The 144,179-nt window shown below is 44.2% G+C and overlaps 1 protein-coding gene across 23 annotated transcripts; it reads right to left on the bottom strand.

The window, feature by feature from the left end:
* Positions 1–23,774: 23,774 nt before the first annotated feature.
* On the bottom strand, positions 23,775–124,386 carry BCL11A (BCL11 transcription factor A). Of its 23 annotated transcripts, none has more exons than XM_045369253.2 (6): positions 124,174–124,386; positions 123,501–123,688; positions 116,211–116,540; positions 39,432–39,533; positions 32,016–34,038; positions 23,775–24,282 (listed from the first exon to the last, which is right to left on the bottom strand). In XM_045369253.2, the coding sequence occupies exons 2-5, from the start codon at positions 123,553–123,555 to the stop codon at positions 32,018–32,020; spliced, it is 2,508 nt and encodes an 835-aa protein (XP_045225188.1). In that variant the 5' UTR covers positions 123,556–123,688; positions 124,174–124,386; the 3' UTR covers positions 23,775–24,282; positions 32,016–32,017. The 23 variants fall into 23 exon arrangements, with proteins under 23 accessions (XP_045225188.1, XP_073867812.1, XP_065383138.1 ...); XM_074011711.1 differs by having other exon boundaries at positions 32,296–34,038; XM_065527066.1 differs by having other exon boundaries at positions 33,896–34,038.
* Between the last annotated feature and the right edge of the window lie 19,793 nt (positions 124,387–144,179).

Here is a 144,179-nt window from a genome sequence, read left to right as displayed (position 1 = left end):
TGGAATTTTTTACATCTCTTAGTGATGCTGTCACTCGCCCTGGCTTAGCACCACCTTAACACTAAATTGATGGGAACTGTCCTTCTCGGGGTGGCCGCCTGGCCTGGTTTGCCCAGTGCTTTGCTGGTTTTAAAACTGAGGGAAGCCACCCGGTCTCAGGCACACCAGCATGGGTGCCCCCCTAGATTGTCTACACAATTTTGCTGACAGCATCAACTGGGAGTTATTTTAATCAAAAAGACTGCTGGGCGCAGTGACTGACACCTGTAAGCCCAGCACTTTGGGAGGCTGAGGTGGGTGGATCACCTGAGGTCAGTAGTTCGAGACCAGCCTGGCCACCGTGGTGAAACCCCGTCTCTACTAAAAATACAAAAAATTAGCTGGGCGTGGTGGCACATGCCTGTAATCCCAGCTACTCAGGAGGCTGAGGCAGGAGGATCGCTTGAACCCGGGAGGCAGAGGTTGCAGTGAGCCGAGATCGCACCATTGCTCTCCAGCTTGGGCAACAAGAACAAAACTCTGTCAAAAAAAAAAAAAAAAAAAAAAAAAAAAGACAAAGGATTTGGTCTGAACCACTGACAGTCTCACCTAGAGGCGTCACGGTGAGGATAGGACAGGGCTGCTGTCTGTGACTGTGGCACAATGCAGCACTGTCTACTCCACGAGGAGACTGAATTTACAACTTTGGCCTCTCATCACAGACTTGGAAGGGAGCTTGGAGATTATCTAGCATAACAATCCAGATGGCAAATAAGGAAATTGAGATGGAGAAACCTTAAGGAACTCATCTAAAGCCATGAAGCAGAACTGTCCAGGACCAAGGCTTCTTTTCTAATCTAGTGCTCTTTCCAAGACATGGCATAGACCCATCACTACAGCACCCAAGCAACCAAATTAATGGGCCTCAAGAGATAAACATGGACATCCATCCAAAACCCTATGAGAAACGTTCCCACTAGTCACCACCAGTGGCAAAACAGAGGATGGCAACAACAGCCACCCCCCAGGGAGACCCAGTGTGGTGGCTAAGAAGCCGCACAATGCCACTGCGAGCCACTCTGTTCTTCTGAGACTCCACCCCACCTCCCAGCTTCCAACCTCTCCTGTCCACCTGCAGAACACTAAACCAGCCTGTAGTCTCTTTCCCCACCCCACCTTCTTGGGTTTACACAGGGCTGAAAAAGAAGGCCAAAAGAGAGGGAAGAGTGGGCATAGGATGCAGTCAGAGTCACCACAACAGCCTCCTCTGAGAATCTCTTTAAATAAAGTTTTTTGGCAAATTTTGAGAAGCTGAGTTAAATACCTTGTTCAAGTTGATTTCATAGAAATGTCATGTCTGTTCTCTGAAAACCAACCTGGCACCCAGCAATGACCTCTTCAACCAATGAAGCACCTGCTTACCAATGTATTATTTTTTAAGAGAACAGAAAAGGTTTTGATCACGCACAGAAAGAAGCGCTTTGCAGCTAGTAGCATATGGCTCTTGGGAACACAGGGCTTTTAAAATCTCTACTTTTATGACTTCTCTCATTATTATTTCATCAATTATTTCATTATTGTATCATCTGTGTCATCTGTGTAGATGTAGGTAATTTGGGTTAGTTAATGTTTTAGGAAGCATGTGGAAATTGCTATCAATGAGTAATTATTTCATATTCTCACCCCTCCCAGTTCTCCTTCTGGACTTAGAGCTAGTCACTATTAAGGCAGATGAACGTGGGAGTTAGACAATGAAACCACCCTCTTCACTATTTGAGGGCTGAAAGGCCACTCTAGGTAGTTATAATTGAACCTCAAAGCAGGTGACCTTGCAAAGTTAAAGCATCTGCTCCAATTTACCTCTGCATCTCACTGCCCCCCAGACACAAGTTCTGCCGCTCTTCTCTGTTCACGGTTCCTGCAAATCTTTTCTGTGCTCTGAGACTCAGCTTGAGATCCTCTCAAGACATTGTGCCAAGCCTCTCCAGCTGACATATTCTCCCTTCCCTGAATTCATATAGCTCCTAAAGTAGCACTTAATTACAAAATATGTTATATTGTGCTGTGTTTGGTGATTGTCTGATTCTTCTCCTTAGTGTACACAGAATGCCTCATGTGGAGGCAGCATGTTTGATGAGAAATGTTCAATTCATATTTTTAAAATTAATTAATTAATAAGAGCATGGATTTTTGAGTCAGAAAGACTTGACTTTACCAGTTACTAGCTAGATGACCTTTATCGAGCCACTTAACTAGTTTAAGCTCCAGTGACTTTATCTAGAAAATGGCAATAATGCTACATGGCTCGGAGGAACAACTGAAATCCACCTCACAGATGCTCAAGCAGAGAGCATGTTCTTTACCCTTGCCAAGTGTCCACTGCGTAGACATTACTACTCAGAATACAAAATATAAACTAGTTTGTATTCCAGAGTCTTATTTTTCTTTTTAATAGTGCTCATTCCAAGACATGTCTACCACATTTTTGTTATTTTCACCTATCAATTATGAAAAAGTTTTCAGGAACCAAGACCCAAGCCCCACAACAAAAAGACACAGGTAGGTCAGCATGTAGATGTGTGTTGATGTGCCTTCTTATCTGAAAATAAAAATTCCCCAAACTTAATACAATTTGGGAAATGTTGTTTGAGTCACCTGCTGTGGACCTACTATTGTTCAATTGTCGTTTTCCTCAAAACACTCGGTACTGTGTCTTGCAGGTAGTAAGACATAGTGGGGGCCAGGCACGGTGGCTCACACCTGTAATCCCAGCACTTCGGGAGGCAGAAGCTGGTGGATCACCTGAGGTCAGGTGTTTGAGACCAGCCTGGCCAATGTGTCTAAATCCTGTCTCTACTAAAAATACAAAAATTAGCTGGGGGTGGTGGCGCACACCAAAAATCATAGCTACTCGGGAGGCTGAGGCAGGAGAATCACTTGAACCTGGGAGGCGGAGGTTGCAGTGAGCTGAGATCACACCACTGCACTCCAGCCTGGGCAACAGAGTGAGACTCTGTCTCAAAAATAAAATAAAATAAAATAACAAAGTGGGCACTCAATTTGTGTTTGTAAACTGAATTATAGCCATGATTCCAAAGTGTTGGGAATTTAACTGCCTAGGATGGGATGAAAATGTTTTCAAAAGGCACTTAATTCTCTGCATTCTAAACTATATTTGAACAAGCAAAATTTCCAAACAGAACTCCAAAAGATGCCCAAAGCTGCAACCAAGACAGCCCCAGGCCAAGAATTGTTAAATGGTGTCCTTTAAACTCTGCCTCATAAATACTCCCAGCCTAATGAACCAGTGCTCCCAAACAGCCTCTGAACTGGTCTGCTAACCCCAATACATGTTAAATTTATGATTTCTAAACAAGATAAAAGACCTGATTGGATTTATTTTCTTTAAGAAAAAAAAAAAAAAAAAGCATTCCATTCCTGACCAAGTTGAGACCCTGCATTGGTGTGTTTGCTACTAGCGCCTACTGGCCAATCACTTAGACAAAACCTGCTTGTAAACTTTCCTGGCGTTTTTTGAAGTCACCTCCTTCCCCTGACTGGCCTGCACCTCCTTCTCTCCCACCACAGATTGCTCATGGCCGGTGACTCCTCGGTGATTCAGGGATGCCTCCTGTGCCTCTGCCTGGTGGCTTTGTACCTGACCACCCTGAGCAGCCGCCTCCCAGGCGCCCCTCCTGAGTTCTCTTCCAGGGAGAGTCCTGTAGAATCTAAGAGTGACCTTAGAATTCGTCGGCTCCTGCTACAGATGAGAAAACTAAGATCCAGAGAAAAGAACATGAAGTGAAGGAACAGGAGTTAGAGCCCAGGACTCTTGGTCCTGAATCCAGTGCCATGCCCAGCAGCCATGTGGCCCGAAGACAACCTCAGCAGCCCCCTCCCTGAGACACTCCTGTCAGCACACATGGGGAGTAGGAAGAGTTTGCCTTCAAGGCCTGGCCCCAACACGGCACCTGGATAGGGTCCCTGCAGCTGCCATCCTCGCTGCCAGCGCTCCTGCCAGCTCCAGTCTCAGCTCAGCAAGCTCCCCCACCTTCCGTCCTCTCAAAGTCAGAGTCCTTGCTTCAGGAACCATCAAGGTGAGATGTGCTAAATCCATCTGAGGAGAGGAGACTAGAGACCCCTCCCAGATAATCTGAGAATACTAAAACAATGGCCTACTGAAGGACAGCTTAGCTATCCTGACCAGAACAGCAACCTCAAAAGAGGGCACCTGAATTCGAAGGGGAAGGCAGGGGAGCTGGCCAGGCCCAGAAGTGGCCCAGAGGCTCCATTCATCAGTGCCATCAGCTATTGCAAGCTGAATGCAATTACAGAGAACCATGCCTCACTAGCCTGACCCAGCACTCACACTCCACCCTTCTGAGAAACGGTCTGGCCTGAATTGCTATCACCCACCACCCCCAGCCCCTGCATGGCAGGGTTAGGACCAGCTTTAGCCTGAGCACTGCAAGAGCTACCCTCCATTCCCACACTCACCCCAAGACATCCAACACACTTCCACCTAGCCCCCAGCATGAGTCTAAACCCAGGCGTGGGCACAACCAGAAAGGACAAGATTGAAAACCCCAAAGGAAGTCTGCAGAATGAGTCACAATACCTGCATCCTAATCCATGCTTCTTCTAACCGGTTCTGTGGCCTCCAACAAACCCCCAGACTACTCTGAGCCTGGGTTTACTTCTCTGAGAAATTAGGGCAATAGCAATACCTGGGTGGCATAGAGACAAAAGAAGAAAATAAAAACTCTTCAGCAAACCTAAAAGTATTTGTCAAAGCTATGACTATCTCCTTGCATTGCTAGTAATAATATAGTCACTTCCTTGCCCTCCACCCAGATATTTACTCAGAATGTTCAGAGAATTCCCCAAATTTACCAAGCACCTTGTAAGAATGAGCTTCTCTTGCTGCTCAAATTCCCTTGTAGTTAATCCCAGCTTGTGCCCATCGATTTTCCTTAATAAGATTAAAGGGGAAGGTTTGACCAGGTCATCTCTCAGGACTCAGGAAACAAAACCATTTGGCAAAAAATAAATTCAAATCATCTGCCTCTGTCGCCAGCAAATACATGCTCAGTGCTACCTGAGAGCAAGTCAGTGCTGAATACTTGGTTCCTCTGCACTGGTTTCAGAATGTAATTTCATTTCTGAAGTCCCTTTACTGTTGAGGCCACTTCTTGAGCTTCTAGTTCTAAAGCCTGATGACGCTTAGCACAGTGGTTCACACCTGTACTCCAACACTTTGGGAGGCCGAGGCATGAGGATCGCTTGAGCCCAAGAGTACGAGGCCAGCCTAGGCAACATACTGAGACCCCTGTCTCTATAAAAAATTAGCCAGGTTTGGTGGCTAGCCCCAGCTACTGGGGAGGATGAGGTGGGAGGATTGCTTGAGCCCAGGAGGTTGAGGCTGCAGTGAGCCATGATCATACCACTGCACTCCAGCCTGGGTGACAGAGCAAGACCTTGTCTTAAAAATAAAATAAAACGGAGCCTCATGGCAACCAAACAAAACAAGTGCCCATGCTCTGCTTTATCTCAGTGTTCACACCTTGCATTCCAGCCTTTTTCATCTACGGACTTTAACCTTCAGGACTGAACAGAGAGTTCTACAGGCAGGGGCTGGGTTGTAATTCTACCATCTTGTTGCTTAAAGGGAAAAAAGAGAGCAGTCCATTCTGAAAAAACGAGGAATGACCATACAACAAATTAATACAAAGTTTTAGTCTTCTTGTCTCTGCCAGCCTTAGTCCTTTTTTTTTTTTTTTTTTTTTTTTTTTTTTTTTTTTTTGAGACTGAGGTCTCGCTCTGTCATCCAAGCTGGAGCATAGTGACACAATCAATCATAGCTCACTGTAGCCTCAAAGTCTTCAGCTCAAGCAAGTAGCTAAGATTACAATCACCCACTACGATGCCTGGCTTCAAGTCCAAGTTTGAAAGCCAGCTCTTCCACATTTCCTAACAGGCAGTATGGACAACATGAAACTTTTAGAATGATAAAAGTAGATTTCACAAACTCACTGTAAAGAGCTGGGCCCCGGGGTAGGGAGCATTTTACCTTTGGTGGGAATGCTCTCATCATTTTAAAAGCCCCTATTTCTTGTACCTCCGAAGGGCTTAAAAATTATTCAAAAGTGAGAATATAATTAGAGGAAGCAGCAACCACAGAATTTGATAACTTTTCCCAATCTCCTCCTCAAAAGAAACCTTCCACTAAAGTAAATAGCTCTGAGGGCGCAGTTCATCAAGAAAGCACTCATATCAACCCCCGGCCTGAAAATAGACATAAATATTAGGTCAGTTTCACAATCATTTATCCCACTCTGGGGATAAAACACATAAATAAATTGGAAATGGGCACTTCTCCCGCCCTAAGGCTATGATCCTGCCCCGGAGCTCCAGGGCTGCTGCCATGTAGTAAAAGAAAGCCATCTCTTCTCTGGCTGATACTGGGACAGTTTCCCTGCAGGAGTCTCAGGCCCCAGAGAATGCCTCTCTTCCCAGCACTAAGGTATGCGACCCCTTGGGTAGAGCACCACCTGGACCTCTCCCAGAGACACCCTTTCTCTTTTTCTTCTTCCTTTTCATGATGTACTGTTGTGTCTTCCACACCAGCCCCTGTCCTTTACCCTTGGGCCCTCTCTTCTTCTTTTGCCTCCTTTTTTGTTTTTGTTTGTTCGGTTGTTTTTTCTATTTGGGTTTGTTTGCTTCCTTTTTTTTTTTTTTTCTTGAGACAGAGTCTCACTCTGTTGCCCAGGCTAGAGTGCAGTAGTGTAGTCTCGGCTCACTGCAACCTCCACCTCCCATGTTCAAGCGATTCTCGTGCCTCAGCCTCCCAAGTATCTGGGATTACAGGCATGTGCTGCCACATCCCAGTTAATTTTGGTATTTTCAGTAGAGGTAGGGTTTCACCACGTTGGCCAGGCTGGTCTTGAACTCCTGGCCTCAAGTGACCCACCTGCCTTGGCCTCCCAAAGTGCTGAGATTACAGGCATGAGCCACCGCACCTGGCCTGTTTGCTTTCTTTTAACAGTCTTTTAAAATTATGTTAATATATATAATTAATATATATATATGTTAATATATAATATATATAATGGTAATGTAACATTTACCATTTTAATCATTTGTGAGTATACACTTCAGTGGCATTAAGTACGTTTGCAATGCTGTGTCCTCATCCCACTATCCACCTCCAGAACTTTTTCATCATCCCCTGCATAAATTCCCTAGCCGTTAAACAGTAGCTCTCTTTCCCAACCCTTCATTAATCCCCTGGTAATCTCTATTCCACTTTCTGTCCCTATGAATTTGCCTAGTCTAGGTACCTCATGGAAGTGGAAACATATAATATTGGTCCTTTTATATCTGGCATATCTCATTTAGCACAATGTTTGCAAGGTCCATCCATGTTGTAGCATATGTCAAAATTTCATTTCTTTCTATGCCTGAATATTATTCCACTGTGTGTATAGCTTACATTTTGTTTATCCATTCATCTTTTCTTTTTTTTTTTTTTTTCCTGAGACACATTTTCCCTCTGTCACCCAGGCTGGAGTGCAATGGTATGATCTCAGCTCACTGCAACCTCCGCCTCCCGGGCTCAAGTGATTCTTGTGCTTCAGCCTCCTGAGTAACTGGGATTACAGGCATGCACCGCCACGCCCAGCTAATTTTTATATTTTTAGTAGAGACGGGGTTTCACCATGTTGGCCAGGCTTGTCTTGAACTCCTGACCTCAGGTGATCCACCCACCTCAGCCTCCCAAAGTGCTGGGATTACAGGTGTGAGCGACCATGCCAGGCCTCATTCATCTTTTTCATGGATGCTTGGGTTGTTTCTACTTTGTATTTATTGTGACTAATACTGCTATGAACATGGGTGTATAGAAATCCGCTTAAATCCCTGATTTCCATTGTTTTGGCTGTACACTTGGGAGTGGAATTTCAGGATCGTATGGTAAGTGTTTAACTTTTTGAGAAACTACCAAACCGTTTTCCACAGTGATTCCAGCATTTGACATTCCCACCAGTAATGCATGCAGTCTCTATCTTCTCCACATTCTAGCTAACACTTGTTATTTTCTGTTTTTGTTTGTTTGTTTTTAATAGCCATTCTAGTAGGCATGAAGTGGTGTTTGCCCGCTTTTTTGATGGAGGTGGGGGAATGGGGTGGAATTGGTCATTAACCATCAATTAAGCTGGGGGCCTTAGACCTCTGTGAATTGGCTGTGACAATAGCTAAAGGAGACTGCTACCTCACACTGAAGAGGTGTTTCCCAAGTTTGTCCCTGGAGAGGGCACAAGACCAACTTACTGTCTGGGAGGGAAGAAGCAGTAAGGCAGAAGACTTGAACTTCTCAGAGAAAAAACAGTCTACAGACTTCATTTTATGCTGCCCTCACACAGTACTGAAAGCTCTACCCTGGGGACCTGGCTTGACTTCTAACTAGCTGTGTTATCTTAGGAGAGCTCCCAACTGCTCTGAGTCTCAGTCTCCCAGTCAGTGAAACGGAGGCATTAGCACCTGCCTGGCTGCATGGCCCCACAGTGCCGCAGTGAGCAGCCAATGAGAGAAAGCTTGCCACATGTGTTGCAAACTAATAGTTACACAAATGCAGGGAGTAGCAGCTAGAAGAAAATGGTTGGGAATCTAAAAAGAATTAAAGCCCCCCATGAATTTCTTCTCACGCCTCCTCCAAAACCAGAGACTGCTTCACCCGCCCTCCAGGGCTGCTGCTCCAGCATTTCCGGCAGCTGCTGACAGAATGTACATTCCTTCTGATCCCACGTGGCAGAGTCAAGCCCAGATGGAGCAAGGGCCTCTCTCAGAGAGAGACACCCGGGGCTCACCCTTCCAAAGGAAGCACTTGGAGAGATGGCTTCTCAAAGGTCACACATGAAACTGAAGTTAAAGCCTGGATCTAATCTATAGAAGAAACAGGAGCATTTGAATCCACACATTCGAATGTGGTAATTAGTGATCCCACTCCCCCAACCCATCCCCAATCTTCTGCCCATCTGACAGCGTTTAGATGATCCGATGATGTAATTTGAACTTCAAAAGGCTTGAGAAAAATGTCCACTTTGCTTTTTAAAAATGGAGAGACAACAAAAGTAAGTTACTCCAGAGACCTGGATGCATGTGGCCATTCTAGTGAGAACACAATAAGGAAAATAAAATCCATCCTAGGAGAGGAAATTATCCCACCAAAGTTCTTGCCGGTCCTTCCAAAGGCCATTTACATCTGGGCATCCATACAGAGCTCACTCATCACCCAGGAGTTACGTGAGGAGGGCTATGCTTGCTACAAGGGAAGTCACGAAGACTAAGACAGGGTCAGATGAAAAAATAAGACATTTAAATATAATGCTCCAATTAATAAAGCCCTAAGAGCCAACCTCCTCTGTATGAAATAACCTGGGTTTAAAAACAAAAAAGCAAAAAGCTTCATTGAAGAATGCAAAGTTGAGCTGTGGTCTTTGCAGCTGCCTGACTGAAATACAACCCTTACTAAGATGCTTCCTCTCTCACTCAGTATGACGTAAACTAGGCCCAGACTCCTGGCTAAGAGGGGAGACTTCAAAATGCACGCTCTGCACCCAACCCTATGATCAGTTTTATCTGAGTCTTTCCCACACATGTTCAGTGCACCCCAGCAAAACCAGGAGAGGGCCATGTCTTCACTCCTTGTTGAGACTTGGTGATTGATTGGCTGGTTATTCTTTAACCCATTCACACTTAAGTGTTACCTCAACCCAGCCCTTGTGGTATAAGCATTTTCTCTCCTAATTGTGTTACAAGAAGATTTTCATCTTATTAAGGAAATCCAGACATTGGCAGTTTAGCGGGGCAGGGTTAGTCTAAGCCCCTGCAATCACTGTAGGCTCACCCAGTCTGCCTCAAGGTTAACTGAGTTTCACCATTTGGTGGCCTGGGGACCCCTGTCCTCTGCCCCCTACCCCCTCCTCTCTGCTCTCCCTAACTTTCACTCTTCAGGAGGTGGCCGGTGGCCTATTTCTGGAATGGGCTAGGCAGGGGCAGACCACGCTGATGTCCATAGCGTCCTCTTGGGCTTGAGCCAACACCATCAGAGCAAATGTCTCTCTCAGCAGACATCTCATGCCCTCAAGGGCTGGACATCCCTTTCCTCCCCAGCCAACCTCGAGGTGACCCCTGATGTTATCTAACATAGTGTTAGTGGCATTTCATGCTTGCGCTCTGTTGACCTCTGATGCATCCCAATGCTTCTTGCAATAATTTTCCCTCTAATCATAAAGGTTTAACCCCCTAAAAATGAGGCATTTAGAAGACCGTCTCTTAATTCTTCAAACCCTGCAAGCCCTAAATGGTGAATGAGGGGCTCATGCAGTGGTCAGAGGGTAGGTGTAGCACACTTCTCACAAGTTCACGTGTCTTCCTAAAACGCAAATCGTGAATCATAGGTCTGAGGAGGGAGGGGCTGCAGGTTGCGCATTTCGCCCGGCTCCCAGGTGACACTCTGTGGCTCTATGGTCCACACACAATCCCACATGAGTCTCCGGTGGGGAGCTCCCTTCACCCAGAACCTCCAGGTGAGGAAGGCTTCTGAGAGGGGGCGGAGCTGAGGGCCGGTGTCCTCATCTGTGGAGCCCACAGGGATGACCACCTGGAGACACACAGAGTGCATCCTCTCAGTGACACCCTGAGAGGGAATTCACTGACTCAAGGGTGGTAGGAAGGCCAAGGACACCCAGCAGGCTGTTTGTGCCACCCAGGGAAAGAGGAACTGACCTTTTTCTCATGGGGAAGTGCGTCTTCTCCTCTCCAAACCACAGGCTCACAAGCAGACCAGCTCAAGTGAAGTTCCTGCAATGACCACTGGGTGTGGGTCTGCTCTTCCAGTCCCTGCTGAGAGGAATCCCTGAGAGAGGTCCACGAGCCACGCAGGGCCACCATTCCCCTGCCCTGGTTTGGGACCCCAGCCTCCCTAACACAGAGCCCACTCGCCTTCAGCACACGGGCGCTGTGCTTCCCAGCCTAAGCTAGGAAAGAAAGCTGTGTATGCTGACACTTAAATTAGAGCCTCGCAATTATCTCTCAATCCCGGCTTGCCCTGTGCTGCTTTATCACTGTTTTTTATAGCTAAAGTTACTTGCCCTCGTTTTAAGTACATTGTGCATAAGGCATAGGCCAACTTCTGATATATTCCCACAAGCAAAATTAAATACCAGTAACATGTGTTTTAGTGAATTGGGTCCCTCAATTTGCATCTTATAATAAGGATGTTATCATACTGGTTTATGGCTGAGCTCTTTAGTTTTTATCTCTCTGGGGCTAGATTCCCCCTCATGAGTTCAATATAAGTCTATGAACTAACGCAATTTTTAAAACACTTTTCTTCTGTGTTAACATTAACACCCTTATGAGTGAAAGAGTTTTACTCCCCAAAGTGTACAGAATGTTTGCATTCACTGGAGGATGTGGCAGGATATTAGCCCTCAGTGATAGCTGTGGTTGCTTGTAAGTGAAAGGAGTTGAGTCTGTAATCCTGTCTGCCACTGCAAAGACGCCTTTTTCACCTCTTTGCACTGAGACATAATCTCTGGTGTGTTCATTCCCTTACATTTAGATTAATTATAAAACATTGTCACCAGAATATTAAAGTAATGTTTAATACACAGAAGGGAATAAGGTATTCTGGAAAATGCATAATTTCCCTATGATGATTTTGCCAGTTGCATGCAATATGATCTTTTGATTGCCAGCTATAGAAATATTGTGACTAAGCTTTCACTAGCTTTTTATTTTTGCAACCATCCTGTCATAGCACTTTGAAAACTGTAAGCTTGGCCCATCAAAAAAAAAAAAAAAGAAAAAGAAAAAGAAAAAAAAAACGAAGAGTGCCCATGCTAAAGAGTTCTGTCAGCTTGGTTCCAAAGAAGGGAGATGATAGGAGAGGGTGAGTAGTTATGGGCAGCACCTTCCACTTCAGCAAGCCTAACACAGCTGGGTAGTGGAGAAAGGATGGACTCTCACCCTCTGCACAGGCCCAACACACATGCGCACCCATGCATCCACACACACACACACACACACACACACACACATCCTTTGAACATGGGAAGGTGTCAACATTCCTAAATGGAAATCTCAAGTCCTCTTGCTTGCTTCAGATTTTCCGAGCTCTACTGCAGCCATGCATCCCAGAGGAATCATCTGAATCAACACCGAGTCACAGCTAGCAGAATTCTCCTTGTTGGAAGTGGCTGAAATGGGACCGACATTCCTCTGGGGGCTGCTCCTGGGGATTGGTTACCTCCCTATAGATACTGGGCTCCATCCTTGGTTGTGTTGGTTAACAACCAAGTGTCGTTACCAGCGGAGGGCTCCTGTCCTTCGAGGTCTCACTCCAGGTCTCTGCAGGTGAAATTTTCCACGATGATAATCATTTAAAAAATAATCACGATAATAGCAGAAGGAGCACTTCAACCCATTCGTCTTCCCAGCACACTCACTGGGCAAGTTGGTAACCCCATGCTTCTGTCACACCATCAAGAATGCTGGTAGAATTCTCAGTGTGTTTTAAAAGTAAAATTAATTTTTAAATGTGTTTTCTGTTTATCCATGCCCCCTAATGGCAATGCACCCAACACCTGTTATCTTGTTTCTATTCTCTTCAAGGCCTCTTATGTCTCTCTTACCTCTACCCTCTGCCCTTCAAAAATATACTGGATGTGAAAAGCCCTCTTAGCCCCAAAAGGCTCAAAGTCTTGTGGCTTAATTACCTTTCCATTTGCAACACAGAGGCCCCTTGGGTCAGAATTCAATGTGATTTCCAGTAGAAGAGGGGATAGGTTTACTCAGCTCCAGCCCACCCTACATCTGTTCTATGGACATAAGGACTCCCTAGGCCAGAAGAGGATATGCTAACCTTTGCTGGCCTGGCTTTCTAGCCTTTACCTTTAACTCCAGAAGAGTGGGAGCCCAGAGTGAATACAGCTTCTGAGGATAAGACTACAGAAACTAGAGGATAATGACTATTAAAGATCAAGGCCAGTAATGTCATTGAGATCATCATAGTCATTACAGATGAGGCATTTTTTTTTCTGTCTAGATGTGTGTATACGGGAGGCACATGAATATGCATGTGCTATAAATAGGTATATACACAAGGAACTATATGTGTGACTGTGCATATGTGCATACTTCCCATACATATACCATGATTCTGACTCATGGGCAAATGGAAAAGAATGAATCTATGCAAACAGGCCCTTGGAACACATGCTTGCATTTCCTAACCCAAGTATTGTATGTATGACTTTTAGTGATTATGTTTTGCTGAGGCACGGATTGAGCCTTGTGCTGACATGAAGGAAGGTGCTTAGCTAGTGAAGGAAGTTTGTCTGCTCACAGACTTCTTCTCACACAGGCCTTGCTTTCCTCCCTGTCCCCCGTTAATGTCTATACCTCACTTTTTCATTACGCTGTACTATATTTCAATGGGAGGGGAAATATGGGGCATCCCGGTAATAGCAGAGTGTTTTCACACCTCAGGGGAACACTTCCATGTGTGTTGAACCCCTCAGACGCCTCCCGGCCATTCCCTTGTGACTGATCCTTAGCTTGTATTTACACGCTTGCTCCTAGGCCACCGTCCTGAGGTGGGAGTGTTGCAGGGGGGCATTGCTGAGACTTGTGACCATGGCAGGTGACAGGAGTGGAGACTCCGGAGCTCTGGAAGAAACTCTAGGATGAAATAGAGAGTTTGCAACCCAGCACCAAAAAGGAGTTCTTTATATGCCCTAAATATTCTGACTTATGACACTGGACAGTCATAGACTAGTACTGCTTCCAGGAGAAACAGGATAGTAGGCATGAGGGAGAGAGATAGGGAAGGACACCAGATGATATGACTTATGACTGCAGTACAAAAATACCAAGTCTCTATTTTTGAAATGCAAGCTCCAAGAGAGTGAAGCCCCAGCCTGCACTGCCTTACTTTGTGCAGAGAATGCTTCTTTGGTTATGTATATACATGCTTGCTTATTCTAATCCATGCCTTTATTATGAAATTCATCTAATGTTATGGCCAAATAGCAATAAAATAATATTATTACAGGACACAGGCCTGTACCAACAAGCATATTGCAAAGAAAAAACAATATAATATAACTTTTACAAATAGGAGAATCAAAAAAGTCTTAAATCACAGCTGGGTGGTAGCTCATGCCTGTAATTCCAGCACTTTGGGAGGCCAAGGCAGGAGGATTATTTGAAGCCAGGAGTTTGAGACCAACCTGGCAACAAAACAAGACCCTGTGTCTACAAAAAGAAAAAAATTCTTAAATCTCCCCCTAAAAAAGAAGTCGTTGTACCTCTCCGATCTGCAAAACTCTTGTAGCGTTCTAGTCTTTCTTCAGTTAGGTTTATCATTTTGCTTTGAGACATGATGCTAAAGCGTTAAGTGCTTAATGAGACACGAAGTCGTCCTTTGCGTTGTGAAAACAGTCAATCCCTAGGAACTAACTGACCTGTTTGGGCCTCAAGGTCTTTATCTTTAGGCTGTTTGTGGTGTGCTGTGGTGTGGTGTCCATCCATAAGGAAGAACTTTTTCAAGCTTCTACAGTCTGGGATGGGTCTAGACCAGCCCAAATGGGGAATTTAGATACAGCTTCAAACAATAGGGTTAATGTCTACTTGAATGTGTCAAGGATGACTACATAGTTTAACCCAAGTACTGCATGCACAGCAGAATCCTTCAATGAAACAGCCAACACCTTCCAGGATCAACCTCCGACTGGTCTCTTGGTTTGTTTTGAATTCCCTTTCAATGTATTTCATGCCCTGCTGCACTCTTCCAAAACTTTTCTATGGACATGATTTTGAATAACCGTTAACTGACTATAAGGTTTAAGAAAGGTCAGACGCGATGGCTCACTCCTGTAATCCCAGCACTTTGGGAGACCAAGGCGGGTGGATTACCTGAGGTCAGGAGTTCAAGACCAGCCTGGCCAACATGGTGAAACCCTGTCTCTACTAAAAATACAAAAAATTAGCTGCGTGTGGTGGCGGGCACCTGTAATTCCAGCTACTCGGGAGGCTGAGGCAGGAGAATTGCTGGAACCTGGGAGGCGGAGGTTGCAGTGAGCCAAGATCGTGCCATTGTACTCTAGCCTGGGCAACAAGAGTGAAACTCAGCCTCAAAAAAAAAAAAAAAAGAAAAGAAGATTGAAGAAAATGTTATTGACTATAAGATAAAATATAAGCCCCTTGGCCTATTGTCAAAGTGACTCCATAACATGGCCCTAAATTTGTTTCCCACCTTATGTTCCACTAGTTTCATAGACAAACATTTTCCTGCCACACTGGTCTGGTCAGTGCCCTCCAAATACTGCAGTACTGCCTTGAACTGGTTTGCTGTCATCGTTTCTCTCTATCATCTAAATCCTAGCCTGTCTTTGCTGACTAAAAGCCTAACGTCTCTGTGGGCCCCAGAGAAATTATCTTCCTCTACATTCCTCCAGTTGACATCTCTCACTTATGGATTAATCATATTGCCCTCTCCTATTGTTATGTGCTTTTATGCATATAATTTTAGCCCCCACATAGGACCAACTGTAATCCCTTTGAGGACAGGGGTTGGGTCTTGTACCTATTTATAATTCCCCACAGTGCCTAGAGCCTCTTGCACACCGCAGGGTGGGGGGAAATATTTGCTTATGCTGGTGATCTGAGAAAGATAATACCGCAAACGGGAAAAGTAAAGATTTCTTTGTCTTGTTCCATTTGGAATGAATTAGTGGCAGGTAATCAGTTAGAGGTCAGCTCAGAAGGTTAAAATACATGGACTTATCCTCTGTTACAGTTATTTTATCTTTAATCACAGGACAAAGACTGTGTTCCTATTACTAACCTCTTTCTAAATCATTGGTGTTGTTATTTACAAGAAGGACTGGGCCAAATACATGAGGAAACACCAATGTATACTCACCCCTACATTTGAAAAACAAGTTTTAAGTGCGTGTACCACTGATAAAGTATAAAGAATAATATTCCCATTCATTCCAGAGTACTCAGGTCCTTTGCCTGGGACTGCTGGCTACACAGGCAAAGTGAATTCTATATCAGCATTTTTTAAAGCTCACTATTCTCACCATTCCAGCTTAACTGTGACCAGTTATTTAATAGGATTCTAATTAATTTAATTCTCCACTAGTAGCAATTTCTGATTCACAATGACTGTGCCTTTTACCTCTTTGCATCCCTTCCCCAGCAGTTAACTCAGCAGGTTGCATATAGCAGGAATCTAATAAATATTTGTTGATTGAACAAATGAATAAGCCATACTGCAGATGGAGAAGACTGGGGAGTGAATTCCTCAGATATGCCTCACAAAACCATACTGGTCCTCCCATCACCAGAAACGGACAGAAATGCAAGCACCACAGCAAGAAATGACACCAGCCTTGCTCCATAGTCAGCAGAACCGGAGCCCTCAAAGCAAAACCACTTTGAATAGACTTCTTAATCAGTTTAATTAGCACTGTTAATTTTTTTAAGATGGTAAACTCAGTGTTGGCATTACAAGTGGTGACAAAATTTCAGGATGAGGTAGATACTAGGAGTCAATATGTAGAGGTTGGGAGTGAGTGTTCTGGAGTTATATGACAGTAGTAGTAGTAGTACGAGTTGCAAAACCTTGGACATGTCATTTAGTCTCTCTAAGCTTCAGTAGAATGAAAATAATAATAGTACCTATCCCACACGATGATCAGGAAGAAGAAATAAGAACATGCATGGAGGCTGGGCACGGTGGCTCATGCCTGTAATCCCAGCTCTTTGGAAGGCCAAGGTGGTGGATCACCTGAGGTCAGGAGTTCGAGACCAGCCTAACCAACATGGTGAAACCATGTCTCTACTAAAAATATAAAAATTAGCTGGGCATGGTGGCACATGCCTATAGTCCCAGCTACTCTGGAGGCTGAGGTAGGAGAATTGCTTGAACCTGGGAGTCGGAGGTTGCAGTGAGCCGAGATCGTGCCACTGGGTTCCAGCCTGGGCAACAACAGCAAAACTCCATCTCGAAAAAAAGAAAGAAAGAAAAAACATGCATAGAAAGCCCTTATCACTGTGCCTAGAACGTGGTAAATTCTCAATAAACACTAGCTGATATGATTATTTCTACTTTAACCTACATTTTCCTCTTTAGCAAGCCCTGAGCAGTCTGCCAGTCAAGGACGAGAAGGGTTAGGTTCTCAGTCAGAGATCACATTTCAGAAACATCTGGGCCTGGATCTCTAGGCACCCGAAGAAGTTTGGTGCTTTGCCAGCCTCAGTGAGATACCATGGGCCTGTGGGAGAGGGTTGTCCACTAATGCTACCCTCCAGCAGGAAAAGGGGTGAAGAGGGACCCCAACCTTAAGGTACAGCCAAAGTGATAAGATGGCCACTGAGCACTGTACAAGCAACTGTGTAAAAAATGTGTGCATGATGACAGCTTTAGTTTTCAAACAAAAATCGCTTGCTGCTTTTTTTCTGTGACATAAGCTTGTAAAGAAAAATGGGTTTACTAGTCAAAAGCAAAGGAAAGCCCACCCTTGACATGGACCACAACCCCACATCCCCAAGGCCATCAAGACTGGATGTCAACGCTCCAGTCCCAAGAGCCCGGAACACATGAATGTCTCCCACTGCTGTGACTGTTGTGTGCTGCTGGGAAGTAGGAGGTAGGATTGTGCCCTTCCTTTTTCAGAGGAGGAACGGGCCTTGAATGTGTCACATGTGTCACATGCAGAGAGAGGGGATGCCAGGTGGGTCAGCATGGCAATGATAAAGCCAAGATCATAACCCTGAGCTGTGGGCTCAGAGAACAGCACCTTTACCAGTCCAGACCAAAAGCACAGGAACCCCAACCCCATCCTGCCACGACACATAGGCCTGTGTCAGAGGGAAAATAAAATGTGCTCTCACAGAAGCTGAAAAATAAAAAGAGTTCCACAAATAAGGCATGCTGGCTACAGGCAAATCTACACAAAGGGGACCGCTTTAAAGAAAAATCTCTTGTGTTCCTGAGTTCTGAGATTTGGGTGAGTTTCTGAAGAGGAATATTTGCATTTTGGGTTTTCCCCTTTGTGTGGTGAAGCAACAGGTAAAATCAGTCACTGAAATAGAAGCGTGAGCAATGCTGCAAATCTTAGAGCCCAAAGGAAGCTAATCTCTGCGTACCTCTCAATTGACTTTCTACGTATTCTAGAAGAGGGACAAATCAGCAGGGAGAGAGAAGCAGAAGGTTCAGAAATGGCAGCGGGAGTTGCCTGCTTGCATTACCATCTAAGGAAATTCAGGGAACTATCACTGGGGGGAAAATCAGGCAAATTATTCCTCTCAGACCATCCTCAACAGGGATGTTTGATTTGCTGTTACTCGGTGAGGCTTCCCGCTGTCTTGCTCCTATTTCAGGGAGCACTTTGCCTGAGCAGGCTCTAAACAGCTGCTGTGCACAGCAACTGCTGCCCTACCGGGCCCCAAGACATTCGGAGTCAACCCATGTCCATTAGAAATAAATGTGAATCAAAGGGTGACTGGCAAGAAAAGAAATGGCCACAGAGGCAAGGTGCAGTGGCTCATGCCTGTAATCCCAGCACTTTGGGAGGCCAAGACGGGCGAATCACCTGAGGTCAGGAGTTTGAGACCAACCTGGCTAACAAGATGAAACCCCATTTCTACTAAAAATACAAAAAAATTAGCTGGGCATCATGGCTTGTGCCTGTAGTTCCAGCTACTCAGTAAGCTGAGGCAGGAGAATCGCTCGAACCCGGGAGGCAGAGGTTGCGGTGAGCCAAGATCACACCACTGCACTCCAGCCTGGGAGACAGGGCGAGACTCCATCTCAAAAAAAAAAAAAAAGATACAGGTTATGCTATTGGTTATTTGGATTCTCTAACAGGATGTGATGTGGCCTTGAAATTCAAATTCAGTGGGTGTTTCTCTCATATCTTGTCTAGAGAATGGAACAGATTATGAGATCCACTTAAGCCACTGGAGATGAATTTGGTTTGATGAGCAGCCCTTTTAACTTTAAAAGCTGTCTCTCATCAATTCTTGGTCCCCAGGTTTATTTCTACCATTGGAGGGGTGAATTAAAGAAGAATCCATTCAGGTTATGACCTAAATCTTCTCGGTCATAGGAATACTATTGTAGAAACTCGTATTCCATATGGGGCAGGCTGACATGTTCCCTACTAGTACTGGCACTACCAAATCAAGCTTTAGGGTTCATTCTTAAATCCTTCTGAAATGCATACTTTTCTGCTATTCCTATTTCTGAATTTAGCGGGTCACTAGGGAGAGATTTGCCGCTTGAATTCCTTTGCACAAGAGCTGGGAGACTTGGATTCCAATTCTGACTCAGCCACTAACTGTGTGGTTTCAAGCCTGGCTATGACCTTTTTTTCACACTGTGATCTTAGGTACTTCACTTCATCTTTGGGCCCTTATTATTCTGATCTCTAAAATGGGTGATTACTAGCAACTTCACTCTATTCTTTTCTTATCTAATTTATAGAATCACAAGGAAAATTGATTCTATCATGCATATAAAAGTACTCTATAAACCTTAAGTACTTCCTGGGAGCATTTTTTAAAATACAAAGCAAAAAGAAAGGCAATGTGGTTAGTAATAAGATCCTCTAAACTAAGATAGGAAGACAGACAATGACTGCTTCTGGATTTTACCGGAAGTGAGAAGTTCCATGACTTAATTTAACTCCAGGGGAATGCAAACTGAAGAGTACCATCTCTCCTAGGCAGTCAGAAGAAAGAAATATAATATTGTTTCCCTGCTGGTTAGGAACTCAAGATGAACTCTTGAAGAAGGAAGGTGTGCTTGCATCACTGGTTGTTTCAGAACTTCCACCAGACTCGAAATTCCTCAAATCTGCTTCCTTCACACTATACTCAAAAAGGAGCCAAAGCTATGTGGCATACTGTAAGAAAAGAACCAACAGCCTACAGAATACTTCCATTCTAATCCTACTACTACGTCCAGGGACACTGATCTATAAAATAAGAATTTTTAAAAATAGGAATATTGACACTTAGGTTAAAAAAAACTATGTTAATATTAATAGCCATCTTCGTCAATGTTAACCTCACTATCAAAAAAAGAAAAAGAAAAAATCATGTCAATGCACACAAAACCTGAAAGATATTCCTGACCACTTGAAGGTCTTGATTTTAATATGAATGCTCTTGGAAACTCTAAGCAAAAGTGCCCAGGAAATATGCTGCCAAGGTTTGGGGCACTCAGTTAGACCTCAGCAGATTCCAAGATTGCACTCCTTGCCTAAGAGTTTTCTTTAAATGATCACTGGTTTTTGAAACAATTATTTCTCAAACAGGTTGATATTCAGCAGGCTGGATGCTGGGTGCTGCAGGGGCTCTGAGTATCTTTCTTTCCCATCATGGACCCAAAGTCTAACAGACCTTTTTTATATAGTGTAATAATCTGGCCGGGCATGGTGGCTCACACCTGTAATCCCAGCACTTTGGGAGGCCAAGGCAGGTGGCTCATGAGGTCAGGAGTTCGAGACCAGCCGGACCAACATGGTGAGACCCCGTCTCTACTAAAAATACAAAAATTAGCCAGGTGGTGCGAGCCTGTAATCCCAGCTACTCAGGAGGCTGAGGCAGGAGAATCGCTTGAACCCGGGAGGTGGAGGTTGCAGTGAGCCAAGATCGTGCCATTGTACTCCAGCCTAGGCGACAGAGTGAGACTCCGTCTCAAAAATAATAAAAATAATAATCTGAACAGACCACAAAAGGCTTGGGAAAGTAAAAACAATGCCGTGTATTTGGTCTCCTCCATCCGAGTGGCTGGGACTCTGTCCTCTAGTCTGTGCTCATGTCAGGCAACCAATTTATCTCTCTGCAATCTGAAGTTCCACTCTGCAGAGAGGACACAGTGAGGACCCCAGGCAGATTGTTGAGCCCCTTCCCTGTTTCCACCATTCATGGATAACCATGACCTTGACTCATCACACTGAGAGATGTCTTCCCAAATTATCAATCTTGTATGGGGTTTCAAAAGTCTAGCCCTAGTCCAGGTGAGGTAGCTCACGCCTCTTGTCCCAGCACTTTGGGAGGCCTAGGAGGGCAGACCACGAGGTCAGGAGATGGAGACCATCCTGGTTAACACAGTGAAACCCGGTCTCTACAAAAATACAAAAAAAATTAGCCGGGCAATAGTGTCACGTGCCTGTAGTCCCAGCTACTCAGGAGGTTGAGGCAGGGGAATCCTTGAACCGGTAGGGGGAGGTTGCAGTGAGCTGAGACCTTGCCACTACACTCCAGCCTGGATGACAGAGCGAGATTCTGTCTGAAAGAACGAAAGAAAGAAAGAGAGAAAGAAAGAAAGAGAGAGAGAGAGAGGGAGAAAGAAAGAAAGAAAGAAAGAAAGAAAGAAAGAAAGAAAGAAAGAAAGAAAGAAAGAAAGAAAGAAAGAAAGAAAGAAAGAGAGAGAGAGAGAGAGAGAGAGGGAGGGAGGGAGGGAGGGAGGGAGGGAGGGAGGGAGGGAGGGAAGGAAGGAAGGAAGGAAGGAAGGAAGGAAGGAAGGGAAGGAAGGAAGGAAGGAAGGAAGGAAGGAAGGAAGGAAGGAAGGAAGGAAGGAAGGAAAGAAAGAAAGAAAGAGAAAGAAAGAAAGAAAGAAAAGAAAGAAGGAAGGAAGGAAAGAAGGAAGGAAGGAAGGGAGAGAGAGAAAGGAAGAAAGGAAGAAAGAAAGAAAACAGAAAAGAAAGCAAAAGGCTAGACCTAATGCAATACCATTTCCTAATAAATTCTGTAAATAAATTTTTGTTGTCTTTCAACTTGAAAAGCCATGGGAAAAGGCAGTCTTTTTGTTTTGTTTGTTTTTTCTGGGGGGGGTTCTTCTCCAAAGTGGGGAGGAAAAAAAGATATCTTTTATCCACTTCCATTATCCTCTTGCCCCTTAAAAATCCCACTTTTAGAGATATCTACTTATTTACAAACTGACTCTGAGAAGAAATAAAAAGTGGAGGTAGATACACAGACCAGAAATGAAAGTGTAGTGACCACCAAATGCAGTTACAAAGGCTGAACTTGTCTCAAGACCCAGGATTGTTGTTTCAATTCTGGCCTCCCTTTGGAAGTGGTGCCACTCTTTTGAGGCATCAGCAAGGAGTTCAGCACATTTAGGGAGGATGCCATCACAGAAACCCTAATGGTTATATTTCAGCAACACATAGGTAGAGAACGGGGCAGGGAGAGGGTTTCTTTATGAAATAACTTCTTGTCTAGAAGTCTCACACTCAACTAGGAGAGAGGAAGTCACAAACCGGCCACTTGTGTAATCAGGGTTATTTGTCGCGGAAAAGCCACGGGGGAAAGGTGATGGCAAGGAGGCTGCAACCTCCCTTTCTCGGTGCACACATCTGCTGGTAGGAAGAGGCAACTCTGCATGCCTTTACCAAAGGCCATCCTGGGTCTGTATGTGTAAGCCACACGTGTGTGTCTGTGAACATTTATGACTTATGTGCTAACACAGGAAAAGACACTCCCTTTGATCAGTTAAACAGAGTTTGGTGAAATTAGCTCTGAACGAGAAACCAGAAAACCTGGCTTCCCTGCCTTCTCTCTTACTGATGTGGCCTCTGGCAAGCCCTTCACCTTGGCGAGCCTCGGTCTCCACCTCCAAAAAGTGGAATTCGTGAGCTCTGTCCCAGAGAGCAGGTGAAATAATGCACGAGACAGCACTGTATTAAAGTATAAGGTAGCTCACTACTGTAGGGAGTCATCATTTATTATGAATAAGCAGGAAAGAATTCAGATGCCAATTATTTAGCTATCTTTTCACTAAGCTAGGTAATCTAGCCAGAAGGTGGATGGGTAAGATTTTCCCCACTTAGGTGCATGCTCTGTATGTGAATCTACAGCACACAGGTGTCTGAGCTCTATTATTGACAAATCTATTTTAATTTGCTATATTGTTTCTAATTCTCTTCTGGATCTCCAAGCAGTAAAAAATACCAAACTGAGAAAAGTTCTGTGCAAATTAACTGGGCCAGAAAGAATTTTTACCACCTGTTTGTAGATGTAACTTATTTGTGGCACTAATTTCTAAGGAATAGAGCATTACTATGATCACAATGGTCTGTTCTGATGTGAACCTCTTTCCTCCTATAATTTCACCCCTCTAAAATCTGCCCCAAATTTCCTGATGTAAGTACTAAAGAAGCTTTATGTTTGTTTTCTGCATTAAGATATATTTCCTGAAGGTTTGGGAACCTAAAATTAGAATATTTAATGAGCAACTACTGACATTTATCACCTTCTTTAGGATTTACCGCTCACCCAGTGACGTTATCTTTCCTAAGCTAAATTAAAAGACAAATTCAAATCCTGCATGGTAGCCACCAAAAGCATATATTTGAAAAACAGGATTCGGCGTGCCATTTTATGCATTATTTAATGGCATGCAAATTATAAGTCAGACAGTTAGGAAAACCACACTTCAGCATTAATAAACAGCAACACTACTACTACATTAATTATGATATTGCTATGATTTATTCCTAAGTTTTGCATTTTGATTCTCCTTGAAAATTTATGCCATCTGATAAGTGGTAACCTAGTTCCCCTCCTACATCTCCTGCCCATTTCTCAAATCTGTTCCTCCTACCCACCCGATGGGTGTCTGTAGGAAACGGGTACAGAAATACAAAGTCATAAGCAGCTGCATTGTCTTATAAGCATTAAAAATTAAAGAACAAGCAAACACCACCTAAAGCTCCAACATTTATTGTGTCAATGTTAAGCACACTTTTTAAAAGACAACATAGAATGTATAGAAACAAGGGGTGGGGACTCATGCGCATTTCCACAATACGGGTAATTAGGTTGGCTGGTTTCAGAAGGGCCAGGGCATCACTCATGACAGCGATGGTCCACGGGCCCTCTCTATGGGACTGATTCACTGTTCCAATGTGGGTCTGTTTTTTTGTTTTTACTTTTTATTAAAAAATATAAATAAAATGGCACTGCAGGTCCAGGCTGGAAGGACTCTGCAGGACTCTGTCTTCGCACAACGGCTTCTTGGAGGCTACTGTCAGAAAACATCACAAACTAGCAGGATGACAGACCACGCTGACGTCGACTGGGCGGCACGCGTCCACCCCGCCCCTGGGGGCTTCAAATTTTCTCAGAACTTAAGGGCTCTCGAGCTTCCATCCGAAAACTGCCACACATCTTGAGCTCTCTGGGTACTACGCCGAATGGGGGTGTGTGAAGAACCTAGAAAGAGGTTGGAGACAGAGGAGGGGGAAAAAAAAAATACAGGTGTGACTTGGCCCAATGATTTTCTGTTCTCTAACTAGCTTTTAAAAATTAGAACTTAAACCAACCACAGGTCGAGCCACTGGCATCTTAAGCATGATTTCAAACTCAGTCTCCCCTCCCCAAGTATCTCTGACCACTGAGTGGTCTTCCCACGCCTCCCTCCCTTCCGTCCCCCCAAGGAGGACCCAGGTCCCCCCACCCCTGCCCAATTGTATGATAGTCCTAATAAACTCGGGACACACCTGGAAGGAAACACTTGCCCTTATGACTGAGAAAACTTAGTAAGAAACAGTCCTTTGGTTGAGGAGAGCGGGAGAGGGAGGAGGGAAAGGGGACACCTTCTCAAAATAATAATAAAATTATAAAGAAACAAAAAATTAAAACTGATGTAAAAGCAGCACAACGAAAACATGAAATGTCATCAAGTTCAACGTCAAAGCAGCCAATGATTTACAAGAGGCGAACAAATCTCTGAAGAGAAAACCAGAACCCAAAAGAGTTGCTCTCAAATTGCACCAAAAACTGCCTGTAGTTTCTTTCAAACATGCAGTTTTCTTTTCTTTTTTGGAAGGGGGAAGGCAATGGTGAAGGGAAGAAGGGAGTGGTTATTTTCCTCCGGGGTTCCTCCCTTGCTGTGGACATTGACTTGAAGCAGCAGAACTGGGAGTCCGGATGTGCCGAGGAAGAGGGCTACCACTGTGGCATTCCAGGCCTCGTTGCCATGGCGACCCGAAGCAGGGGCCTGGGGCCTCCTCTCCCCTGACTTGGCGCCGCAGGAGGCCCGGGGTCTGGAGCTCAGCTGCTCTCACGCATCCCACCCCTGAGCAGAGCAGCGGAGACCTGGGCTGAGGGGCATGCTGTGTCCAGGTGGGTTCTGGGGAATCCCATTCCCAGTCCAGCGCTAAGTCACTGTCGTCGAGGCCCCTTTAGCTGAAACCCAATCAAACCCCTTCGTCCAACCTGCTACCAATATTCAAAGCCCTAATAGACAAAGTGTATCATGGGCATGTACCACGTTCACAGCTATTTAAAAAAGCACAGCCCCCTAAGGGTTTAGGGGCTCCCGCTTTAGAGGACACTTGGGGAAATGGCTTAATTTGCCTCTTCTACCATCCCTATGAAAGATCTGATACACGTGCTCCCTTGAAATAGTTTTTGCCACTTTACAGAAAGGAAAAACAGTATTTGGATCAACCATCGAGCTGTATTCAGCCAAGTTTAGGTTCTTAAGTACAATGACCCGTGTGAACTGGATTGGTCTCTTTCCCATTTGGAAGGGAGGAATTAATGGTATCCCATGACTGTAGATGACACTGGGAAATAGAGAGAGAGAAAGAGAGAGAGAGAGAAACAGTCCCATCCCTCTAAAGGCTGAGTCACTGCCCATGTGCTGTATGTAGTAAATGAAACAGCGGGCTAATGGGATAACGAGATGCCAGCAAGCAGAAGTGCAGACCCGACAACCCATGTCCACAGTTCATAGCTATAGCAGCCCTAGAGTAAATACACATCATCTCAATTCCCTCTATGTGTTCTGATGTCCATTTCTCTAACAATGGGTTGTTTATTCTCAACTGGGAAAGATGCAGGGCTTTAGGAGACACCTAGGAAAATCTGCTAGATGGCTCATGCCTTTTAAAAGTTAGCAATCTTTTAAGAAACATTTTTCCAAGCAGGTTGAGAGAACTCTGCCAATCCCATCCTCATATCGGCAAAGTTCCCACAATTTTTTTCACAGGAAGTTGTCTGAAAAAAAGAGAATGGGATGGGTACATTCCTGAACACACCAGGCCCAGGGACAATGGAGTAACAGAATCGTAATGAGGAACATACAGTTACAACACAATCATAAGAAGTCATGTTCGTGTGTGTACGGAGGGGGAAGGAGACTTAAAACAAGAAAACACTGTATTTCCTCCCTCAGTCCCTGTGAGCAAAGGGCTACAAGCAGGAGAGGATGGGGCCTGAGGCTTCTCAACTCCTTTTCAGGAAGGCCCAAAATAATCCCAGTACTTTTCAGCAAACTGTGTCTGTGAATAAACCACCTCATTTCCTTATTTCTCCAATTGGAATTATACCTAAGCCACCTCCCGCCACTTCCTTTCAAATTCTCACTTCTAGCATTATGAATATATACAAAATGTACTTATTGCATATACAAAAACGGTATTTAAATAAACAGTTCTATATCTACAGAATGCCCTGGGAAAAACTCAACTACTTCACACTTCCTGCCATGGCCAGTGCAAATGAAGAACTGTGTTCACCTCACTTCTTAGTAACCTTTGTAACGTGTTGGTTCCAGCCCTTTTGTAGGTCCTAAACAAAGAAAGGATAGCAAATGGGTTCAGGAAGGAGGTAACAGAGGCACTGGAAGAGTTTCTGATTTAAAATCTGTGAGAAATAGAATTTGCTGTATTCCTGTTTATTAAGTTGTTCTCAAATGAAGATTTAAAAGAACATTTTAAGCATCAGGACTTCAGGTATGTAGGAAACATTCCATCAGCACGTCAAGCCTGTTACGAAAACTTACTTGAGGATTTTAAGAGACATTAATGTTCTTAGTAGTTCCTCATTTAAAAAAAAATAGATCATGAATTCATCTTATTGTTGGAAATTTGTATGTTATTTTATATTAAGGTTTTAAATTTTAGAGTTCTGGATACAAAGTGTCATTTATAAGTGATATTCATGTTGGCTAGGTTCTCATGCTTCTATTGTTCATCAGCTTCAGAAATAATATTTTATCAGAAGATTTCAATAAGTTAGGAGACTGAGTAACCTGAAGAACCCGTCTCCCAATAAATTTGTTTAACTTTGGGACCATGTAAATCAAACATAATCTGTGATTTATCACCAGATGTTTGCACTCCTCCCCATTCCCCATTTGATTTAAGAAATTTGAACAGACAAGTATACAATATCCACCATTAATTCTGTCTGTCAGGATGCAAAACCTAATTATGCTAAGAGCATCATATACTGAGAAATTAAAATGAATACTGTATATAAAACCTGCACAGTTGCACTCATAGCTCCTAATAAAAGAGTAATAGGGACACACGGAGGTTTTATGGACATTTAATATGGTGGAGTTGAAGTCACCACATCTAAAGCTGGCATGGCACTGGGGAATTATTTCTATCTGTCTTGAGCAGCATTTTGGGTTCAGTTTTGGAGAAACCTAATCCAAAACACATACAGTATATCTTTTCTAAGTTCAGTGACAAACATCAAGTTCTCAAGGTACCGCACGCCAGCCCCACCCCAACTCCTGTGTAATGTTCTCCAACATCCTTTCGCAGTGGATTCCTCTAGCCCCACTCTCTCCTTCCCACCCAAACTGGCTTTTCAGAAAACATTGACTTTCTCTACACTTTGGAAAGATAAAACTATTCTTGCCTCAGATAAAAGGCATGACATGAAAAGGCCACCTCACAGGCACTAGGGCATAAGAACTGAGCAACAAAAAATGCTACCACAAGAAGACAACAGAATGGCTTTTGTTTTGGTTTTTTACAAAAATAAGAACAATGTCGTATTCGTTCATCTACACTGGGAACAGGGAGACGATATCACAGAGGTATGTGTTTAGTAAAGCAAATAGATGCTGCAACATGCAGTATTTGTAAAATCGACAACACAGATTTCTAAGGAAGGATTTTTAAAATAGACCTAACTGGCTGGTCAGAAGATAACTGAAGGGTATTCCCACCCTTATTTGCTGTCATCCAGGAAGACCCTATCAAAACACCTAAAGTAATCTGTAGCATCTAGGGTTCCTGGGATCTCAGAACCACAAGGCAAACCACTACTCATCTCAGGAAATCAGTGGCTGATTCCAAAGATTTCACTATGTCTGACTAAACCCCTAGTGGCTGCTTTCTTTTCTTTTCTCTCTCTCTCTCTTTTTTTCTCCCCTTTTAAAAGAAACAAAAACCAAAAAACAAAACCTGATGCCTTTGTTTCCAGATTTTTAGATTTGAAAAGTGGGGTTATTTTGTTACAAGAAAAGACTCTTACATGGAAACCAAAGAGCTGATTTAAAAAATATATATATATTTTACATTATGTTCTAAGATAAAGCAAGGATGGGAGAATAGAAAAGAACTTTTAGACAACAAGAACAGCAAAAAATTTAAAGGAAATAAAAGTTTAAGATGCTATTACCAGCAAGTTTTTTCACTTATATTTGAATGGATTTCTGCTAAGAGATGGAGTAAGTTTTTAACATCAGACTGAAAACACCTTCCATTTCTTAAAACTATTCTAGAACTGTAAAGCCTTAAAACTATGTCCAGGGTTTGAGATATGTCTATTTTAATATAGTAAGTACTTTATGTTCCTTTAGGGTATAATACACGCATCAGAATGCCCATAGAAATAATCCTGAAAAAGACTGACTGGCCTTCTCTTAAAACCTGTTATTTTCTTGAAAGTAATTTACAGAGTGTGTCAAATGAGGACACAAGAAGCTTACAATGTGTACTTTAATTTTTTTTATTTTTTTCAATAAAGGGACAAAATGGGTGTATGAACAGGTTAATGCAGACAACTGCCAAAAAAACACAGACAGTGGTTTTTCCAATAGAACTTAACAAAGACCAGAAACAAATACAATAAAAAGCCAGGTTGTAATGACCTTTGGTCATCTAAATAAAAAAAAAAATAAAAACAAAGAAAAATAAAAGATCAAATTAAGTGCCTCTGTTTTGAACAGGGCACATAAGCAATAATAAATAGTGACTCCCATAGTAAAAGATAAAATTTCAAGTTACGACAAACAGCTTTCATTACAGGAATAGAAAAGGCCAATAACAAAATATTCTGCATTGCCATTTACAAAAAAGTATTGACTAAAGCGGGCTTTCTCTTTAATATGCTTTGCATATGAAATTCTTTCCAATCTAAATATAAAGCACCATTTAGTTTTTGGCAATGAAAAAAACTGCAAAACATTGGTTTTTTTTTTTTTTCCTTTTTTTTTTCTTTCTTTCTTTTACTGCATATGAAGGTAAGATGCTGGAATGTAGGGTGATAGAAGGAAAGGGACAAAAAGCACACTACATAACAAACCAACGTTATTAGCTTGCAGTACTGCATACAGTATGGCAGCAGGAAAAAGGAACAAAAAAGGATATGTACAACCCCTATGACAGCCATCCATGTGACATTCTAGCAGGCTCCCCCAAACCGCCATTATATGGCTTCTCATCTGTAATGTCACACGTTTTTGTTTCTCTCTTTTTTTTGAAGCATACAAATAATTTGCAGTATATTATCCTGCCAAATTAAAAAAATATACTGTGGCAGCCTGTCTTTTTTTTTTTTCCACTACCGAAAAAGGTACATTGATACCTTTTAAGAGAACAAGCAACAGTTAAAAATACAAGCTTCAATATAAATACTATAGTGCCTAACACTAGATGAACATTTAATTCAAATACCATTCTAGAAATACAGAAAAAAGACCATAAATGTATTTTAGCATAGGAATCAACATGAGTGTGCATTTTCCTATATTTAAGTACTATATAATCTTAAACCTTTCCCCAATGTATGTTTTTTTTTTTTACAACCTGAAGAGCGGTGTGTATCCAAGGCATAGAATTTCCACTACCATTTTTAAATGGATAACAAGTCTTGTAACACCACCAAGACAATGGAACCCTAAAATGCAGTTCCCCCCTAAACATAATGAAGTGTTTTTTTAAAAAATTTTTTCTTAACATTTATATTTAAAAAAGTTTTGTACAAAAAAATCCTTGCACTGTAGAAGCGAAAGCAATCATTCATTTCTATGTTAAGTGTATTCTGTTTCCATTCACAGCGCTTGCAATGTTGCGTCCAAGTAAGTAAGCTCAATAGTCAAGTAAATGGCTGGCAAAGTTTTTTTTTTTTTTAGTTTTTTAAAAATGCTCCTCAATGAGATTGTGTTCAATTTTTTTTTCAGCATTCTTGCAACTTTTCCCTTAAGTATAGACCTGTAAACTGGGAAAATTGTACAGTGCACTTAATTGTCCTATCTGAGCAGGTTTATTTTATACTCAACCTCTGTATCTCTGATTAGAGAAAAGATACAGATATCACAGGCAGAGTCAAGTGCTATTTGAACACCAACTGGGGCAGATGCTAGCTTAATAAAAAAGAAAAAATTAAAAAAATAAAAACAAAAACAATGAATCCTCTTCCATGTTAACACAAATAGCACACAGTGTATGGAAAAGAAATGAAGTACAACTTTTAGGGAGCACAGACATATATACTGCTACTCTTAAAATTCTTTCTCTTCTTTTTTTAAGAATGTCACATTTAAACGCAAGTCTTAAGAATTCATAGTTAATCATCATTGTATCAATATTAGCTTATATACCTGTTCTAGTTTTAAATGGCAAATAGTACCACGTTGTGCTAATAAATCATATTATTTTCTTCTGTTCCCCTCTGTCAAACCTTATTGTCAGCCTCTTCCTTTCAATATGGTATCCAAGGTCTTAAAGTTTATCATTTGATTGTCCACTTGACAACCAAGTAGATCTGGATCTATTTCTTTTGGTGCCAGAATTTTTAAAGAGACATTATTAAAGCAAATATCTTCATAAAATGAACTCCTTACTAGTGTATTTAATTGCGTTCCAGGGCTTTTGCACATTACACATTCAATTTAATCACTGTTTAAAAAAAATAAAACTTTGGGCAAAACAGCCCATTTCTTTTAAGCTCTCACCAGGAGCAAAGTAGCTTTTATACTGGTATAATCAGTTTTGTTTATAAAATTAAACTAAAGGAAAAATGATGATTAACTAGGACATAATGGGTCATATTTTTAGGTAGCCATTGTTGTGAGAAATACAATATAGAATTATATGCTAGTTCCTAAGGTTTATTACCTCACCCAATGCTGAATTAAGCTACAAGTTTATAACAAGTAGAAAGAACCATCAATGTGGTTTTAATAGATCCAAGGCACTCATATTTTAAAACCAAATGATAGAATAAACTTGTTCTGTTTTTCTGTTAGTTTGTCAATTCAAGGCCTTTTCTTCTTCCTCTCCAATTGATACATTTAACCCTTTAGAGACAGACATTTAGCTCATAGAGATTTTTTTTCCGTGCTATCTGTTCTGTCTATAGAGGGTTAATCCAAAGACTGTTTTTCCTCCTCACGTTATAAAATAAAACTGTACATGATATGTATTACAGAATGTATGCAGCATGGTCTTTTTCTCTCTCTCTCTTTTTCTCTCAGAACGGAACTGGAAACAGCAACATGTTTGCTCAGCAACGAATTAGGGACAATTTAAAATAGCCATAACATACCATACATGCTGTCTAAGTTTAAAAAAAAACATACACAACATGTAAATTATTGCACAAGAGAAAGGCTCAAAGTTTGCGTAAAATGCAATAGTATTGCCCCATACAGATCATGCATTCAAACGGTGAGAACATAAAGGAAAAAAAAAAGGAAAAAGAAAAAAGAAAAAGAAAAAGAAAAAAAAAACAGGTGTGCTGGTGACAAGCACTCTCATATTCTTAGCTTCATTACTTCTGTTTGTTTGTTTGTTTGTTTAAATCACATGGGACTAGAAAAAAATCCTACAGGGAGTGGGGCTGGAGGGCGATGGGGAAGGGGAGTGGTGAAAAAGGGGGTGTCAGGTGGGAGTGAGGGAGGGGTATTAATATACCTCTATTCAGTTTTTATATCATTATTCAACACTCGATCACTGTGCCATTTTTTCATGTGTTTCTCCAGGGTACTGTACACGCTAAAAGGCATCTTACAAATTTCACATTTGTAAACGTCCTTCCCCACCTGGCCATGCGTTTTCATGTGCCTGGTGAGCTTGCTACTCTGGGCACAGGCATAGTTGCACAGCTCGCATTTATAAGGCCTTTCGCCCGTGTGGCTTCTCCTGTGGACAGTGAGATTGCTACAGTTCTTGAAGACTTTCCCACAGTACTCACAAGTGTCGCTGCGTCTGCCCTCTTTTGAGCTGGGCCTGCCCGGGCCCGGACCACTAATATGGGGCGTGCTCCCTCCACTTCCCGTGCCGCTGCGCCCCGAGATCCCTCCGTCCAGCTCCCCGGGCGGTGTGGAGAAGCGCAAGCTCCCGTTCTCCGAGGAGTGCTCCGACGAGGAGGCAAAAGGCGATTGTCTGGAGTCTCCGAAGCTAAGGAAGGGATCTTTGAGCTGCCTGGAGGCCGCGTAGCCGGCGAGCCACTGCGAGTACACGTTCTCCGTGTTGGGCATCGCTGCCGGGGGCAGGTCGAACTCCTTCTCGAGCTTGATGCGCTTAGAGAAGGGGCTCAGCGAGCTGGGGCTGCCCAGCAGCAGCTTTTTGGACAGGCCCCCCGAGGCCGACTCGCCCGGGGAGCAGCCACGGCCGTTAACAGTGCCATCGTCTATGCGGTCCGACTCGCCGGCCACCGAGTCTTCGTCGCAAGTGTCCCTGTGGCCCTCGGCCTCGGCCAGGTGGCCGCGCTTATGCTTCTCGCCCAGGACCTGGTGGAAGGCCTCGCTGAAGTGCTGCATGGAGCTGAGCACCATGCCCTGCATGACGTCGGGCAGGGCGCGGCTCTCGTCGCCCACGCCCACCACCGCGCCCCGCGAGCTGTTCTCGTGGTGGCGCGCCGCCTCCAGGCTCAGCCCGAAGCCGTAGTCCACCCTCTCGCTCTCCGTCAGCTCCTCCTCCTCCTCTTCCTCCTCTTCTTCCTCTTCCTCGTCGTCCTCCTCTTCCTCCTCATCCCCGTTCTCCGGGATCAGGTTGGGGTCGTTCTCGCTCTTGAACTTGGCCACCACGGACTTGAGCGCGCTGCTGGCGCTGCCCACCAGGTCGCTGGTGCCGGGTTCCGGGGAGCTGGCGGTAGAGAGACCGTCGTCGGACTTGACCGTCATGGGGGATGATTTGTGCATGTGCGTCTTCATGTGACGCTTCAGCTTGCTGGCCTGGGTGCACGCGTGGTCGCACAGGTTGCACTTGTAGGGCTTCTCGCCCGTGTGGCTGCGCCGGTGCACCACCAGGTTGCTCTGAAATTTGAACGTCTTGCCGCAGAACTCGCATGACTTGGACTTGACCGGGGGCTGGGAGGGAGGAGGGGCGGATTGCAGAGGAGGGAGGGGGGGCGTCGCCAGGAAGGGCGGCTTGCTACCTGGCTGGAATGGTTGCAGTAACCTTTGCATAGGGCTGGGCCGGCCTGGGGACAGCGGTGGGCTAGACGTGTTCCCTGCCAGCTCTCTAAGTCTCCTAGAGAAATCCATGGCGGGAGGCTCCATAGCCATTGGATTCAACCGCAGCACCCTGTCAAAGGCACTCGGGTGATGGGTGGCCAGGGCCATCTCTTCCGCCCCCAGGCGCTCTATGCGGTGGGGGTCCAAGTGATGTCTCGGTGGTGGACTAAACAGGGGGGGAGTGGGTGGAAAGCGCCCTTCTGCCAGGCCGGAAGCCTCTCTCGATACTGATCCTGGTATTCTTAGCAGGTTAAAGGGGTTATTGTCTGCAATATGAATCCCATGGAGAGGTGGCTGGGAAGGACATTCTGCACCTAGTCCTGAAGGGATACCAACCCGCGGGGTCAGGGGACTTCCGTGTTCGCTTTCTAAGTAGATTCTTAATCCATGAGTGTTCTGTGCGTGTTGCAAGAGAAACCATGCACTGGTGAATGGCTGTTTGCAAGTTGTACATGTGTAGCTGCTGGGCTCATCTTTACCTGCAAAATAATACAACACCAACATCAATGTTTAATCACTGAGGCGGGCATCAGCAATTGCTTATTTATGTTCCACCTCCAGCCTTCCCTGGCCCCACCCCTCAACCCCAAGGCCTAAACCCTCACTGACCTACTCCTGTGCCTGGCACGTCTGAGCATGGGTACCCAGTAAATATTGGTCCAATCAGTCTTCCTGCCATTAAACTCAGTTCTAGGAATTTGATATCCAGTCCCCAAAGCAGAAAAATCCTGGCCAGTTCTGGCTTGAGAATGAAGGTCCCTACATTCTAGGCACCTAAACAAATGTCTTCTAAACTTTCCAGTCCCATCAGCTGTAGTTTGGGGCAAGCCATCTCATCTCCATGTGCCTCTGTTTCCTCTTTGTTAAGTGAGAAACTTGGACAAGGTGACCCAAGGAAACTTTTTGGCTTCCTAAATCCCAGCTTTCTATTCCCCCCTGGGTGGCAGGTGAGCTTTCTAAATAGGCAAACATTTCATAGAGATTCAAAAAAAGGGGAGAAGGTCAACTCACTACAATGTTATATGGCCCTAGAGATGCTTTCAGTCTTAGTCTGAAACACACTAATTGTTGATATTGTTAAAATGAGAGGGTACTCATAAAATACTTCCATGGAAAAAAGACTAGCAACATTCTCACATCCCAGATTGTGGGAGGATCAGTGAGTCCCAATTTTGGTTCCACAACACCCCATGGGAACGCCCATTTTTATCTCAAAGAATGTTTAAAAATCTGAAAGAAAAACTTCATTCAGATCTAATGGATAGGCTGTATCCAATCTTTAGGAGTTGTCCCCCAGTCAGACAAATGCAAGTCTGGAAAAGTTAGGAGGAGTGGCTGGTGCCGACTTAAGCAGACACAGCATCCTAGTTTAAGGAACAGTTAAAGCAGCCAGCACCATGACAGGCAGCAGGCTGAGAAATGCTACACTATCCTCCTCCTCATTATTTTGAGAGGCTAACAACGTGAACCAAATTATACAACATCCTGCGCCCTCGGCTGAGACTCAGCTCCAGTTGAGAAAGAAACAGAAAGATACAGTTCAGCTAGTCAACTCTGGCCAGTAGCCAAGCCGTCTGGAGAGGGGCCCTGCTTAAGTCACATTATTTCCCTTGCTGAAAAGAACCCAAGAGTGGTAAATGCCACTTTGGCAAAGAAGGGCCAGCTTGACTTCACAAAATCTTTCATTTGGGGAGATGGCTAAATTAAATATATATGGGGAGATAGCTAAATTAAATATATATATATATATATATATATATATATATATATATGGAATAACTAACCAACAGTTTACTAGTCAAGTACAACATTAAAAAGGGCAGAAGTAATGGTAGCCAAAGGACAAGGATGAGAAAAACAGAAAACTTCCCATGGATTCTGAAAAAAACCTTAAAATACAACTGAGAAATAACAAACTTTTCTCCTTCTTTTAAAAGAAAGGCTACAAGAGTTCCTTAAGGCCACAGCTAGTATTTGTCAGTTAACTTTCTAAGAAGGGAAAAAAAAAATAAAAATCTACCAGGGAGGTTAATAGTGAGAATGAGGAATTAATCAATTATATGATGCCTCCATTTAGCAAGTCAGAAAGAAAAGCTGGCAGGGTCTTCTCAGGAGCCCCCAAACACTGGTATTCCAAAACAAGCCAGCCTTGCTCAAGCACTTGTCTCAATAATGGACTCCTGCCTTGACCTTGTAATTTACTTTACAATGCATTTATAATCCCACTCAATATATCCCACTCCTGGGTAAATCTCTTAAACAAGATTAGATGGTAAGATACCAAAATTAGATTTCAAACATTTGTCTAATGTGGAAGGGGGAAAAAAGGCAGAAAGATTTTGAAAGAAAACGCTGACATTAGTATCACATTATCTGCCTATTTTTGTTTGCCTCCTCTCTTCAAAGGGAAATAAAAAGCTTCATTGACAGCATTTTCATAAATTTTTTGTTGTTGTTGAACAATGACTTGGGTCCCAAATAGGCTGGAAAAAAAATTATCTGGTTCCAACTACATGATCCTCTGTGGCTTCCTCCTTGTCCTCCCTAGGTCTCTGCATGACTATCATACCCATGTAGCCCGACAATCTGAGTTGGGCAAGTAAAAAGATTTGTCTGATAATGCAAGTCCTTAACACGTTCATCACTCCAAATGCCTTAAAATTATATTTTACCTTATAAAAAAAATCGATAGAAATCCAGGACTGGACTCATAATTAGTGGTGCTGGTTTCACATGTGCCATGAATGTAGTCATTGATAAATGCCAAAATCTGTGGCATACAGCACTACATCAAGGATCTCATTTGTATCCTTTCAAAAAGGCTTAAATGAGAAAAGTCCATTTTATTTTGCTGCCCTGAGCGTCCTAAACTTTTTTTCAGAGCTAGTTATGTGATCATGCTACAGTATGTTAACACTGTGATGTTATCCTCCCTCTCTCTCATACATCAGGTCAGAGAAAATGGCATTTTATCTTATAATGAGCATACAACATACAGTTTTCACTATCGCATTTTAGTATTCCCATCAACTAGATATTCTAGATCATGAGGGCAGCTAGTGTAATCATAATGTCAATGAGAAGGGCTGTTACGATTGAGACTAAAGATTACATGGAGAGAGCTGCTTTGAAACTGGTAATTATTACCAGTCCACTAATAGCAAATGATGCATTACAATTTCACCATATAATCTGTATTTCACTCAGCTCGTGCCGGTGTACCATATTATATTACAGTGCTCACAGATTCTAAATTCCTAAACTGCAGTCATCAATAAATGTGTTACTTGCCATAATTTGTGAAATTACTTTGTTCATAACATCTTTGATGATTTAGAAAGACCAGAATTGATTTCCTGTGTGGCAAAATTAGGGCTACATTGATTTATTGATGTGTAAAATATAATAATATTCTTCATTTACTCTGATGAAAATCAACTTCTCAATTTGAGAGCCTCATTGGGCATTTACAGGGATTGTTTTGATTTAAAGCAATAAACTGACACCTGGCCCCTAAGCATAGGAACTTGAGGCACCAAAAGGGTTAAAATCAGCTATTAGCCCACCTACTGACTTTTATCTTATTTCATTTTACTTTATAGGAAGGAATGACCCCCATTTCTAGTATGTCACCAATGTGAAAAAGTCATGTGATCTAAGGCTCAAGATTCAGAAGAACAAGGAGGCCTGAGACTGGAGCCCTAGCTCTATTATTCACCAGCTTGTAACTCTGGGATAGTCATTTGATTTCTCTGAGTCTTAGAATTCCTATCTGTAAAATGAGCATAAAAACAGTACCTGTAAAGAATTGTTGGGAGGTTCAAATGACAGAAGTATATAAAAGCCCTCTGTAAACTATCAGGTCCAACATGAATGTGAATTTTCATTACTACCAGGGGTGATTAATTACTGAGGGTAATGACTAACCACATTACACACCCCGCACGGCTTCCAGAGGAAGGTCCCAGTCCAGGCCTTAACCCAGGCCAAAAGGAGGCTGTAGTGAAAGAGCAGGGGTGACTGGCACACAGCAGGGCGGCCAAAGGGAAGTGCTATGAGCTCTAGAAGCCGGGGGCAGCAGGTTAATGCCGCCAAGTGGAATGGGCATCAGATTTGTTCTAGAGCTTTCTGGACCCCCACAACCCATTTCCACATACCTTGTTCTGGTCACTCCTAAACTGGTCCTGCCGGCAGGGGCACCAGTAAACTATGTACCCTCCCTTTGTGGGAAGGTGGGAGAGGACAGGAGTTCCCTATCAAGCTCAGACTTTCCTACCAGTCAAATCAAACTCCCAGCCCTCAGGAAGACCAGGCTGAAGACAGAGAACTATGTTTCCCTGGCCAGCAGCCCTTGGCCTCTCAACTCCACCCTCCTCTCAACTGCTCAACTGCCTTCTTTCCCTTCCCTCCAAAAGTGGCTCCGTTCCCACAGCCCCATGCAGGCCCCAGATGCCCCCAGCAACAGGAGAGCTCTCCCCACCCAGCCAGCATGCAGGGACTAGAAACCGTTGAGTCCAACCCCCTAAACCCTCTGCAATCTGTGACCTAACCCAGGCTTAGGCCCAGCTTGGGGAAGGGGGGCAGATGAGGTGCTTTTAACCCCTGAACCACCCAGCCCTCAGGACCTGAGGGCTTATGAAATTCACACAATAACTCTTTGTTACCTAGGATTACCTAGGAGTTAACAAAAATAAACAACTGGCTTTGACTCTGGTCTCAGGGTGCATGCCCTGCTCTTCAGATACCATTTACAAGGTGGATAAGTGTCATTTCCCTCCCGTCTAAAAACAGTCCCCCTTAGAGCCTTAACTCTGGCATCTTGCTCTTTGTTATTCTCTTTCCATGACCCTTTTCCTTTTCTTTTCTTTTCTTTCCACAGCAGGTTATTTTTCATTTACTTTCAAATAAAAATTAGAGGTCACACTTCTTTTCTTCTTGAACCTGCTTTTTTGTGTTTAGGGCGGAATCACTGCCCACCCCCCAACCCTTTAGCCATGCATGATTCATACCATGTCTTCCTACACAGAGAAGCAAACTGTATTACTTTCTAAAACAGTATCTTTCAGAAAACATTTGTATAAATGGACAAATTTAAGTTTCATAAAATGGTCCTTACTATAAAAGCTCGCTTGAACAAGTAAATGGTGGTGGTGGTGATGGTGGTGGTAGTGGTGGTGGTGGCGGTGGTGGTGGTGGTGATGGTGGTGATGGTACTGGTGGTGATGGTGATGGTGGTGGTGGTGGTGGTGGTGGTGGTGGTGATGGTGGTGATGGTGGTGGTAGTGGTGGTGGTGGTGATAGTAGAACCTTCACATTTTAACTAAAATGATGTGCATTTTCCTCTAAAACTAGGAGAAAAATAAGTCAAAATTATGTGTGATCATGTATATATAAAATATACTATGTACAAATATACATGTAAATACATAAGGAATATGTATTAGAATAACTCTGGAATAACCCTAAACTGACTGCTTTTGATTCTGGCCTTGGCTAAAGATGTGTGCATTGGACTATACCCGAAGTCCTAAATGAGGCCACAGGAGTGAATGTCCAGTAATAAAATGGGCTCCAAAGGCACAGGCATATTCAATCACTAGCCATGGAGCCAGACAAGACCCTGGGGAGAAGACCCACAGGGATGAGCTACTTTCAGCTCCCAGCCTCCAGTGAGGAAAGAAAAAGGGGAGGCAAGAAGTCCCTCTGGGGCTGAGTGGAGTGGGGAGCGTCTGCCAAGTGAGTAATGGAATAATACATATGACAATCTATTTTGGAAGTAACTCCGTTCAGTACTTAAAAAGTAAGGGCAATTTCCAGAAACTGTCATCTCTATACACATGGACATTTGTAGAAGAAATAAGGCTCAACTTACAAATACCCTGCGGGGCATATTCTGCACTCATCCCGGGCGTGGGGATTAGAGCTCCATGTGCAGAACGAGGGGAGGAGAGGCCCCTCCAGTGCAGAAGTTTATCTGTGAAAGAAACCCAAAATCAAGCACTACAGCTACAAACAACGTGCATCATAAACCACAGGATATCACATTTCAATTCCATTAAAACAGATTAACATCATTACAACAGCCTTGCAGATAGTTAACAGGCCCAAGGCCTGAAACAAAAGAAGAGTGGAGAGTTATTTCCCACAGTTTCTGTTTTGTTTTCAATTTCGGTCTTTTTGACAAAAGGGAAAGGGTTTGTTTTAGGAATGGGGAGAGGTGGTCTTTGGTTCATTTGCTTGTTTATTTGTTGTTTGATTATTGTTTTGTAGAAAGAGATGGGTAAACAGCAAGGGGAAAACTGGTAATATTGTGGGTAGCCTGGAAACATGGGGGTGGGCGTTATCTGCAAGGCTGGTTTACATGCATACATTAACTTTACTTTATAGACAAACCCAAGCAAAAAACAAAATGCTGATAGGAAATGAGTAGATTTGTGAACCGTTTTTTATGGGACAGAGTCCCATTCTGCTTTCTCTGTCCCTCTGCCCCCCTCTTCCCATGCTATATTTATGATAGAGCCTTCAGTGACAGGGGAACCTTGGGCATTTCTGGACTGACCTGGGCCATATGCTAGAGTCCTGTCAACGGGAAACCCTGTACAGATGTGGCTTCTCACAATACAAAGCAATGGAAGATAAAGATTAGACTTCTGGGGTCCAAATAACTTTGGCCATTACATGACAAGGAAAGAACCAGCATTCCAATAATACCAGCACCCAGAAACCCTGGCCCACCTTCACCATTTTATTGCATTTTGTTGCACTCTGGTGAAGACAAGTGACTTTTCACACTAATAAAATGAATCTGATAGTCAACAAAACATTTCTAGCACTGAGATTTTTTTGAGAAGAGGAAAATTTGGTTTGTGCAGTCTGGGGATTTTATGGTTTATGTGGTAAGTGCCTAGCTTTTCCAAGTCCTCCTCTAGCTAACTAACCATGTAGTTGTCCATCTTGAGACAGACTGGAGGATAGATGGTGCAGGAAACGCTCTGTGTGTTCTAGAGGTTTGGAGTTCGTGATGATTGGGGAGGGCAGGAGAGAAGAAAAACAGACTTTGATGGTGAATAAACAGTATGTTTTCCATTAGCTTAATATTAAGAGCACTTAGAAGTGTTGTTGTTGTACTCTAGGATAGCAGGTCTCAAGTGTAAAATACATCCTGTTCTCCTTATATAGAGCACACTGCCAAGCACAGCCAAGGCAGTTGGGACAAGATTTCCTTTCGTGAGGAGCCTGGTGGGTAACGATGGTGTGCTGCTGAGAAGGCTCTTACACAGACAGCATAGGTCTGCTGTTACCAGGCCTGCAGAGGGAGGCCCTGGTGGAAGCACCACCTAGCCTGAGACTGTCTACAGAGACATTTCATCCTCTCTGACCTAAAACAAAATAAACAATCGCAAAGTGAACCAACACAAGCAGGAAGACCGGACTTAACAAACAAGTATGTCTACATTTGACTGTTTATGTCAACTGAATTGAGAGTGTGGTGTAAAATTACTACAGATTTTGTCATGGCATTTTTCAATGAGAAATCTGAGAATCCATTTTTGCACTTGTTTTTGCCTCAGCCGTTCACTAAGTTTGCTGCCAAAACAGACATCCTTTTCTTAGGAAACACACGCAACCCGGGTATCTCTGTGATCCCAGCATAAAAGCAACAGGTACTTGGATCCTTGTATGGGGAGCATCTAATTTCAAATTCTCTGCCACTTACTCTGGGAAGAGACCCTGAAGTGCTTCAGCAGGCCTCCAGCAAGAAATGGGAGAACTGCTGACCTAATCCATGCTTAACCCCTCGCATGAATCTCTGGTTGGCAAACTCGTCTACAAACCCATTAGCCCTAAACAAGCTGACTGCAGGACCAGATCTCTATAGTGTCAGGCCATGTGGCACAGTGAGGTCTCATCTGAGTATCTGGCAGCATCATTTGTTTTTGTTTTTGTTTTCTAAGTTGTAGAAAACCTTAGCTATCATCAAGTCGGTCCCTTCATTTTACAGATGGGGAAACTGAGGCCATGAGAAATTAAGCGACTTGCCCATGGCTACACTGATGGTTAACCACAATGTGAAGATTAGAATTCATCTCCTGACTCCTGATCCAGTGATCTTTCCTGGGAATCTGTCTCTTCCCCTCTGCTCTTACTGCCGTGGTCTTCACTGCCCAATAAGAAGGTCCTGTTTCTGCTGATCCATTAGGCAGTACTTAACAGTCCTGGGGAGGGTCCAGCCCAGCAGTGTTACATGGGGCTTTCAAAAGGTGCCAATGAACTGACTTGGTCTCACAGTTGGAAAACAAGGCCTGCTCTGCTGCCTGGGCCTCCTGGCCTCACCTTTGCTGTGTTCACCCTCTACCTCTGCTTCCCCTGCAGAATTAGACAGCTGAAACCATTTCTATCAGCCTAAGAAGCTATTTACTTTAGAAAAAAGCACACTGTCTTTGTGAGACTAACCCTTGCATTTATCTTCCTCCAGGAAGAGGGTCAAAGCAAAGCCAATTGAGGACCCCAGCTGATTCTGCTGCTTCTTCCACTAAACACATCCATAATATTCTCTTTGGTAAGTAGAATCGACATTCCCACATGAACTGGAAATGCTAAATTGTTAATAGCCTCCCTAGGGCTTAACTTCTTGCTATGATGCCTTCAATTATTTCATCACGGCTTAGACAAAGTAAAGTATCACAATTAATGCTTCTGAGCGTCAAACTCAAGGAGCAGCTCTGCCTTCCCAGGCCAGGGGGCAGGATGGGGGAAGAGCTGCCCCTGGTTGAGGGCCTCTTCTTTTCCCACCTTCACTTTCATTCTGCCCAGCCAGAGATGGGCTCTGGTTGCTGGCCAGGAAGTGGGTGATCTAGTTATGTCCTCTTTATTTCTTTGTTGGTGCTCTTAGGCAAGTGATTCTCACAATGCAGACCCAAGCCCACCCCCGATCAGCATCACCTGGGAGTTTGTTGGAAATGCAAATTCTTGGGCACCACCTCAGACTTACTGAATCAGAAACTGAGGGCGGGGAAGCAGCAGTCTATGTTGAATAAATTCTCCAGGTGATTCTGATACACACTCAAGTTGAATCAGCACTGCTGTCATAGGGGAAGGGAAGTATGAACGCTGGAAGCTTTGAGATTCCCTGCGCAGAGACCCATGGGCCATGAGGCTGTTCTCCCTCCTGTCCAGGACCCCACCTCCTTTAGGACTGGAACAGTCAAAATCAAATTAAGCTTAGGGAATCCCTAAGGGTCCCTCCATTAGGAAATTCAGGTTCCACCCTCCGTCTGTCATTGATAAGGACAGAGAACAGGTCCAGGCTCTCCATCAGTTCCAGGGCCTTCTTAGCATGAGACAACACCCAAACCAGCTTGTGTCAGATTGTGTCCTCACTGCTTCCATAAAAGTCGACATGTCAGAGAACGCAGCTGTGGCAACCGCACGGACAGAGCAGGAACTGGACTCTTGTTTCCCTTTCTGGTCTTTCAGATGGGACACATTTCCCTTTTCTGACTCAATGTTTTTTCAAATGTCTTACACTTTTCTGGTGGAAGGTGTTTCAACCTGTTCTATTTCATAAAGATCTCTCTAGACCCAGCATTTCCACTTGGGGCCTCAGAAATGCCTTACACATTATTAGGTTGCAAAGTTTCCTTATGGCTGAATTAAAAAATAATGACTCTTATTTTTCAGGTCTCATTAAAAAATATGCAACAAACTGGGAATGGCTTTGATTTAATGTTATACATTTGGTCACTTTACATTTCTACATATATTGGATACCAACTTTTGACCCAGAGCTCTAAGCCCAGTGGGATGCTCCTGGAATTTAAGGTCATTAAATCAAGTTTTTTGGTTTCCTCAAGGACGTCTCAAAGATTCCTTGACTATTAACATGCTATTTGTTTCTGAAACTAATCACTGGGTGTGTAATACAGACACATTACTGTCTACTAATCAATAGGTAATACTGCAGATTTCCAAATGTGCCAAAACAGCTAAGCAAAAAAGCATCATTCCAACACATTTAATGACTGCTTTGGGAGCCCAATTTCAACAGGTACTAAAACCACAGGACTCTCCACAGGAGTATATAGATGTGTGCCATTCACTAAAAAGTATGTGTGTGTGCGTGTGCAAGCGTGTGTGTGTGTGAGCATGTGCATGCATAAGTCTGTATGTGTGTGTGCATGCACGTGCAAGTATGTTTGTGAGCATATGTGTGCATGTGTGAGTGTGTGCATGTATGCATATGTGTGTATATGAGTGCATGTGTGCGTATGTGTGTGAGCGTGTGCATGTGTGTATATACGTGTGAGCGTGTGCATGTGCGGGTGTGAGCGTGTGCATGTGCGTGCATGCACATGTGTGTGAGCGTGTCCATGCATGTGTGTATATGTGTGTGCCTGCATGTCTGTGTACGTGTGTGAATGTCTATATATTTCCTAAACATATGTTTTTAGATAATTTCCCTGTTTGTTTGTTTTTTTCCAGTAAGACAGGCACAAAAGCAGTAGAGCTGTCCCACATGGCATGGGCTATCTCATGATGCCGTGACCTCCCTTTCTTTCACCCTGGGACTTCAAAAAGAGAATGGATGACACTGTGTTGAGAAGGGATCTCTATATTGGTGACAGGCCAAAATACAGGACTCCCTACAGTCCTCTCCCGGTCCATAAACCTCAAGTCCCTCAGCCCTTCCATGTAGCGACCTTCTAGACTACACTTAAAATGCATCCTGAACATTTGTAAAGTACCCTGAAGGAACTATTCCAGTTCTGAATCCGATTACTAGGTTCAAGTCACACAAATAACAACAGTGCGGCTAGTCTAAGCTAGAGGCTTCTTTATCTAACTGCAAAGTAAATGTCCTTTCTATTCAGCCGCATCTAGCTCTTGACCCTATGTTTACCATAGATACCAGTTCTTCTTGCTTAGATTCTCTGACTTATCAGAGTATTATAGAGCAAACATTAGCTATGCCTGTGTCTTGAGTTGTGTCAATCTGTAATGAAAATGTGCCAGCTTTATCATCACTCACAGACTTCTTAATTAACCTTCTGATATTGTCAAAATCGCATTCTCTTTTGTTCTAGAAATGAGCATTTACATGAGCATTTTTTTCCTTCATTGCTTTTTTACTGGCTAAGGTTTTACCAAATCCTGATGTTCTTTAAAAAGTGTATTCTGCAAAAACAAAAGAAAGCAATAATTATAGACACTACAATATAGAATTTCTTCCTAGAAACTCGCTCATGGTCCTTAGATTCCTTGATACTTCACCAGTGACTTTAAATAACATCAATCACTCATTTTAAAACTCTTTTTTGATCAATGCTATCCTCTCAGAGCCTTGATTATTCAAACAACGGGTTACTAACTTCACCTTTTAAGAGTTCTCATCCTAGGCTTTTTCTCGATAAAGGGAGGAAGTAGAGATGACATTTTGCGTGACCCTTTATCTATAAAAATGCCAGCCACCAATCTGTCAGGCCTAAACAAAATTTTTCTGCAAGCTGTGTCTTTAACATAAGCAAAGCATATAATTCCAAAAAAAAAAAATCTTGCTTTTCTGAAGAGTAACTAAGCCAAAGACATTGTGTTCCATCTTTGTGTTGAAATGCAGATTTCCCACTAAAAGGCAAATCCTTCATTTCAAAAGGTTGAATAGGATGGTACTTAAAAAAAGAATTCCAGCTGGTTAAATTTAGGGTGTTAAAAAAAAAGTTCACTCCAATAATATTCTTTGGCTCTGGGCCCAAAGTATTTTCACTTGATCATGAATTAGATAAATTTTTATTATACTTTAAGCTTTTGCCTTAGAATGGTGGAACTTATCTAGGAGACTGAGAGGGCAGCTGCATATAAAAGACAAATTGTCTTAGGACAATTTTTTTTGTTTGTTTAATCACATACCTCACTATGCAAAATGTGTGTCCCCCAGGATAAATTCCATTCATTCATTCTCTCATGCATTCATTCAACCTCTCATGCATTCATTCAACAAATATTTACTGAGTGCCTACAATGCCCAAAGCAATGGGCTAGCCACTGTGGGCAGTACAAAGAAAACACAGACACAGATTTCTCCCACAGCAGGCTTCATTTAGTAGAAAAGGTAAAGCCTGCACAGAAATTGCTCTACCCCAATGCAGAAAGTGTGTCATGAGAGAGGTACAGATGAGCTGCTATGGAAATTCAAAGGAAGATAAATTACTTCCATTTGGAAGGGAGGGAGAGAGGCTTTGGGAAAGAGGAAAACTTATGAGTTAAACCCGGAGAGCCAAGAGAAAGGATTTCCTAGATAAAAAGAAAAAGCAGGTAAAGATGCTCAGAGAGAACCAAAGCCCAAGGTGGGCACAGAGTAAATGGGGCCCAATAGGTGGTTACATTCACATCAAAATATTGCACATTGATTCATCCAGTTGACAGCAGAGGATACGACCATCTAAATAAATCCTCTGAAGATTTCTGTGACATCTTCCGTTTTCACAAGTGCGTATTTTCCAATTTCACATTTTCTGAAAATAAGGGACACAGCCATGTGGACTCTTGTGAAACTCCATGAAGGTTCATCTGTTCTGTTTTTCCCCCACCTCAATTGTTTCTTCCCCCAATGAGTGTGGGTGGCCCGCTAAGGCAAAATTTACTATGTTTTATTCCTCTGAGTCAGACAAACAAGTGTTGATAGCCATGTTCTTCCTTGCAATACTGCCTCCCTGGCTTAAATAATCTATTTCAGATGTCTCATTGCCAGTTTAAGATGGGCTTGTACTTGCTGACACATTTTCAACAAATGACTGTGCAAGAAACATTGAGATTTTCCTACACTATTTTGTCTCTTCAATCATCAACTTGACCATCCCTCCAAATTTGCCCTCTTTCTTCTTTTCAAAGCCATGGTGAGGATAGAGGTGCCCTTACTCCTGCTCTGAATCCTCAGTTGAGGATGTCTGTGTGTAGTGGGGGCAGGGAGAGGGGTGTAGCCTTGCCTCCGTCCAAGGTATTTATCAGGTTACTTGGGAGCTACTTTCAGAGATGCCCTTGCTCCATGTATTCCCACTGCCACCACTCCCCAGTTTCTTTTCTTCCTTGAGGAAGCAGGGACTTGTTCCTCTGGAGAGACTGCTAGAGGGAAGTCAGGAACCTAAGTTCTGCAGCCCCAACTCTGCAACTCACCAGCTGTTTCGTGACCTTGAATAAATCCTTTCTTCTTTCTGGCCCTAAGTGTTTCCATCTTTAAAAGGAGAAGACTGGATTAGATGGGTGGCTTCTCTCTCCTGCCTCCCATGCCAGTCCAGGCCTCCTTCGGACCAGCCAAGAGACCTACGATAGGCCGTGCTAGAAGCTGGCCAGGATACACCTGTTCCCCTCACGACCTTGACCTGGATGAGGAGGGCCTTATGCGAGAGTTCGGGGCTGGGCTCGGTCCCCAGGCTAATCCTTAGGCTTAGAGAGTGAGCCTGATGGTGGATTTCAACCTCCTGGGACACAGTCTTGCAAAGTTCACCTGTCTGAGCTTCAAGGAGGAAACCTAGGTGTGTCCTGAGCCAATGAGACTGAAGGTCAGAGAACCAGGAAGAAACTTCCCCAAACCCAGGCTAAATGTCAAGGGAAAAGGTCTCAGTGGCTCATGCCAGAAGGCCAGTAGCAAAGCTCGGCCTCATGCCAGAGCCTGGCACCCACTGCTCACGAAGGCACACACAGGACTCTAAGAAAAGGGAGTCCTCTCCCTGGCGACCACAAACCAGGACAGCAAAGCCCAGCACCCTGTGGTCCTTGCCCTCCCCCCACACCCCATCAGCATGGAGTTCTTGGAAAGCCATGTGTAAAATGAATTTCTGTAAAATAAATCACATTTGCTAACCAACATAATTTCAGAGATGTTTCGTCACCCTTCCAGGCTCACTGAAAATTGGCAGGGCTTCTAACATTTTACCTTTTAAGTGTGTCTTCCTTCCCCCCAACCCCCAATATCCTTTCTGTCAAGTAGTTAATGATCTGTAAACAAACACTTTAAATTCAGTGGGGGAGCTCACTATTTAAAGAAACCCTGTGGTGAAACCTTTTGAAAAGTTAACAATCTTTCTGTAATGTGAAAAATCACTCTCTAATTTATCAGTTTCCATTAATGAGATTTTTGTGTGTATTCGGCCTTCTGAAAGTGGGGCTCAACTGCAATCGATGCCTTTGTAGTTAGAAGGGACGATAAAAGACGCTGCCCTGAACATATTTCTGTCACCCGAATTGTCCAGCTTCACACAAATGTATCACAAACACCCCAGTGCCTCCCTACCCCACTCGAGAAGTGAAGAAAAGGACGGAAAATCATCATTCGGACACCTGGAAAGCCTTGCAAACCACACTTGCGTTTCTCCCAGATTAAGTATTAGATACCTGAGGAAGGTGAAATACGCATTTTCAACTGAGCATTCAGGAAGAGGCATGGGGCTGTGAAGATGGATGCGATGAGAATGACCATTTGCAAACGTTTGATTCTGATAACACCTGCCAGGGCAGAGAAGGGCTTGTCTATCAAAGCCAGCAGAACACACGACTCCCAAATTACTCTGAAGAGGCCACCCCGAGCCTTTTTATCTGCGTCAACTCACAACAAATGTGCTTTATGCCTCTATATTATCATTTCACTCGGTCTTGAGAAAATACTAGAATAAGCTAAAGAAAACCAAACATGTTGCGGGGGGTGGGGGGGCGGCAAGGAAAGGGACAGCATTAGGAGAAATACCTAATGTAGATGATGGGTTGATGGGTGCAGCAAACCACCATGGCACATGTATACCTATGTAACAAACCTGCAGGTTCTGCACATGTATCCCAGAACTTAAAGTAAAATAAATAATAAATAAAGAAATAACCAAAAATGGTGTTTCCAAGAGACTCCTGATGTTTTGTTTGTGGGCACTGTGGAAACAGGGGCAGTGGTGCTGTGAGTGACAAGGGAGTGGGGAGCCATGGTCAGCTGGTGTGGGCAGCCCCAGCGACACTGCAGCCTGGCCAGCTGGAGGGCTTTCCTGACTTATCATCCAAGACTGGTCTGTGCACAGAGAAGGGGCCAGAAGGACGAGCAGCCCCAGGAAGGCTCCCTCAGGCCTCCCTCAAGGCCAATAAGCCCAGAGGACGGCAAGGCCTCCAAGTCCAGCCCTTCTTAAGGAAGCACATCTGTCCTAGCCTTTATGGAAAGCTTTTTTAAAAAATTGAGACTTGGTCTCACTCTGTTGCCCAGGCTGGAGTACAGTGGTGCAATCTTAGCTCACTGCAACCTCCGCCTCCCGGGTTTAAGCAATCCTCCTGCCTCAGCTCTCAAGTAGCTGGGACTACAGGCACGCGCCACCACCACACCTGGCTAATTTTTGTATTTTTTGTAGAGATGGGATCTCACCATGTTGCCCAGGCTGGGTGGAAAGCGTTATATTCTTTCCAAAGTACTCTCTCTTCACATCCTGCCCCCACAGTCGTCCTGTGGAATGAGGGAAGGTATTAGCCTAACCTCCCAGTGAGGAACTCGAAGATCTCAGAAGTGTCCTGCTGCGGGCAGGGAGGACAGGGCTGGGCTTCAGAACTCTGCCCACCTTCCGATGAACTCCCTCCCACCGCCACCTCAGGGCCGCGGCAGAAACGTGTCGTCTGGACACTGGTCTTACGGCCCCTTTCAGGCAATCTCCTCACTTGCCTTTCTGGCACTATTGAGTGAGTGGTGTGTGGACTTCAGGGGAAGTGTGGAAGGCACTTCACAGGCCTAATACTCTGTGACAGTCTTGGCTGAGAGATTCTGAGAACCAGAACTGGCCATTCTCCAGAATTAAAACGTATTATGTCCTATGGTTAACACAGAGCTGCTCGGAAATTATGAGAACTAATTTAAGGCTTCAAAGCTCTACCAAAAAAAAAAAAAATGGTCTAGCAGGTCAGGCTCTAACATTTCTTCAGGAACAAAACTAGGCTGCCCTCTCGCCTGAGGTGAGGCTGAATGAAGGAGAGCTCTGGTGCTGCGAGGCCAGGCCTCCTCCCATGACAGCAAGTCCTTCTTTCAGAAGCAGGCCTCTGCCCGGGGCACACGGCAGCTGCTTCTCTGCAGTGCCTCAGCACCTTCCCACCTCCCAGGCACACAGCAGCCCAGCTCCGGCCTCAGTCCTCATCTTTCTGGCAGAGTCCCACAGAACAAAACACAGGCCTTGGCTTTGTCGGGGTTTTTTTCCCCCTCCTCCCTGGCTTTTTACCCAATTTCCTAATCCTTCATTTATACCGCTGACCAATCTGGAAAGGGCTCCCTGAGCAAATCGGAGATGCCCACAGATACAACCTGCCATCACTGGAGAAGCCTCAGTCCAGCCACGGGGTGGGGCACTGCTGTCTGTTCTTGGGACTACTAATTCTGCTGATTCCATATGAGTAACATCCAATGTTCCCAGACACCTCCAAGCTCCTCCATCCAACAGCACAACATCCTCAACTCCTTTCTACCCACCTAGCAGGTCCACCTGGGGACTCAGCCCTATGGACACCTGGCCTCTGTGGGCACAGGGGCCACACACCACGGTGGGACCCGGGGATCATCTTTTGTTTTGAGTCTCTCTAAGACTGCTTGGAAAATGAGGTCTCTCAGGTCTAGCATTTCCATGCAGTCCCAACCATGAGGCTGACCAGAGGCCACCAATGTCAAGATCTCTCAGGTCTACTAGGAACACAAAAGAATAACTCTCCCTTAACAAGCCCCTCAGGCTGAAATCCTTTTGCTTCCAGGGCCTCAACCTTCGACTGCTAGGTAGAAAGCCCCCTCTGTCACCGGCCCACAGATCTCAGCCGCCATCGCACTCAAACCCTGTCAGGCGGTGGAGAGTGTGGACAGCAGGCTGACACAGTTTCAAAGAGGCCGACCAGGCAAGAACCGTCCTGTATTCCTGCCCCGGCTCTAATGCAATAAAATGTCTTTTATCAATGTAATTCAAGGCAAAGAGTCAAGGGTCTGTCACCATTTTAAAGAGGCTTATTACATGGCCACAAAAATTTGCCTCAGGCTCAAACCTGGCATGTAAGGTATCAGCGTGGGACAGGTTCTTTTGATTTGATTTTATTTTCTTACAAAATCTGAAAATGAAACGCTTCTGTCCCTCCCTTCCACCAACCGTTTTTTGATTTATGGGGAGGAGGAAAGAAATCTGAAGTTGACAGGTTGGGACAACTCCACTCAGCTTTCTCACTCAAAAGCTGCTTTTGTTAAATCATACTTTGCATTTATGGCCTGCGGCTCTTGGCTGACTCTGGCGGCTCCTCCAGTGTGGAGCAAGGCTGTGGACTTCCCCGAAGGAGGCCCCACTGAGATGACTGCCCCGCTCTGCACCAAGGACAGTGGGGGGAAGGTGGGGGCGGAGGGGCTGGAGGCCAGGGGGCTGGGGACATGAAAGCACTGGCTAGATAACACAAAGGCCTGCAAAGGCTACGTCTCTCTTCTGACCCTGGCTCTCCACTCCATTTCTCCTAGATCCAGGTCTCCCTGTAATCAGCAAGCATCTACCACTGGTTTGTCAACTAAAAGTCAAGGCTTCTAAGAACCAAGTCTCAGTGGTCTACCTCTGAGTACCATGCTGGGCAAAGAAGACCCCCTCAATAAATACTTAGGATTCAAGCACTGTGCAGTGAACTTTTCTTCCGGGAGAGCCATTCTAAATGACCTGGCTGGAAGGACCAGGCCATGGAGCCAGCAGTGACCTGGGGAAACCTTCCCTAATAAATGATTCACTAACCAAGGAGCCTCTGGGCCAGCCTTGACCCAGGAGAGGATTATAGCCCCTTCAAAGTGGCTGCTGGTCCATCGCTTCACTGTACTATTTTGGCAATCTGTAATAGTGTATTTGCTCAATGGTTGTTATGGACAATCGGGTTAATCATTCACTTTCCAAATGCTGTGTAATTACACAGTTAGAAGAGCTACAGTGGATGTCAAATTTCCTTAAGTCTTCTGATGAACTGGTCTCAATTACTAGTCTGGGTCCCTTTCTCCTTCCTCTCTCAATTTGCTGTAGCAATCCTCCACATTTTCCTCTATTCTCATCCCCTACCTGCACCCCCATCTCTGTCCCAAGAGAAAGAACAGTGTGAAGTACATCCGCTTGAATAATCCCTATTTTTGAACCCATAGTTCTAAATAGTTTTTGCTCCACTAAAAGGGCTTAAAAATAAGGCTAGGAAGACTGCCCTGGGAGGGGCATTACAGGCTGGCTGGAAGCCCCCAGCTGCCTCCCTGCCTCAGATGCAGGGAGAACACCTGCAGCCACCCACACCTTGTCACCCAAGTTGCACTAGATCCTGGTGCAGCCCAGTGGTGGCCACAGCTCAGGGAAGAAGGCAAAGCCCTGCTGTGCTCAAGGAGATTGAGGCTTCCCAGCCCAAAAACTGGGAAGGGCCCTGGAATGGGATATCCCTCCCCTCCCAGCACCCCATTCCCAAACCTAGCCACCCACCTCTGCTTGGGACACGCTGGAAGGCAAGAAGAGAGAAACAAGTAACACCTTGAAAACAAAAATGAAGCAGGGATCCTAGGAAAAGTAAAAACATTCAGAACCCAGGGCCTTCTCTGTGTCTCCCAAGAGCTACACCAGGCCCTTCACACCTCTGCTTTGCGGCTTTAACGCACTACACACCACCCACCACAAGCACATACACATGTTCTCAAGAGTCAGAGGGTCACCCAGGGCTAGAACTGAAGCCACCTAGGCCACAAGCTGGCAGGTGAAGCAGGACAGGGGTCAAGGTGACAGTGCTGTCCACGGTTGGCCCCTGGCTAAGAAAACTGCAGCAGAAACAGTGTTTCTTCTCCATTTCCATGGCTCGTGAATTTTTTTGTCTTTTTTTTTTTTTAATGCTCCACCCCCTACATCCTTCTTTTTTCCCACATGCTCCAGCACACACAACTCAGGGCTCCAGTGTTTTAAAGGCATTTTTTTTTCCACAGGTGAGATTAATTTTCTAACAGAACCCCAGTACATTTTATGTGATGGTGGGAGAGCCTTTTGACTATCACAGTGTCCTGGAATGAGCTCAGCATGCTCTCTGGGAAGTGAATTGGGAAAGTGAATGGGGAAAAGCCTCAACACAGACAGCCCCACAGAAAATTCTCCAGCTCAGGAAACCCACCTAGGTATAGAGACCTTCTCTGGAACCTCTGGTTTGTTCTAGTCCTGGTGTCAAAACAAGGCGGTTGGACTGATGCTTCCCAGTGGAGGGCTTGGTTGTCACTTTCGGACCTAACATCCAGTTCATCAAGGTCACTTCTGACTCCCAGGAAGAGAGGCAGACCTGTTAAGGGGCAGGGGTCGGGGAGGGTGGTTTGATCCACTTAGGACATTTTGGATATTTTGCATCTCTCATGATTCTATCTTGAGAGTTTAGTTTTGTTGGAGTTTAGTTTTTGGGTTGTTTGTTCGGGTTGTGGTTTCTCTTCCTCCATTAAAAAAAAATTGGAGCTGTATTTCTGTTTCCTGTTCACGGAGCGGACAGAAGGAGGGTGTGCAGTGGAGGAGGTGTGTGGGGAGGAGGCTGATACATGGAGCAGAGCCGAGAATATCCGGAACTGGAGAAAAGTGAGAAATGGAGCTTTTTTCTTGGCTTCCAAACAGTTGTAATTTCCACTGCCACTGCTTAGTTCCTGGGCACCAGGCATAGAGAGTGGGAAAGGGGCATGTGACAACTTTACCACAAATCAGGATTTGGCATTTAAATCCACAGGAAGCAAGAAGAATAGAGGGACTGCTTATTTATGGACTTGCAGATGAATGAGATAACCAAAATGCACTTCTCGTGTATGTGAAGGAGCAATTCCATTTTCAGACTTGGAAAGTTCTCCATAATTAAGTATCGCCCGACCCTGAAAGCACACTGCATCCCAAGGTTAAGATCAGCTTCCTGAAAACAGGGCAGAAGACTGCTTCGGTGGTAGCTCAAGAATTCTATTTTGAAGGACAGGTTAGTACCACACTACATTTAACTGGATTCAGTTCATGTGATTATACAGTGCCTTGCTTTCTGGAATATGTAATCATCTCTTTCTGATGACATTTTAAATATCCAGCTAGACAAATAATTGCAGCAATAATTGATAGCAGAGTCGAGCTGAAAGATCATTGATTGGCAGAGTCCCCACTGAAACAAATCTTTCTTTCAAACATTACAGAAATGATGATGCTTAAGTCTAACTTTTGCTGATAAATGCTCAAAATCTGATTTACTGATAAAGGCACTGCAAGAAAACCTGCGCTTCCGCCTGTGATTACTGTGCGAGATGTTTGAGAAGAATCAGGCAGTGTGATTTATATTATTTCCCATGAATAATTGCAAGGATAGTGTGGGTAGTTGGAGGAGAATCAACACAGGCGACAGAAGTGCTGCTCCTTAATGCTACACTTCCTGAACAATGCTAGCCAACAATCAGGGTTTACAGCCCTTTCCCCTCTAATATATAACCCATGGTAGAGAAATGGTCTTGACAAGGGGAACACCAGGAAAAGAAGACACACAAATAATCAGCTCCACTCAGGCCTTTGAAACGTGGTTTAAATCAATGCCTCAAACTGGGACTCAAACTCCCCTGCCCAGTGCAAAGAGTCCTGGCGAAGGTCAGGAGACTTGAGACCAGGCAAGTCCCAAATGATCTCAGGCAAGTCCCCAGGTATAGCTGTAGTCCCTTCAGCCCCGGTCTGTTTCTCTGTCCAAGGCAGAACCCAAATCAACTGCTATGTTATGTGTTTTGATTGTAACATTTAAGTTAGGGCACTCTGTTCAACAATTCAGACCCTGTGGAATGCTGCAATTGTCAGAAATAACTCAAGAGAGGATGCTCGTCTCCAGGAAACATCAAATGAATGAGCTGGCATATTAGCAGACGTGGATTACAGTAAGAAAAATCTAAAACAGAAGATGTATCTGGATGCTGCAGCAGGCAACAAAGAAAGAATTTGGGGACTGGGTCTAAGCGCTCGCCCAAAGCACTTGAAGGAGGATTTCTTTTTATTTTTCTTTCCTATTTTGTTCTTCTGGTTGTTCTTTCTTTCTTCCTTTCCTCTTTTTTCTTTCCTTCTTTTTCTTTCTTGGTTGTTTTTTTCTCCCTCTTTGAAATTGAACCATTATAAATATGAGTTGGTCTCATCGCTTCTGTTAAAAATCAGAAGCTTGTTAGATGTAATGATTATCTGCATTGTGACACTTACCGCGTATGAGGGGTCTTGTCGAACAGCTTTACTCTAATTTAGAGCTCCTCTGTTAATTAGAAAGCCCTCAGATTTTCTGCAAATGCAGGTCACTATCGACAGCTCATGCTTTTGATGCTTCGTCTGTGACAGTTGTCGGGTTGCCCTTCCAGGAGCTGGCAGGGTTGTCCAGACTCTGACAGTGTCAGAAAATGCAGTCACCACGGCCGCTTCACAGGAAGTTACACAGAAGGTCTGCACACATCAGTTTCCCTGCAGCCCAGAAGCCTGATGAAATCTGCACTCACATTCAGCTGAAAATAGCTCGAATTCCAACCCTCTCTCCCCCTGCCTCCTCTCTTCCCCTTTTCCTCCTTTCTACTTCCTTGCCTCTCTTTCTCCAACCTCTGTTTCCAGCATCTTCTTTCTCATCTTCCCTCTCTTTAGTCCCCAACAACTGGGGTCCTCTGCTGTCAAAAACAGCCACATTCACCAGAAAGGGAAGTAGGTTTTACAGATAAACCGGGTTGCTCCTCACTGAAACAGCAGTGATTGTGGAACAGAAACTCTCCCCTCCCTGCCTTTTAAATAATATTTCCTATTTTTTTGCACCGGTCAGCAGCCGCACCTGGTGAGGCTGAGGTCAAGGCCGTACTTCCAACATGGCTCACATGTTTTTTCTTAAGAGAAGGGGGACTTTGGAGGGGGGCGAAAAAAGAAGGAGAAAGAGAGGAAAGGTTAACCACTCAAGCAAAAATGCATATGGGCTGAGGTTTCCTGCCCTTATCACCATTCCAGTGTAAAACCTCAAATTATAGGAATTCTCACTTAGGAATACCTCATTATGGAATATATGTGCTGGGGGTCTGGGGAGACAGGAGAAGGGGTGTGTGTTCATGACTGTGTGTGTGTAAATTTGTGTGCTCCAAATTTTTCAAGTTCGAGCCAAAAAGAAATCCTCTGTGGCACTTGCTTAGGACTTTGAAAAAAAAAAAAAAAAAGAACAGTATTTAAATCAAAATAGGAAATATTGGTGAAACCCCGTCTCTACTAAAAAATACAAAAAAAAAACTAGCCGGGTGAGGTGGCGAGCACCTGTAGTCCCACCGCCACCAAGGCATAGCCCTGCAAGAAAAAGGCATCCCTTGCAGCCACAATTTCCCAAGCTGACCTTCTCACCAGGCCAATGCCCAATTCCCTAAACAGGCCCCTTCTTGCTTGAGGTTCCTGCAAACAAATGCAGCCGTCCAGAGGGTAATGGAAGTCTGGTCTTGGAGTTACTGGCTTACGAAATGCAATGGGATGAGGTGGGGTGAGAGGCCATAGCCCAGACTGAACGGCACCGTGACCAGGCAGGGTGGAGCAAAGCCACTCCAGCAAGAATGCCAAGGACAGCAGCAGTAGCAGCAGCAGCAGCAGCAGCCGCCACCACAGTAGGCTACTAGCCCCAGCAGGGCCCATGCTTCTACGGCCATGCTGCTGTCATCTTGGTTCTTGGCTAGCAGATGCCAGCCCCAGGAACGTCCTCCATGCCTTTAAGCTAACTGCAAAAACAGAATGGTGTGAGCCAGGGCAGACCCCATACTCTTTTAGATTCTACCTATAAGGGAAAAACAAGCCTAGACCTGGAAAATAATGTGTAAAGTGGCAAAAGCCAATCAACTCATTTAAAAAGAAAAACCCTCCATCCAACGTCACAAAGCTGCTGAATATTAGGTTCCTGGGAAGCTGTCCCAGCAACCTAGATATGAGAAACAACGCTTGCTATTCTGGGGTGAGAAGTGAAGTTGCCTTTCACTTGGGACTGTCAAACACAGTCTATAAATATCAGCAATGCCCCTTGTGAACTACGGGCTGAGCTCAACCCAGAGAAGGCAAGTGTTTCCCAAAGGTCACACAGCAATTCCAGGTCCCCTAGAAGTAGCCCTTCACCAGATGGATCCCATCACCAGATAGCTCTTGGAAATATACATTGCTGCATCTGATTCTCATTTTCAACAAGAAGGCTGAGGAATGAGATTGCACATTTTAGTTTCCTTCCCCAACTTTCTTTCTCCAACCTTCTGCTCTGGTTCTCCTCTCCCCCACCACACGTACGAAAAAATCTTTTTAGTATGTTTAGGGATCTATTTCCATATCTACCCAAAGTCTCCAAGCCCCTTGTTCTATCAGCAGGTCAAGAGTAGAGAACTGTGACAAGCTGTTCTCCATTCTGAAATGGATTTGACTGAACAGCTGCTGAAAGGCAAGACATCCTAGGGAGACTGGTACTGGGGATTTCAGGGTCCTTGTTCTGTGGGTGGACCATGGCTCCTTTCCAGAGAATGACTTGTGATTTGTTCTCTCTCCTACACATCAAAATGAGACACCAATCACAGCTTTACTGGCCCACCTTGCCCCACCTCCAATTTGGCAACTTTGCCTCCTTCTCACACAATGAGAAAGAACGGATAGCCAAATTCTAAGAGTTCACTTTCTGCACATATGTGTAGTTAAGTACTGAAGTGAGAAATTCAAGAAAACTATACTTAGGCACACACACACACATTCTGAGAGATAATTTCTAAAGACCTACCAATCTAAGATATTGAAAGAAAATGGCTACATCAGGCCCAGAAAAGCCTTGAAATTTTCCCTGTCCACAGATCACAGTCCTATGGTGGACATGAGATCTTCTGGCTTTGAGATAAATAATGCACAGAAATGAGCAGCATGATGGATTAGCTGGCAGATTATTATCAGACATGTGAACATGCTAACTCAACACCAGGATTGGGCCTGAAACTTCTCTCAAGAAGACCCTGATAGCATTAGATGGTTGACAGAGGTATTACAGTGTGACAGAGTCTGAGCCCACAGTCTGAGAATGACCACGTCCCTTCTCAGGGAGACGTTCCCACTCAACACCCTGGGAAGACTACTACGAATCACTCTGTCTCTCAAACCTGGCCACGGCTCAGCCCACGCCCTTTCATGTATTCACCCTTTCCCCTGCTAACAGAAATGGAATCAGAACAAATTAATATTTAATTTTAAGATTACTATTCTATCAGAATAAAAAAGAATCAGGAGATTCAAAGCGAAGGCAAATGCCCCTCCTTTAAGTCTAATGTTGCTATTCAGGCATTTAGGAGTGCTAGGCACAGTGAGTGTCCCTGCCTCCAACCTGTGATTTGCCACAAGGCAGGAGAGGGAAGGATAGTGCGACACCCCTAAGTGTGTGAAGTTCTAACCTTTTACCCACGTAATGATCTACTTAATGTAATATTTTGTCTTTAATCAATGAAAGAGTAAGATAATTTGATATCCTATAAAACTCCCTAACCTATATTTTGCAAGTCGATTAGCCAAGCTCTTCATGCTAATGTCAGCGGAGCCCATGTTACATCTCCAGTCAGGCTTTCGGGTGTCTGCACCCCACAATGCCACACACCGAGAGCGGAAGAAGAAAATTCAGCAGGGGGAGCGGTGTAGTGGGCAGTTAACGTTTTCGTCATCTGTATGGAAATTGGGAAATCGTCTTCTCAAATCGAGATTATCTTCCCTTGGGATCCTTCTGGAGGGCTATAAATAATAGAACATACTAATCAACATTAGATATTAAAAAATGAATACAGATTCAGATTAAGGGAAAACTAAATGACGCCTTTATAAAATCCAGAACAAAACAAAACAAAAAGCATGGAAAAGAAGGCTTAGCGGATCCCCCTTAAGTTAGCCCTATTCTCTGACAACCAAACCAGCCTTTAATGAGGGTGTTCAAAGTAACCATTTCCCACTCCCTTATTTATGAGCAGCAGCATGTAAAAAGCAAGAGGCTTAATTTTAATGCAGTAATTTTCCCATCAACCATTCTATCTAAGGAAGCTGCAGAAAGGTGAAAACTGGAAATTTATGAACCTTTAATGGGAAATCTGGATAAGAATTTGGTCTAAATATATGAAGAGGAACATGGACAGCTGGCACAAACACAAAATGCAAGTATTCCAACTCCAGCTCCCTGATAACATCTGCCACTAAAGGTTTACTGACTTGGTTTTCCCAACTCTAGAATGGAGCCCCCATCCAAACCTGGGGAAGCAATATATGAACAATTAGATATTAAATGCTTATAGATCCATCTCTGTGGTATTACTTTTGACCTGGGTTAAAAAAAGTAGTAACACTTATAATGTATTCTCATTTTGTAGAAACATTTAAATTATCCTGGAAGAGTTTGTCTTACGGGCGATTCAAAGAGTTTCTTCCTTTCCTTCTAGGAACATGAGGAGTGAATCTGACTATTTCATCAAAGCCTGTAAAAGATACCTGAGTCATGATTTTAACTGAACAATTTCTCCAAGAATTCAAACTATGAGAGGGGGAAGAAGACCATCTCTTTGGTGTAGTGGGAATCGCTATTGTGTCCTCCCCGGTTCCTCTCCTCTGTCCTTGGCAATCCAGTTACAATTTGACAGCATTTAAAGATGACAGTACTTGGGATAATAGGACAATGCCCTAACAGGATTACAGCAAATGTGAAAGAAAGGACACACGTAGGTACTGTCATTTAGGTAATGTCATCTATGATCAGTTTTGGTTTCATTTTTTGCTGACACAGAAGTCAGTACTATTTATACAATTCACTGGAAACCCTGTTATGGCTGTAAATAGTTTGCTTCCCCCAGTGAAAGAAAATACTTATTGTACTGCAGGGGAATTCAGTAAAACTTTCTAGTTTTGCTTAACATGAAAATAATAACAAAAAATTTCCAATCAATATCAATAGCCAAAGATCCAAAAACAGCCTAAAGCCACTGCTACCCAAAACAATTTTTTTGTTTGTTTGTTGTTTGTTTTTTGTTTTTTGTTTTTGAGACAGAGTTTTGCTCTTGTCACCTGGGCTGGAGTGCAATGGCACAATCTCGGCTCACTGCAACCTCCCCCTCCGGGGTTCAAGCGACTCTCCTGCCTCAGCCTCCTGAGTAGCTGGGATTACAAGCATGCGCCACCACACCCGGCTAATTTTTATATTTTTGGTAGAGACAAGGTTTCTCCATGTTGGTCAGGCTGGTCTCAAACTCCAGACCTTAGGCGATCCACCCACCTTGGCCTCCCAAAATGCTGGGATTACAGGCATAAACCACCACGCCCAGCCATACCCAAAACAAATTTATCTTCAAAGAAAAAAAAATGCTGTGTGTCCTAAATAATAGGTGGTCAAGAGGTTTCTAAAGGATATCTTAGACCCCAATTAAACTGTTGCTTTAGAGTTTGGGGAAAATAAAGTGGAAACACCTAACTAAATTCACACTGTGGGAGCCAGTCAACACTAGTCCACCTGCCAGTGGGGTCCTTGTCAGTCACACTATTTCTCATTCCATTTCTTTTACGTCATTTTGCCCACAACATATCCAAATTCATATAATAGAAGCATTTGGAACCCAGTGCTACTCTACTTCCTAACTAATTTCTGCCACTGGAAGTTTGTTCCTAAAGCCACCAAGTCTCCTAGAAGCCCTTATTTCTTGGCAGTGAACACACAGCTGCCCTGCCTGCCATTAAAATAGCTGCCTCATCATCCAGGATGACAAAGAGCCACACTGTGTGCCAAGTGATCAGCCACAAACAAAAGCTTGTTTGACCAGCACCTGTCTCAAAAGAAAATTCTGACTAGAAGAGGAAGCACCTGAAGGAGGCTGAAAAGAAAGTCTGATATTTGAAAATCTAACAGAGGCTCGTTCCCCTCTAGGACACTCTGGGTCACTAGTGTCTCTGCTTTCCTTGTTCCCTGGCTCATCTCCTGAGCCCCCAGGCCCTTCTCCTTTCCAACTGTCTATTTACCAACCACTTTTATCAGGCCCCCTCTCACCCCATCCAAAAATGTTTACTCAAATTCAGGCTAGCTTAATAACCCCCAAAGCAGAAGGACACTATTAAAGAGAGATCACAGGGATACGAATTTTGATGCCTGCCTTGTTTTGTCACATACCATCTAAATGATACATGCTATCATGAAACACCATCCATGCCCTGAGCATCCCAACATGGATGGACTGGAGGAGAGGGACAAGGGACCAATACAGACCCTGATGGGCCCTTGATTCTGAACTTCATTCCTGCTCACTCCCCATCTGCAACGGGGGCAAAAGCAAAAGGAAAGTTTTCCAAGATTTAAACAGTCCTCTATATTAGTAACAGACCCATGTGCTAGGCTCCTACAATATCTGGTTCCATTCTGCTTGTGAAAGGAAACCCTACAGTCAACCAACTCCATCCTCTAGAACATATAAGTCAACAGGAGAGAACAAGGCATGAAGGGTATTTCAGAGAATTTCAACAACCCATCCACCCACTTTGCAGAGTCCTCAGTTAACATCCCCTAGCATGCTGCCTTTGTCTTCTGATCAGAGTATTTCAGCAGCCCTCTCTGATCTATAGGATGTGGTCCAACTCCTTAAGCCATCATTCCAGAGCTCCACAATCCAACTCCAATTTTCTATTCCAGTCTTAGTTCCCTATACCCATCAATAAAAATATTCCGCCCAAGTAAAAATCCCTTCCGTTCTCATTTCCTTCCTGGCTTTTCTTCTTGTTCTCTTACCTCCTGGAATCCTGCTCAAACTTCAAGGCCTCACTGAAGGCCTACCTAGTCACCTTAGCAAGAAGAATCAATCTCATCCTTCTCCAACCTCATAGAGCACTCATCCCATGCACCACCCCGACTCATATCTAGGCCTTATGTTGCTGGTTAACCCTCTATGCCTTTAATTAATTCCATGTCTTCCCAACGATTTCTTAAGTACAGGGACTCTTTCTCCTACTTGCTTCTATTATATTTGAAAGTACCAGCACAGCATGTGACATGATATTCATATATCCTAGGCATTCAACAAATAGCATATAAATGACTGATTTACCTCCTAAAAGGGAAGTTATTTTTCCAAATATCATTTCTGTTCAAAATGGTAATTTTAACCTTCTTAGCACCCACAAACAGTTCCCTTCTGATATCTACTTGAACTTTCAGATAAAAAAAAAAAAAAAAAAAAGCAAGTTGCAGTAACATGTTATGCTACACAAAGATTAGCATGAATATCCACCCTCTTTAAACAGCCACCCTATGCCCTGGAGAAGAGCAAATGTGAAGTTCATGTGCCAACCAGATTGTGTGCCAGGTTGGTCAAGTCTGACTGAGTTACCAAAAAATAACAACATCTTCTATATGTGAAGCCCAGCTACATGGTTGTGCAACTCTGTAGCTGACTTTCAACCATGGTCATCTGCAAAGAAGTTAGTCTCAGCCACCTGTGCATCCTCAATGCAAAAAGTGAAGTTCTAAAAACATATTTTTAATGCTCTTTTAAATGCAGCACTACTAAAAAGCACCTCATTTTGATGCCAGAGGGCAGCAAACATGGACATTCTCGGCCCCCTTCAGCCATTAAGTATGGTAAGGGGAAGTCCTAACTATCATTTGAAATGCTCCACTCAGTTCTCCAGGCTGAGCTGACTGTCTACATCAAAACACCCTGGGCATCCTCACTCTGTGTAGAGAGCCAAGACCTGGCGTGTGGCCAGGTAGGACCCAACACTACACAGGCACAGACATTTTCCATGTTAAGAACCCAAATCTACACAGTGCTTAGCACCCAAATAGGTTCAGAAAAGGTAGTGCACACAAATCTGCCAAACAAACGAATGAAGTTCAGATATTGCATTTATGCTAAATACTTTGGAAATTGAGAGGGAATCTGGAGAGGAATATGGATGTAAGAAAAACAAAAACCCTTACTTTACAAGAATTCATCAGTTACACTGTTAGCATCTCCACTTAAGGAGAAGATACACTGATGAATAAGACTGGGTTGGTGGCAGGCATGGTCGCTCTTGCTTATAAACCCAGCACTTTGGGAGGTCAAGGCAGGAAGATCACTGGAGCCCAGGAGTTCGAGACCAGCCTGGGCAACATAGAGAACCTCTATCTCTACAAAATTAGCTGGGCATGGTGGCGTGCACCTGTAGTCCCAGCTACTCAGGAGGCTGAGATGAGAGGATGGCTTGAGCCTAGGAGATCAAGGCTGCAGTGAGCTATGAACATGCCACTATACTCTAGCCTAGGCAACACAGTAAGATCTTGTCTCAAAAACAAACAAACAAAAACCAACTAATTGGGGTAATGTTTAGAATAAATTTACTTCTAGGGAAGAAAAAACTTAGTTGGGTACTCCCTTCCCTTTTTACTTTTTGAAGCCTGCTGGAATTCCAGGAAAATAGATTTCCTCCCCTTACTCTCTCCTTCCTCACACACTCACCAGTGCTCATGCGCTTCTCAGACCCACATGTTGTGCTTATGGTGGATAATCCCATCTCAGTGGGCCTCTCTCTCTCTCATTACCAACTTCTATAAAATCTCAGAATCCAAAGGGCATTCTCATTTCCCTGAAATGTACTTTGGTGCTACCTTGAAAGACGGCTAGAGTCTTGAGGAGACCCAAACAGTTAAAGGTTACAGACAGACTTGGTTCCACTCCCGTGATGGGTATTTTGTTTTGTTTCATTTTAGCTTTATTAAGGTATAATTTACATACAACAAAAGCCATTCATTTTAAGTGTACAGTTGGATTTAATTTGCCAATTGTATACAGCTGTGTGGCCTCCACCAAAATCAAGATACAGAACACATCCACCAGTCTAGAAAGCCCCCTCTTGCCCCTTTGCTGTCAATCCCCTCCCCTAACCCTCTGACCCCTTCCTTCTAACCACTGAATCCCCACCTACCACTACAGTGTTGAGAATTCTAGAATTTGGTATAAATGGACTCTTACAGGATGTCGTCTTTTGTATTTCTTTCATGGAGCAGAATGATTCTGGGATTCATCCATGGTATGGCGTGTGTTACTCTTTCATTCTTCTACTGTTGAGTTGTATTCCACCGTAGGGCTGTTTATTCATTCACCTATTGGTTGCCATGTGGATTGTGACTACTTTTTGACCATTATGAACAGTGCTACAATAGACACTATGTAGATGTGTTTATAGGAATGTATATCTACATTTCTCTTAGGTAAATATCTAAGGCACATAGAGAACACAGAAAATGTTTTGAGTTTGAGAGTCCAGGGAGCCCTCATTTTGTCATCCTCCAGGATGCCCCCCTCCCACCCCATTCCCTGGAGAATTCAAATCCAAACCTGTATCCCAGTCATCTGTTTGGCTCAGCTACCAAATGTCATCCTATTCCAAACAGAAACCTCTCCACTACTCTAAGGAAATGATGGGAAGATACCCCAAAACATTCTTAAAATGGGCATTCATTTGAACTCAGGCCAAATGAATTGGACTCTGGGTCAGAGATAACTTAACTATGGTGTTCAGAGTCCTAAGAACCCTCACTAGCTCAGAGATGGGCTTAGTTGACCTCGCCCATTAGCAGCATAGAGAGTCCAGGGGATGATTTCTACCTTGCCAAAGGCCTTGGGAAGAAAGACAGCATCAAGGTCTCACACAACACTCCCGGGAGGCAGCTGCTGCCCAGTGCTGTGGACAGCAAAGCAGCGGTGCAGGAAATTAAGATTCCCCCTCCCTCTCCCTCCCTCACCCTCATCAGCTGAGCCAGGGCAGGGCTGGAGGATCAGAGGTGAACAGGAAGCAGAAGGACCCCTGGGGGAGACAGGCCCTCCAGTGGGACCAGAGCTGAGTGGCCCCAGGCAGTGGTGGAAGCTGATTAAAGAAAGGCACAGGAAGTGGAGGGGAAGTGGACAAAAGACAGGACAGCCATCTTAGACAACAATGCAAGGGGGAGAAACTGAACAAAACAGAACAGAGACCACTATTGGCAATAAACAGAGAGAAAGTGAAGTCCCATGGGTAAGGCACACCTACATTACTTAAGACACCTGAGCACATTCTTATGCCTGGGGCAATAAATACATCCTTCTTGAGCTACACAGGCTAAGCAAGAGTGAGAGAGGATGATGCTGACAGGCCATATGGGAGAGTGGAAAGATGTGGGCTGGGAGCTGGGAGCTGGGAGTTTGGCTTCTCAGCTGTGCATGGCCTCTAAACTGGGCAGTGACCATGGCCTGGTCACCTCCCCACTCTGGACCTGGGTTGCCCCTCTGTAGGAGGTTGTAATAAATTATCTCCAATACCCTAATGTCATATAAATCTTGTGCAATTTTTGCCGAGCTGGGAGTATGGGGAAAGAAGAGTGGAAACGGCCCAGAGCTCAGTGAGGTGAGATATCAAAGGGGAGGAAAAGTATTCATTCCATCTCCCTAATCTCCAATTGGCAAAGCCAGACTTGGGGCAACACAGACTGGTTCTGTGATGACAAATAACTCCTAGCTCATTCCTAATGATTCATCACCAAATGTTCTTTCTTCAGCTGGAATTTAAAAAACGGACTCATCTGTAAAATAGGAATAATAATAGTATCTGCTTCATAGGGTTTGTATGAAAATAAAATGAGTGTGTATTTGTAAAGTTCCTAGAGCAGAGTAAGTGCTCCGAGCTTGTGAACTAAAACGCATACCTCCTGGTATTTATTAGTTACACCTCAGCACAAACAAGATCATCAGGCCCTTTCCCGAATTCCCAGTTTGGGTCAGAAGAAAAGGGAAGAGGGAGAGGAAAAAGGAAAAGAATATGATGTCAGGGGGAGGCAAGTCAGTTGGGAACACAGATGCTAACACAGTAGCTGGTACTTCATAGGTGCCAATATGTGATGGATGGGTGGACAGACCGACAGATCATAAATGGACAGTGATGAGGAGGGGAGAGTGCAGACAGGGGAACCTTCACCTCCTTTACAATTTTGAGAGTCCACACAGCATGGCATACAAATTATTTTATTCCCATTGAGAAATAAAATCCAATTCTCCATCAGCAAGAGAGCCTTCTGGAAACGGCCCCCCTGGGCAAACGGCCACTGACGGAGAGGTCTGCCAGTCCCCTTCCACCCCACCCACGCCCCCACCCTAACCAGAGGCCAAACCCTTCCTGGCGCCTGTGATAAAAGCAACTGTTAGCCTGCACTAGAGTAGCTTCAAAGTTGTATTGACCCTGGTGTGTTATGTCTAAGAGTGGATGCCATATCTCTTTCTGGCCAATGTTATTACCTGTATGGACTTTGCAGTGGAATCAGCTATCTGCTCTTACTTATGCACACCTGGGGCACAGAACCAGCCCTGTATCTCTTTTCAGCCATCTCACTAAAGATAAATCCCAAGTCCTGTCTAGCTGCCTTCCTTATCACAGGGATAGGACCCAGGGTCCATCAGTACCTCAGAGCAGAACCCCCTATAAACTAGTCTGGTTTGCCCATGGGGGACAGTCAGGCTGTTTTCCGGGGTGGGGTGCAGACATTCTCTGTCTGTCATGATGCTTACACATAACGTCATAACAAACACATGTACGTGTTGTGATCCCTGCGGTTTGAGAGTTTGGAGCTTCCTTAAAAGTCAAAATGTTCCAAATGGGCCCTCAATTGGCACATATACACAAAAGGTACCTGGCAAACCCTAATTCTTTTCCTGCTCAGAGACAGGCAATTCGATATCCCTTCCCCCAACCCAAACCCTTGCCACCATGGGAGCCTGGGGCAGAGAAGGCACAGGGAAGTCAAACTGTAATTCCAGGCTCTAAATAATGCTGTCATTTTTCTAAGAGTCTCTAAATTACAAGGGTGTTTTCATTCTTCTTAGCATATTTTTTAAAACACCTAAGAAACATACTGCAGATCTGGAAATAAGAACAAACCAAAGAGAAGTGGTCCAGAGGTCACCCTCCTATGTGAACTGATGATGAAGGCTTTAGGATAACCAGAGGGGAGATGATTGAAAGCAATGCACATGGGAAGGAAATGGATTAGGGAAACAGGGACTTGTTCATGAAATCCCAGAAAACCAGAACCGGGGAAGTCCTGGAAGTCGGAAAAACAAATCATGACGTAAGCAATGGAAGTCCAATACACATTTACAGAATGCCTTGTCCCACAAGGCAACACAGACTGCCACAGATGGGGGACAGGGTGGGAGTGGACCATCCCAGTGGTGTTACTGAGGGGCAAAGGGATAGCCCTATGAGGCAAGTGTCCAGGGCAGAACTGGAGCTTTGTGAAACCAATTCCCAGGCAGAGACAGAGCACGAGGCTGGTGCTGCCAGTCTGACGATAAGTCTGCCACTGTCCTCTGGTCAGCTCTGGACACACAGCAAAAGTGAGTTCAGAGCAGCCAGGAGCAGGAGAGAGGGAAGAGAGGAGGATAACACCCATCCTCCACTTTGCTGCAGGTTCAAGGCAAGGATTTGAGCCAGTTACCCCTTCTGGAAGAGCCTGGTAAGTACATCTCTCCTGTCGTACAACCCTCTCTCCTCACTGACTTTCTCTCCCAGCAGCCAGCAGGGGCCTGGGCCATTTGTGGAACGCAAGCCCTGACCACACAGACTTACATGCCAGGACAGCCAACAGGTAGCCTTTCCCCCTCTGGGTTCCATTGTGAGCTCACTCTCGCTCTTTCTCTCTCTCTCTCTCTCTCTGGGTTCCATTGTGAGTTCTCTCTCTCTCTCTCTCATTATGCTCCCAAGAGGAGTCTTACATCAACCCCTTCCTCAAATCTCCCTCACTGGATGCCACAGATATAGGCCTGAAAAGCAGCATGCAAACTGAATTTCTGTAAAGCGGGACCCATTTCCCCATGGACAGTCATAAGAGATGAGTGAACACAACTTAGCACTTAATTTCTGTCTTCACGATTACTTCACGATAAATCTAGATTCCAAAGGGACTGTAAGCTCTCACACGGAAGGAAGCAAGCTCTCCACTCCCCGCCGCAGTGCTGAGTGGACAGGGAGTACACCGCAGACACCTGTTGGCCAACTAATTCTAATTCTCTTTAGCTAGCATCCCCTAAGCTAGAGCTAGAGCCACAGCTATTTCCTCACAGCCTTCCTTTTCTCTAGCAAAGTCCTTCCACGCAGTAGTTAATGACCTGTAAACACTTAATGAGCTAGAGAAACATTCCATCGAGAGGAATACCACTGTGCATCCTTTTGTAAAGTGGGGGGAAAAATCTTTTGTAAAATGAAGCATCGCCTTTAACTGCTCTGTTTGATCAAGTCAGATTTTTCAGAATATGAATAACTAGTATTCAGGCATATATGAACTGTCTTCAAGTTAATCGATCCCTAGAAACTAGCCCTCAGGTTAGCAGGCCAAGGATATATGAGAGTGCTTTGAAGTCTAGACTCAAACTCCCACTCCTGAATTGAATTAGAACATTCCAGGTAGACAGATTCACAGCCCTTAACATCAGGAATCAGCTAGAAATTCAATTGGCTCTTACCAGTCACTACCTATGTCAGTGCCATATCCTATAATGGTGATGATAATGACTATTATGATGATAATAATAATAATAGTTTTCACTGGATGGCACTTTGCATCTTCCAGAGCAATTTAACATCCTTTACTTTATTTGGAAAGCCTTCAGGACCAACCTTCTACTCTTCCCTTTCTCTGAACTATCACCTTACTATAGGTACATATTTCCCCCAAAGGACTCAGTGGCCTCTTTTGTCTCATTTTTCCCTTTGCTGATGATCCAGTAGAGAAATGATCAAAAGGATCCTGCACATTGTCCTAAATGAAACCAAGCTTCCTCTGCGGATGGAAGTGACCCAGGTGATAGAAGGGGGAGCCTGGACCCAACGCTTCCTTGGCCGAGGATGACCCCATAAAGGTCAGGGTGTTGCAGAGACTGCCCGTGGAGGTGGGGAGATGAAGGACCCACCTGGCAGTCCCTCAAGAGCAGGGGTCTTGTCTTTGGGGGAGGACATCACTCTGAGCAGGGCTGGAGTGAGTCAAAAGTCTGGGAAAAGGGAGGCATGGAGGGGATAACTGGGTCAGACTCCGAGCAGGAAGGGCCTCTATGTAGACGGGTGTGAGGCTCCTTAAGGGGACCCAGCAGCCCTGGGCACAGAGGTGGTGAGCGGAGATAATGCCAACAGTGATAACCAGCAGGCCCTGGCAGAAGAGGCCCTGGACACTGAAGGCTGGGCACAGCCTTGGGGACTGCTCACAGGACATGCAGCAGTGTGTGCTGACAACTCCTCCCCACTGCGACCCCTATCAGTGCTGACCAAGCACACAAGATGCACACCCAGGCTGGGCTGGACAGAGGGGTCCCACAAGGTCACAGGGTGTGCCCCGAGGAGGTGGGGAGCTCACAGCCTCCAAGCATTGCATCATCCTGGTACCAGGAAGGCAATGGCTGCCCCATACCCACTTCCCTTCCTAGAATTGGCCTGGGACATTCATCATTTAGCCACCTCTGGCACCTGGATTTGTTTTTCAAATTTTAATAGCAAATAGGTTTAGTGTGCTGAGCAGAGCTGAGCAGAGGTGATCTGACCCCTCTATCTACTCACATAAGATCAGTAAAGAGAAGGAAGCAGGAAGATGAGGTGACAAAGGGAGAAGCCAGCGAGGTCATCTATAGGTCCAAGTTCGTCCAACCCCCCCCCCCCCATTGACAGACTGTCTATTCTCTGAGAAGCTAGAGACTGTGTGGCTTAAGGAAGCCTCTTTGATGGATGTACTAATATGTATGTACCTTATACATACATTTGAATCACCTGTAAATCTTGATCAAACTCAGGTGACTGCCCAATTCATCCAGAAACTACGTTTGTCTGATAGAACAGGAAGCAGGTGGTGGTAGTGGGCGGTTGGGGGGCACTGATGAGAGGCAGGGCCAGTGTTTCTTCTCCATTTTCCTTTCCACTGATTCTGTCCCCACACAGGCATCCAAAGGGAAGAATGCTACAGCCACAGTCCATTTCTCGCTGGCTCTTCTGGGAGATCACCCTACAATGTGTTCCCTAGTATTCAGGTTTCTGGGCTGCCATTATCTTCTCTGGTCTCGGGGCCCAAGCCAAAGAGCTGGAGAACAGTATCTGGCCAGGTGAAGCACGACTGCCGTGTGCAAGGTGAGTGGATAGCGCCCTTTCGTCACCCCCACAGGGCCGCAGGGGTGTGACGCCCCTGCCCAGCCATATACCCTTCTGGGCCACAGTGCTGGAGGCTGAAGTCAAAGCTCATCGTGCCTTATTCCTTCAGGAGCAATACTCCTGGGAAAGATTGCACATTCTGTAACTCCTCTGAGTACATTTCTTCCCAGGGGCAAAAAAGGAAATTAGCCCCATTTTATAGATAAAGAGCCTGAGGCCCGATGGGCTTGATCGACTTGTCCAGGGCCACCCAGCCAGCAGGTGAAAAGACTCACGTGTAGCTGGCTTTAGAGTCCAAGCTCCTTCAATGTCCCACATTCTCAAGACAGTGTTTGCCACAGGCCAGGGCTAGCAAAGAGACCCCTCCAACCCCTCACACCCCCCCCACCAGACCTATGCAGATGTCAGCGAGGCCCAGGAACATGAGGCTCCCAGGACCAAAGGGGTGGACAGCACTGAAGAAACTGCTCAACCTTGAGAGCAGAGGCTGCTGTGAAACAGCTCTGCGCAGCACCTGGGCCACAGCGTGCGGAAGGAGACATGTTCCTAAGCTGCCTGGTATTCTGCCATCTCTCTCTTCTTCTCTTCCTCCTAACCCATAAGCACCAGACCTCAAGCTCCATGTGCAGCTCCAGCAGCTGCTAGACCTCGAGCAGGACTAAGATTCGGTGAGAGCAGCCGCGGACCTGGTTCCTCCCAGGCAGGCCAGCCCGGGTGAGCCCCTCCAGCCAGGCACCCACCCCACCGCCAGGCTGTTTACTCTTAGCTGGTGTTTGTCTCCTGTCTGCTCTACTGTAGCTCCCTCCCTCCTCTCCTCCTTTTGGTCCTCTGCCCAGGCCTGCCTGAGGCTGCCTGCCAGTGAGATTGCATGTCAGGGCTATTCCCTGGGCACTGAGGGCTGGGGTGCCCAGAGGCCTGCAGCTGTGCCCTGGATGGAAAACCAGCAGCCTGCAAAGGTGTGAGGGCAGCACAGGAGCAGTGTGTGAGAGGGGTGGTCTTGAGAGTGAAACTGGCCAAGTCTAGCCCAGGCGGAAAGGGGACAGGAGGCAGGTAGGGATAGGGCAGGTGAGGTTCCTAGGGCCAGCTCCCCCATTACACACTGCCTCTGCTTCCCCGCCCCCATGAACCGCGCCTCTGTGGGCTGACAGATGTGCCTTCAGAGAAGGGCAGGGAGCAGCTGGGGGCCTGGCCAGAGCAATCATCCTGGCAGGAAATTACATCAGAGCAGGCAGCCTACCAGAAAGCCAGGGAAGGAAGGAAGCCCCTGAGAAAAAATGGGGGAAGAATGGAAGAGACTACATGTATTGATGGGATAAACCAGACACCCCACACTTCCCAACCCCTCAGGACAGGGTTCAGAGCCAGGCTGGTGGCTGCTACACAGAGACAGCACCTTCCAGCAGTTAAGGTACAAGACAAGGTATAAGGCTAGTGGGCCGTAGGCACCAAACCTGGAACTCAGAGTCGGGGCACCTCACTTCAAGCCTTGGTAGGTCGGTAAGATGAACACTCAGGCTCCCAAGTTAGACAGATGAGCTGGAATCTTCATCTACCACCATTTCCTGGCTGTATGCCTCAGCGCAGCTCTTTAACCTCTCCAAGCCTCAGTTTCTTCACTGGTAAAATGTGCATGATGACATTGTATGGCCAACCTGCGGTTGCTGATGGAACTGGTTAAAAGAGTCTCCGTGAAGCAAGCCTAGCTGGGTGGGCTTGCAAGCATTTCCAGGTCGCTGCATCCTCCTCTGTAAAATGGGAGAACCCCGAACTGCTCAGCCAACCTCCTGGTTGACTCGCTCAACAACAGAGGTCTCCACAGGAGCCCTGCCCACATGAGACATCTTTGGCACATCTTCTGAAACAAGACCTGTTTCTGGAAAGTTGTTGGTAAACATCCAATTTTGCACTTATTTATATTATTGTTTCAGAAACACTATCTTTGTTCTGCTTTGATTCAATGGCAGCCAATTTCATTCATTTGGTCCAAACCTGTAGTGCTACTTGCCAGAACAAAATGGAATGAGCCTCAATCCCTGCCCTCAAGGAGCTCACAGTCCAGCAGCTCTGTCTTTAATATCTATAAGAGCACAGGCAAGTGTCACAGGAAGCCATGGTCCTTTGGGGGAAATGAAGAACACTCTTGTAATATGATTAATCACTTCCAAATACTTTACCTGGTTTATAAGTTCTGTTTCAGGTGCTTCCCTGAGTGGCAAGAGTGAAAGGCCTTTTGCAAGTACTTACACTGCTTTTTTTTTTTTTTTTTTCTTTCTTTTTTGAGACAGAGTTTCGCTCTTGTTGCCCAGGCTGGAGTGCAATGGTACGATCTCGGGCTACCACAACCTCTGCCTGCTGGGTTCAAGCAATTCTCCTGCCTCAGCATCCTGAGTAGCTAGGATTACAGGCATGCGCCACCATGCCCGGCTAAGTTTGTATTTTTAGTAGAGACGAGGTTTCTCCATGTTGGTCAGGCTGGTCTCAAACTCCCAACCTCAGTGATCCACACACCTCGGCCTCCCAAAGTGCTGGAATTACAGGCATGAGCCACTGCGCCCAGTCTTACACTGCTTTCTTAATTATAGCAATGTGCTCATCTCACATAAAAATTTAAGAGGTGAAAACAGGAAGATGCGTTCTGAAAAGTTCTATCAGCCCCTCTGCTTCTCTACATTCCAAAACTGCCTTTTATTCTAATATTTTCTAGCTAATTATGGGATAAAGTAGTATTATGTTTCTTTCTACACAACTTGTGTTGCACTACATGAAATCTCAGGTTAACAGAGCTTCAGGGAGGAAAGGCCAGACCAAAAATATCCCTCACTCCACAGAGAAGCTGTCCCACCAGAAGTCCTGGAAAACTGACAGGTTTGCATGTTGTAACAATGCAATTCAAGACTGTCAGAATGATATCAATATTTGTATAGATACTTATCAAAGCAACAATCAGAGATCAGGTCCCTCCAAATGAGCTTACAGTTTATTATCCTGCTTTGTAAAAGTTAGTGAAACAAAACGATGGACAGCAGATTCGCTGAGCTCCAAAGTCAGGGAGTAGGTAGACAGTGGGAACATGTCAGCTCCCTCCTGGCTCTCCTCTACAGTCTGTGAGCGAACGGAAAAACAAACCATCGGAAAAAGTCTCAGCCTCATAAAACTGCACAGACAGAATGACTTCTTCATCGGATTCAGAAGAGTAGCAGGGGGTTCTTGCTAGCACAGATTTGAGCTCTGCCATCACACACTTTGTACATAGAATTCCGGGATCTCAGGTATTGCTCCTAAAGGAAGAGCCCGCTTCCTTCGCTCATCTTCCTCCGACATCAAAAAGCAGTATTCACACCCAATCCCATGCTTTCTAATATTAAAATATGAATTTAAGAAATACCAGTGAAAAGAGGTTTTTTAAACCAGAAACTCTTTCTGTTGTAATGTTCTTGATATGTTAATAAAACTGTTTTCAATCATCATCAGAGAAAAACAAATTTACCTCTGATCATGGTAGCACAGTAGAGCAGAAAGAGCACTCAACTGGTGATCAAAAGAAATCAATTCTAGTCCTGTCACCCAGAAACTATGTGACCAGGGGAGGTACTTAATCTCTAAGAGAGTCAAGTCTCGAGTGGGTAAAATGAGTTGGGGAAGGAGTGAACCAGTAAGAAAGAACACTGGTCTGTCTGGGGCTCCCAGAAGACACAGCCAGACTTCTTGCTTGCTCTTGTCCGAACACCTCCTTGTCTTTTAAGGCCTGGGCTGTCTAGGGGGATGGCTACTGGCTTGGAGCAAAACCAACGTGTCTGTCATTTTAATACACATGGAATGTGTTGAAATGAAGGTGTCTGTGTGGAAGGGACAGACCCAGATCCACTCTGCATTTGTCCTGGCAATGGGAGCAGGAAGGAGTCCACCTCCTCCAAACCTGGTCACTCCTAGTCCCAAGAGGGAGAAGCCATATCACCCTTGGTCATGTTAGCGCCATTCTGCAGCCTCAGCAGGCTCTGAGCAGGTGGAAAGTCAGACTGGGGTCCAACCAGGAGACCCAAGACAGAAAAGGCAGGTGGCTGCAAATGAGCCTCACTTCTCCAGGGATTGTGACTTTTTATTAAAAACCCTTACCCATGCCACCCACCGCAGCACAGACAGGCATTCCAGGAGCCAAATATCTCCCTGGAAGACAGCAGGCTATTGCTTCCTCTGAGCACTGCAACAATTTTCTCTGGACCCTCTCTTCTACCTATTCCCAGCATGGGGCATAACCCTCCCTCTTATCCATTAGACTGCTCAAATCTGGGAAAAGAATTTGTGGCGCTCAGGTCTGAGTACGGATCGAGCTCCCAATACCAGTGGCTATTTCAGGCTTACAAAGCCTTGGTGGTTTCCACACCCAGCAGTTCCTACCCAGGACTGAAAAGCCCTCAGCAAATACCCAGATAGCCCTTGTTCACCCCCCTGGAAACCTATAGCTGCCAGGGAAATGTGACATTTTGTGAGGACTAATTTAACCCACCTAGAAGATCTAGGAGCCAAGATGCAACCCTAAAGCCCACTGCAAGGTACGATATTCTGGATCTTTTGTCAGAGCTTGATAATCTTAATAAAATTTGTATATTAAACAGTAATTCACACTCATCTAAACCTCCCCAAAATTGGTTATTGGCTGCTTCACTGATTCTAGAAAAAAAAAGAAAGCAAGAAAGGCAGGAGAGGAATGAAGGGGCAGAAAGGGAATGAAAGACAGTGAGTGTGAGGGCCCAGCCAAAACCCCACCTGCTAGAAGCCTGCTGGAAGCCCACATGGCTTCGAGTGGTACATTCTGAGAACTCTGAAGAGTACCATTCAGCCAACACTGCCCCCGTGCCACAGGGCCCTGGACTCCTCTTCGACTCACACTTGCCTGGCAGGACTCCCCAAACAAAACAGAGATGTTCAGCCGGGCACGAGAGAGCAGGCCCCAGGGCTCATGCTGCACTGTGTTTTCCACAGTAATTCCAGAACTGCTGCCTACCGGCACACATGCAGAATCAATGATGAAGATACAGTACCTTCTGGGTCTGCCTAGGTTCACCCTTCCTTTTCTTAGTCACTGTGGGGTTTCACCCAGCCCAGCCACCCACTGAAAAGGCAGAGGAGGCCACCCAGCCGAATGCTAGGATATGACACACTTGAACCTTCCACCTGGCCAGCCTGCTCACCCAAAGAAGGAATAACAGAACAAAAAAGTCAACCTCTGACTATACATGGCTTGTGAATTTATACCAATGTTTTTCTTAAAGTGGGAGCTCAGCATTGGGGAACCCAGGAAAAATAATGTCCAAGGCAAAAAGCAAATAGAAGAATGAGTCTGCTGAAACAGCCAACTCCGTCTCTATCTCCCCCAAGCCCTCCTAGTCAGAACCTTCTCTCAGCATTTCAGCAGGTACTGCTCACCTGGAAATACAGCTGATGTATTTACTGAGAAGCCTCTTCAAGCTTTCTACTGGTGATTAGGGACTATGCCAATCAAGTCTTGAAATTATACAGAGAGGTGGAATATCAGGTACATTTCTGTCCCCGAAAATGCTTAAAGATCAAATTGATTCCTATCAGTTTGATGCCTCCCCTACCAGTGAGCGCCCACCACCAGCTTCCTTGCTCCAAACTATTAAAACAGAGCTTCCCCAAAAAAACCAGCCTTCTGTAAGCTGCGACTTCCCTACCCTGTGTCCAGGCTGTGGAGCGTGGGGATGACCCAGAGGCACAAGGAGTTCTGGATCAGAATCCCTAGTCTACCCCTGCGGCTACGTGAGACCAGACATGCCATTTAACCTCTCTAAGCTTCAACTACCCCTTCTGCTGCCTCTTCACAGGGTTACTCATGAGGTGAGGCTCCATTTGACAATACTCCTCAAAGGGCTTACTCAAAAAAAAAAAAATGTGATTTTTATCTCTATCCTCATTATTAACGGCACAATGGACATTCGAAAGGGATGGGCCCAATTTTTCATAAGCCAAAAAAGCTAGAGGATTGGAGAGAAGAGACAGGACACTCAGAAATGGCTTCAAGGGTGTCCTTTGGCACCCCATTCTTCCAGATTGTTCCAAATGCCTGCTGCAGTAATAACAGCCCCAAAAGAACACACCACTTTGTCAGGACTTGTAGGTGAAATGTGTTGGAGCAGCTGTCAGCTTGGGGAAAATCACTCATCAGGTAGTCAGCCGAGTGGGGCTGCCTTCAGCTGGACAAACACTGCATCCACAGGGGAATGAGCGAGTGCTTTCCTGTCCTTCCCTCAGGGGCCAAACCAGCCCTCTCTTACCTTCTTGTCCAACCCAGTGGGCCTCTCTCCCTCAAATGCACACCTCCTTCTCTTTCCTCCAGCTCCCTAAGCTCTTGTTCAGGGCACAGACAGCTCTTCAGGCTGCCAGAGCAGAGAGTTAGGAAACAGTGACCCCTCTGCATGCATTCCCACCTCCCGGAGGCAGGGGACACAGCTGGCCACTCTGTGATGAGAGTGGGTAACCTCTCTACCTGGGTCTATCATTTTAAAATAAGCCATTCGTGGCTGACTATTAAATGGGAAGGGCCAATTACAGGTATCTCTGAGAAAAACTCTACCTGAAGGAGGGGGAAATACCTTCCAAAACAATGGTGGGCAGAAAAATCTGCATCCCGTAAAATACCCAGAAGCAATAGCAGCCCCACCTGGTTTATCTGCCAGACGCCGTGGAGGTGCCATGGTGGCATTTGGTAAATAACCCAAACAGGGCTTTGCAGGGTATGGGACACCACACTAGGCTTTGCAGCCCGGGTGAAACCAGATGGTGCAAGAAGAGAGTGAATCACTCACAAGCAAGGGATGTTGTTAACACACCTAAAAATCCCCTTTTCCCAGCCAGCCTTTGACACCCACCATAGAAATCACAGAGAGGTCGGAAAGAACACCTGGGCCCAAAATAGCTTGTCCTATTAGCCAAATGCCAGCGCTCCCACCTTGTCTGAGGGCATGGAGGGGAGGCAGTTGGCCAGTGGCTAGGGCTCTGGCCTCCTCATTTAATTCTCTCTGCATCAGAGGAAGAGTCACCTTCACAGGCCAGCTGTGGTCTGACTTGCCACATCTAATGCCACGAGGCCCTGCCAGTGGCCTCCATTCTGGTCTGTCAAACCCCTGCAAACCTTGAGACAGTGTTCCTCAGATCCAGGACAGAGCTGGCTGAGGACGCCACACGGGTCAACTCAAGCGCACCAATCCTCAGACCCTCCGAGGTAACAAAGACCTCACTAGACTGTCTCATTTTTCCAGCCTCAGTGAGCCGGCCCAAGCTGGCATGCTAAGTCCCAGGAAAGCCCTGGCTATACAAAACACAGCACCCAAGCACCTTTGTGCATGGCTGCTTAGCGGGCTAATGATAAAGGCAGCTCACTGAGGAAACGACTGTGCCCAGCAGTCTCCTAAATTGCGAAGGCAGCATTTACCAGTGATGAGAGCCCCCCGAGTGTTTCCTTCTAAACGCCTGAAATATATCCATTTTTCTGTCAGCAACCTCAAATAATGTCTATAATGCTGAGATTTATACATGGGTACTTATAAATGTGACTTCATTATAGCCTCTACAAAACTACCTTTCCGCCTAAACATTCAATTAATGTAATTAAATTGCTACCTGATGGCATTATCTAATTTAACTTGGGATCCAAACTATTGAAAAGCATGTGCCTTTTAACACCCTGACTGCTAAGGCATGTGATGAACAGAGCTATAAACATGTTGGCGTAACTGAGCTGTTTAAAAATAAATTAGCAAACTATAAAAATAAACAGTAACATACATATGTACTCAATTATGAACTAACTCTAATTTTTGTTCTGAAATACTGTCTTTGACCTTAGTCATAAACAAGCACTATTAAAAAAACATAATATCCCAACAGACAGAGGGCCAAGGATTAAATGCTCTTCCAGTTCAGCAGAATGCAAAACAAGACAAGGAAGGAAGGGAAGAAAGGAAGGGAGGGAAGGAAGGGAAGGAAGGGAAGGGAGGGAAGGGAAGGGAGGGAAGGGAGGAAGGGAAGGAAGGAAGGGAAGGGAGGGAGGGAGGGAGGGAGGGAGGGAGAGGGAGGGCCCATGCCTTTCTTGAAAAGCTAGAAAACTGTGTCCAAAACCTACAAAGACTGCTGTGCTCTTGTTGACTTGAAGCTGCTTCCATTCAAGCCAGAAAAGTTAAAACCTGGTGAAGTGCTTGTACATTTTCAGATGTTTTGGAGTCTCTCAAGAAATGAGGACAGGCAAGGGGAAGAACTATTTCCACATGCAGCTGTTTCAACAGATCACTGTCTGCATAACAGAGTCTCTTACACAGAGCTGCCTCCCCACCTGAGCTGAGCTCGCCGTCCTAAGTCGGCTACTGCTTCTAGGTCCCCAGCTTTTCTAAGACATATGGCAGAAATGTGGAAATTGTCTTCCAAATAGCACAAGACAGAAAGCGGGTGGGGTGGGAGGCAACGGGTGCGGGGAGAAGGGAAGAAGTAAAATCAAGCTGTTGAAACTGTATACAGGACACGTTTTTGCACTAATCCAATGCTCCTGTAACAAAGGACAGCATACTATGGGATAATTACTATGGATTATTATTACAGTTTCTAAAGCAAAAGAACAAAAAAAAATTCACAAAAGACATATTACACACGCAGATTTCTAAAGCTTTAAAATCATATGGTCTTCGGTGTTGGTTCCTATGGGGTTACGGATAATGCCCTAACTGAGCACGACAGATGCAAACACAAAAAAGAAATCACAATAAACCTGAAATTCTCTCATGTCACGGTGCTTACTGCCCTTTCTTTCAGAAACAAAAGTAGTTGAGAAACAGCTAAGTAGTTATTCATCTCAAAGAACCAACCTAAAATGCTGACAGGCCCAGCATTGTCAACACCCACCCCCCAACAACAACAACAACCAATTACACAAATAAAAACTAGGAGGAAAATCAAACTCATCCACACTTGGTTCAGAACGCAGGGAAGGCCGGATGTGAAAGAGGAGACAGAGAAGCTTCTTGGGTGTGCAGCATTACATCCTGGGCCACACTCCCTGCAGGGGCCACAGGAGGAGGCACTGCAGCCAGGTCCCCGAGTCTGACTTTTACCCAAACAGGGGGTTGCCAGTTGCTGCAAGACAAATATCCCTAGCACATTACCTAGTTGGCAAAGGAATGCACTGGGAGGTTCTGGAATAGCACAGTGTGGAACCACGCTGGACTTTTCCTGTTCTGAAGAGGACTCTGCTTTCCTCCGGGATGTAAAGTATTTGATTGGCAGGCAAAGGACAAAACTTACCTCAGGTACTACAGCAAACTGGCCAAAGAGAAGTGTTGCTAGGAGGATGGACACGGCGGGAAACAGCCTCAGCTTGGCCCAGGAAGAAGCTGGGGCTCAGCTACAGGGGCCGTGGGAATAGCTGGAGGCCTGTGCATTTCCCTGAGGGTCTCCTTGGCGACAGGGCTGGACCTTTGCACTGGCAGCCTGGACTCCTCTCTGAGCTCCCCCTTGGGTCACCTATGATTCCAGAAGAGTTTGTTCTACATGTGGCAAAGCCAGCACCATAGAGGGGACAGAGGGAAACCTAAGGCCTACCTTGAGGGATGTTAAATTTATGTTCTAACCACTGCTATTTAAGGTGTCTTTTGAGTCCTGAGGACCAAGGAGCTCTCCTATGACAAGGAACCTGTCACTGGTTCTTCTGTGATTGCTAAAGCCTAGAAGACCTCCTCCAAAGAAAAGTGGCTCAGACAGAAACACTGACTCTTGTTTCTCATCAGACTCCGAAATCACAGGCTTCTGGTCTAAAGATTCAAGCTGAGAAACAAGAAAGCAATTTGTTTGATTCAGGCTCTTGCAAATTACCCCCCAATAATTTACTTGGTCTCAGCTTTGGCTGGCTTGGATGTTATGAGGATTCCAAGAATTTTTTTACTTTTCCATTAGAGGGCTCTGCACTCTCCTTTCAAGGAAAAAGGCTCTATCTGCCAGCCCACTTCTTTCCAGGAATGGGGAAAGGGAGGAGGAGAACCTGTGGAAAAGAGGACAACGGATTTCCAGAAGAATTTCCAAGCCAGGGGCTAACCGTGGACCTGAGCACAGCACAGCCACACGGACATCTCAGAAAAGCATTCTGTGGAAGCACAAGACGCGTGGCAGTGAGAGTCCTGAGAAGTCCAGGAAAAGATGCAGCTTCCAACCCATTCCCAAATATCACCAATTAACAGCAGCCCGATGGTCTACCTGAGACCTGAGGAAACAAACAAAGGGAAAGAAATGCAAGAAAAAAAGCGCATCTTTCTGGATCAAAAGATTAAGTTGTCTTTGGTAGCTAAAGAACAATAGAGAAGGAAAAAGATTAGGAGGAGAAGAAAAACACCTGGCCTTCCCTAAAGAACTACAGTTAGAGTTTGACTTAAATCATCTCGGCTATAGGCAATCAACTGGGGCTCTCCTAACAGCCGCAATCGGGGGATATTCTCTTTCCCCTCATGATCTTCCTCAACAGGGCAGTAGTCCAGCATCCACCGAAGACCTGAAGTGGAGAAGGAGCCCAGACATGCCCATCCTTTGAGCACCTCCACAGCCTTTCTAGCCCATCCCAATAAACAGCAATTCTATTCCCCTAGTCGCCAAGCCACACATTTTGGGGGTCCATCTTGACTCCTCTTTTCCTTTCATACCCCCCATCCCATCAGTCAGCAAATCTTGCTGCTTCTACCTTCGAAATATGTCCAGAATCCAGCCCCTTCTCACGTCCCCACCACCCCGGTCCATGCCACCATTACTTGCCTGGAATTTGCCTTCTAACTGCTTCTGCCTCACTTTCCCATGTTCAAGTCTCAAAATGTAGCCAAAGCAACTCTCTGGAAACCCAAGTCATATGACATCACTCCTCCAGTGGCTTCCATCTCCCTTGGAGTCAGAGCCAAAAATCCCTGCTCTACGTCCTTCAAGGAGCCAGCTGGTCTCCTCTCCTCCTCCTCCTGCATCCTTTCCACTCTGACCTCAGGGGCCCTCGCTCCTCCTCCAGCAGCCAGGTATATTACACACAAGGTCTCTGCTCTCTACCACTCTTTCTGGAACCATCTTCTCGAAATTCTCATGGCCAACTTCCTCACTTCTTTGGAGCCTTTGCTTTTCAGTGGGCCTCCCCTAATCGTCCTATTTAAAAGCATGGCCACCAGGCACCCCTTACCCCTATTCCCCACCTTTTTTTATGCAGGCAGTTTGATCTTCTTTTGCCATACTGTATAATTCACATATTTATTGGTGCGTCTTCTGTCTCTCCCCAGCTAGAAAGGGGGCACCACAAAAGCAGGGAGTTCTTAAGGCTTTGACCACTGCTCTATGCCCAACACCAAGAACCGTTCCCAGCCATGTGGCAGGTGTTCAAAATATTTGTTGAAAAATGAATGAGTAAACCTTCACAATTCCAAACTGCCAGGAGGCCACTCAATGCCCTATCTATAAAACTGTCAGGCAGCCCAACCTGGGGGCACTCTGGCTTTGGATCTTGGGTTTGAGCCAAATTCCATTTTCCCCACAGGCCCTGAGGCCCAGAGGGAAGAGGTTTTGCATTATAATATAAATGGAGGGGTTGAGCTGGTTTGGGGGAACCCTTGACAGGAGCCAGTAAAAACCAAAAGGGAGTCATTTTCCTAAGGCTTAGGTGGAGCCTCTAGAAAGAGAGGGGGCTCAGAGCCTGGGGAAGAGCCAACCACCAGCAGTTCCTCAGAGCTCTTCTCACTGGGGCTGTGCAGCCAACTGCGTTTCCAGGCACACCAAGATGCCCATACTCGTATCCAATACTGTGCAGGGGCACTGGCCGGGCACAAATCCCAGATGCCTCCACGGCATTACTCTCCCTCCGTTCTTGCTTTCAGATTCTCCCTCCTCCTGGCAGGGGCATTGGGGAGGGTGGGAGAGAAGAAGGCCATGGTAGAGGGACAAATCCCTTCTACCTGAGAGCCCAGGATGCAGCCAGAAAGGCTGAAATACCCTTTCCCACCCTAGCATACATTTTGACAGGTGAATAAGTGCTCCCCAGTAGGCAATAACAAGGAGAAGTCTGAATTAAAAGAACTTGCCAATTTGGGAAGTAATGCCATTCTATGTGACTCCACTCTATTCTGTTACCAATAAAACACTTAAAGATGCTATTCATGCAGACATAAAGTGCTAATGGCCACTTGTTAACATGTTTCATAATGCTAATATTTCCCTCTGATTTCTGACAGTTCTTTTTTTTTCTTTCTTCTTTTTGGGGCTATTTTAAGTTAACAGAGCGCTAATCTGATTCAAAACTGAAGACTCAAAGAGCTACACTCTACATAACTGCACTATTAATGACAACCATTGCTTTACATGTTGCACCATTTCATGAAAACAATCATCACTCAGTCAACGTATTTTCCAAGCCATAGAAAAGCTGAAGTAAGTTGAAAATGCAGTAGGCAAAGAAGCAGCTAGTAATGTAAGACACTAAGGGGCAGGGGAGTCATTAATTCTTCTCCAAGCTTTCAGCATTCTGTTTCTATGAAGGCAAGGGTTGGGGGGAGCTTTTTTCTTTCAAATACATCAGTAAAATGATGAGGTGCTTCCTCTGCTATGCCCAGTGGCCCAGGCACACTCACTAAGGTATCCTCTCAGCAATGTAGGTGTTCAAAGGCAAAAGAAAGGGAACCAGCTCATGGCATAATACTTACTTGGCCAAAGACACAGTAACGCTTCCCAGGAAATACAAGCGTCACAGTCACTCCAAAATGAGTACGTGTGCAGCCACCTGGGCTTGCAACTTAATTCAAACAACTTGGAAGGCTAAGGAGCACCAGAGCTGGGGAGCTGCAGAGGAACCCCTGTGCTCACCACCCCGGAGAGCTGTCAGAGAGGAAGCCTGCTTTCCTCAGACGTTTTAAAGGAAGCCACCTAGAGCCCCACCTGTCACCGTGGAACTGCTCACAGTGGCTGCCTGATATGCTGATGTGGAACTCAGAATCATTCATCTGGGTTTGTGGCTGAGCTGTGCTAGGTAACTGGGTGGCCTGGGCAAGTCACTTCACCTCCCTTGGCCTGTGTCCTTGAGCTTTCCTGGCTGCACATCTTGCTCTCAAGTATAAAGGATCTGTCCCCTTCTACCCGCCCCTGTGCTACACACACTCACCTCTCAAATGAGAAAGTCAGCTTTGAGAGAGGATGCTTGCCTTCCCGACTCCCCTCCCAACCCAGAACCTGTCACAATGCTCTGCAGAGAGTACATGCTCAACAAACCCAATGCTAAATTGTAAAAAGTGAGACTAGATGGTATCTGCCTCTCCTCTCAGCTCTAAATTATTTGGTCTAAAGAAAACTGAAGCCCCCAGAAACTTCGTTTTGCATATCTAATTGGAGATGGTTTCAATAATAAAATTATCAAGGCATCCCTATGTTACTTGAAGTTGGTTCACAATCTGGCGGCATTCACAGCCTGATGAAGATGGTTTATTCTCTTTTAGTGTCTCAACTATGAGTCACCTCTGATGACGGGTAGGAGAACAAGCAGGTTTTACTACAATACACACCTAAAGTAAATGAATAAACCCAACCACTTTGCCCACCCACATGGCATCCATTTGGAAGAGACATAGAGAAAGGAGTTTCACCTCTTAGACGTCTCAGAGATTAATATTTTCTCAAAAATGAACACACAGAGCAACAGCTGACAAGTCACAGTGGACCACACCACCACCTCTGGGTACCCCCTGAGAAAGGCGGAGAAAGGACCCCCAGAACAGTCACCATTTGAGGAGAGGTTCAGGGATCATGAGGACTCACCACCCCACCGAAATCCACGGATGGCTGCCTGTGAGGGGTTGGGGGTGGTAAATTACTTTCTCTTTCTCGTCTTTGAAAGGCTCTTCCCCAGAGTCAGGATGACTCTCACTAGGTTTCAGGTACATCCCCATCATGCCCCAGACCCCAGTCTCTGCAGCTGACACTGCTCCAAGATACTAAATATGGGACAAGGAGGGGACAAGGAATTCAATCCCAGAAGTGGCACTAGAAGGAGTCCCTGATCCCTCAGGAGCCATCTGCCGGGTGCTTCGGAAGATGCTGCCTCCATGCCCCACTTGAGGCTGTCCACAGCAGAAACCAGCACCCAGATCCCCTCAAGCCAGCCACCCCATGGGAGCCCCTTTGCCAGGTGTGGGTGCTGGGTCAGCCTCTAGCCAGAACTCCTGCTGCTTCTCTCTTTTTGGAGCAGTTCTTCATGTCCTGTCTGGATCTTCCCAGTCCTGCCCTCTCTCCTCTGAGTCTTCCCACCCTTCCAAGGGCCTGCTACCTAATGCATCTCCCCACTCACACCCTAAAGTAAATGAATAAACCCAACAGCACAGATTCGTCCCTGATCAGGACTGAAAAAAGAAAAAGAAATAGCCTCCCATCACACTACTCTCTGGGAAATCAGAACTGAGTCCTAGCTCTAGCACTGGGCACAGCTGGGTCGGCACCTACAAAGGATCCTATGCAGTGAACACCTTTCAGTCTGTAGGGTAGCTGCTCTCCTCAACAAGCCAGAGATTCGCTGCCTTCCAGACAGGCACCTCCATGGAAGAGAAGCTGTTCCTGGCTTGTGGTGAGCAAAATTCCCTGGATTGAGTCAAGAGACCTGGATTCTAGTTCCACTACATTGAATTCTCTAGGTTCATGGTCCTACATCGTCAAAGAAGGAGGACAGGCTTGAGGGCAGGCAGTCACAGGCAGCCTGGCATGGGCTGAGGCAGCACACAAGGACTCTGAGCCGCCACCAGCCATCTCCTTGCGGACTTTCCTGAGAGCACATGCAGCTAGCAGCGCTCCAAGGACTCTCTGAAAGGCTTCCAGGCTGGGCTACCTCCAGCTGTGTGGTGGAAACTGGTAGCAAAGGAATCCCAGAAGGGCCACAACTGAACTAGAAGGCTAAGGACCACCCCGGCCACTGGTGGGATCGAAGTGCTGAGCCACGAGGCCTACTGGGCAACCCATTTCTGGGCAGTCCTAAGACTTGGAGAACAAGCCATCTAAAAACAGAATTAAATGGCCAGGCGCAGTGGCTCACGCCTGTAATCCCAGCATTTTGGGAGACTGAGGCGTGTGGGTCACCTGAGGTCAGGAGTTCAAGACCAGCCTAGCCAACATGGTGAAACCCCATCCATACTTAAAAACAAAACAAACAAACAAAAAAAAAATCAGCCAGGTGTGGTGGCATGCACCTGTAATCCCAGCTAGTTGGGAGGCTGAGGGAGGAGACTCACTTGAACCTGGGAGGCTGAGGTTGCAATGAGCTGAGATCGTGCCACCGCACTCCAGCCTGGGTGACAGAACGAGACTCCATCTCAAAAAAAAAAAAAAATTAAATTAAATTGGGTGGGGGAGCTTCTTAGGAAAAAAAAATCAGTTGTGCAAATAAATCTAGTTGGTCTGACTGTCTTTACAACACACTGAAAGGGTAAGGCACCATAAGAGGCTGTGAATTCCATTGATAAGAGAGGATTTCCCTACTCAAATAGCAAAGGTCTTGAATACACATACACCAAAACAGAAAAAAAAAAGAAAAGAAAGAAAGAAAGAAAGAAAAGACAAGACAGACAGAAAGAGAGAGAGAAAATCACCTTTTAAACTCGTCCACGAGCCAGTCAGAGCCACCCAAAGGAAAGCAGGCCCCAGTCCCTTCTGAACTCAGCCATTCTCCCTCTGGTGAGACAGGCTCTAGCCTGTTTCCAGAATGCCACTACCAGCTTCCCACACCTCCAACGGACCCCCTAACTCCAAAGTGTTGCCCACACCTAAGGATCCTCCCCCATGTGCTTTCCCCCAACACTGGCTTCCAGGTGAGCGAGACAGAAGCTGCCAGCAGAGTTCACTGCTTGACCATGGGGTGAAGGCCACAAAGACACCACCCGCTATCCCAACCCCAACCCTTTCACTTTTTCACTTTCTCCACAGGGAGAAAGGAGGAAATAAACTTGTCCAGCCTCACACCTTCCCTGGACAGGGAACTGGGGATCCATTCAAAGCCTGGTCTTTTTCTGTTGAATCAAGCAGCCTGAGCAAAGTACAGATTAAATACTACATGTGAACCAGCATTATGTGAGGCACCAAGAAAGCACAAAAAATAAAACACGACTCCCGCTATCCAAAAGGTTATAATTTGAGGAGGAGAAAACACACTCACGAGCCAATGTGAATACCACTGATCCCCTTTTAACTAATCCCAGAGTGACACCTCCTCCAAAGAAAGCCAAGTTGTTGACAGAGTCAGGCCTTCCTAGTTACCTAGAAAAATGGCCCGGGGAGGTCCAGTCCACTGGAAGCAGATACAGAAACAAGCACTCCATAAATATCTGTGGTACCCAGCTACCTCTCTGAAACACAGCCCAGTGCTTTCAGGTAGGGAGAAATTGGTGGTGGGTGGTGGACAGATATGTGAGCGGACTGACACAGACACAGGGGCTTCCTAATGACTCTTGATCACCCAACTTTCCAGCTTCCCCATTTCTGCCCCTGACTTGAGTTCCCAGGCCACTCAGCCCACTGTGAGGTCTTACTGTGGGGATTACCGAGTCACAACCAGGCTGGGCAGAACAGGAAGTGAGCAAGTCAATTCGAGAAAGATCCAATCAGGGGATATTCTCTGGGCACCGCCTGGCCAACACCCACGGAGGGGTCCTGGAATACAAATACCCTGGAGTCTGAAGGGCGGTGGCCCCTCTTCTCACCACTTCAATTACATCTTCATTGAACTGGGGTATGAAAAAGGGAAGCAGGGATTGAAAATCTAGCCTTGTGGCCATAAGCCTGTGATGACTCATGCCACCTTTGTGTGCTCTAAGATGCTTTCCCATGTCTGTAATGCTTTTCATATCATCCTACACACTCACTGTCACCTCTTCTCACCCCAGCACACAGAAAAGATGTGCTTATTATGTGCACTTAGGTTTTGTTGTACTATTAAACACAATGACCCACTCCTATTATTATAACACAGGTTTTGCTGGAAACTCAAAAAAGACTTGGCTCTGCTGGCTCACAGTGAATCTGGGCTCTGCTCTTCCAAAACCTTTGTTCTCCAGATGTCAGCGTAAAGTTATGAACAGCTCTCCCCCTGAGCTAACTTACCGAGCAGTAAGTGAGGCAAGAAAGGCCACTCACTATATTTCTCAGCCTCCATGAAGTTGTCACTGGGAGAGGAGCCAAGAGGGAGGGGGCACCTTCGGAGACAAGATCATAACTCACTGTCATCCGGGGAAGTAGAGAGGAAGTCAGGGAACTTGTGTCGGGAGTGGAGAGCTAAGCTCAATATGGACAAGGACAGAGAGGGGCACCTGGGATGGGAGAAATGTGGCATCAGGACAACTGGGAGTGAAAGTTTAACTGCCCTCAAAGATGGCTGACAAAGATCTAGCATTCCTAGTGGACACCAAGCATGAGTCATCAATGAAGCACTGGTTTTTTAAACAGCAAGCAGGATGTAAGAGGGCAGACATAAGACTAAAGAATGTGGAAAACACTAAGGTATCTTGCCATTGGACTCTGCAGTAATCAGACTAATGTTTGAGTAAAAGAGCTGGAAAACCAGCAGATTCTAAAGAGAGGCACAAAAACAATAAATGGGTTACAAGATAATAGATCCATGAGTTCAGGTTCAGGAAAGAGATTATTTAGGAAGAAATAGTGTCAGAGAATGGAGTGAAGAATCTAAAATATGAAGCATTTCAGCCCAAAGCTGGTGATGAGATAATTTGTCTTCTCTGGAATGAAGAGGAAATGGGCTCAAAATGGAGCATAAGGGATCGAAGGTAGACGAAAGGAAGGATTTCCTGTGATTGAAAGGTGTCTTTAAAAATAGAACTAGGGTGGTGAGGAAGTGGTTGGGCTGGCCAATTCTGGAGGCCCATCTGCCCCTGAGAGGGTACACATTCCTTCACCACCCCAACTCCGTCTACTCCATTATCTCCAATGATCTGGATTAAAAAGCCAAGCTATTCCCTGGGCACACCATGTAAACCTCAGAAGGGCCACACTTTGGGAGCCCTAGCAGGAAAGGTGGTAGGAAGACCAGCCCCGAAACAGGGCAGAGAAAACAGAGAAAGGAACAAGGCAAGATGAAAGGGCAAAGGAACATGACCATTCTCTGCAACAGCACAGGTGATTGGGTGGTGGTTTTGTTGTTTGGGTTTTATCACGGGCTCCCCAGGTTAGCACTGCCAGGCTCTTCATCAACAAAGCTTCAGTTAAGAAAATCATTCCAGCCATCACCCATGAAAGCGTGGGTGCAAGTTCCTCTGCAAAGCACATGCGAGCCACCTCTGGCTCCCGCTGGCCATGGAAAGGCCATGTGTGATTAGTACAGTCAGCCAGGAATAAAAGTGGGAAGCCCCAGGCTCTGGGCCAAGTCTACCACTGCCTAGCAAGTAGCCTCTGGCACTCACTCCCCTGTTAGCCTCAACCTTTCTCATCTGTAAAATGACATGGTTAATGATATGACTTCACAAGTCTATGTCTACAGAGAAGATGCTCAATAAGTATTCACTTTGCCTTTCCACAAAGGAAACTATCTATGCTCAAAGAGTTGTACTTTCTTCTATGATTCCTCAGATACTCTTGTCGACTAGAGGAACAAGAACCTTACTCTAAAAGCCAATTTTAGGGGAGAAGAGAAAATTTTTAAAAGACTTTAATTACTGAAGGCCAGGGGCATTTGCTCATGCCTATAATCCCAGCAATTTGGAAGGCCACAGAGGGAGGACTGCTTGAAGCTAGGAATTCAAGACCAGCCTGGGCAACATAGCAAGACCCTGTCTCTACAAAAAGCTTAATAAACAAAATAAAATAATTACTGAGATTTAGCTATCTTTTTAAAGAAAATATAATATTTGGCCCAGCTTTTTATCTATCAAACCTAGACCTAAAATCATCATCTCATTCCCTCTGTCAACGTCTGCTGAGCTCCCATAATGCATAAAACATCACAGATAAAGGAGTCACAGGATTAGACCTACAGTTCCATACCAGTGTGTTACAGCCTGTCATGAAGCAGACTCAGAGAATTTGGTTACTACTTAGTGCTAACATTTAATTTGCTTTTAAAATGTCTGCGTTAGAGCAGACTCAGGATTATGCCTGTAAGATGACATTCCAACTCACCTGTATTTAAATATGAATAAAGAGTGAGCAGAAGGGACCAGGTAAAAATGGCACATGGGAGGGCATCACACATGTGAATTTTATCTTCCCACACGCAAAGGCATGGTGGGACAAGACAGGAAGCATTGCTCTACATCTGAGAATCACCACACGCCAGAGAGGGCATGGGAGGTGACACACAAACCCAGCAGAGAATGTTGAGAAAGAGTTTTAAGAGCCTACTCATCATTACAGAGTTCACTTAAAAGTCCATCCAGAATCAGAATGTGGGATGGGATGCCACAAGGCATTCCTGGGGGCCAGGGGTAGATTTTAAGGACTCATCAATTACTATTCAAGTTCAAGTCAAGCTGGATAGACCCCATCCACATGCTGCTGCTCGATGGGCAAAGATCAAGAGGCAGTCGTTCACCACCAGCCGTATTTCCTGGGGCTGCTTGTTACTGACGTTCTGTCATTCAAGGTGGGTCCTGAAGCCACAATAAGCACCAAATCTGCTCCCTACAATCCACAGCAAAAGGAGAGTTCCTTCTTTAAAAGAGAGATGGCACACATCTCTCAACTCGAGAGAAAATGAAGAGAAGTGGGATTTTTCAATCCTGATACCAGCAGGAAACAGGGAGTCTCTGGTAAGTAATACCAAACCAAGAAGCTTCTTTTCTCCCAAGTACACCAGGAACCCCTTTCAAATACAGGTGCTACAAAAAAAGAAGTAGGTGTGGAAGCGGGGCAAGAAAGGGAACCTGAGGACTATGCAAGCTCTGTCTATGGGTATCAACACCTTTAAGGCATTTTGCGGTCTTTTTGATTCTATAACCTCCATATTGAGAGGCATAAAACATAGAACATTACACCTGTCAGGTGCTGGACCCTGAACTATCTCCAGGCAGCTGAAAGTCAGTACATCAGCCTTTTAATGACGTGAAAGTTAAAGATTAAAAACACGTTGGAACGCTTACTTTACGCAGTGCCAAAAATGTGTCTATAACCTGTAAGGAGAGATGGGTGTGGAGCATCATAGGAAAAAGGTGACTGCACTCATGCTGCAGAGAAAAAAATAAGGTCCTCGCTTGCCTGCCTGCCTGCCTGCCTTCTTTCCTTACAAGGGAAATTGCTCCTGAAATCTGACATGCTTTGCAACAGCAGTAAGTTGACCACTGGAGTGAGGCTGGAACCACTGGAATCTTGTAGATTTCTGAGGCCAATTCTGTTCTGACACACGAAGCTGGGAGCCACTGTTTTAGGAATTCACGTGGGCATGGGACTGTGCTTATTCAGAAAGGGCTCCAGGTCACATCCTGTATTCTCTTGAATTACTCCAATGACAATAAAAACTCAGTGAAGACAAAGAGATCGTTTTCGTAGGGCACTGCCGTTTGCCAATCCATAACTTAGGAACTCATGGCTATGCTTGGATAATTCTCTCTAGACTTGGAGTGTTAAAAGTTTGCACCTAGTTATTCTCCCCTCTCTGGCAGGAGAATCATGTCACTGGCAAGCAATTATTGTATCCTCTTCAAATAACTCGGCCTAAATTTTTATTTATGCCTATATATTTATGCACAAATGTGTGTATGATGTAGTACTATGGCTTCTTTTTCTGAAAATTGAAAAATTCAGAAAGCCAAAGATAACAGAATATACCTTGAGTGGCACATCCTTTGGGTAGGAATCAAAAATAATTGCAAAATTATTTATGCAGGAGTATTAAAATTTTCCTTAAAAGTTCCCAGGCAAATGGGTGCCTCTTTAATTTTTACCCTTACAATAAACTCTCCTGCAGGTTTTGTTTATTTTGAGGAAACATTTCACTTTTTTTTTCAAGACATGAGGTGTGAATGATGCAAAACAGTATTTGGATATGTAAACTGAATTATTTGCATAATGCATTACTAATCAGTGAGTATAAATTCTGGAGTCTGAGGACCTGAAATCAAGTGCCACCAAATTTTTAAAAGTCTAGATTATAAAAGTAAAGAGCATCACCCTTCGGTGGGATAATGTACACATTTGCATTCCGTTTATAAGAAGGAGAAATTATCCTCACAGAGTTTTCTGAGGAAAATTAAATAAGTGGCCTTTGATGTACACTGCTTTGCTCTGACTCAACATTATGAGGCATAAGGTCCTAAATTCATAGGCACAACCACAGAAGCACCAAGGAGTGAAGATATTTGCATCAAAAAGAGCAGAGAGTCCCCGCCCCCACCCCATGTTGGTCGCCTACGGAACCTACAGGAATCCGAAGGGGCAGCCAGACATTCTGCCTATACCACCCATCAGATCAGCCACCAACTGAACCAAAAACCACTCATACCCTTCTCCAGTGGGTTCCCACCGGTGTTTTCATGCAAGCTCAGCCCCTTCTTTGCAGAAAAAAGATATTGATGTGCTAACAGTAGACAGAAGAAAAAATTATTCCAGCTCTGTACACAACCTTTGTAAACCCAGCATGATAAAACCAAGTCTGGGAAACTATTTGTCTAAACACTTTTTGGAAATGGATGATATGAAGGGGAAAGGAAAAGGAAAAGGAAAAGTGTAGCCTAGTGGTCAGCGCACACACACACACACTCACACACATCCTTGAGGGTGCCAGGTTACATTTCTACAACAGCTGCCTTCCATTGTCTACTGCCAGTGAAGCCAAACCAGCCTAAAATTTAATTTAATCTGCTGTAAACCCAAGTATCGGGCACTTAGATGGCAGCTAAAAGCGCCACTCTCAGATAACTGAGTGACACTTGCTAATAATAGCCTTGGTGTGAAGCGAGAGGGAGCGGACATTTTGTAAAACCAGAGGGACCTGGGCCTGGGCCTGGGAACAGCATGATGTGGTTAGGCCACTCTCAGCTTCCAGGCAGCAGATACGGCAGAGACCAGGCCCACCATGGCTCCCGCGTGATGGGCTGCACGAAGCCCACCAGTGACCTAGCTTTCAAGTCATACAGCAACAGTCCTGGCTTCTGCTAACCAAAAGAACAAAATGCCCCTTTCCAGCTCTGCAACTGTCACTCTGCTCCCTTTCATCTTCCATCTTGTGTCCCAGTCCTCCCTTAAAGGGAAGGCTGCTTAACCCTTGACATGTTCTTTGTCCCCTTCTTTCTGAGAGTGTGGTCAATCTCCTCTCAGGCTAACCATCTTTCTCTAATAGTCAGGGATCAAATGGCCAAAGGAAGGTCCCAGAGCCTTGTCTTCATCAACACTACCAGCCAAGTGAGCACGTCCCAGCTGCTTCTTCCTGAGCCCACCACGATGCACAGAGGCACCTGTGCTGAAACTCAAGCAAACGCCACATCTGACTCTGCCTTATGCACTGAAAAAGCCAAGGGATCTCTGTTCTTCCAGGAGAATGGGCGACAGTGCACAGTACAGATCCTGAAATGACCCCTTCACAATGTACTTACTGGAGCTCACAGGTACTTTCTTGCCCACATGACACTTGTCCCCTTGCTTCCTCTGAGCCAAACCCTTGGTGAAGAAGCAACACCAACTAAACAAGGTCATATTGCTCTCTACCAGTCAGGCAATGTCTTTATTTTCTGGAAAAATCTCAAATACTACAAAAGTAGAGAGAATGTTATAAATCAGTCCCCAAGTCCACGTCTTCCAGCTCCAACCACCACAGCTCACAGTCGTTCTTGTCTTCTGTAACCCTATCGCCTCCCTAGCCCATTTTATTATTTAAGTTGACCCCAGACATCATATCATTTCATCAGTAAACACTTCTGTATGTATTTTTTAAACACAAGAACTTTTTTTTCTTTTAAATACAACCGCAAAACCATTATCACACCTAAAAATAATAAAGTGACAAATAAAGTCCTGCATTACCAAATAAGGGAGTTACTTTAAACTTAGAAATACTTCTTTCCATCTGGGTCATGTTTTAGAGGATCCCTTCCAGTGAGGTTCAAGACTGAAGCTGCCAAGAAAAGCTTCAGAGAATCACACTCTCTAAAAGGGGCCTTGTGGAAAGCCACCTTGCATGTCAGCCCAAGCTCCTGCCCCTTGCAGTCCTTTGCCCTATTCAGGGCTGAATGCACCCTCTGAGAGTCTCTGTGACAGTCTGCCCACATCGACTGCCCCACAGGCCCTGTGTCTCCCTCATTCCCCACCATGTGGCCCATCACCACATCAGACAAGCAGGTGCACTCCCAGTGTTCAGAAGTGGAATTCATTTGTCTTGGAAGAAAGTGTTCTCCTGGACGGTTCTGCACAGAATTCATTCACAGAGCATGTCTTGGATATACAGCTGACTAGATATGTCAGTTATGTTCCAAATGGGTTTTCACAGGTCAAGGTTCTGCAGGCAAGAGCAAATACTATTTTTAGACAGGATAAGGTCACAATGCTTTTAGAGACAGTGAGGTCTACAATAAAACCTATTGATCAGCCTCTGGAACTAGTGCTCCAGAGAGACACAGAGATTGAAACAAAAATTGCCTGGCCGTTTTCTCTGTAGACTCTGTGGGTAAAAGCTTGCTGGACTTAATATCTTTCAGGACATAAAATAAGTAAGAAGTAACTGTGTACAGATTACTGAAGTCCATTTAACCAGATGCAGAGGCAGGTCACAGAAAATACACTCATGGCAGAACTGTAAAGACGGGAGATTTCAAGGCAACACGTGTTGCAACCTAGAGAAAGAATAAACACCAGTCTCTTCAACTCAGGGGAGGCACAAAGGACAGCCTGCCATCCAGGATTCCTGCTTGGGACTGTTGCTCCTAAATTAACCACTATGATCCTCAATCCAGGGCTATGTGAAAAATAGGCTTTCAGATAAACAGTATGGAGATAATTTGCTTAAGTCAGATTTTGATGAAAAGTGGTTTCTACATGGACAGCTTTCAAAAACTTCTATATTGGTTTGATGGAATTGTGGTAAATTCTAAAGACTTTCCTACTCTCTCTCTCTCCCTTTCTACACACACACACACACACACGCACACAACCAATACATATATTCATACATGCATATACATATGTATATATGTAGTATGTATATACATATGTGTGTATATAGATGCATATGTATATATGCTTTATCTTATGATGACAGTGTTGATATGTTTGGGTATTTTTTTTCAAAAAGAGATAATAAGCCTTGTATAGGTGTACCACACAAGACTCCAGTAAGCAAAATCATTCATTGCCAGACAAAACTTGAGAAATAAATTTAGAAATCATATGAGCACACAAGAGCTCAATCAAGTAAATGAATCACCAAGGCACAGAAAGTCACTGGAAAGTTACTTAACTAGCCCAAAGTTTCAAGAATTAACCAAGGTTTTAGCAGTAAACCCTAAATAATTTATTTAAGACAAATAGGAGCTTTAAGCACAGATATTAATGTCATGGACTATCCCATCTTAAACTTCAGCCAGAAATCTAAAACTTTGAAGTCAATTATGTTCCCATAAATACCTCTCCATTATCAGGAGTGCTTTATTGTTTTAGAGACTTGGGACCACAGGAACTAGTGTGAAAACTGGAGGGTATCTTCAGTTATCATCCACTCCCATCTCACAACCTAGCTTGCAAACAAAATATGCCATGGTAAATATAATCCATAGATCACATTGTGACATAGCTGACCCCATTAGTGAGCCAAGACTGTCCTAGCAGCAGCTTCTTATCATACATTAACAATACAACGGCTGATACATTTACACAATCACAATAAGGCGGGGAGGGGGGAGAAGAGAGAACATTGGGCTATGAAATCCTAAACTTCATACCTGAATACATAATTTTGTCACCTATCTCTGGCATGAATGTTATCATGCTTTTATTTCAGGTAATAACGGAAGGGGAAAGTAGAACCTCTGGGAGGCTGCCACTCATTTGGCCTGTTATTTGCTTTTGCGTTGGGTTAGGGTTAAACTTCATGTTCCTTGCTTTTGTTTTTTTTTTTTTTTTTTTTCTTGTTTCTTGTTTTTTAAGATTTTATTTTTTTGCCAGAGATAGAAGAGCATGCGAAATCGGAAACAGCTGATTATCAGTGCCCTTATAGAGCACGCCTATTAAAAATCCCCAAAACATTATAAATTAAAGAGGCAGTAATTTAAATAAATTACTTTTTTATTGAAGCTATAGATCTCAAGAGTGCCTGTGTCCTACAAGGAACACATATTTCACAACTGATTCATTTGCCCCTTACTCTGAGCACATGGGATAATAAAAGAAAGTTTTAGATCATCATTATCCAAAGGATAACTTTGAATGCCCTTTCTCAGCATGCTTCTGAAAACATCATTTCATATCTCATTCAATGCCACATATAAATGGTATTTGCTGGACAGTGTGGAAAACAGAAACATCCGTCCTAAAAGCCAATGGTAAACACCAAGATTAAAAAATGGATTGCAAAGATCGCATGTCCCAGAACAGGCCATATGCTTTTACCTACATGATGAATAAAAAAAGAACATTTTCCCTCAATTTATGCTGTCTTCAACACTAACAGAGGGAGAATTCTTCTAAACATGTTGCATCGGATGCCTTTAACAAGCAAAAATTCCTAACTCCAGGGACTCAGCATATGTAGGCTATGTCCATACAGAGAAACCAGCTTTTGGGAGGAGGAAGGAGGAAAATATCACTGAATTAAGTCAGTTAATTGAATTTAAAATACCTGGTTGTTTGAATTCAACTATTTCTTTTTCAAAAACGTACTTCTATTTTGATGTAGTTACATTTGCCCAAAAAAGCAAACTTGGAGAAAATACACATTACATTCTTTGGAGTTTTTCAAAAAAACAGCTTGCAACAATTAAAAGATGGAGAAAGCTTGTAAGGCTGGAAACTTCTGTGAATTATCACCATTCCATTATACTGCACTTCAGTTTTGCTTCCAGCAATTTGAAAGATGCCTTTAAGCTTTCTGTTGGGGAATCATGAATCCAAGCCTTAATCTCCACCATAGCTTCCATCTTTGAGGCAAATCAAGAAAATATTCTGCCGTCTTTGCAGGTGAGCCCCATTCAGCAACTAGATTCCAAAATATAGCAGGGAGGAAACTGGTCAGTGGTGTTCATACTATGCTAGAACGTCATGGGGACTTAGAGGCCCACCCAGTTCAAATCATCTATTTTACCTACTTTACAACACACGGAAACAAATGCTAACAGGTGAAGGGAGCCCCAAATCTCACAGCACGACACAATAAGGGTCAGAACTCAGGTGTCCTGGTTTTCAGATCAGTGTCTCTCTGTTAACACTAAAAGTCAAAGTTTGGTTCTAGAAAATCTGTAATGCCCAAAAGACCTTAAATGCCCTCCCCGCAAACCAGTCTTGGTAATTTCTCCATGGTTTTCACAGAAGGGTAAATGTCTGGTTGGAAGGCCTTTACTAATTTTTATGTTATCTTCTTCCTTCATTCATGTTTGGTAATCAAAAATAGTTTATCATAATGCTCTCAATTGGAAGGTCTTCATACTACAGGCAGATACTGTTATTTTCTGGTAGAGAATGGCAGCAGAGTTGGGAAAAAAGAATGTGGTTTTTTTTCTAACCACAGTAGGTTTTTTCTATAACAATGATTTCACTTTCTAGATATAAAACAGGCATGGTTTCTCTCACCCTGAACTTCTGCAAAATCTAGATTTGATCAAATTCAGAAACTGGTGATTTGATCAAATTCAGAATCCCATATTTTGGGATGATGTGTTCTAGCAGAAAGCCATTGGTTGGCTATATTTTGCTCTTTCTTCCCCAAAAGATTTTTAAATAGTTTTCATTTTTAAAAGGATTTCAACTTCAGATTGTGCCCATGCCAAAGTCTCTATACATCTAATCAATCAATAAATAAGACAAACAAAGCAGCATATGTTTATCCTTTACCATTTGGGAAGTGTACATTAATTACGCAGATTGTCTCCTATGCATCTCCCCCCACCCCCTCCGCGTCGCAGACAGCAGTGCTCAAAAGGGTCCGCAAAATAAAAACGTATGGGGTAATTAAATGGATATTTATAATTAGAACTTAATAATTTGCATCAGGGACAAATGAGCTCTGATTTTAATCTGCAGCGCATTTAGATTAGCCCAAAGATAGTGTAATTTGATGGTTTATAGGCCTCCTCTCGGATTATGAAACAATACCAAGCCTTCAAGTGCAGTGTGTCTATGTCAGGAGTGTGTTAAAGAAGAAGATGCAATGAAAATGTTTGACAACGTGAAAGCAGCCATAAATTACATGACAACTGTGTAAAAGTCATGATGAAACAAATAAAGGGCTGACCTATAATGCGTCTGATTCATTGTGACACACACAACTCCCTGCACTAATCTCTGCCCAGCAAACGCATTCTTAAGCGGGGAACTACTTAGCACCAGGAACGTTGTAAATTATCACTAGTCAACAGCATTGATTTTTAGTCGACATTTCAATCAGGTTGAAGTAGAAATACTACCCGGCTCATCCAACAGCCTCTTAACCAGTCCACTGCCCCTCTGAGGTCTCCTTGGTTATGGCTTTGTTAAATTTCCATTGCTCTCACCATTCGATATTTATTGTAGCTTTGCCACATCCAGGCACTTGGCCTGAAGGGTCACCGGCCTGCCTCTTGGGACATTAAATTTGTGCTTACCTAACGAAGGCAGAAACAGAAAAAGAAAAAGAAACAAAAGGCCATCATCAGAGATGTGGCCTGATTTTCACTGATTTTCAAGGGAAGAGAAGGAAAACTAGGGGGTGCGAGCAAGGGAAATAAGAAGGGTTCTAAGGCCATGATATGCTTTTTATCATTTCAGCTTTATCATTTCGGTCTAGGAGACTCAGCAAATAAAACTAAGAGCTTCTCCTCCAGGGTGACAAAGGAGAACCACTACACTCTTGACCCAGGGGTATACAGAGACAACGAAGAGGGCCAAGAGAAGGGGTGAGAGGGAAGGGCTTGCATGACCTCCATTGAGGACATCCATGCCCCGGGACAGAGTGCGAAGTGAAAGTGAAGCTTTGGAGCTCTTGACCCACATGGGTTCTCAGCAGCCACCTCCATCCTACCTCAAACTCAGAAGACAACCTGGATGTGAGCGACAACTTCTTTGTGATGGATCTGAACAGCCTCTCTTGGTTCTAGCAGAAGGACTTACCAAGTGAGCAGAGCTCCCATCCAACACTCGTCAGTGCCGAGGCCAACTCTTCTACTCCTCCCATGGGGCCTCCACATGCAGTAGGCGCTTCTCAACTACCAAATGATTCTGAAATTCTATCAGTGGAGGTCTATGATGGCCCGGCCAATTCGAAAGGATGGAGAGTACAGGAAAACAGTGACATTCGGTTTTGGAATACATTGTGTAATCCATCTGCAACGAATCTCAGGTCTTGCTTCAGCAAATATTAATAGTGTCAGGGCAGCCTGTGGAGTGACTGGGAGAGGCCACCATGCAGCTGAAAACTTGCCTCTGGGGAAGCCACATGCGGATCATACGGAGCTGTTGACTGCAGTTTCCATTCAAAACTTCCCTAAAGTTTCCAGCATGCCTTCCGGACTTGCCTTACCACAGCACTTGTTCAGCCAGAAATGAAAACCTCCTCGAAGCAGATTATGATCCCCCAGTACCCATCGTCCTCAGAAGCACCCCTGCCATGCACACTCACTCACACACAGTCTCTCCCTCCCTGTATAATTCTGATTCTCCCCACCCTTTGAAGGTACAATCTGAGAAGTGAATGCCACAGAGACAACATACAGAACTGCTGCAGGCCAAGTCTCACCACTCCTTAAAAGTCCTAGCTTGGCTTCTCATTCAGCCCACTGCAGTCTCCTAACCAAGCCACACACAAACAGTAAAACCTCCTCCCTCTGTTTTTCAGGACCCTCACTCGATTTCTGGCTCATTCTGGACAGATGGGGAAATGACTACTTGCAAAGCAGAATTCCTTACATTGCAACTTTTCCCAACAGTTCCGAGCTCCTTCAATATGCCCAGAACTGGAGGGGAACATTCTTCTCTTTCCCAGAAGATTGAAAAACTTGACCACAGAACCCATGGGAGGGACAACTGTCCAGCACCAGAGCTTCCTGCCCAGTTGTTGCCTGGTGCCGCCGAAGAAAGCTGCACACGTACTGAGGCGGTAGAAGAGGATGGTGGCCGCAGGCCAAAGGATTGAACAACTGTGGACCCTCAGTGAAGTCATTTAACCCTTGATGAACCCCCATTTTCTCCTCTACCAAATGAGGCTAATGGGAGTGTTTCCTTTCCGGGGTTGTTGTGGGATGGAATATCAATGTGTCAGACACATGGTAATGACAACAGCAATTCTGGAGGTGCAGCCCCCGGAGCAAGTAATGTCTGTGCTTTCCCTCATTTACTTCTCACATGGACTCTGTAAGGTAAGGGACCTTGAGTTGTCTCCATTTCACAGAGAGGTGAAATGATTCCCCCAGACTCTCCCAACCAGTTAGTGGTGATGTAGAAATCTGAACCCAGAGTAACTGCGTCACACACCCAGGCACAAGCCTCTCACAAGGCAGCACATGCCTATGGGGAGAGGGGACTCCCACCCACTGAGGGAACTGCCACCAGAAACATAATGAGGCCCTGAGCTCTTTAGAGCCCCACCTGCCCTGCTCTTCTCTCATCCCAACCTGCTCACCCCATAGTGGGGGAACTACATTGAGACCCCAGGAGCACACAGTTCCAAGCCATGAGTCATAACCGTAATAGTAATGAGCTTTTGTGACATGTTTTACCATGTGCCCAGCACTGAGCCCAGCACCCCACGTGCTCTCATAGGATGCTCAAAGGCCCTATGAAGCGAGCCCCGTGATCCACCCAACTTTACAGATTGAGGAAACGGAGGCTTAGGGAATGAAATCTGCCCAAGGTCACACAACTAGAAATGGTATTACTTCTTTACCCTCAGCGTAAACCATTTTATTTCATGTAATCAAAGGGAAGAAGAAAAGAAAGGAGAGAAATCATATGTTAAGGGCATATTTCCCCTCTTTCAGTCCCTCTTCCCTTTCTTACCAGCTCAGGTTACAAAGACACCCAGGTGGGAAAGAAGACTGCCTCTAAGGGCTTGGCTGAGTTGGGGGGGTATCCATGGGATAAACCCAGAGGCCCCCAAATTTTCCCAGTTTTTATTTGCTACTAGAAAAGGAGAAGAAAATCCTGCCTCCCTTATGAGGCCTCAGCCAGGAGAAGTAAATGTGATTTTATCACATTTTATATAGATGTGCACAATGGTGATTTTCAAGTCTATGATGGGAAAAATATTTTATATCGTGTGAATCTCATTTCAGACAGGTCCCCAAACCACTCGAAAGCCCTGGTGTCCCCTAGGTGGGATTCTATGAACTCAGCTTTAGCCCCAGCAGCTCCTCTGGTGGGAACTAGAACATGCCTCCTGCCAGTTAGTAACAGGGAAATTCAATTACTTCGCCACTTGTGGCAGGAGGGCAAAGACTGCACATTAAAAGAGCTAAAAATGTCAGGAAGTTATTGGGATGATGACTCTTGCTTGCCAACATTCATATATGAATGCATAATGTCACAATAAACGAAAAAACACAGGAAGAGGCCAAGAAGATAAGAAAATCGAGAACAAAACAAGCCCAAACACATGGGTTTGCCATTGGTTCTGCCCAGGAAAGGCTGTGCCTCTAGCAAGAGCACCTTTTCCCCACCCCTGGCCTTTCCTGAGCCTTCCTTGCATATTATTCTCAGCCACCGACAGCTTAATTCACAGGCCCCTTCCAACAAGTTAAACTTCAGCCATTTAAAAAAAAAAAAAAAAAAGAGTTTCCACTGATTTCCTACCTGCACACGCAGGCACGCCGGCCACGCCCCACCCTACTGCACCACAAGCTCTCACACCTGGTCGCCGGAACACAACCAAACCCTTCCCATCTGGCCCTCGGGTTACTGGCGCTATCACAACTCTTTTTTTCCCAATGGCAAGCCAGGAAAGATGATAGAACCCGCGTGTGTAGCCAAAAGACTGGCCTCAACTGGTTCAGAGGAGGGAAAAAATTGAGCTGTGCGTCTCTTTATTTTTTTATTTTTTATTTTTTTATTTTTTTTGCCTTTAGCCAAAAGACCAGGGAGCATTTGATGTACAGTCAGCAGGTATTTAAAAAAGAAAGAAAGAAAAAGGGAAAAAAAAAAAACACTGAAAAGGCTTGGCTGCACTGGGGCCCTGACACGCTCTCATCTAAAGCCTGGCCCTCGGCCAAGTTCATCTGTTAATGGACAACCACAACCAAGGCCCGCACCTCCCCCACCTCCCACTACCCCTCCCGAGTCTTCTCTGTTCTCCTACCTCTTTCGAGCTCCTAAAAACTAGACATCGATTATGTCTGCGCTTTTCCCTTTCTATTCAAGATAAACAAAGTGCTTCAAGTTCAGGGCGCACCCTGGGACCCCTGACAAAACAATCTATCATTCTGTCTGCTAAACCAGTCTGGCTACACCACGGCCAGGGAGAGTAACGCTCCCAATGTACAATTTTCCCTTTGTGCTCCTTCCCTCTTGCCACTAACCTCTTTTCTTTACCACCTTCTCCGGAGCAGATGGACTTGACCACTTTGCTTAAGCCCCTCCTGGCAACCTCAGAAATTAGAGGAAGAAAAAAAAAAAAAAAAAAAGAGCTCCTGGCTATCCCTCCTCCGGCCCAGGTTTTCCTCCTCCCTGTGTGTTGCCCCCACCGTCCTGCACACACAGACACAAATCCCGTTGGACCCACACAACCTTTTCGACCCTCTCACCACTGACACTAACCCAGAAAATAAATTAAATACTGGGGCTGCCCCCTCCTTTGCTTTCTGCAAGAATATTTTAAGTGAGTTTTGTTTTAAATCATATCCATTAATTTACCCTGACTTGCAATTAAATGCAAGTACACTTTTTACAACCAGTACGGAATGTATTAATTATAACTACAAATGGTCAAATAAGAGCGCAGTCCCTCCTAAAAATATTAATAAAATACATAATAAATAATATTAATGAAACAAAAATAGATTCATAAGCCTTGGCCAGGTCTTTTATTATTTCATGCAAAGGGAAAGTCCAGCCAATGAAACTTGCTCCATACGCTTCGGCAGGACTCAGACCAACCACTACCATTAAACTCAAGAGCGTGTTTTGGCAGTACCCTGGCACTGGGGGGGCCCTGTGCAGACACCACCAGGAGACGCTGACCCCAGTGCCCAAGGCAGGATCCATAACGTCTTAGCCTTCCCATGTGATCAGGAAAAGTTACCCACAGGCTGCTTCCCTCTTCCTAGGCTCCCCAGGCAGCTGTTCTGTCAGTGTCCACCCTGCCCCTCAAAAGACAAATGAAATCCCCCAGACCCAGTGGGAAATAAGCCCACCTAAATGAAGGACTCAAGACTGGGGCACCAAGAGCATCTGGGTTAAGGCACGGAATCCTGCACCAGCCTTGGAAGCTGCCTTTGTTCCTGCCACACCGCCAGGCCCCTGTTAACCTGTCTCCGCAACACTCTGCCTCACGCCTCACCCCAGCACTCCCTGCCCCTGCCCCTCCCCCCAAATCCAACACACCCACCGCACAATCGAATCTAATTAAGATCAGGAAGAAATTTGCATTTTCTTTTCACTGTACCCCCAGTAATCACAGAAGTTCTTCAAATTTTGAGAATTTTGTTCCTCTGCTAATTATTTCCCTCATTTTGCATTTCAAGGCACAAAGACAGTCTATCTCACTGGTGGTCTATTAATAGTTTGAAGTTTTGAGCATCAGAAGGTGGTTTTTTTTTTTCTTTTAAAACGATTCTGTCATTTCCAGTTTTGTAAAAAGGTTTTGTTTTGTTTTGTTTTTTGGTTTTTCTTTTTTTGGTGGTGGTGGCATTAATGTTTCTTCAGAAGGACAGCTTCTGGGCCATTCTGGGTATTATGGTTTGGTTTCCCCCTTACAATAGTTACTCTCTGCCTGGTTTACTGATTTACAGAACCTTGGTTATGTGAATGGCGAAAAAGAAAAAAAAAAAGGAAAGAAAGAAAGAAAATTCCTTGGCATAAGTATATGTTTGCTGATCAAATTTCAGATCATGTGTTGTTCATTATTATGACTTTACTTGAAAAACAGTTTGCCACAGTGAGATGGATTCACTTATATGCTTTCTACCCCTCCACTCCCTTTAAGTACTTTGAAAAACCGTACAATTTTTTTAAAGGTATATTTAAAGCATGAACTGGTTTGGATTAAAACAATGTTTCACCGTCTAAATTCCCTGAAAATACATTTTCGAAAGACTTATGCAAAGCCACATGATTTTGAAGCAGCTAATGAGACTGTCCCACCAACAAAATTTAATGGTGACTTAAGAAATTCTAATACTTTTCATTTACTTCCTGTAGAATTATTTGTGTCCTTGACATTTATACAGTTTCTCCATTATATAACAATCTACCCTGGGTACACTAGATTATGCCAATCTATTAGAATGAAATTTGTACTCCATATAAGCAGAAGTTTCCAGTCCGCTTTTGACTTACCATTATGTTTCAATGTAAAGTGTTATTATAGCAGAGTATAAAGCACAGCTCCTCCATGCTCATGTTTTTAACTCTAATACTGTAATCTTTCTTGCTGCTTCTAGGGCTGTGTCAGTGTTTACATTCCTGGAAGTTAAATAAACCGACATGGCAAAACTCCTGGATAGACTGAATAATAAGGCTTGTGATGACTAAATTGTTTACTTTTTACCTTGTTAGGATCCCTTTCTTGTAAAGTTTGGGGGAGAGAGAGAGGAGAGAAAGAGAGAAGAAATGAAGGGAGTGATGCAAGATAGAAGGAGAGAGATTTATACACTGGCTTCCATATGTCACAAAGACCTTCCTATCCACAGCCAACGCAACTGAAGCAGCATGCATAAGTCAGTGTTGCTTGTTTTGTTTTCTTAAATACCAGGTCAGCTGAATACCCCTTTCTCTACTGCCCACTCAGTCCCACATAAAGTATGAAGATTTTTTTTTTTTTTTGCCCATTTTCAAATAGCAAATTATCCATTAGATTTCATCATATCTTAGTAAAGCAATTACATCAAGAAAATGATAGTGCGTGTGGAATCAATTATGCATGCAGTTGGCCGGAGACCAAAGGCTGTGAAGTCGGAGAGGGCAGAATCGCTCGACACACACAAATAAAAAGCCCCTGGATCTCACAGATGGACCCCATCAGTTCATCTTACTGCCTAAAAAGTTCATGCACTTAATAATTTATTTGTGTTCTGGATACTGTTTCCCAGCTGAATATTAACAACTTTAAACTGAAGCATGCTTTTAGCATGGTATAGATGGAAGTCGCAGTAGGGCAGTGCTAGGTCCCTCGGAGGTTAAAATTAGAGTTATGTTTCTTACACACTGTTCATTTTCCATCACAATTTATTTTCTTTCATTAAACATTCCTTTTAATCAGAATATCAGTTTCAGTGTTCTGATTCTGCTTGTTAACCAGTGATAAACTCACAAACCCAAGATGAACATCAATAATACAGCACAGGTTATTCAACAGCAAAGGCAAACACCAAAATCACAGGGTCTCAAAAATTGGAAACCGTTAGTTAGCACCTTGTTTTCACGACCAGGGCACTCGTGTACCTTGAGGGAGACACTGGGAGCCCAGGGAGCCTGGAGACCAGGATATACTTTGGTGATGAGGGGAGGACACATTGTAGCTCAGAGCAGCAGCTGAATGGGAAAACTTACTTGATCTAAAAGATAAAAGAGTCAGCCAAACCCAGGCCCAAGTTCTTTAGGTGCTAGCCATCTATCTAAAGAAGAAATCTAAAGCATTGTTAGAAAGGTTTGTAGTTCTGTAGCCTTCCCTCTTCCAAAGGAGGAACCTGATGTCTTAATACACTGGAATAGCCAAGGCTTCCTGCCATCAAACTGCTAACAATAAAACTGCCCTGCAACATTCGTGGGGAACAGAAACAGGCAATACATATTTCTCTATGTATCTGGAAGTGCCTCAATCATATACTTAAATTTTACAGTCTTCTCCCCAAATGAGAACGATTTCCAGCCAACACGTTCACAAACTGTACTTAACGTTAAAAGAAAACGGATAAAACATATGTAATTACTCAAGGTTAGACTTCTAATTCCTCAATTCACTAAAGGAAACTTGGCAAGAAGATGCATCATTTTGCTCCTTTCTACTGGGGCATCTGAGGAGGAGAGCCACTGAGGCAGCTAATACACAAAACATGATCAAAAGTGATTAACAACAGCTTCATATGCAAATTGCATTAATGAAGGAGTGCAAAGTCATCATGTAAATTAAATATGTCAAATCTCTTGGTGAACTTTCAATCTTGAGAAGAAAAAACACTGCTTTAATTTTTTTACATCATCAATTTTGCAAGATTGAAAATCTAAGAATCTTGGTGCTATAAACAATTTTCACCTTTTTTTTCTCCTTCAGCAGGCTGACAGGCCAGCCTGATGTGCACCGAATGTACATGTTAATAGGCCAATCAAAAATGCAAAACAATTCGCAATTACTGGAAGGACCTAATGGTCATTAGAATTTACAACTAGGTAATGAACTGAAGTCTGCCCACACCATGCATATTCATAAAGCAATTTAGCCTTTGAAGATTAAAGAAGTGCTTAAAATTCAAATGAGCTTTAGCAAATTATCAGTAAGATTCATCCAAAAAGCAAAGGGTTTTTCTTCCTATGATTTCCTCATTTTTTTAATGCAAAATTGTTATATCTTCCAGACTGAGCTTAAACTAAACATAGAGCTTCTAGTCAAGCCAAAGGGGCTAAGAGACAAACAGAGGCTGCAAACATCGTCACGGACTTTGTTCATAAAACTAAGCCCTTAAGAGCCAAACCTATCTCTAAACATGGTAATTTATCAAAAACAGCCCAGAGTCGCTCATAGGCAATACTGCACAGTCCTCCAACAGAACAGATTAACTCGAGTCCCTCCACCCTCCCAAAAAGCCTTTTCCCCCTCAAGTTGTCTCTCCTGTGTAAACATCCACTGTGGTATAAAAACAGCTTTTTCACTGGCTTGGAGTGGCATTAATTTTAGAAGTTTCTGCTTCCAAAGGGAAACCAGCAAGAAAGGAGAGGCACAGGAGGGAGAGGAGCAAGGTCTGGTTTACTTCTGAGGAGTGCATATCCTGTTGCTTGAGATCTGCCTTTCTGATTTCCCCCATTCAGCACTAGCCACACTGAATCCATGGTGAACGGGTCATGCAGACATCAGCTGACATTCAGAAAGCCGTGGTGTCCACCCACCACCACCATCCCACCCCAGTTATTAGAGTATCGTGGGAACCTGGATTTTCAGGCTTTCCAATTACTAGTCTGGAGAAGAATCCTTTGCTTGAATGCTAACCCACACCTTGCTAACCTCCTGACATTTAAAAAATTCTAGTGACAGAATTCCCAATGAATTCCTCTTCCACCCAACCCGAACCTCTCCAACCCAGGTGAAAGCAAGAAAGTATATGTTAAGTCCTATCTCAGCTGGTGTGCAAGTCAGACTGAGAATAACAGCTTCGAAAGGCCACGTGTCCGAGCTTACCGCTCCACTGCTAGACCCAAAAGCTCTCTGCTGTGGGGATTTCATTTGAACTGCTATCGAAGAATATTCCAAGAACCTCTCTCCGCACCCTTCTCCCCCTCTCTCCCCCAGCCTCAGACTTTCTCCTAGAGTTGATCTTACCAGAAATGTGGATATTATCAAGGAAATGGGAAAGAGAAGGGAGAAAATCTCAGGTACTACTCCCTGATTTCTTAACTCTCTTATCCTTGGGCGCTGTTCAGAAATGTGCCACATTTTAACATTTATTAGAAAGGATAGGATGCAGAGCTGCATGGAATCCACATCCACAACCAACTGTATGAGCCACAGGTCCACAGTCCTGACCAATTCCGTTTGACACTAATGTTACTCTACATGAGTAGAGTTCAACGAGGGTTGATATGGGATGTGACAGGGTAAATCAGAATTAGATTAAAAACAAAAGTTTAGAAACCGATGCTACACTGCAGAGCAAATGGGACTTGAAGGCCAAATTTCCCCTAACTGCCTTCAAGTGATTTTCCCTATTAGAGCGTTTGCCTGCCACCCCCCTGCTGGCAACACCGCAATCACATCAGAAAGTAAAGTGGAATGCATATAGGAAGCCTTGAGATAGTCCTCTTTAAATACAATACCTATATACTTAATATATAGCAATTAACTTCTGGTCAGGAGTGTGCAGGCAGCAGGCTGCCCCAAGCAGATAGGAGGGGAGGGGGGCCCAGAGCTGGGACAAGCACAAAAGACAGGTCCAACAACAATGCCTGCTGTCAGCAGCTGAATTATTTTTATACAGGAATTTTTATCTCTATTGTACAAACAAGTACGTGTCTGTGCTGACTTGTTAAGCAATCCACTTGTATGTAGAATAAGATTTTTTTTTTCTTTCTTGCTACCAGTCACACAGCTCCAAGATCAGAAGAAATACATAGTCTTTGAAGCTGCTCAAATGTTTTAGTTAAAAGGACAGCAGTTGTTTTCAAAGATCCAAGAGTATCTTTATCAGAATTAAATTTTTCCTTATTGATTTTTTCCCCTTAACATAACAAAAACATAACATGAGAAGGTTACGATTTATTATTAAAATTTTTTTCAGCCTTTAAATCATTCTTCAGTAGCCAATGTTCACTTTTAAATGTAAAGGAATAATTTTTTTTTTAAATCTTAGGGTGCAATGGAGTAGGAGAGAGAAACTCATGCGATTTAAGATTTAACATTGGTTAATGTATTGTTCTAACTGGGAACTGAAAAGATCTGGGGCAGGGAAGTTAAAATGGGGAGTAAATGGTTCACTGACGAGTTCCCCCCTAAAAGTAAATAAATCATAAAATCAAGGTATACCCTGAGTTGGTGAAGGAGAATACTTCAGGTTTGGTTCTCTTAGTTTTTTGAGGTTTGTTTTTGTTTGGAGAGAGGGAGGATTGGCCAAATATTAAAACTCTATATTTAAAACGTACAGGATCAGACTTGGCACACAGTGCTTTGTGCTCCAACATAAGAATCCAAGCTACACCTTATTTCTCTAAAAATTAACAGATGTGATTTCCTTGCAGCTTTTTTATGCATCATTACATGTTAAGAAAATGAACAACTGATGAATATAAATAAATTTAAATGCCCTGATGCTTAGCAAAAAGCTTCCTTGTGTTTTTTAGAATGTTCAAAAAGCAAATAGAAAGGCGAGGTAGGTACACAACAACACCGGTGTTCTTTTTGAAGGCACCCTTGCAGGTTTCACAATAATTCCATTTTTTATTTTAATGGGAGTTTTTAATCAGTAGATTCACCTCTATCTAAAACTAAAATCAAATTGTAGGTGTAATTGTTCATCGGCAATGCTAACAACAGTCAGAATACAAACAAAAACTCATTGTGAGTGACCAAAGGTCCCCAGGTATCCCCTTCATCAACATACCTGCTCCAGGTTCCCACTGGGAATTCCCTGGCGGAGACCGATTCAGTTCTGAATAACATGCTGCCAGCCCTATCTGGAAAAGAGTGTGCAAGGCGCCTTCTCGCCTCTTTTACAGGAAGTTTAAACCTGATCATCTCACCTTTAGGTACATATAATTTGTTGTTTAGCACTCTGAGAACTTGGTATTTTATCTATCTAAAGAGATCAAAAAGGGAAAAAATAGGGCAGAAGATGGAGTGAGCTGAGGCCCAGCTTAGCTCTGGTGCACATGTCAATCGTGCACTGCGCATTGCCTTAGAGGAGCAACCTGCGCAGGTAAATCTTCCAGCAGCATTGCATCAGATCCGCTCACATCAGTCTCCAGGGTGAACCAAGAGACGACACTTCAGTTCCCTGTCTGCAAACTTCTAATTCGCCAGTTCTTGGCAGCTTATTTTTCCAAGTGTTTTGTTTCAGGAAACATGTATTTTTCTTTATATGTTTTGTGGATCTACCACAACTGCTTCTGACAGCTGTTGATTCTGTTAAATGAACCTCAAGCAATGTGGACTCAAAAATATAATGGTGAAATATTTTAATGGAATTCCAGTTGAAAGTTTTTTTAAAAAAAAAAGTACAAATGAAGGTGCAGAAGTCCTTTAGATCAGTACTAGATTTAAACTGAATGTTTCTCTCTCTCTCTCTCTCTGTGTGTGTGTGTGTGTGTGTGTGTGTTTAATGGGGAAAGAGGGGTGTTGCAAATCACCACAAATATTTACACTGTACTCCCTTTGTTCAAATCACATACTTTTAACAGGAAAAGCTGGAACTGTGGCTATTTAAAATTTTAAATATTCAAACGCCTGTAATTAACCATATGAAACAAATTATGTTGCATTTCTCCATACCAGCACATGCAAAAAAATTCTGGTGGTGAATTGGGAGGTGGCAGAGTTGGGGAGACAACTCCAAGAGAAGAAAAGGATGATGTTTTCATTTTGCTATAGATCAAAGGAGAACAAGAATGGAAACTGTGGCATATCGAGCATTTTTCCATTGCTGTCTTTCACACTGGGCTATCTAAGTTTATACAATTCCCCAGACTAGCTGCATATTAAGCTTGCTGTGTACAGCTTTATTATGGTGCGGTGGTGGAAGAAGCATTAATATTCCAGCTCCACATCTGACAGGGCATTTACATGCGCCCATCTGAGCGGCACCTGAGAGCTCCTCCAAGGTGCAGTAACTGTGCGCCTATTGTAAAGGCAAATGAAGCTCACCTATTCCCTGCTGGGATCAGAAGTGACCTCACCACCCCCCATGCCTCAAATCCTTCCCTTGCCAACCTAACTCAATGCCATTGCAGAATGACGAATGAGCTCAGAAATAGACCCCAAGTTACTAACCCTGCTAAGAACAGCAAAAGCCTTTGCTGAAATGTTTTAAAAATGCATAGGGAGTGCAGCTGGCCAGTAAAAAGCAAGGAGACAAATTCCAATGAATCCAATATGGAATACGTTACATTCTAAAACTGATTAGAAATACAGTCTGATGTTTACTGGCTTCAAATTGAGTTTGGCATCAAGCATACTGGCTTTAATAATGCTGGCACTTTTAAAATTATTATTATTTTAAATCTGCCTTTGGTCTCTAGGAGCACATGGAGAGAGCTAAAGAATTCTTATTTGTCAGGTTACATTTCCTGGAAATTAAGTTTGTGACAGAAAATGACTCCAGTAGCAATAATATGGTTCGTGCTCAAATTAATTAGGTCATGTTGTAAAAACTACGTGGCAAATTACAAAGGTAAATTTACTGATATTGGCCAGTGCTCTGTACCCTGGTCGTAAAAGGAAGAAGCTGTTTAAGGATGCTCATTTACCTGGGTAGGAGAAAAGAACCAAGGAGGGAGGGAGACAATGGTCAATTTCCTATTTGTATTACAAATAAAAATAGTAGTCATTATCCATTAAATTATATAGGCTGAACGTATTTTATGAACTTTATTAATGTCATCCAAATTGACACATAACATACAAACCTACTTGATTTGAAATAATGTTAAAAGTGGGCTCTAAGTTAGAATCTTTTTTTTTAATCCTTGAAATAACAACACTGCTGACATAGCCATGACCCAAATGAAATCTGAACAAGCAGAAAGGTACTAAAGATCCTTGGTGATTAAATCTCACGCTAAAAAAGTGGCAAGGTGCCAGGCTGGGTCCAGCTTGATGCTAAGTGCTTTTTATTGCACAAAGCTAGTACTACTGTATGTAAAAACAGACTTGGACTTGGGGTAAATTTTGTCAAATGATTTCTTTGTGCAATAAAGGGTGTGAACAGACCAACCAAAGTAGATTAAATTAACATCGAGTGACGCAATCTTGGTGCATCTCCCTCGCTATGCTTTCTACTTCGGTTAAATTTAATATCTCCCCACAAAGGAAAGCCAAACTTTCTTCCTTTCTTACTGACCAGCACGCAAAGCCACCATTCACCTATTCTCTGTTACTAAACACTTTCATTGAGAAATCACAAAAATCTAAAAAATGTTTCCCTAGGATTTGCATGTTTGTTATGTACCCCAATTTAGTACTCCCACATTAGCCAAACTACATGGAGGCTGCAGTGTGACATTAATGATTTTCCAGGACTCTAAAAGGTGCCATTAATATGCATCCAACTCGCCTCCTCCCTGAGCTGAAGGTTGCCTGTCCTGACCCTGCCTGCACGTTTCTACACCCAGTTGCATTTTCCAGTCCATGTGCAGCTCCACAATTAAATGCCACATTCACTAAGAGAAAGGTGTGCAAAACATATTTCAGATCCTTTATAGTAAAGGCACAACTTGCAACACAACAAGGAATGGGGTGATTTAAGAAATTACAGCACTGGTTGTTGTTTTTTTTTAAGCTTTCACAGAATAAACACAGAGAACGGGAGGGAAACTTTGTCCCCCTCTGCTCCTGTTCTTGAAGTGAATACATATTTGTGTTTCCAATAAAAGGCCATTTTTACATTAACTGTCTGTAACAGCAGGAGACAGAAAAACTAACACAATCTCCACATCACACACAGGATGATCTTCATATCACGTGGACCTATTCTCAAAACTATTATTTATAAAAGATGACTAGGAAAATGCACAATGCATCTTTTCTGTGTCACCACAAGGGTAATGTCTAAAGAAGTTTGGGATCTTTAGGATCTGCTACATTTTAGATATATATATTTTTTCCTTTTGGCTTTCCTTAGTAAGTTTAGCAGCCATGCGGGCCACTGTGTTTAATTAAGCTTTCAAAAGTCCTGACAATGCCAACAATTGTAGGACACTTCTGCGGCTCAATCATGCAATCACTGTGACAGTTCTATTTACAATTTGTCTTAGAAAGAGTTTCTCTGACATTGTACTTTGACAAAACATCCAAGCTGCCAGTTCACAACCTTTCTCTGTCTTATTTACAAATACAGCTTGTATATAGGACTCCCAGTTTCATGAACATGAGTCTTTGGATAGTGGCCTCGCAAACATAGGCTCCCTATGAAAATCCTAGGTATTTATTAGGAAACAATGTTCTCTACTCTCTGGATTCTGAAGGTAAATAAAATGTTCACCAGTATATTGTTTTTGTGGTAGTGGTATTTTTTTGTTTTAACTGCCATGCTGAAAATTCAGAGGTCAGTCGTTTTTATTCAGAATCACATAAATAAAGAGAAAAGAAAAATAAGTAGTCATAACAGCATACTATAATTTATAGTCTCATTTACATTTATACCACAAGTTACACAAATACATCCTCCAGTTCAGTCTGAGCTAGGAGAGAATCAGAATGGATACAAAAAGAAAAGGTAAGTTAATTTTCTAAATTCTGAAAAGCATATTATATTTGATCTACTTTTAAGTAGCATGCTAATGTATTTCCATTTTGAATTAGTATATCTCCCTTCTTTAGAGTATCTGTCTGATATATAATTATTTAAATACCAGCTATACTGTCTAGGCAAATAATTTTAAATACCCTGATATAAATGTCTATGTTATGATTTTAAAGAGAAAAAAATGTTACATATGAACAGGAGCAGACTTTACTACATTTTATAGGATTTGTCATATTTTTTCTCTAGTCTCTCAAAAAGTGAACTTTATGACAGCCCAAACCTAATGTAAAGATTCCTATGTGCAATAAGCCAAAACCTCAAATCTGACATGATGGGATCATGCTTGGGTCTTTTCTATAAGGGAACAGCAGTTTCACATTCAGTCATCTTCCATGAATATTTCCCCCATCATAACATATGAGACTAAAAATAAAAGAAAACAAAACAAAACCCCTATTGAAAGCTCTGACTGCAAGTCAAAGGCTGCTGATATCTGAGGGTGGATATTTGACACACACATTGATGAACTGGGCCCACACAACATAAGCTGCTAATTCCCAGCTAAATTAATACTACTTCAATTATCTCAATGGGTCACAATCACACAATATTTTGAATATTTAAATAAAATGAAAAAATCAACCTGATTAACAACTATGTGTACAGCTCATATGTGTACATGGATGAAGTGGGGGAGCACATACCCATCTACTCACCAGGTAAAAAGAATCCTCTCTAAAAAATACTCAGCTTGGGCCAGGTGAGGTGGCTCAAACCTATAATCCCAGCACTTTGGGAGGCTGAGGCAGGTGGATCACCTGAGGTCAGGAGTTCAAGACCAGCTTGGCCAACATGGTGAAACCCCGTCTCTAGTAAAAATACAAAAATTAGCCAAGCTTGGCGGCGGGTGCCTGTAATCCCAGCTACTAGGGAGGCTGAGGCAGGAGAATCGCTTGAACCTGGGAGGCAGAGGGGCAGAGGTTGCAGTGAGCCAAGATCATGCCACCACACTCCAGCCTGGGCAACAAGACCAAAACTCTTGTCTCAAAAAAAAAAAAAAAAAAAAAAAAAAACCTCAGCTTGGAGAGGCCTGAGTACAGTGAAAATGCATACCATTTTACTCAAGATGTAAAGAACTCTGCCTTATTCTCCTATCTGAAAGCCCCGAATTCTAAGTTTTATTTATCTTAGGAAGAATCTGTCACTGTTTTATTCTTGCTTCCTGCCTATAAAATGGTACAGGCTCACAGTGAACTCAAATCCAACTTACATCACTTTAATAAAGGCTTTCCTACCCAGCACGCTTAAATGACTATCTTTTATGTGGTTGCCAAACATATTCTTCTAGAGATTCATCAATATATCTCTTTCCTTAATACAAAAGCATTGCTTCTCTTTTCTTTTTGTGACACAATTCAAATATCTACTGAATGATTACTGTTATTGTTTCCTTCCTCATCATAAAAAGAAAAGCAGACTTGGAATTGCAGAGACGTGCTTTAGAGAAATGGGCTGGGGGTACACACATAGCCGTCTTCCAGAACTTCGCTTCAGGGGCACCTGAGGGCCAGAGCATCGGAATTTATGTGCAATGGTAGAATGGTAATTTCACCATAGGAAACTCTTAATTCATTACTGTGAATTATGAGAAGTCGTGATTCTAGTTACTGACATCTCACTTTGAGATGTGACCACACTATTTATGTTCAGCCAGTTCCAGGGTGGGAACAGGTGATTAAACACAATGAAAGAAATCAAGACTTTGTAATTATTCATGCACGAAAGGTTTACCTCACCTGGGTCGCAGCACTTGTTGTGCACCCACTGAATATCTTAGACATCTTAGAGAGCTTTTCGTCTCAGTTAAACAATTGATTATTAGCTCTATAAAATATATTTTAAATTTGCTTTTGGTTTTGGCTTCTCCAGGTTCTGCTATTGTACTTGTTCTTTAAAAAAAAAAAAAAACAACAGAACCTTTAGACAACCAGGGAGTTCAAGCAAATATCTTTTATTTCCCTACATAGATTCACAACGATAGCAGTAAAAGCCTTAACTATACGTAAGGCCTTCCCCCCAGCTTTTAGATTCCTCCTCCAAATACAGAGGCACAGAATTTTTGAGCTGGTTAATCTGAGACTGAATAACCTATTTGGGACCTCAGTAAGAAGTGTGGTTTTAATTCTTGCTTGACAGACACTGTGTTTTGTCTTTTAAACGAGCAGCTCGATATGTAAATACGATGTTACATCACGCAAGTGTTACTCCATATTTGGTGATTTAGCAAGGCTTTGGATCTCCGAAGACGACAAATCCCCTTCCGCCTGCTCTTGCTTCATTAATCATGCCTTACACTTCTGTTCATTTTCCTTCCAGTCACAAGACAACACGTGGAAATGGTCATTCCCACATCCTACTGGGGGGTAGGGAAGATAAAATCTTCACCTACATGTCACATAAGGTAAATGTGGTGGATTCAAGAAATACACTCTGCAAATGCAGCTTCCCCAGTAGCAGATTTCCCATTTCACTAAAGGGAGTGTATCTGAGTGTTATTACAGAAAGCATTAAAAAAAGAAAGAAAATGCCACGTTTGGTTTTAATGATCAAATTCTAGAGGGGGAGAGGAGAAATAATATGACATTTAATCCCCTCTGGACCACTGACCTATTATGGTTCAACTCTGTGGTCAAACTAGGTCAGAGAGACAAGTTCCAGTGAATCAACTGATGATATGCACCACCTTTCCTAAAACTGAACAAACCTCTTGCCTTTCGGGAGCTGGGTGGGGGGCAGATGGAAGAAAGCGATCCACCAACAGGCATGGCATGTCGGTCATCACAGAATCTGTATCGACTTTGTCTAATGTGCTCAATCAAAAAATGTTTTGAGGGTCACTATATAGCGTTGCTGTTTATCACTTAGAGCAGGGAATTTAAGTCCCACTGCTAGCCTTTAATTCCTTTTCCCTTGAGCTGCCGAGAAACCCACACACCTAGCTACCTCCCTGCTAAAATTAACCGAAGGAGGGAGGGCTGTTGAATATGCGTGTGGATTTTTCCAAGAAAATTTTTACATCGTGTTATAGCAGAAACAGTGGAGTCTGGACTGGACATTTGTAAGGGTGACATGTGGCTGTGTAAACCACAAACAAAATCAAGATACATCTGTCAAAACCACATCAGAGACAAGAGAGAGCACAGAGAAGCATTTATCATTTAGCTGAGGAGGCAGGCTGCAGGGAGCAGCCGTTCCTGTCAAACCAACCTTTTGAAATTTCCAACATGCCCTTAAACTTTTCGAGTAAGCATGTCTGTGCGCTTCAGCAACTGCCCTCTCTACTCTGGCCTGGCCAGTCGAAAATGGCATCTTAAAGTCAAGGTCATGGTGTCATCCCACCACGGGGCTGTGTTTAATTACAGCCCCATCCGGGCTGACAGCCAATATGGATCCAAGGCTAGCCCTGAAGCTCAGTTAACTCTTTCCACCTCCTCCAACTACCCTGCCAGCCTAGTCTACTTCAGGGAAGCCTTGAGAACGAGCTGAACCCCTAAGGAGGCCTGGCCAGATGTTCTGAGTCAAACAAGTCGTTAGCTGAACTGCAAATGCCTATATGGCCACTTTGCCTCTGACATGTCACCAAGTCTGGAAATGGACAATGGAACTGGACTAGGTGTAGTAAAGTTCAATACTTCGAAATGAGAAGGTGGGGATGGGGAAGAAAAGAAATCCAAAATCGACAGATCCAGAGAGAGGGTGTCTGGTGTGTGTACCTGTCCTGCCTACATCTGATTCAGTTAGGTGGAAAATATTTATTTTTCTGTGTTCTGGACGTAAGCAACAGAAATGATTATTTTAACATTACAGGGCTGTCATGGACAGTCACATGGAGAAATAGAGAAAGCACTTTACCACTCCTTACTGCTTGGCTACAGCACCTCTGAAAATGAAAAGAAAACATGCAAACAGCTTTTCTCCTTGCTTCTCATTTACCTGCTATGTGTTCCTGTTTGGGGCAAATTCCTCTAGATGACGTTGATAAACAATCGTCATCCTCTGGCGTGACCTGGATGCCAACCTCCACGGGATTGGATGCTTTTTTCATCTCGATTGGTGAAGGGGAAGGTGGCTTATCCACAGCTTTTTCTAAGCAGAGGCTGCCATTGCATTGTTTCCGTTTGTGCTCGATAAAAATAAGAATGTCCCCCAACGGGAAGTTCATCTGGCACTGCCCACAGGTGAGGAGGTCATGATCCCCTTCTGGAGCTCCCAACGGGCCGTGGTCTGGTTCATCATCTGTAAGAATGGCTTCAAGAGGTTCGGCTGTGGTTGGAGAAACAAAAGCACAATTATTAGAGTGCCAGAGAGGAGAGAAAGGGGGAAAAGCACATCTCAACCCCATGCCATCCTACCACATCATGTAAAGTGTTTCTAGGCTTCTCTATGTAATACCCAGAAAATGTGAGTATACAAGATGTACAAGGATGTGAAGGTTATCAACCAGAGAGCAAATTTATCAATGAGGCAAATCATCATATATGTATAGAAAACAGTCTTCCTTGCATAACTCCAGAGAACACACACACACACACATATACACATGCACACACACACAGCAACAAATGTGTCTGGTTTGTAAGTTTAGAAAGAATGCTACTTAAATAGTTAACACAGGGAACATAAAGGAAGTTTAAATAATAACTACAAGAAAAACTGGTTAAAAAAAAAAGTGGAGAGAAACCAAATTTGTTTCTTTTTTCCTATACACTAAGTTGTCCATTGTGCCAAAGAATGAAAGGAGAGGTGAATAAACACACACACCCTTTGTGTGTGAATGTATATACTCCTAAGTAAACAGACATGGCTTCATAAATTAGAAAGCTACTATGTCACACGAAAAATGTGCCACATTTACACTGCCGTAATAAGAAAACGACTGCATGCACCTATGAAACGGATCTAAATAATAATCATGTCGCAGCATAATTCACGCTGCCAAAAACCTTTCTGCTTTCACTCTCAGCAGTGCCACAAAATCAAAGAAATACCAAATTCACTGGCAATACTTCTCAGACACATTAGCTAAATGGGATACTTTTGAGTACTTAAGAAAATAAGCCAATTAGTCTTTTTTTTTTTTTAATTCTGAGAAATGGAATGCCTAAAATATTCTAAATATGTTTGTACTTGGTGGCATCCATGACATAAAAATCAGAATGGTCAAGCAAACACCACATTTCAGAGCAAGGCTGAGAAGTCCTTTCTTTAGACTTGAAATACTTCACCTAATGTTGTCAAAGTTGACTAATTTTCTGAATGAGCTCCAAAATGCTTCATTATGTGACTATTTCTGCACACATAATCACCAGCGGATGGTATAACAAGGTAGCCATGTCTTTTTTTCCTGTTGGCTTTTTTTTTTTAACTTTGTATTAAAATACTCCAGCATCTACTTTACCAGCTTCTATCATTTTTTAACCTTCCAAAGGGGAAAAGAGAGTTGGTAAGTCTCTGCTTATGAAATCTTATGCTTGCACTATCAAAAGAAAAAAAAAATCACAAAATACAAAACACATCCAGGATGCTGCCAGTTAATAAAACTGAAGCAGAAAATGTACAAGTCTTAAACAGTTAATCAGTCTGACCTTCTTTAGCAAGCTGCCAATTTCACATTTAATGAACTTAAAGCCACAGAGAATCAAAAAATAGATTTTAATTTGAGTGTAGAATATTGGAACAGATTTTGATAAAGTGCAAAAATCCAGTGAACTCAGGTTAAATTTATTTCAACCCTACCCAGGCTGAATATTGAGGGGGAAGATCTGGAGTAACTCCCAGATGTGCTAGGTGAAATAATATTGAGAGAGCCCTGCCTAGCTGCACCTGTGCTCAAGTAGGACATCTCATAATTTCTAGCCTCTGGTACTCCTCCTAATTTAACATAAGGTCACCACAGGAATATGAAGGTTATATTCCTACTAATAAAGACAGTAAAGTAAGCATTTATGTTTATTTGCCCAACATACTGGCCAAAAGATAAATACAGAATACATATGCATACTTTTCAAATAAAAGAAGACAAACGGAAGTGCTTCTGCATTGTGCCTTTATGTCATTCTTCTCTTACATTTGCTTCCATTTTGACCAAGTGAGGAATAGGGAACTCATTCTCAAAATATTTCTGTTGTCTGAATTAAGGATTTTAAGTACACATTGATAAATGTGGCTTTTTTGTTTAGCATTAGCTGCAAGTTCTGAGGTTTCAGACTGAAGGAAGACTCAGGAAAATATTTTATTTTATCAAAGTTAGTAGTACACAGAACCTTTGCAAAAAAAAAATTTTTTAATTCCACCGTTAAGATTCTTTTTTTTTTTTTTTTCCCAAGGCCTGACACATTTCTAAAAGTGGGAATATTATTTAGGTGCAAAAGGAAATATTCTCCTAGGTATCAAATAGTTAAAAGTAATGTGGTTCAAAACAGACTTGGTTAAAGTCTTCTAAATGTAGTGACTGAACTGATTTACAATCAAAACCGGGAAATGAAGTGGTAATTCAGAGGTTGCTGATTACACCTCCACATTTCACCTAATTAATTTTATAGGAGGCAAAGTTCTTGAAAATAACAAGATGATCAAATGTACAGATATAAAACCTGTAACCTCAACATTTTCTATGCTCTTAACGTAAATTATTGCTAATTAACAAGAATTATATCCTGATGTATGAAATACGTTTAACATCGGTCTCCTTGCAAAACATTTGGCTAGTGATGTTCAGAGAAATACCAAACCGTGTTTTAATATTGCTGCTATATTATTAAAAATCAGACAAAGTGGGACACAAAGAAAATATGAAAACACAATTCTCATAGTGTAGTCTACTGATTTGCATTGACATCTTTTCTCAGTGGCAATCAACATTTCCTTTCTGGGCATCTGATAATTTCTCTGCATTTTAATGCAAATTCCCCTTTCCCTAAAAACCTTCCTAACCTCAGCCATTTTACCCCCTCCCTCAATTCAACTCCATCCTCCTTCGCCCCAATAATACCAACGTTTCTAAGCTCCGGCCTCAACTCCGGCTACAAAGCAGGGAGTCCTCGATTGAAGTGGAAGGGAGTGAGCAAATAATCATAATAATTAGCCGCGAATTCTTTCTACGAGGGGAGGAAGAAATAGAAAATAAAATGCTTCTACGTTCAAACAGCAAGACAGCCTGGAACGTCTCAATGTCTCTCGGTGGCAGACTGAGATCTCTTTCCTCTCTGTGTAGTTGCAAAAGAATAAATATAACGAAAAAAAAAAATAATCCTTATAAGAAATGTTGGTAAGGAGCGAGGGAAACGAGAGCTGCCGAGGAGCGGAGGGGGAGGGGGAAAGGGAGATGTGTCTTCAAGTTTGCTTTCCAAGTCCTTCCCCTTGATTGTCTTAACAGGGTAAAGAAGCAAAAGGAGGCTGAAATTCAGAGAGGAAAAGCAAAGAAACAAAAGCAAAGCCGGGGGCTACGGGCCCGGGGCAGGGGGCCCGGCAGGGGTGGACCGTGCAGAAAGTGAAGTTGGGCGCGGGGACTCTAAGGCACAAAGCGAGCAGCGTGCTGGCTGCAGGCTCCCGCCGCGCTTGCTGCGAACACGTGCAGCAGCGACCGCGGGGTCTTGGGGCCCGGCGGCCCGGGGGCCCGGCGGCAGAGGGCAGCCAGGGGCCCTGACTGCTGCCTCCATGCCCGTCCAGCTCGGCCGCGGGGTGACGGTTCCCTGGGCCCGCCAGTTGGTGAAAAAGGAAGTGAGGTTTGGAAAAACCGGCTGGTTAACCTGGTGCAGTCTCAGTATCTCCGCACACACCTCAAGTGCGGGTCCTGAAATTCATTCTGTGTCCACAAGCTTACACTTTTTACTTTGGGGGATCTCTGCAAATGCGTTTCCCCCGCAATTCTGAGCACTGGGTGTGCACGCAGAGGTGGCTGCGGTTATTCATTATTAATGACGCTGCTTGCCCGCATCATTATGATGATAACTATTACTATTGTGATTCCGAGCTCCGAGGCGAGAGCCACGGGAGGCGGGGAGGGGGGTGCCGGGCTGCAGAGCCGCCGAGCAAGCCAGCCGAGGCCACCGAGGTCTGTGCTTTCCATGGGGGTGAGGGGATGGAAGAAGTGAGCCTGGAGACCAAGTGCAAACTTGCCATATCTCCCTCTTTGGCCATGCCCCGAAGCCCTAGAGCGCGCACTCCCGGTTCCTCCCTACCAAAAATGCCGGCCGCGAAAGAAAGCAAAAACTGCACCCCGCTCCAAGCCCGGCGCGCGCTGGTCTCAGCTCGCGCACGGGGGTGTCGGCCGCGCGCCCGGTCGCTTCTCCGCGGCCCCTGCCAGAAGCATTTTTAAAGTCAAAATGAAGAACAAAGACATACGAGGTGATGGGGGAGAGAAAGGGAATTCTGCCTAACCGTTCGTTCCCCCCACCCCCACCCTCGCAAAGCTTGTTCCTCCCCGGACGAGAATCGCCGGGCAGGAGGTGGGGGAGGCTCTGGTACAGGTTCAAGTTCGCTGAGCTTTCTTGATCTTGTTCTGCCTCCTAGCGACCGAATGGCTCATTCAGCCCACAGAGCAAAGGCGGGGGGCAGGGGGGTGGTCCTGAGGACCGGGATGGCTCCTGCCCCCTCTGCGCACCCAGAAAATGAGGAGAGAAAGTAGCCCCCTCATCCCCTCCCAAACTGGCCCTTTAACCCTGGGACAGGAGGAAGGGGAACTAACCCTCCCTGCCTAGAGTGTCCCAAGATGGACCCAAGAGGGAGAGGGGTACGAGGGAGCAGCCCGGACTGCGCGCCCCAGTCTGTCCTTTGAGCCCCCACTGCATCCTTCCGAAGAAGGGCCTGACTTTCCCGAGTCCTGCGAACGCTGCCCTTCCTTCCCGCCGGTACCTGGCCGGGCTGTAACTTCACACCGCCGCGCGCCGCGTCTGATCCGCATCCGGCGCGGCCGGGGGAGTGGGGGGCGGGGGAGAGCGGCGAGGGAGGGATGCGAGGGGGTGGGGAGAGGGAGGGCCCCGCAACGTGCCGGGGCGGGGGAGCTTCCGAAGTGTGTGACAAGTTCCAGGGCCCAGTGAAAAATTCAATTCCCTGTGCGCACCCCCCACCACCACCCCTTTAAAAAAAAAAAACACAGAACCAAGTATAGGTGGTCCTTTAAAACTGCATCAAAAATTTAAAGTAAGAATCATAAATTGGGTAGGGGGGGAATGTGGGCCCTCACGCCTTTCTTTCCCTTGCTGCCAAACTTTCCTAAGTGCCCACCGCCCGCCTTTCAGGCGCAGTCAGCGGGAGACAGCCAACACCACCACCTCTTATATAGACTCACAAGAACCTCAGACCGAGCCAGGCCTGGGGAAGAGGGCAAGCCCCAAAGGGTGAAGTGCTCGGGGTCCCAGGATCCAGCACCCTCAAAATGCATACTCAAACACACTTCTGCCCTGCCCTTTCCCGGCAACCCCGCCACCTGGCCTGGCCGTGCTCGGGGAGCAGGGGGACTCGTGGCCAGACCGGGCAGGGTGGGGGGTGGGCAGGGAAAGCACGTGGTGACCTCCTCGCGGTCCCGAGCTGTGGACAAGAGACATCTGAGAGAGTACCCAGGGCAGAGGGGAGGGGAGGCGCAGAACGCGCTTTTACAGTTGCTTTGCAAAATAAAAATGCTTTGCAAAGCCGAGTTTCACCCAGCCGATTTCGCAGTCTGGGAGGTCGAGAAGAGGTCTGGGCATTGTGCTGGGGGCGGACCAGGACCGCGGGCCAGGCTAGCGCGGAGTCACTGCGTGGCCTGCCGCCGTGCCTGGCGGGTGGGCGGCGGGCACCGGGTGGGCGATCCGGGGCTGGGCTGGGGCGCGGCGAGGTGGGGCAAGGCCCGGGCGAGGCCAGGCCGCCGCCGCCGCCTGCTCCGGGGCTGCCGCGCCGCGCTCGGTCCTCTGTCTGTTTGTTGGCAGGAGGCTCCCGCACACGCGGTGCTTGTAAACATTCAGACACGAGATTTTTCCCAATCAAAATCCACTTCCACTTTTTTTGAAAATCTTCCAAAAAATAGTAAGAGGAGGGAGTTCCTCTCTCCCTCTCCGTGCCGCCGGCGCCCTAAGTTTGCAACTGAAGGGGTTTTGGGGAACAGGGTGATTGTAAATTTTTTTCTGGATTAGAGATTGTGAGATTTTTGCAGGGGGGCTGGTGGGGGAGTCAAAGAGAAGGCCGTCACAGAAAAGGGTTGGCAGAGCGTTTGGCTTCGATTTGGGGGCAAGAAATTGTACATTCTCTTGCCTTGTTTTATTTATTTTATTTTTATGTATTTGTTTGTTTATGTGCCAGTCTTCTCCTTGCTGCCTCTGAGGTTCGGTCGGGAGGGGAGGGCAGCGGCAACCTAGGCGGCAGCAGTCCCGGCTCCCTCCCTCCCTCTCCCGCGTGCCCCCGGCCGCCTCCTCCCCCGGCCCTGGCTCCTGCCCTTCGGCGGCGGCGGCGGCGGCGGCGGCGGCGGCGGCGGCGCGGGAGGGCAAGCGCGAGGAGCCGGCACAAAAGGCAGCGGGACAAACACCCACCTCGGGCCGGAACAAAAGGCGGCAGTGCCGGCCGCGTCTCCTGTCCTTCCCGGTCCCACGGCTCTCCCCGCCGCCGCGGCCCCTCTCCCGACTCGGCGGACTCAGGAGCGCCGGGGGCCCCTTTCCACAGTCCCACTTTCTCACTATTGTGGGGATGACTACTTTCCTCACGCTGCACACTTGACCGTGAGCGCGCTGGTGTCCAAAGGCCAGTCTCACCTCTTTTCTCCCCGGGAATCGTTTTTTAGACTTGTACTCACTCACTTCCCCCCCCCCCCCCCGCCAATTTCTTACGGTGAGTGGGAAGCAACCTCCCTTTCCCCACCAGCTCCCACCCCCAGGTTTGCATGTGAGTTGTTCGCATCCTTAGCATTGTTCATTATTTTGCAAAACTGGGAGGGGGGGCGGTGGAATCATTGCATTCCTTTTCGAAAAGAGAAATAAAGCAGCGGAAAGGAGGAAAGAGGAGGAGTCAAATTTTTGTAAAATTAAATAAAATTAAAAGGTGCGTACTGTCTCAAAAGTGCATACACGGCAATGGTTCGAGATGGGATGAGGGTTTTTCCCCCTTTAATCTCTTTTACCTCGACTCTCGGAGGTTTTTCTCGTGAAAAATTTAAAAATGCATGCACACACCCCTCTCTCCCCCTCGCTTTTGCTTCTAGTCCTGCGCGCTCTCGTGATTATTAATAATTATTATTACTATTATTGGGTTACTTACGCGAGAATTCCCGTTTGCTTAAGTGCTGGGGTTTGCCTTGCTTGCGGCGAGACATGGTGGGCTGCGGGGCGGGCGGGCGGCGGCGGCGGCGGCGGCGGCGGCGGCGGCGGGCGGACGACGGCTCGGTTCACATCGGGAGAGCCGGGTTAGAAAGAAGGAGACTCCAGAGAAAATATCTTCATCAGTGCCTTTTGACATCCAAAATAAATTAGAAATAATACAAAGATGGCGCAGGGAAGATGAATTGTGGGAGAGCCGTCATGGCTTTTTTTTTTAAGCAAAAAAAAAAAAAAAAAAAAAAAAGGGAGAGAGAGAGAGAGAGAAGAGAGATAGAGGAAGAGAGAGAGAGAGAGATGAAAAAAATGGCAAAAGCCCCCCTGAGCTGCAAGTTCAAGTGCGGACGTGACGTCCCTGCGAACTTGAACGTCAGGAGTCTGGATGGACAGAGACACACAAAACATGGGCAGGGCGAGCAGGAGAGAAGGGGAGGAGGGAAGGGGAAGCTCACACCAATGGACACACATCAGGGGCTGGACATGAAAAAGAGACCAGGACAAGCCAATGGCCAGTGCGGGGCGGGGGAGGTGCGGGGCGGGGGGCTCCGCGGACGCCAGACGCGGCCCCCGGGGGAGGGGCGGGCCGAGGGGAGGGGGCGCTGGGGCCGCAGGCTCACCAGTGGCCGCAGCGAGCGCCGCGGCGGTGGCGTGGCCGGGAGAGAAGAAAGGGGTGGCAGGGGTGGGAGGAAAGGGTGGGGGGGAGCAAGACGTGCGCCCTGCTCCCCCCCACACACGCGGGCCCTAAAATGAAAGATTATTCAAAAAAGGAAAAAATAGAGCGAGAGTGCACCGGGAGGCTGCAGCCCCGGGCTGGGGAAGCGCGGGCGGAGGGAAGCCAGGTAGAGTTGCTCCCGGACACCCTCCTCCGTACGCACACCCACTTCCCCTCCCCGCCGCCGCCGCGCTTGCTCCCCGCGTGCGGACGCCAGGGGCCGAAGTAAAAGCCCCGAGCCCGCGGCTGCGCTCGGGAAACTTTGCCCGAGGAGAGGACAGCAAAGAAAAATCACCCGAAGTTGAGAGCTGAGCCTCCAAGTTACAGCTCCGCAGCGGGCGAGGGGAGACGGGAGGGAGCGCACGGCAACGCGGAATCTAGCCCAAGTTTGGAGGGTTGCAGGTCCGGAAGGGCAGCGCCCGAGTCTCCAGGAGCCCGGGCGGCCTGGAAAGAGGGGACCAGGGAGAGGGAGGCGGCGCAGGCCAGGGCCCGAGGGCGCCCCCAAGGCCGAGCCAGGGATCTGGGATCTGAGCGCCCCGCCAAGCGACTGGGTCTGAATGCAACTGGAAGTGCCGAGTCCCCGGCTCCTAAGGGTCGCGGAAAGAGAGCACGAGGAATAAAGAACGAGGAGCCAGAGTCTGGCCCCCGGAGGGGAGCGCCGGGGGCCTGGGCGAGAGAGGCGCCGAGGCGTCCACCTCTCTGAGCGGCCGAGGACAAAGCGCGGGCAGTCCCGGGAGTCCCAGTCCCTGGGAATGTGCTCCCGGCGCCGCGGGAGGTCCCCGAGCCGGGTCCCTGGGAGGGACACACCCCCTCCCACTCCAGAGCAACTGCAAAAGCACAGAGGGATGGAAAGAAAATGTTTCTTACGGGCAGAGCACAACTGTTCCTGTGCTGTTACCCAGGGAAAAAGAAAATGGGGAATGGAGAGAGAGCGACAGGCTCGCAGCAGCAGCGGGGAGGCTACGGTGGTGAGATGACCGCCCCGGGTCAACGCCGCGCTCCCCAGGCGCCGCCCGCCAAGGCGCACACCCGGGAGCCAGCAGCCCCCTCTCGCCTTTCTGCAGACGTTCCCTGGAAATTAGGGAAGACCTGTTGGAAATAAAACCCTGTCTCTTTAATGCACACACGCACACACACGCGCGTGCTGCCGCTGTCAAAAAGCGGGCTTCACTCTGGCGTGGGATACTTTCAGTTTTACGTAAAATGTACAGCAACAGCACCCCCTGCGATTGGAAAGTTTATTCAGAAACGTGCCTGTAAAGTCCCCCGGCGCCTCCCGCCTCCCAGCCTCCCTGCCTGCCAGCACCACTCTGCAGCCGCCGCCGCCGCCGCCGGGGAGATCGCGGTCCGATTCCAAATCCGGAAGGGGCTGGGGGGAGAGGAGAATGAACTCAGGTCCAAGGGAGGTGCGGAGGGTGCAGGGTGGAGGCGGGTCGCCACGGCCCGCGAGACCCTGAGCTGCAGGTGGATATGTGTGAGTGTGTCTACAGAGCGAGGAGCCCTCCTTCCCTCTCCTCGGAGCGGTTCCACAACCCCCGTCTTCTCATCCCCCTCTTCAGTCTAAGGGGTGTCGTTTCCGGAAACTCACCCACCCGGTGGGGGGCTTTATTGTTTTAAGCGAGGGTCCCCGGCTTGCGCGCGCTCACCCATCCCGCAACCCTACCGGCAAGCGGCTGTTTATTCCTGTGTCGTCTTAGTAAAGTTTCAAGTCTACTGTGTTAGAAAATGACTGGCTTGCCTAGCTCGGTGGAGCTTCGGACCCCTCTAAGGAAGAAAAGGAGGTTTTGATGCTCAACATTGAGAGTGATGTGGGCTGGACTGGGATTGTCTCAGTGTGGTTTGTTGTTTGTTGTTGTTTCCCTCCAGTTTGCGGGGGGCGGTGAGACCTCAAATTCTGTTTAAGAAGCGGGAAGATTCACTAGAACTTAAGCTCTGTAGCTTGTGTGTGACACCATTTCCCCTTTTCACTGAGTTCTTCAGAGCAGGTCAGCATCTCTATTCCATCACAGTCTGTTTTTTGTCTTGTTAAACCAGCCTTGGAGTCACCAAAAGAATGTCTTCTTGGGGGGTGGCGGGGGAAGACGAAGTGGGGGACAATTGGAGGGAAGGTGAAGAGAGGGAAGAAGAAAGTGCAACTGGGAGGCCTTTGAAAAATAAATAAATAAAAGAAAAGCCCCTTCAGGTAACAATAGTGAGCCAGATTCTTTCAGAACCAGGCTTTTCAGATTTGAATATTGTTCCCACCCATCCATAAAAATCCATCTATGACGAAGATATAGAAATGAGCGAGTGAGTGTTGTGGAAATATATATATATATGTGTGTGTGTGGTTTATATATAATGGTGTGTATAAAGCTTTTCGGGGTTGGCTATAGTGTAAAAAGTAATGACTTTATTACCTCTGAAAGGTTCTGTGGTTCACATTTAACAGTCTTCTGAATTACAATTCATTACACAATTGTGTGCGCTCTAACGACGGCACCCTATCAGGGCCGCTATCTGTGGTTATTTCCAATAAATAACTGGCAACATTTTATTGATTTTCCTTTTTAAAAAAAAAATCATAGGAAATTAAGCACTTAGTTACAAGTAGGTCTGCTATGTTATTGCACTTGTTTCAGATTCCGGGGGTTCCTTCCGAAACCACATCTTAAAACATACGTTAAAAAGCCAGTTTTGCAGCTGCTTTCCCTGGGTGCCAATGGAGAGGTAAGCAGTGACTATTCCCCGATTAACATATATTTAATTTCACCATCATAATATACCCAGGGTGAAATGGGAAGTGCCCTCCGCTTCCGCCCCTCCCCCAGCCAGATTTCACCCAGTCCAGAAAACCACGGCTGTGTGTCGGCATTTGATCCCTCCTGGTCGTGACCCCCCTCCTCGGCCCCTGGTGCCCTCCTCTACGGCGACACCCCCTCCCTCAGCACTGCTGGATGCTCGCTAAAGCGCCCGAAAGTGGGGGAGGGGAGGGTTTGTATGTGTGTTTAAAGAAAGATGTGTCGTTTTAAGAGATTTTAAAATATTACATAAGTATTGATTAATGATGCAGGTGGTTTTGTAGAGGGGGTGAAAGGTCACTTTAAATGCGCACACTTGGATACACAGTAAGTATATTTACCTTTCCAGAAATGGCTTTTAGAAAGTCATAATTTATGACAACGTTAAAATTATTTTCTGGCCGTTCAGTTAACTTCGTTTGGGGCTGTGGAGCTGTTGCTGCTCCCATTGAAAGGGTAATTACGTTCCGTGGGCTCTTTCCCAAACCTTTGGTGACGACACTGCGTGTAAACTCCAGGCCAGCAGACGACCCCTCCCCTTCCCTCCTCCCCCTTTTTATCTTGCCCGCGGAGGAGACGCCCCAGGACTTCCTGCAGTATATATTCTGCATCTGATCTCCGTACTTAATAGCCAAGTCCTAGTTTATGCTTTATAATGTGTTGACAAGTTTTCTAACAGACTTTCTGAAATAATGTACATATATTCACGTCGGTTAGAAACCCACCGTATTTTTAGAGTTGAGTAGATCTATACCCTAATGCAGTGAGAGAGTGTAAATCATACAGGATTTCATAGTCCTTTCAGTAGTTTTCGGTATGAAGTATGAGCCGCGTGGCCTCCAGACGTAACCTTTTAGAAAAAAAGACAGTGCTTTTATTTTATGGTGTAAAGTGCTTTTAGCTCCAGGGCTCTGAACGTGAATGTGGTCAACAAACAGCTCGAAGAGGGAGACTTAATACAGTCCCAGCCTCGGACTGAGGATCGCCTGGCGCGAGGGACTCGGGCTGAGCTGGAAGATGAAGGGTTAAAAGGTCTGTCAGGATGGAAACTACAAGATTAAAATAAAATATTCGCTGTCTGCCTTTAGGGGGAAACACCTTCATAGACTTAAAGATAAATAAGTGAATGACTGAACGAATGATTAAAAATACAATCATTCCCTTCTTGATTTTTACGTTAGCCTTTTTTCTTCTTTTTATTTCTTTTATTTTATTTTTATTTTTTGTTTTGTTTTTCCTAATCAGCAGGTCACAAAATAGAGAACAGGCAGTCATCTTCATATAAATAAAACTTAGGTTTGGATTCTATGCTTGGCATAGGCTTTGTATTTTGGGTTCTCAAGGATGGGAGTGCTAGGCTGCTGTTGAGACAAAGGAAAAATGAATTTTAAAATGTTAGGGATGGTTGAGTGCGGTGGCTCACACCTGTAATCCCAGCACTTTGGGAAGCTGAGGCAGGAGGATCACTTGAGGTCAGGAGTTGAAGACCAGCCTGGCCAGCATTGTGAAACCCCATCTCTACTAAAAATACAAAAAATTGCTGAGCACGGTGGCGCAGGCCTGTAGTCCCAGCTACTTGGGAGGCTGAGGCACAAGAATCGCTTGAACCTGGGGAACAGAGGTTGCTGTGAGCCAAGATCATGTCACTGCACTCCAGCCTGGGTTACAGAGTGAGAACTTGTCTCAAAAAAATAATAATAAAAATGTTGGGGAGTTGCTTGTGGAAGAGGGTGAGCCTCTTTTTCCTCCTCTATTCCCAGTGTGACCCAGAGGCTGGGAGGTCCCTGGAGGACAGTATTTATACCTTCTACAAAGGCATAGACCTCCCCCAAGGAGGCTCCTGGGAGAACCATTAGTCTGGCATCTTTCTCTCCAGGTTTCCTAGGCCTTTAGCTAGCTGGCAGTCAGCGCTTCAAATACCTGAATGAACCCATCCAAAGGAAAAGGAAAGAAGGAAGGAAGGGAGGGAGGGAAGGAGGGAAGGAAGAAGGGAAGGAAAGAAGGAAGGAAGGAAGGAAGGAAGGAAGGAAGGAAGGAAGGAAGGAAGGAAGGAAGGAAGGAAGGAAGGAGGGAAGGAAGGAAGGAAGGAAGGAGGGAGGGAGGGAAGGAAGGAAGGAAGGAAGGAAGGAAGGAAGGAAGGAAGGAAGGAAGGAAGGAAGGAAGGAAGGTAGGTGCTGAATCTACTCTAAGTCTATACTTGCCTCTAGACGAGGCTGCTGTGTGCTAAGTCAACAATGTATGGGGAAGAGGGAGCAGTAGTCTTACCACATAAGTAAGGGGCCCCTTGGAAGAGACAAAGAGTTCTAGTTAGAACACTACTGAATGACAAATGCTCCGTTTAGCTTCCTAATATTGACATCAAAGACACGTAGGTGCTGGGCAATGCTGCCAGTCCAATGAATGTACTGCACTAGAGAGTTCCTAGTGCAATACTCAGCACACAGTAGATGCTCAATAAATGGTCTTTGAAAAATAATAAATTAATAAATTTATTTGATAAACAATAATTTGATAAATAAGAAATTAATAAATCCTATCACCACATACATGAAACCAACATAACCATCCAAATTCTATTCATTTTCCCCAAAAACTAATAAGGCTTTGATCAGGCAACCCTATTCCAAGAGTGTGTTTAAACATAAAAGTGATTCCCACCAAGGATGGTGAGCTCAGAAAAGATTATCTCAAATATCAGAGCAGCTGAACAAGTAACAATACAAGATATTTCCATCATCTCCAGTAGCATACGTTATCAAATATCTTCCAAATAAGCCAGTATCAATAACCTGTTATCAAATGATTTCTTTTTTTTAACATTCCTTTTTGGATACGTACAAATCTGCTTTCTCAAATGAGACTACTTTTAAAGGAAAAAAATATATAATCAAAACAATCTAAAATAAAAGGTATTCCAAACTTGATTCTCTATGCTTCCCCACCCCATGCATCTTTTACCTTTAGCAAGGGAATAATTTTTTAATACATGTTTTTCAAACCCAATCTTAAAAACAACCTTCACCTATATGCCTCTCTCTCTCCCCCTCTCTCTCGTAAATAAAAAGAAAAGCAATGCACACACACACACATCTGGTCTGACATTTTGTACAGCCAGCTTCAGCCCAATGTGATTTAAAACAATGTGAGTTAAAAACCTCTTAAAATTTGGGTTTATAATGGAAACGCTGACAGACTCTTAATTATAGCAGCCCTGCCAGACACTGCTATAATGAAATAGTTGTGCTTTCATTACTATAGAGGCACTATAGTTAAGGGTCTGTCAGTGTTTCTATTATAAACCCCAAGTTTAAGAGGTTTATAACTTAGGCTATTTAAATGGCACTGGGTGGAATTCAAGTTATCAGTCCAGATGTGAAGTTGTTTTATAAAAGGCAGAATAACTCAGCTGAGGAAGCTTTTGGATTTGGATCGATCTCTCTCTCTCTCTCTCTCTCCCCGCCCCCCCATTTCTCTCTCTCTCTCCTGTTTCTCTCTCTCTCTCTCCCTCTCTCTCCTCCAGAACATTTCAGAATGTTTTTAGTAGTTTCAGATGGTCTTATTGCCAGCTTCTAGCTATGACTTCACTGTCTAAAAGGAAATTTTATAGGCGGTTAGTCCTTTATTTGGACAAGTACTCTTTGCGATTTTATAAGTTTTTATTATTTTGTCCTGGAGTATGTATGTGTGGGTGTGTGTGTTCCTACATATATATAGGCACACACACAGAAAGAAGCAACTTAAAAATCAAGATTATATGCCAAGGAATGTTGCGACCTCATACATATACACAGAGGTATGTATTCTGTGCTACCTTCTGATGAAAAAGTATGAACTTACCAGAAAGGAAAAATAAAGCACCTCAGATCATCTTAATCCTGTCTATCAACTGTGTGGTAAAAATAAGAGTTAGTATTCACATCTTATTTCGTAAAAGGTATAGCTTTCCCAGCATCACTTGGTTTGTTTGGAAGGCAATAGCATGGTGCAGTCATCCCTGAGCTACCCAAGGACTGTACACAAACACCATGTATTTCTCTGCTTGACTTTGATTGTTGACAGATTGATGAAGAATTTACTTTGTATTATGCGGTGGACCAGAGTTTTGAAATATGTACTATTAACCTGGTGTATCACCACAATATGAAACTAATGTTTATGGGTGATGATGTGACTGATGCTGATTATGTGCATGAGGAAAACAAGGATGGTGGTGGTAACGATGATGATGGTGGCAATAGGGGTGGCGGTGGTGGCAGTGATGATACTGGTGGTGATGGTGGTGGAGAAGGTAGCGCTGACAGGGTGGGGAGTGGCAGTTTCTCTAATTAACATGTCCACCAGAGGGCAGTAGAAATAGGATGAAAGATGGGCTAAGGTTAGAATCTCTAACACATTGTTTCTCCAAATCTTGTTGCTTTAGAAAAGCCACTCTATAATAAAGATCAGGTGGCAGACAAGTTAAAGTGAAGTTTTTAAATGCATGAGCTCATGGCCCCTCCACCAAGATGTGGCCTTGGCTGGGTGTTGTTGGCAGCCCCTAAGGTCACTGACTTCACACAGAAAGGCCCACCAAGAGCTCTGCAGCAACCACATGTGTGTTCAGAAATCTTTCCACTTTCAGAAGAGCAGTTCCTTTCCTCTATTCCCTCTGACTGAGATCAGACCACCAAATTAGACCACTGAGGACCACAGGCTTTGATCATTCTCACTTCACAATAGCTTTAGTTGGTCTCCTCTGGAATTCAATGGGTGATAAAAGGGAAGCAGTCATCAAAACATGTCACCAGGCTCAAGTTCCTTCTCTACCAGTGTCTCATAAACTCCACAATTGCCTAGCCCCATAACCACTCCAGCTGCATGCCAGTCATTCCCAGAGGGCACTGCACAACCCAGACTATTCTGGTCCCTTCTCTAGAAATTAAGACTTTTTTTTTTTTTCATGATAGTCAAAAGTCTTTTTTTTTTTTTTTTTTTTTTTTTTTTCTTGTCAAATTCAGCAAAGGGAACTTTTCTGGGATAAAATACCTATCCCTCTGTCATCTTTCTTTGGTAGCTTAGTAGAGAATAAACAAATCTCTCTATTCTCCCATTCCCAGTTGCACACAACCCGCCTGTTTTCTCTTTCTCTTAAAAAAAATCATTGCACAAGTTCAGTTATCTAAACCTCCAGATTCCTATAAAATGAAGAATCTGGTCCTAAGAATTGTTATTCTTTCCTTCTTTATGGAGCACTGCACTGTGCAAACATAAGATGTGGTCCCTGCTTTTGGATGATTGGTTTTGTTTTGTTTTGTTTTGTTTTTTAAGGCACTAAGACACACATACATAGGCACAAGCATTTCACATAAAGTTCACCAGTCATACATGCCAAAGCCATACAAATGCACACTATTATCCTATTTTGTATAGCCCTAGCTTCATATTACTGATTTAAGGGGTTCTAAACCTATAGCAAGGATCTATGTGAAGCAACACAGATCTGGTCACTCTGACACCAGATTTGTACTTTCTGGAGAAAAACTTGATTTCCCTTAAATGAGAATGGTAAATAATGAGGTCTGGTCATAGATATCTGTGATCATCTATCACTATCACAGTTTTTATAATGTTTTCAAATGGCTTAACTAGTTACTTTTGAGAAATGAGCTTTCTGTGCTACCACTTATTTTGTAGGCAATATTATGGACTGTTCCTAACATGTATTTGTGAATGTGCCTTTTTTTTTTTTTTTTTTTGAGACAGAGTCTCGCTCTGTTGCTGCTGGAATGCAGTGGCACAATCTTGGCTCACTGCAACCTCTGCCTCCAGGTTCAAGCAGTTCTCCCTACCTCAGCCTCCTGAGTAGCTGGAATTACAGGTGCCCACCACCATGCCGGGCTAATTTTTGTATTTTTTTTAGTAGAGACGGGGTTTCACTATGTTGACCACATTGGCCTTGAACTCCTGACCTCAGGTGATCCAACCGCCTGGTCCCCCAAAGTGCTGGGATTATAGGTATGAGCCACTGCGCCCAGCCCATTTTTTAAGTGACATTATTTTGGTTCCCTAACACATAGTAGGCACTTAATACATTTGCTGAATCAAGGAATGAATTCCACAGATATATTTTCAGTTGCTGCTGCCAGTGAAAAAGACATGGGTATTTGCGTTTGCTCACTAATAAGTACTCAATAATAGAAAATTATTTTATTTCATTTTTTAAATAGTTAAGAAACATGGGCCATTTGCACTGCTATTTAACCTACATATTATAAACTCCACACCCACTTCCATCAGCGGGAAACAATTACGTGTCTCTCTGTGTATATTTCATATAATATCTGTGTATATATGTGTGTATAATATCTTTGTATATATGTCATAAAAGCTACCACATCACCCAAGTCCTAAGATGTTAGGGCTTACAGGGCACAGTCTCTGTCATTTTCATCTTTCTCTCCCTCAGCACAGAGTAGAACCTTAGGAAAATGTCTGGTACATGAACAAAGACTTACAAAGTAAACCACTTAGATTCCCAGGAACTTCAAAATCCTATCTACCATAGACAAAATGTCCTTTTTATTGTTCTCAATTCTCAGATTTTGAAATGCAGCAAAATATTCAAAGAGCCAAATTTCAAGAGCATCATAACAGAGTAACTCTGAGAGACTAATTCTGGAGGCTGATTCTCCAGACACTACGTTCTTTAAATATCAAGACCTGTCTAGCTGGTTTTCATTTGCAACAGGCAAAGCTCACAGAGCTTGATATGGGCAACCCCCTTCCCATACACCCCCAAACAGTGATTTTCTGTCCTGGCTCAGGGAGCAAGGGAAATATCACTATGTGCTCTTGACATATGATGATGAAAGAAGTATGACCTCCTCTTCTCAAAATATTGAATCTTGAACTCAGAGCTTAATTAGTAGGAGAAAACACAAAATTAGTAGATTTTTAAAATAAACTCAGCTTCTGACTACAAATATATTAGGGGGAAGCATATACATTATTTGAATATTAAGCACATAAGGGGATTTTGCTGAAGATTATAGATCTTCTGCTTGTATTGATATAAAGGTTCTGGAAAATTTTAAATATGCTCATTTAAAAACATGTTTTATAAGAAATCAACTCTCCTTCATAGGAACATGCAGCTCTCCATTTTTTTCTTTTATTTTAGCATAAATAAACTGAGAAGCAGCCTCAAACCAAAAAGGAACTTCTTTCTTTAAAAAAAATGATATGATTTTAGCTTTAGTAACGTCTTCAGAATTCCAAGATGGATCGTTTCTTTCCACTGATCTTCACATATAAGGGGTTAGATCTCTTTAAGTTAATGTGACAAAGAAAGAAATTCAAATGCTGAGTCCAGACTGCGTTTTCAGCTATTTTACCCTCAGTAAGATTGACATGATATCTGATTTGTAGTAACAACCAAAATCAATACATTTATGACAATGCTAAAAAGTAGTGCTTCAATACTTCCAATTTTTAAACATTCTAGAAGGAAGAAGATTGTCACTATGGATGCAAAAAGGGAAAAAAAGATCCTGATTTTAGTTGGTATCTTTTATTAATTTTTTAGGGATGAGATTAACCAGCAGCCAGGAAACAAATATTAATCCTGAGGTACATTTTTTTTTCAACATAATACCAAATGCCTAAACATTGTGTGTAAACTTGCACTGAAATAATAAGATGATGGCAGTAATTATTTCACTGAAAATTTCCCCAGCCAGAGTAACAAGCAGAGAGATCACCTAATGTTACACTGAGAGGTAGAATATAAGAACACGTAGTGCTGTGGTGACTAATGGGTGATAAGAGAATCCTTCTGCTTGCTGTTTGGGCATTTGTGTCTCCAGTATTATTGATAGCACATATTATTTTTACTACATGGTATCTTTATTACATAAAACCTAATTGCAGGAAAAATTATTTTTATCCTCTTGATTTTGATAGGCATTTGCACAGAAAGGGTAAGATACAGCGAAGGCCATATCTTATGGAATTCCACTATCACGAAGGATGTGCTGATGATTGCTGATACCAGTTCTATTAGCACCGTGTACACCGGCCTTTTAAAAGAAAAGGAAATTAAGTACAATAGACTTGTGATAAAATAAGAAAGAGGTTCTGGGAAAGATACAGGGAGGAAGCAGGATGACTCAGAATTAAAGCTTCAGTCTCATCCTCCCTGAATGTTCCTGTGGCCCAAGTATCGCCAACTAAAGAGTATATGAAATCTCTCACTGAACTGAAACCCCTGGTGAAACAGCAGATTAACTGCACCTTGGTCCTGAGGTGGAGATAAGATTAGATTTTTCTGGGTGTAATTTCAATTATGATGCTGATTTTTGGTGGAATGGTTTTCAAGAGAGCAAGCTGAGTAACAAAAATCTGGCATCTACAACCAAACAGGCCTGAGTGTCTGGACCATGGACAGCTTCCACAAAGAGGGTCAGTCAAGAAGGGCTGAAAGAAAAGGTATATCAAAAGTATCCTTGGAACTCAGAGCCAATAAAAATGAAACTATTCTCTTCTGAGACCTAATTAACTTTTATATCCAGAGGTTCACTGCACATTTGTTCTTTGCTTATGACGAGAACTAAAAAAATGTATGTGCCATGGAACTAGGGTTTTAAATGATCTATTGCATGGCTTTTCCTTAACTGTAAGGAATTTTCTGTTCTTTAGAGGTAGTCATTCAATGAATAAGTAAGTCTATGCTGATTTTTTTCTCAAAACATTAAGTATTTTCCTATACCTATTTCCAAGGAATCAGGGACTTAGTCCTGTAACTTTCAGAATATTCCTTTCAAATCCAAAAACAAAACAAAACAAAATTCAGGAAACAAATTTCATGCTACCGGCTTTGCAAGGATTAGTCTCCTATTAGAGTCACTGTTCCTATATGATCCTTTTTCATGTTTTAAAGGAGGATATATATTTTTCTGTTACCTTTCCTGACTGTAAAGCAATCACAGGAACCTGCAGGAGGCACTATAAATATGCAAATTTCTGAGAGATAACTGTTTTCAGTGGTTATGCCTCCAAGTAGTAAGGGAAACAGGAAAGCCAGAGCTTCCTACTTTCAAGTAATTCGTATGTTGGTGGTGCCCCCTGCTGCAATCATAGGTTGTCCAAGAAAGGGAGAATAAAATTCAGAAGCATTTAGATCTGGTTAATATGTGAAATAAATGCCCACTTCCCCTGCTCCAGGAACAGCCATACCTGAGTTCAGAGTTCCTCTCATCAGCCACAATTCCACTTTAAACATTCCTCAGCCTAAAATCTGGAAGATTTGCTTTTATCTCAAACCCTTTAAAGATGCATGTTACATAGAGATAGGTTTAAAAAAAAAAAAAAAAAATCTCACCAAGATCCCAAACAGCATTTTCAAAGAATGAAATGTTTTAAGAATTTCCTAGAGGTTACCTAATGATAACAAATTCTGAATTAGAAGAATTTCCTGCCACTTACTAGGACATTAAAACAGAAAGGGAAAAGTTAGTGTTAACAGCATGTACAGATATTACACAGCTTTAAATGGCTTTATCTATTAAAGGAAAATTTTGTGACCCATTAGCTTATAGTGTAGACTGGACATTTTGATATTCAAAATAAAATGAAATAAAATAAATAAATGAAACAACCAAGTTAGGCACATTGAAAAAGTGATGGCCATAGCTCTATAGTCACTCTATTACAGATTTTCATATTAAGATGGGCGGGGCGGGGGGTAGCTGACAGAACAGAATAATATGTTACAATTCAGACCTGTGACGGTCTATTGAATACATAATATGCATTTTTAAATTGCCTGAATATATATTCACATGACAGAATCTAATGGGTTGAGGAGGAGTCCTTGCTCTTGATCAAATCATAAAAACTGTTAAAACTTGTCTATCACATCAAATCACATATACTTCTATTGAAATTGGGTATTTTTTTTGTCTTATTTAAATTCTAAAGTGGAAATAGATAAAAGGAAATTAAACCTACCAAAAGAAACTCAGGTGTACATTAAAAACTCTAGATTCTGAGCCACCAAGGCAAGCCTTGATGAAAGACACTCAAGTTTTTCTGTTAGACTCACCTCAATCTTCCCCAAGGCCCCACGCTCCCTAATTTTGCTATTTTTTAACATCAGTTTTAGGAATATAAGCTCTCTCCTAGTGTAAACATCTCACCGTGGCTACATACTGAAGTTTGAATTTCAACTTAGCTCTGTACTTCTTTTCCATATTCAGATCTTTACAGCTACAACAAAGTAGAGGACTGAGGAAATTACCTATGTAATTTCAGCAATGAGCCTGCCTTTATCTGCACCATCCAGGAATCTTGTATCCTGTGTGTTGCACTCTGACCTGAGGGCCCACGAGGAGAGAAAGGAAGAGAAACTGGTGGATGCTTTTACCAGGCAGAACTAATTAGAAATAGATCCTGATATTAAAGGTACCAATCCTTTCCTTACCCAAAACTTACACAAGTACCCATCACTCTATATGATGAGGAGAATTTTTAAACCCCTACTCCAGGTTTTACTGCCACAGAAGGTGAACTGTTAGAAAAAGAAAACCAGCATGCACAAAACAGCAGCTGGGAATGGAAGCTCCTCTTTCCCAGAACCCCTGCCATATATGCTCTGTCGCTCACCTTCTAGACACTCCGTACAACCATTCAATCTATTGAATCAAGAGACTGTTTGATCTTATCTGCATCTGTGAGCTGACTGTCAACCTGCTTAGGCTGCATATTAAATCATCTATAGTAGCTGTATCAAGCTGGGATGATCTGTTAATTCTAAATTTATTAACCCTTGGAGTGCAGTCATCATGTTTAATCTAGTGTAGCCCGCATTTATTTTACAAGACTAAATCCTTCTTTAAGATATGGCTGTGCTGTAGGTTAAAAACAGCTAATGTGGGTTTCATTATGATAATTGGGGGGAGAGACTGTCTGAAAAATACTAGTGTGGCTACCCTTACAGGCTATGGATGTCTGATCCCAGGCATTCTCCGAGGCTGAGGTTTGCCTGTAAAATGAAATTTTCTCCAGAAACAGTTCAGTCTCTGAAAACAATGCAAAAGGAAAAAGAGGAGGGGGAAGAAGAAAGGAAAGGAGTCCTCTAACAGATTTCCAATGGTCCAAAGCCAGAAAGACTGATTTCCAGCCAGTGTCAACCCCTCATGTAATGCCTAAGGAATAAATTTCCAAAGGCACACACCTGGAAAAAAAACCTCAACAAATTCCCCCAGTAAGTCAAACTTCTGGATCAATAAGGATCAACTATTGCTGGAATGAATGATTTTTCACTGCCCCCCCCACCAAAGAAGAACTCTAAGCAATTAGAATTATAGGTAGTCCTGCTAAAGGGTGGGGGGGAATATTCGTTTAATATGTTAATCTGTCTTCAGATTTAAAAAAAAAAAAAAAGATATCCATCTCTTCTACTTGCCCATTACTGATGTTATCAACATATTCATAGCTTTTCTTTCAGACACAAACTGCTAGGCATGCTCCCTTTTTTGGTAACCACGTGCCTGATATCTCTCTAATGTAGCCTAATAACAATTTTAGCATTCAGATGAAGCGATTTCATTCTGTGACTGCCTTTTCTATTAGATTTGATTTTGAGAAGCCCCAGTGGGTGCCTTCGAGGCAGAGATCTATCTGTGAGGCTGCTACCGACTCAATAGCAGCCTGGGCTAACCTTGACCTTTTCCGAGACCCCGCTCCATCTGGTGCCAGCCTGCTTTCCACCCCCCCACCCCTCCTTTTTTGCTTCATAGTCAACATTGATCAAGGCAGAACGGAGCGCCTCGTCTCCTGGAAGGGCTAGGCAGACTCAGGAGAACAGCACATTTCAGTATATGGAAATGATCAAGCCTCTTATGCAATCATAAATCTACATAGGAGTCTTGTGATTTGATATTTCATTCACCTCCGAAGATTTTTTTTCTCCCTCCCAACAGGGATTTATAAGCTCTGTAAGAGCTCCCGGACAACGGCTTTCCCCAACACCTGGAAATTATCAAGCTTCCTGCTTGCTGAATGATGCTAACAGCTCTAATGCTGCAAATTCATTTTTAACAACTCACTGGCTTTTATCTAGGATTTGTGTATGTGTGTGTGTGCATGTGTGCACATGTGCCTTTCTTTAAGAAAAATCTACCAAAGAAATGGATAGTATCAAAGATACCAAAATCAAATCTGACTTGAATATCCTACATCTCCACACCCATCCTCATTATCTATTTCTAGATAGATGGGTTTCTCCATCTCTGAATTCTGACCCCTTTTTTAACCATCAAGAGGGGAGAGATAAAGAGGGAAAGAGGAAAGTCAGAGAAAAGAGACATAGAGGAGAGAGAAACAGATGGAAAGATGCCAAACAGAGAGAGGTAACGATGTAACACTTGAATGGAGCTTGAAATCCTCTTCTCCCCTCCCTAGGCCACATTCCTCCTTTCCCAAAGACCCACACGGACGTCTGCTTCTCCAGATCACCCACTAGAGTACACAGATGCCTCCTCTGCCCCACACTCTCTTTCTTTCCTCCTTTTCTCTCTGTATCAGGGGCTGGGTGGTAAAGAGGCTGACTGAGGGGGAGTCACGTGGGCAGCCCGTGGGCAGCGGCGGCAGCAGCTCAAAAGAAATTGACTGACTGGCCGCTTGGGCGCATTTCAATATATGGAAATGACCAGAGGCTTCTGCAATAAATCAGCACTCAACACTTTGTCATTTTTCTAGTTCTGCTTCATTTTCCTATTTTCCTCTTCTCCTCACAGAAGCCTCATTTCTTGCATTTTGCCTTGCCGCGTCTCTTCCCACTTCCAACCTACACCCTCTCCAAATCTTGCCCCATCCTTCCATCCCTCCCCATCACCGCGCGCCCCCACCCCCGACACACACACACACACACACACACGCACGCGCGCGCGCGCACACACGCACACACACACACACACTTTCTGTTATCTGGCTCCCCTGTAATTGGAAACATCCGGTCTACGACGATTTTTTCCTTTTCTTTCCCTTTCAAAAAATTTTCCGACAAAATCAGGCAGTATTTGCTGCCCTGCCTCGTATTATCTGCGACAAGAGGCGCCCAGGATGAGCTCACGTAATCCCCAGGATGGGAACCTCAAGCTCCTTATGATAAAGAAAAAAGAAAAAGACCAGGATCCTCATTCCTTACCCCAGCCCCCACTCCACCCTCAAGGAGTTCCCTTAGCAAACTTAAAAGACTATCAGAAGCAACTTGTGCCATGCAATGCCATGGAGAGTGCTGGGTGGCTAGCCGGAAGAAAAGGGAAGGGTGTAGTGGAAATCTACGTGGGTTTGCAGGTTCCTGCTTTTCTTGTGCAGAGCCTCCGGTGCCCTCCACCTAACCCTGCCCCAATGCCTCGGGTCTTTTTTGAACTAACGCTGTGCGTCTCCGCAATCTGCAATTACTCTGGATGTTTCTCAGGAACTAAACGCAGCCTGAATTTCGTGGCGCGTGCAAAAAAAAAAAAAAAAAAAAAAAAAGCGAAATTAACAAAACCCCACCACCGCGCTGTTGTTTTTTCCTGGGGATTTTTTTTTTCCCAGTTCGGTTCAAAAGCAAACGCTACCTAGCTTCCTCCACTCCCTCCCAGATCCTACTTGAGATCTCTAATCTTTCAACTTGGGTCTCTCTCTTGTCTACTGGGCAGCCTCTCTTTTTTTTTCTTTCTCTTGAATCTAGGAACAATAGGCATGTAAAGGGTCAGTGGGCATCACCCTATAAAGCTCAGAACCTAATTAATTTTATTAAAGGAAGATCTGTTTATGCAATATGACAGCCTTGGGGAATTAACCATTTGAGGACGCAGACGCTGTTCAGTCACCAGAGATTCCATCCTCACATCATAAGCTTATACTTCGTGCCCCATTTGATCCTGAGCGGCACCGTGATCCGGGTCTGGTTTTTGTTTGACCTTGTGAAGAGCTTGCCTGAATCCCGGGGTTCTGCACAATTGGAGGGACACCCGTAAAATCCATATATTCCCATTGCCAGACAACAGTTGAAGTGCTCACCCATTCATAGTTTGTTGTAGTGACAGCTCAAAAGCTCTCACTATTTGGAACTGGTGGGGAAGTGAGGGGCAGCGTGAACCTCTGGTGCATCCTAGAGTGGATATTTGCTTGAAAAGACTCTACTTAGAAATCACGTTCTATGAAATCTAATATGCCTTCTCAAGAACGAAGGAAAATGTAACCGTTTTTCAGTTATTATTTTTTATTTTTTCCTGCCACTCTGGTAATTTGAAATACATTTTTAATAACCTCCTGGAAAAAGCCAATTTAATAGTTCAGACATACTGTTCTTTGACTTAATATCCCTGTATATTCCTTAATTGCCAAAACAAAGTTTATTTCATTTACAAGGGCTAACTTTGTATCTCCTAGGAATTCTAATGTCATAGTCTCATTTTTTTTATATCACCTTGGATTTTGTTCAGCATGGATCTAGAAACGTATAGCATATGTATAGAAATAGATATGATAAAATATTCAAGAGCTCTCTGAAGGAAAATGTGCTTGAAAATAACCCCCTCTTTTATGGAATTTGTTTTGATTTAGATCTATAGATAGTAAAAAGAATGAAAGAAACTGTGAATTACACTGAATCTAAGATGTTTATCACTTTAATATTACACTTCCTAGCTTCCATGTTACAGAGCTTTAGGAATAGTCCCCAAACTTTCAGATTGAAGCTCTGCCTTGTACGGTCTGAGGTTTGTCTGGAAAGACCTGCCAGCACATGCCAGCTAAAAATGAGTGTCAATTAATAATAATAAAAAAGCTCCCTTATTTCTACACTCATGTAATTTAACAGGTTTGGAGAGGAACATAGGACGACAACAGTTGTGAGAACATTCCAATATATGCAGTTCTAACAGCTTTCATTCTAAGACGCCAAACCTTCCGAAAATAGAATGTCTTAACATTTCTTTTTTATATTAAAAGTCCAATCTACACTTCACATAAAATGTTTTTTTATCACAAAAATATTTGTCTCTAACAAAATGCACTTTTTGTTCTACCAAAAAAGCAAACATCTTGAAACAGATTCTCCCAGCTTTTTACAGCTCCCCATGGCAATTTTCTGTACTATTTTCAACTGCCCCTCCCCCATATAAGACACTTTGAACACTGGAATAAAAATAATTACTATTGAAACACTGAACTAGAATGCCCTGTTTCCCAGTATTGCTAACAAAATCTCTAATTCTCAAACTGCTCTCTGATGGAACTAGGAGAATTGGGGAACTTACACTGATATTTCTAAGTGCAGTTTGTTGTTTTAAAAACATATTGTACTGATTAATAAAAATGTGAAATAATTTGAGTTACAAATTTTGAACTACGAATCGCCATCTGCTCAAATGGGGGAAAACCAAAAATTGCCGAATATATTTTCTCACCTCTTTTTTTTCATGATAACATAAACAACATTCCTGAATAATTTAAAAAAGAAACTGACTACACTTAATGCATTTTTATAGTTCAACAACTGCCTGGTGAGTCCACCTTCTCAAACGTGCAATTATTTTTTTCGTAATTACTTACATATGTTCTATCAAAAGATTCAGGTTCTAGTGCTTTTCCCACATATTGTGCAAATCTGCTTAGCTTTGTTTATCAGGACTTTAAGTCCCTGGGTTGATATGATAAAGTAGACTGCATTGTGCATTAACCCCAATTTGGTCCTCGGTGTCAACTATGCCAGAGACCTGTAAGAACATTCAAAGTATCCTCTGGGAGCGGGGCGGTGGGGCGGGGGGGGGAGAAAAAAAGCCTTCATGAATCCAGACTTGGAGGGAAAAGCACAACTATCAAATAGATATATAGATACAAAGAATTATGATAAACAATTATCTTATCTTTTTGTGGGAAAGAAAGTAGGTAGGTGGATCTGCCATCCAGGGCTATTGAAAGCAGTTGCTGATGGTCTGGCATCCAGGACCCAGTGGAACTTACTATTCCCCCAGTAGAAGAAACAGCAGAATACAGATCATCTAGGATGTACCAAGTTGTAAGCATTCAAACGATGAAGATAATGAGCCAGGAGCCATTAGTACAGGGGGTGTAATAGAAGATCTGATGGAGAGGTAAGTGTCCTGTTTTTAAAACCATATCCCAGGCTTCCACATGACAGATAATGCAAGTTGATTTTCAAGCATCCTAAAAATAAAGAAATCCAATTCTACTACTCACAGAATAATATGATGTATTTTTCTTTCGTTTTTGTTTTTGTTTTTGTTTTCTTCTTTAAGAGAAGAAAACTCTGACTGCCCAGGGAGGAGGGGATGCCTCATTTTTCTTATAAAGAGACATTGGCACCATGATCAAAAAGCCAGAACTTCTTAAGTTGTGTCTACAATAATCACCCTTTGCCAGGGGGAGGGAAGAGTGAGCCAAATGATGTCATGTTGTCATGCCTATCACCGTCACTGTTCAGTTTCAGTTCAGGTAAAAATGAGGGTGTAAATTCCTAGGCCCCCGGAATGATGAGGAAGTTGCTTCATCATGTTGGAGTTGGGTAGAAGAAAATGAGGAACTAACTGGTCAAAAAATGCTTCCAGATGACCTTGAACATCAGCTGCTCTCTTTCTACTCAAAGTATATTTCCTTGAACATGGCACTACTACTTTTGTTTTGATTTTTCATTCATAAACAATCTCCCTAAACGTATAGAATATTGAATACTGTGTATAATGTGAAATAGGCAGGTCCCTTATTTAGAGTCAGCTCAATACCAGGTGCTTCTGAGTATCAGAAACCTGTGTCAGATGTTGAGGGAACCGAAGACAAGTTAACAACAAGAAAAGGTCCATGTTGTGGAATGGATCAGAGTCCAGGGGAGGGACTCACATACAAGTCTGACTGGGGAACAGGCAATAGACAAGAGGTCAGGGAGGTGTCCCAAAGCGGGAGAATTTTCAGCTGCTGGGGAGGAATGAGTAGGCCTTTACTACATGGGAAGATGTGAGAAGAGCACTCAGAGTGGAAGTCCTGGCTGACCCGAGAGCAAGCGGCTCAGGCAGGCTTGGTGAGTTTGGGGGCTGCAAGTTGCCTGGTGTAGCTGAAGCACAGTGGCGTGACAGGAAGATGT

This window comes from Macaca fascicularis, chromosome 13 (assembly GCF_037993035.2).
Source record: "Macaca fascicularis isolate 582-1 chromosome 13, T2T-MFA8v1.1".
NCBI classification, from domain to species: Eukaryota; Metazoa; Chordata; class Mammalia; order Primates; family Cercopithecidae; genus Macaca; species Macaca fascicularis.
The sequence above is the reverse complement of the archived record's forward strand: the minus strand, read 5'-3'. Positions and strand labels throughout refer to the sequence as shown.

What these genes read in the sequence shown, in the direction of transcription:
- BCL11A (XM_045369253.2), bottom strand. Translation starts at nt 123,555, where the DNA reads ATGTCTCGCCGCAAGCAAGGCAAACCCCAGCACTTAAGCAAACGGGAA. An exon ending in AAGCAAACGGGAATTCTCGC is followed by an intron (nt 116,541 to 123,500) that starts GTAAGTAACCCA and finishes CTCCAACCACAG; the next exon opens with CCGAACCTCTTGAAGCCATT. An exon ending in CAAACAGGAACACATAGCAG is followed by an intron (nt 39,534 to 116,210) that starts GTAAATGAGAAG and finishes TTTCTTTCACAG; the next exon opens with ATAAACTTCTGCACTGGAGG.